General features: G+C 42.4%; 4 protein-coding genes across 13 annotated transcripts in view; 1 reads left to right on the forward strand and 3 right to left on the reverse strand.

The window, feature by feature from the left end:
• cep70 (centrosomal protein 70) overlaps positions 1–550 on the reverse strand; it is an 18,318-nt gene extending 17,768 nt beyond the window's left edge. For both annotated transcript variants that reach the window (XM_084049948.1, XM_084049947.1), the window contains exon 1: positions 324–550. In XM_084049948.1, coding sequence (XP_083906074.1) covers positions 324–335 — 12 coding nt within the window. In that variant the 5' untranslated portion in view covers positions 336–550. The remainder of the gene's footprint in view (positions 1–323) is intronic.
• Positions 551–4,487: 3,937 nt separating this feature from the next.
• Positions 4,488–113,664, reverse strand: eps8a (EGFR pathway substrate 8a, signaling adaptor). 9 transcript variants are annotated; one of them, XM_084050344.1, is made up of 25 exons: positions 113,461–113,664; positions 43,537–43,605; positions 39,895–39,968; positions 37,336–37,383; positions 34,874–34,941; positions 33,281–33,373; positions 32,659–32,727; positions 31,942–32,091; positions 31,311–31,393; positions 31,008–31,144; positions 30,531–30,590; positions 29,410–29,483; positions 27,816–27,942; positions 27,176–27,264; positions 26,791–26,865; positions 25,847–25,992; positions 25,343–25,502; positions 24,993–25,132; positions 17,167–17,275; positions 16,057–16,197; positions 13,776–13,814; positions 13,377–13,686; positions 12,684–12,906; positions 11,853–11,985; positions 4,488–5,889 (listed from the first exon to the last, which is right to left on the reverse strand). In XM_084050344.1, exons 2-25 carry the CDS (start codon positions 43,578–43,580, stop codon positions 5,776–5,778), a joined length of 2,706 nt encoding a protein of 901 aa, XP_083906470.1. In that variant the 5' UTR covers positions 43,581–43,605; positions 113,461–113,664; the 3' UTR covers positions 4,488–5,775. The 9 variants fall into 9 exon arrangements, with proteins under 9 accessions (XP_083906470.1, XP_083906476.1, XP_083906471.1 ...); XM_084050350.1 differs by lacking the exon at positions 113,461–113,664 and adding an exon at positions 80,221–80,382 and having other exon boundaries at positions 25,095–25,129; XM_084050345.1 differs by lacking the exon at positions 113,461–113,664 and adding an exon at positions 80,221–80,382 and having other exon boundaries at positions 24,993–25,129.
• LOC311040219 (2-(3-amino-3-carboxypropyl)histidine synthase subunit 2-like) lies at positions 18,388–19,869 on the reverse strand (the record flags this gene model as incomplete). Its single annotated transcript, XM_084050360.1, has 1 exon — positions 18,388–19,869. The coding sequence occupies one exon, from the start codon at positions 19,867–19,869 to the stop codon at positions 18,388–18,390; it is 1,482 nt and encodes a 493-aa protein (XP_083906486.1).
• Positions 21,333–23,195, forward strand: LOC311040034 (xaa-Pro aminopeptidase 1-like; the record flags this gene model as incomplete). Its single annotated transcript, XM_084050107.1, has 1 exon — positions 21,333–23,195. One exon carries the CDS (start codon positions 21,333–21,335, stop codon positions 23,193–23,195), a length of 1,863 nt encoding a protein of 620 aa, XP_083906233.1.
• Positions 113,665–115,716: the final 2,052 nt, after the last annotated feature.

Genomic DNA, 115,716 nt, shown 5'->3' on the forward strand with positions numbered 1-115,716 from the left:
ATCAAGTACTTAAGCACCATTTTTAGGTATTTTTTACTTTAGTAGAGTATTTCCAATTTTCAATACTTTTACTTCTACTCCACTACATCTCTGAGCAAAATATTACTTAGATACGAGTTACTTTTTAGATTTAGATTTGTATTACTAAACATACATTAACCACTTAAGGTCTATATATATTTTGGCTATATGAAAATAGTCGATCTACAAGCTCACAATGTTTGTGAGCGCTGCTTCGCTTCGTGAGCGAGCGTCGCTTCGCAAATATATGTACACATTCGTACACATTCGTTCCTTCTTCATCATAGTAAATGTGTTATTACCTGTTGTTCCATCGTCTTGCTCGGCTGCAGGTATTGTTTGCAAACTTTCTAGCGTTCAGTTCAAACAAAGACAAAGGTCAACATCCACGCACTGAAACATCACATTGTTGTTATTATCACTTGAAGCAGAACGTCTAGTTTTCCTTCATTTCGCAGACATAGGTGTCTAGGTATTGAGCTATATTTACGTTTTTAAACTACAACAACTGACTTGTCTCTTCCGTGTTTCAAACTGTGTTGTTGATGACGTCACGGATTTTGACCAATAAGACGCATTTTGGGGGGAGGGTTCCACCACTCGTGTCATGGTTTCTATTCTGAAATTACCCATGTTATCCGGTCTAAAGCCCGCCTACTATATCCAGTCATTTCAACACACACACACACATACATGTATTCAGTGTTTCCGGGTCCGCTGTAGCCTCAGACCGGATTTGCAACCTGCAAAGTGAAACGCAGTCTACAGGTTCTTCAGGATAAGAGCTTTGTGGCGGAAGTAAAGTGATTATTAGTGTGGCAACCAGACTATAGTAATAGATAATCTTTATTCTTTCTTTCTAGATAAACGTTATTTTGGCGCGCTATTTCTCCCACAGTTTATTTTTCCCACACTCGTGCCATATGTCAAATTGACCGGCTTCACCGGGCCTCGCCTGCTTGTACTTTGCTAAGAGATTGGTTACATACTTTAATTGATATTGATTTATTAGTGCATAACATTTCCCCATCCACTTTAATGGGAAAATGAAAAAACTCCTATTCAAGTATTTTTTCTCGGAAACCGTAAGGGGCTACTACAGCTACGACACTTGGAGGGGAGGTTCATAGTTTATTGAGAAGGAGGAGAGGATCGAGGAATGGGACTCTTGTGGCGAACTCATTTTCACTCATGTGAACTCTCAAGACCCTGTGCACAAAAAAAAAAACTTTTAAGGGCCAGAGAGGCCTTCCTCTCCTTTTGCTGTGACCTTGCCGTGGTGGAGATGCTTGATGATTCAATGACCCTGGGTCCTATGCTGGTGGGGGTTGACCCTGACAGGTTTAACCACACTGGATTGGTCACAGGAGAAAGTCACAACTAACAACAGCAAAATCTCTCTTTCGGTAATTAATAGTGAGGCATAAAGTAAGGAAAATGAACATGGAGAATTTGAAGAAGGGACCTTCTGCTTATGATACACTGCCTGCCATATCTCCTTAACGGTTCCCCTTAACGATTTCTATAGGAGGTTCCAAATGGACCCTTACAGATCTGTAACTCTGAGTGTACAGATGAGTTATGGTGGTCCTTGAAATGAAAAACTACTGGTACTGTTATTGTATAGCAGACGTGAAGTCCACATACCTGCTCTGACGGTGTGATCAACCGTTTCTGGAAGCGCTTCAAAATGTGATGGAATGGAACCGATTCTGGTTCCTCAATGTTCCTCAACCCTAACAGGAACTGTCTTCAGGAGCCATTCGCATACGTTATTCTGTGGACAACAGTTTGTACGTATAGTCCCTGAAAACACTGTTTTGCAAATGTCATGAATGAAATGTAAATGACAACAGAACCCCAAGATCATTCATCAGCTTCAATTTTATAGTGTCCCTGCAGTTCCAATATTGCCTGCTCGTTCACTTCCAATTTCACCTGTTTATGTATGAGTTCTGTCTCCTGAATGGAGGAAATTGGTATCCCAACCTGAACATGTGATTTACTGTTTACTAAAGAGCTGGAGAGACGCAGAGACCCACAGCTTTTTAAGAGATCCAATGTGGACAAAATGTGTTCATAAAAGCCAAACTCAGTTGTGTACACAGTCATTAAGTGTTCCCACCCACTAAACAGCCCCCCTCCCCCTCCCCAGTTTCAGACTGGCTTTGGCCAGTTCAAACCCGAACAACGAGGCGAAAGAAAAGAAAATATATTTTGTTGCTGTCGGGTGGAAACCTCTTATCTCCATATTTTAACTTTTTATGTTTTTTTACGTAAATTAATTCCCTTTGATCACGTATTTACAAGCTCAAAATGTGATGCGTTTTGAGCTTGTCGGTCTGCTATTTCTTTCCATGACTTTGAATCCTGAAAACTAACAGTTTTGGACACACAAGATGCGACATCTGACTATTTCAAACGGCCTGGCCTTCACTCCAGTGGAAAGTCCAAGCCTGGTCATGAAGAAAGGTGGGGCATTTTCTAGGTGTGAAATGGTGTCATTTCAAACCTGAGTGGCAATTCAGTGGACACAAACAGGCAAATCAGGCACGACAATGGGGGGAGGGGGGGTATTTCACAAAATCAGGGATGTGTGAAGAGGTCAGAGGTCATGTCTGTATGAGGTTTCCGCCCAAACAACAGGGATATCGTTGTTGGGCAGAAACCTCTTATCTCCATACTATAACGTTTTGTGTTTTTTCGTGAATGAATGCCCTACTTGATCATACCACAGCGTCACACAAAATCATCATACGTAGCAGACCCGCAAGCTTCAGTCTTGAGCTTGTAGATCCGTTACTTTTGCCATTTTTGATTTTAATTTAAATCCTCAAAAGTAACAGTTTTGGACATATGGGGTTTCCACCCGACAGAGACGATATACAGGTACATCATTTCTAGTGAGCGACAAGAAGGAAGGCATAATGAACCTATTGGCCATGAGTGTCAATTGTATCTCCTGGTGTGGACAATGACCTGATGACTGCAGTTAGTGAGTCATTTCTTGATTCATCTTTACATTCAAAACGCATTTCATATGGCCCTCAGGTGGAAACCTTGCACGTCCAAAACCGTTCCTTTTAATTATTATTAAAACAAAATGTATAGCTGATCTATAAGCTCACAATGCATTGCATTTGAGCTTGTAGATCGGCTATTTTCACTACTCTTGTATGATGAAATAGGGCATTAATTTACAAAGAAAAGGTTGAAATATGGCGATACAAGGTTTCTGCCTGACAGCTACGACTTGTTACTGTGCAAAAATGCGGATAGTCAAACCAGTGGTGAAAAGTAACAAAGTACATGTACTCAAGTACTGTCCTGAAGTACAATTGTGAGGTACTTTTGCTTTACTTGAGTATTTACACATTTCGGTGTACTACATCTCAAAGGCAAATATTGTACTATTTACTCCATTACAATAATATAGTTACAAGTTACTTATTTAGATTATTACAAAACACACATTAACCAATTAAGCCCTAATTTATACTTTGTCTATAAGAAAGTGGCAATCTACAAGCTCACACTCGCGACGCGTTGTGAGCTTGTAGATGTGAAATTTTAATTTGAGTATTTTTACTTTGGTATTGCAAGTGTAGTTTGATGCCAATAACGTTGTACTTTTACTCAGGTAAAATTCTGAATACATGCCTTCTAGTTTTAACAGAGTATTTTTATATTCTGGTATTGGTACTATTACTTTTAGAATCCGAGTACCTCCTCCACCATAGGTCAAACCTACTGTCACACTTCAAATCTGTGGAATCCTCAAAGGAGTTTGTAACTCCTACTGTTACTGCACTTTGATCAAATCACGTGAGCCATAGTTAGAGCAAAGCTGCAAGATACCATAACTGCAGTGTAATACATGGAAGCATATTTATAAAACACAGGTTATCATCAAGTTAAAGGCATAGTATAGTTTGTAACTTTGCCCTGTGTCTACATGAAACACATTTCTTCCACGGTTAGTTTTGGTAGACGTAGTGTTGATTTTGACAGAAGCGTTTGATTTAGTTTTAGTCATAGTCTTTTGAATCAAATTGCATTTAGTTTTAGTCTTATTTTAGTCATCTGAAGTGTTTTAGTTTTTGTCTAGTTTTAGTCGACTAAATATCATAAGATTTTAGTCGACTAAATCTACAGTTGATTTAGTCGACTAAAATTAATGTTTGCCGGTGCCTTGATGGCGTCGTAATGGCTGATTTTTACACTTGGTTGCATGCTGAAAATAGCAGATCTGCTATTTTCAGAGCGCAACAAAACAGAAAATGACTTGTCTTTTAGTTCTACTGGATCTCTTCTCCACTCGCCCCTCACTAACATTTTAGTCTAGTTTTTATTTGTTGACGAAATGGTCAATATATTTAGTCTTAGTTTTAGTCATCATAGCTTAGTTTTTATTTAGTTTTCGTCAGTGAAAATGGTAGTCGACAGGTAAGTCGGTAAACACAGGGCAGAGTTGCATACTATGCCTTTAATGTGCATTGACTGTATGGAAAGGAATACACAATTACCTTCTTAGATATTTCAGCTCTATTCTCAGTTATATTAAGTTATTCTTTTGGCATGACCATAAAATAATGTTTTTTAAAAAGGAAGGAGAAAAAAAACAATGACGATTGTATATAAATATTACAATTCTCTTTCCCCCCCCAAACAAACCAGAAATGTGTACAATCAATCATCCACTTGCTCAGTCACTTATTCACAATTGTTCAGCGTGAAATGCTTTTCAGCACACGGCAGAATCACCCCACAGTCTTTAGTGCTCCTGCATTCCATTCGTCTGTGTCTTTAACTGTACATACTTGACATACATACTCTATACCAACAACAAAGACAATAAGTGCAACCAGTGACTTTGTCCTGAAGTCTGATTTATACTTGGTCGTGTGCCCAGTGTCGCGTGCCAAAACACAGCCGAACTACAAATCTCACAAACACGTCGAGTAGGGATGCGACGATACGAAAGATTTCACGTCAGGATTATTGTGGCTGAAATAATTGCAATTACTATTATTGCAATGATAATCAAAATATGCTTAAAACACTTAAAATGACACTTTTGTTAACCACTTGCACCCCAGCATTCATATTTTTTTTTGGGGGGGGGGGGGTATTAACCAAAAATAGCAGATCTACAAGCTCACAACGTGTGTCGCAACAATAATGATTGTTGTACCATCCCTCGTGTCAAAATGCGACGCGGAGTGAGCTTGTGGTTCGGCGGTTTTCGGCAAAGCGACGCCGGCACACGACCAAGTACAACAACCAAACTCTGCATACTCAGACCTTGCTGCAGCAGTAGGCCTACTTCCCCTTCACTCGTTTCCAACACTACAGACATATACAAACAACATTCTGCTCAACAACCATTTAGTCAAACAGACAACGATATACAATCTCCTCATACTATTCACATTGATATCAGGCAAACATGGCAGAGAAATTATTTCTTCACTTGCGGATCTACTTATGTGTGTGTGTACTTTTTGTCCCTTATCGGAAACAGTTCAGAAAAAGGTCGCTGCTGCTGCGTTTTGGTTTCAATTTCTACGGAGACGAAGCCGAGTCGAGAAGCTGCTGCCTGCGGCGCATGATCTCCACGAATTCCACGCGGGCGGCCGCCGCCTGAGAATGACACAAGGGGCATAAATGACACAACGGGAGGTTGGTGTTCGTTACAGGGGGGGGGGTTGGTGTTCCGTTACATGAGGTACAGGCCCCAGACCCCCGCCTGGCTCAGTGGGTGCTGCTGCCCTCGTCGAAAGACTCCACGCCCGAATCGAAGGCGCTGGCCGCCAGTTTCTCCTGCCTCCGCCTCATGATCTCCTGGAGCTCGTTGCCTGAACTCTTCTACAGGTGCAGGACAGCCAGAAAGACAACACAACACAAAAAAAGACAACGTTAAGACGATAAGCTAACGAAAGATATGAAAATGTAACTCAGAGGAAATGCCTCATTCTAGATCAGTGGCTCTCAAACGTTTTTAATTTCAAGAACCCACATAATCCCTGAGGATCCCTAGACCGCACTTTGAGAACCACTGATGGAGACGGTGAAGTGCCGTCCACATCAAGAATGATAACTATAAACATATCTAATCATTTATAGTTATATAATTTTCGTTGCTGTCGGGCAGAAACCTCTTATCTCCATATTTTAACTTTTTGTGTTTTTTTGTAAATGAATGCCCTGCTTGATCATACTACAGCGTCACACAAAAGCATCAAAAGTAGCAGATCTAGCTCGAACTGCTATTTTTTAATCTGAATTTTTGAATCCTGAAAAGTAACTGTTTCGGACATATGAGGTTTCCACCCGACAGAGACGATATAATATAACTATAAAGATATCTATAATGATAATGATGTGAAATTCTGGGGCAACGAAATTCGGATGGATTTTGTCTGCTAGTGTTTTTTGTTAATCTTTCATCAAATTTCTCTGAGACTGATCCGGACAATATCGTTGGCTACTGTCGTTGTCGTTATAGTTGTGGTGTGGCCACGGCCTTCCACTAGAGTTAAAACAACATTTTAAAACATAGTTTTCATTATAGTTATTGTTCTTGGTGTGCTCCGCTCTTTATTGTATTGTTTCTCTCTCTCTCTCATTGTCCATTCATAGTAACATATCCCATACACCTTTTAACATGCTGGACGACTGGATCTTTATTAGATGTAGATGTAATCTGCTATATAATATCAACACACATTTGTCAGGTGCAGGAGCAGACATGAAAGAAATACTGTATATTGTAATCGGGGAATGTGATAAGGAATACAGCAGACAACAATCTTTCTCCTAATTATCTTAATAATCTCCTAATAATCTTATGCATTGCAGGGAAATGAACAACTGGAGTTTTCAAAGCTGTACCAGACACCTACATAACTATGATAATACCAACTTAAATGTATAATGACCCGTATTGCATAATTCATGTATTATTTTATTTAAAAAACAAAAAGAGTGTCAAAGGTATTACAATTAAATAAAAAATATTAATATGGCACACCTGGAGCTGGGCGATATGACTTCAAATCAAAAAGTTTTACCTCGATTATGATTATTGTTATTGTTTTAATATACTGAAAATAGCAGATCTACAAGATCACAAGATCTTGCACGCCACCATTGTGCAAGAAAGTACTGTATACTGTAACAGGGCACAAGTGGTTAGTCAGACTAATCCATTTAGACGATCATTAAAAATCTATTACATGAGCCAAATTAAGTCAGTTATAGTTCTAAATTTGGGTTTGGATAAACAGTATTTTGGGTTAATTGTCCAGCCCTAGGCCCACCGTTAATGTATAATTAGTCAGTTATGTTACATGTTAAACACAGAGGAGCTGCTCAGAAATGAATTCTCTGTAGCAAGATAATTACCTGTCTGCATAAGGCAGAAAACATAGTCCTTCTGAGATAGGATACTTACAGTATGTGACATGTATACAAAACAACAACCGTTAATTACTGTAGTTAAGATTGAGTGCTAAATAGCATGAAGCTTCACTTTGTAGAAGCATACTAGCATTAAAGGATCTGGTTTGACATTCAACATTAATTGGGACACCAATTCAAAGCCAGTTCACATCTAATCCATAGCATGCCTTGTTTTCTCTGACAGCAGTTCATTCATCTCAGAATCTTTTAAGACAGTGGTTACCAAAACAATGGGTCGATACCCATTTTATTTTATTTTTTTCAAAATGTTTTATCGCACGATTTTGTAACCCTTTTTCACCCTGTGCCAATTTTCTAAGTGATCCTGGGCGCTACACTCCCCCCACCAGCCTAGGGAGCCCAGGGCCGAGCTCATGCCTCCTTCAATGCATGAGAGCCAACTGACCTTCTCGTCACCTGGCAGGGGGGAGTTTCCCCGCTAGGACGTAGCGCGTGGAAGGAACACGTTATTCCAACCAGTTCCTTTCCCCTCCATCAGGCGCCCCGGCTGTCATGGGGGAGGCGGTATAGCGACCAGGATTACTACATGTTTTTGTGAGGGTATTAACTACCCTAGGAGACACGGGGAGAACATGCAAACTCCACACAGAGTAGGCCCTTTCGCTGTGTCGGCACCCATTTCAAAAATGGGTCGGTACCCATTTTTGACGGCTGGCTGTGAAGTTGTCACAGTTATTTTGATCCTTTGTGACATCTGTTACAGCGCTACGGCTTAGGTGTGAACCCCTGCTTATTAACATAAATGGATAACAAAGACTTGTGGGTCTCTCTCTGTGCCGGGTGTCATTTCAACTAGACAACATCTTCTATGTCTACAGGACAGGTGCAGTCAGTGGGTGAGTGGTGGCTGTTAGGGAACATTTAGATGTCTTCTGGTGGACGACGTGGAACATTCTGGAGCTAATGAATAGACTCTGTGCATAACTGCAGTCATCGTTGACCTTTGCATTTTCTCTGTTTGTATTTTGAAGCACATCGAGTCTGCGGTTGTCGTATGAGATTGTCTGTGAGAAACAGACTCGGGTGGCACAGTGGTAAAGTCACTGCCCACCACCACGGAGGTTGTGGGTTTTAATCCACCGTGGTGCATCCGGCTTTGTCGAGCGTCTACACGGACACAATTGGCCCGTGTTCGGGGGAGGGAAGCCGGATGAGGAGGGTGATATTGGTCATTGCACATACTCCTGCGGGCTGGGGCGGCAATTGTCAGCAGGGAGTGTTGGGCGGGAGGAGTACAACGAAGGCTCTACGTCCTCCTGGTGAGGGCTCCTCACTGGCAGGTGAGTCAGTAGGATACGACAGCAGTGACAACACAGAAATGTGCGTGGGGAGGAATCAACTGGCACAACAACTAAATTGGGGAGAAAAAGGGGTAAAAAAATATTGGCTACTCTAGATAAAAAATAAATACACCCGGAAAAGGAATCGGGACATGTTTGTGCCACCTCTGGAAAAAGGAACTACAGTTATGCACAGAATCTATTCAAGGGGTGTTGAAGGGGGGACTGTGTGCAACCATAGCAGTTGTTTAGGGAGCGTACCATACTAAAACTATTACACACTGCTATACTGTATGTATACTGTATATTATAGCTTTACACGCCATTTTCTGTGGGCCAGGTTTAGGAACGAATGTTAAACATTTCAAATAAACAGCCATATAATGGTTTGTGAAATCTTGTTTTTCTTTTTTTCATCATGGTGATATAAAAGCAGGTAGAAAGAAAAACCCTTCATAAGGCTTGAATCATTCAGTTGCGTTAAAGCTGGCCACAGAACAGAGCGTGGAGCGTCCTTTGTGCACAACGATACCTTGATGAAAGTTTGCATAGAGTCAGAAGATCGTGAGGGGGAGGGGTCAGAAGAAAACCTGCAGGTAGGAAATAAGACACCACAACACCAGACCTTGCCAGCTTAAAGACACTGTAGACTGGACCCTCTGTATCCCCCCTGACATCCCATTAAAGACACTGTAGACTGGACCCTCTGTATCCCCCCTGACATCCCATTACTGAGACACTTTTAACCTACTAGTAGCATATCTATTTTTGGCATGTCATCACAGTATAAGCAATGGTGGACAGTAACAAAGTACACTTACTTGAGTACCGTATTTAAGTACGTTTTTTTCTATCTGTACTAGAGGTGTGTACTAGGTGTGGAAAATGATTGATTCTACGATGCATCATCGACACAGCAATGTGACATAATCGATTATAGCCATGAACCATTTATATATTTTAGCTGACGATTTTAAGCTAAAATAAGTTATTGGCAAGTTATTTATGTCAAGGAGAGTGTGTATACTTACATCACTGCAGTTTCCAATTCCTTATTAACTAATGAAAAATTTGCATCGAGATGCATCATACAATCTAATCAAATCGTAAAGGGCGTGCCAGTGTACACCTCTAATCTGTACTTTACCTTGAGTATTTGTATTTTTGGATACTTTGGACAAATATTGTGCTTTTGACTCCACTACATTTCTATGAAGGGAAAAAAGTAAATTTCAAATATGGTGAAAATAGCAGATCTACAAGCTTATTCCAGTCAGCTGGTGTCCCCCCTGTCAAATGAGTTCCTGGTTAGACGACTGAAATGAAAACCAGCAGCACTGCTTGCTTCTCAGGACTGGAGTTAACAGTTAAGAACCACTCATTGTGTAACTAAAGAATACAAACACAACTCAAGTCTGAACAAAGGCCATATCCATTGGATATGGCTCTGTTCAGAATGGCAGCCCAAATCTGATTTGTGTCCTATCCAGATTTGAGTCTGAATAGAAAAAAAAACACATGGAAACAGATTCTTGCCTTAGCCTTGTTCAGACTGCATCAAACCAATCTGGATAGGAAATCACAATTGGGCTGGATTTGGACTTCCAGTCTGGGTGTAGGTCTCAGAGTTCATACTGTATACAGTAAGCAGAAAGATCACCAGAACTCACTGAAATGTCCTTTAGACAGGGCCGTCATTAGCGTTTGCATTTATCTTTAAAAAAAAAAATGTTGCGTCTGCCTTTAGGTACTTTCAATTTGATAGGCACGCGCAGCATACAGTACATGCTGCATTCATGCTGCCCTCTACTATCAAAATAAAAAGCACATTTACGTGAGTGCTGGGGATATATATCGTTTATACAGTATAACCACTAGTTTTGATGAAACTCAGAATACCAACCAATCATAATATAATCCCCAAATCCATCAAATACAAACCGAAGACTACTTGTTTATATTCACAAGAACATTTGACAAAATGGGATTTAGGACTACACTCACTGAGATACATCTTTATAATGATATAAGGAACCTTTTCTAATGACACCGTTAATCTCCTCTCTAGTGGATAAGTTTGTAAACAAACGTGTGAGCTGTATTTCCAGGTAGAACAGGACACTTATGATATTGTTATTGACTATTAGAAGTATATTATTAGACAAACTAGACATACGTAGCTAATGTTCTGGATACTTTATTTTATATTGTATACATATCCATAGACCTTCTACAATTGTAATGCCTACATTTAAAATTGTAGAATGTCTATGGATATCTAAGAATTATAAAATAAAGTGTCCATTTATGGACACCATTACATTAGCTATGTGTAGTTTGTCAACCAGTGGACATTTAGGACAAAACTGTATATTCCTAAAAGTCAATAACAATATAATAAGAGTCCCGTTCTTCCAGAAATAAGGATAATGAATAATACTGCTGCCGGCGTTATCTACCCGGAAAACCTTTTTTTGGGGGTTGTGGTGAGGTCATGATGATTGGGTCTATAACCTGTCCAGAACTAGAGCGGTGATGACAATGAGGAACAAGGGGGATAAAACAAGGACACGTTTCTAATGACCTCCTCTCTAGTCCAGTGGTTCTCAAAGACCCTTGGGGGGGTTCTAGGTGGGACCCCAGCAAAATGTGCTAAATATAGCATCAAATTCAGTCAAACCACTTTAACCCTATTGGCTATTTGAAATGAGCAGATCTACAAGCCCATAGATCTGCTATTTTCAAAACAATTGGACAAATTTAGAATCCAATTTTGTGGGCGTTGTGGGCTTATAGATCTGCTATAAAATAAAATAAAAAAGGACACATTTGTAATATAATTTTATTTTTTCTTGTATGGGGTCCCCGGCACAAAATATTTTCAGGTAGGGGTCCACGGCCAAATACATATTAATTTTGGGGTCCTTGACATGAAAAGTTTTGAGAACCACCGTCCTAGTGGACTATCAATAAGCTGTCCAGTCCAGAAGCGTCGCGGTAACGACGTCGCGGTAACGGTGACAATGACAAACGCGGTGCAGGGCCACCGGTAAGTACTGTACCCACCTCAAGAGCAGCTTTCTGGACGGTCACTTGGCTGAAGACTCTGGCGCCATCATCTGGACACACCGTCTTCAGCTCCTCCTTGTTGAGCGAGAACAGCTGGGCTCCGGTCAGAACCCCCAGGCTGGTGATGGTGCTGCAGAGAGAGGGAAGAAAGGTAGGGTGAAAGTAGGTATTAGAACCCCCAGGCTGGTAATGGTGCTGCAGAGGGGTTTGCGGTACAGTGACCGTTATTTTCAAAAAACACCAAACCGGGAACCATAACCATCAAGGGAGCACTTCACCAATGTTTAACCCATCTACCCATAATTGGTCCTCCTCACTCATGCTCATTATAATCGTTGCTGTCAGGCAGAAACCCGACTCTCTCCATATTCTAACTTCTATATTCTAACCCAGCTTGAAACCGGGAAAATCCTGGGCAAACCGGGCCAAAAATAAAAAAAAATAATTTTACCTGCAGGCCACATTTAATGCACATGGATACTTGGCAAGGAAACCCGTGCAAAATTATGTATATCTCTAAAATGTAGATGTATATGTATATGTCTAAAACTGTTACTTTTCGAGATTAAAATTTAAAAAATCAGATCTACAAGCTCAAAATGTGTTGTTTCGCGCCATGTTTCGAGCTTGCAAATCTGCTACTTTTGATGCTTTTGTGTGACGCTGTAGTATGATCAAGTAGGGCGTTGATTTACGAAAAAAAACACAAAAAGTTAGAATATGGAGATAAGAGGTTTCTGCCCTCACACACGGTGAAGGGTCAATAAAGGCTTTTGAACTTTTTCACCTTGGTTTTTCTCCCTTTGTCACAAAGGTGGAGGAACTTACACAGAGCTGAAGCCCTTGGTCTCCAGCCAGGCTCGGACCTCTTTGGGGGAGGAGTCGTAGGTGACGTTGGCGGAGGTCGGGCCAACGGCGCCGCGGCCAGAAGGCCCAGAAGGCCCAGAAGGCCCAGAAGGCCCAGGCACCTGGAACTTCTTCTGGGCGCTGCGGCCCAGCGTCAGCCTGTGCATCAGCTCATCCTGAACCTCCTCCATGTTGGATTTCCTCCCTGCCGGGCAGGGACCGTTTATAAGAGAGAGACTTCAACTGCAATCTTTATTGTTAGGACTGTATGCATACCGCTATAAAACATGCAATTCATTAGTTACTTGTTACTTTTCATTGAATTATGAATACAACATATTCAACCACTTAAAGGGGCTACACCATGAATTTCTTTTTTTTTTTGGGGGGGGGGGGTATTTTTGGGGCGGGGGGAGGTGATGATTGACAGACAGAATTGCTCAGTAGCACCCCTCTGCCCAAAAGGACGTTTTGGTATTGCAGCTGAAAAAGCTTGGAATGACAGACAGTCAGATTGTGAGAAAAAATATCTGGATGTTTTTTTAGGCTTACAACCTGTTTAATACGTATTAGGGGGCAATATTTATATATAATATTTTTTTTACATTCATGGTGTAACCCCTTTAAGCTCTATTTTATACTTAGGCCATTCAAAAATAGCCAATATACACTCACGGTTAACGGGCACATGCCGCTGGCTGGCGCGCTGCTCCCTCATGGTGACGTTGCCGGCGTCACTGGGGACGGCGCCGGCGTTGTGGCGGCTCGCCGCGCCGCCGGCCTGCGGCCTGGGGGGCTCAGCGGCCGGCGGGGGTAAGGGCGGGGTGGGAAGCCTGGCTGGGGCCGGAGCTGGAGGGGGAGGCATGGGGGCCGGAGGCATGGGGTGAGGCATGGGGTGAGACATGGGGTGGTGATGGGCCGCGGTGGGGGGCATGGCTGTGGCCGCCGGCTTGCTGGGGATGTAGTCCGTCTTCATGGTCTGTTTCTGGGAAGAGATCAAAGTGATCAATATTAGCCCCCCCGAAACTCAAAGACAATCCAGCTTCTCAAACAGCTTCCATATTGTTTCCTTACATGTGGCTCCTTTACCTCATTCAACTCGCCCAGTAATTGCTGGAAGGATGAAATGAAAAAAAAAGAAAAGAAATGAAATGAAACATAAGGCAATAATGAGAGGGAGTTAACCCATTAAGACCGGGAATGCATCTGTGTGTCATTTTGCGATTCCTTTCGCTATTCAAAAATAGCAGATATACAAGCTCATAGCACGGCGGAGTGCCGCGCTATGAGCTTGTAGATCTGCAATTTAAAAATAAAATGTGTGCAAATCTTTGAATATATATATTTAAGCGAACGTTTTTAACTCAAATCTTTGCTTCTGGAGGATTCTACAAATGTCTTCTAAATCCTAACAGTTTATTTTTATTTTTATTATGTTGCTATAATATCGGTGGTTCTCAAACTTTTTTCATGTCAAGGACCACCAAAATGTTGTTCCAGGGACCCCCAGAAGCAAAGATTTGAGTTAAAAAACTGTTCGCTTTAAAAAACTATATTTATATTTATTCAAAGATTTGGACACATTTCCTGATTTTTCAAAAATAAATAGCAGATCTACAAGCTCATAGGGCGGCACTCTGTGCCACGCTATGAGCTTGTAGATCTGCTATTTTTGAATAGCCAAAGTATAAAATAATGGTTAAAGCTTTGGTTACACAGATGCCTTCCCGGTCTGAATGGGTTAAAGCTGATGCATGCTTCTTCCGACGTCGGAATAAATCCGTTTTCGGACGGGCTTTCCAAACTAGTTCGGAGACAGGATGACGTGAAAATGTACGTAGTCATCTCACCTCCCTTTCCGAACAAAATGTTCGGACGTCAGAAGGAGCATGTATTGTGGCTTTATAGTTCACTCACAGCAGCACCGCAAACTCACTCAGCTCAAACAAACCATGTTGTTCTAAGAGAAGGGATATACAGTCGGTACAGTCATCTAGTATGGCTCTCTAAGGCATGGGTCTTCAACAGACACCCCTAGGGGTCGATAGAGTTACAACAGGGGGGTTACTCTGTGTGATAGGAACTTTTTATATTAACCACTTGAACCCCCAGCATTCCAATTCTGGGGGGAACATTTGCCAAAAATTGCCCGTTTACAAGCTCATAAACGCATCGCAGATGTGAGCTTGTAGATAGAGAAGGTCAAGTTTATTAAGTATTGAGGGTTTAAGTGGTTAAATGTCTGAAAATGTACATTGCACATTAAAAGGAATCCAACATATTAATACAAAAGATAATGTGTAAACAAACAAACAACATTAATTCACACAACACTGATGATAGTGGTGTGTATCGATGAAATCTATGAAAAAGGTTTATCTGCAACACAATTTTATATATAATATGTAATGGGTGGTCCCTGCTTCATTTATCTCTCAGCTAAGGGTCCTTGGCCTGAAAAACGTTGAAGACCCCCGATCTAAGGGTAACTGGCAAAGTCTAATGTTGCAGCCTCATATTCAGGACAACAGCAACATCATCACAGCAACTCAACAAAATAGTAGATCTACAAATCCATCCCACAAGCAGCGTTAAACTCACTACAAGCACAACCCTACCTTGAACAGCTCAAACTCCTTCTTTGGCATCATGAGCTTTAGTGTTAAATGTGGGGGAAAAAAGCCCAAAAAACAATAGGACAGTAGAATAAATGTGAACAAAAACAAACAATGGGACAGTAGGTAAATGTGACAAATCAAAAGCATGACATAATGACCTCACAAAATGGAAGGAGGTTATGGTGAAGCATACTGTACAATGAATGTGATTAATGTTAACTAGAAGGGACTATTATTTTCCCTGATCAAGACCTAAGTCTAGATAGCATGTTAGGTAGTCAATGTGTTGACCTGGCATCCTATAGTTTGTATAGTTTCAATGGGGAATCTGGGGATCTGACTGTATGGTATGATGTGTAATTAGCGATACATGTAGATACAAAATAGTCTCTGTTCTCTAAATATGATTCGACCCAGTTTAGTACTGTGCCAGAAAGTCCCACGCAGGTTTTCAGTCCGTCTAGTAATACATTGTGGTCGACCGTGTCAAATGCAGCACCGAGATCTAGTTTTGTAGATTATGCCACCGTCTGTATTTAAGTGGATGTTATTGAAAACTTTAACGAGAGCAGCCTCAGTGCTGTGGTGTGGTTGAAAACCTGAATGGAAGATATAAAGGCCATTAGACTGTACCTGTATGGTATGGCTATAGACTGTACCTGTATGGTATGGTTATAGACTGTACCTGTATGGTATGGTTATAGACTGTACCTGTATGGTATGGTTATAGACTGTACCTGTATGGTATGGCTATAGACCGGCTCCCCACTGGCGTTCATGTTGGTTGTTCTGGTGATTTCCAGGATGTTGTTTGGCACATAGCCTGACGCTCCGGCGCCGTTACGGACCTTCCACCACTGCTTCCTGTCGTCTACCACCTACAGGAAGGAGCAGTGCATTATGGAATGAGGCTGATTGTATGTTTAGAGATATTTAGCTTCAGGTAAAAGCATTTTGGTTTAGTAACACCGCACGCACGCACGCACACACACACACACACACACACACACACACACACACACACACACACACACACACACACACACACACACACACACACACACACACACACACACACACACACACACACACACACACACACACACACACACACACACACACACACACACACACACACACACACACACACACACACACACACACACACACACAAAGAGCTTCTATCTATAGACCACCGGTTCTCAAACTTTTTCATATCAAGGACCCCCAAATGAAATATTTATTCAGCAACGAACCCCCATCTGAAAATATTTTATGTCAGGTTTCCCACCCAGAAGAGACGAGATTTATTTTCCAAATTTGTCATCCCCCCCCCCCAAGATATTTCATTACACACAAAAAGCAGATCTACAAAGCTCAGAAGGTGTCACGATGCGATATGAACTTGTACATCTGCTTTTCTAATAGCCGATGTATAAAATAGGTTGATGTATAAAACTGAGCCGAATTCCATGCAGTTCTCATTAATAGCCTAGCAGGTGTCCCTATTTCCCCTCCTACTGGCTGCAGAAGGATTACCATGCCATTGATTACAATGGAGATTTTATTACCTCAGTAAAAATCTTTCATAAATAGGTACTAGCTTTCAGTCGGTAGTTTAAAGTTTTCTTTCAATTACCATGATGTGCATTTTTGTAAATTATGGTCCCATTAATTTAAAAATGGATGATATATCAAATTATGCTTCTGGGTTTCTACTGGCTCTACTGAGTGAAGAACCGCCCTCGCTGCCCTTCTGGCCAATTTGTTTTTACAGTCAATGCCTATAGTATAAAGTCATCATTACATAATTGTATGGTGACTTCAGAAATAAAAAATGGTTTTACCTCCACAACCTCATCTTTAAGGACAGACAGCTCTGTGTTGTTTCTCGCCACAAAGTCGTACTTGGATTTGGCAAAGGTGTTTGGCTGGCCTCTGTTGTGTGCATCGTAGCTTCAGAAACATACAATACACGTATGAGTAATCACAATGAAAAAACAATATCTTATTTTATTATTAATACACATTATTAATAGTATGATGATACAGTACTATTAATGCCATTCTTATAACCATCCCACTAAAACAGTGTTTTGTCTGTTCTCGTCCAGCTCTAGGTTGGTCGATATAGGGACAAAATGAAATCCCAGATGATTTCTACGTAGTCGATATAGGGACAAAATGAAATCCAAGATGATTTCTACGTAGTCAAGATATTGAGAATTATCTGCCCAGCCCTGATCTGTCCCCTCAAAATAGACCAATCACTGCTCAGGCATGGCCTCGCGATCCAGAGCCACATTTAACCATGAAGGCTGGCCATGTCTGGTGAGGTCAGTTCTTATTGGTGAATTATTCTATTAATCAAACAGGACATGGACACAAGCAGCCAGCCTGTATTATAATGATTGAATCTTTACACATCCAAATGTCCAGATTCACTTCCAATTCCTTTCACTTTGACGAAGCACACACTTTAAGGGTATGAACTGTATTTAGATATTGTAGATTCTTATTAAATGCACAAAACTATGCAGAAAAAGTAACATTTTGAGCATGATTATAGCATACATCTGTCGTCGGATGGAGACTTGGCCCAGGGAGACCCAGTAATTATTAACTTGGCGGTCCCCAGGGGTCCTTGAGGGGGCTTCAGGGGGCCTTCATCAAAATTAGTTAATATAGCATCAAAATGTAACTACTATAACCCTATAGATTTCCTATTTGAAAATGGCAGATCTACAAGCTCACAATGCGTTGCGATGTGAGCTTATACGATGTGTGAGCTTATAGATCTGCCATTTACAGAAAATCTTGGAAAACATTTTAAATATTTGGAATATTTTTGAAACATTTAACAACACAAATCTCGTATGGGCGGTACCTGGCACAAAGTATTTTCAGATGGGGGTCTGCGGCCAAATGCATATTAATCTGGGGGTACTTGACAAGAAAAAGTTTGAGAACCACTGTTCTATACAGTACTGTACAAGTTCAGTACTTACAAACTAAATGCTGATTAAATACAAAATCCAATGTGCATAAGTTGCTGTTCACACCGATGGTCATGCTGTCCCCTCATCTTCATAAGCAATAGCTATGCCTCTCCTCCCCTGCACTGCCTTCGTCACAGGTGTGTCTCCCAGACTGTGCTCCAGGCCCTGCCAGCTACGACCGGCCAGGAAGGAAGCCGCCGCACTGGCGTTGGCCACGGTGAGCGTGGGGTTCCTCAGGACCACGGAGGCGCCAGACGGGCGCGGCGGCGGCCCGCTGAGGGCCACGCGTGGCCTTCGGAGCGCCCCGGTGATCAGTGACACATCGGCATCGTCTAACTCATCGTCTTCCTCACTAGCCGGAGGCACGTGACTCAGACCACCCGGCAACAGATGGCGAAAGTCTGTCACGTACTCCTCTGACCACTCCCTGTGCTTGTTGCAGGCCACCTCCATCTCAAACGGGGTGACCACGGGTTTGTAGAACTCGCTGGAGTCCAACAGGGAGTTTTCCGGGCAAGCGATCAACACGTACACGTCGATCTCGGGAAAGTTGGCCAGCTTGGCCACGTTGAGCTTCCCCACGGCGAACATGTAGCTCTTCTTGCCCGCCCTGCGGATCGTCTCCTTCAGCTGCTGGATGATGGCGAGGTAGTCTGCTACGCCCAGTGTGCCCACTAGAATGCCCACCGTGTTGGCGTCTTTGGCTCTCTCTATGAGGTAATATCGCTTCATCAAGGCCCGGTTGATACTCGCCGACTGGGCGAGGCCCGTCGCCGCCAATGGGTCGAAGGTACAGAACGAACAGCGGTTCCACATCATCATGAAGTTTCTTAAGGTTGCACCTTCTTTGCCTATGAAAAACATGGCGTAATCCTTTACGCTCATGCCGCTTTTCAAGGCGAAGCGCCTGCCGAACTGGCAAACAACCTCGTCGTCTTTTTGACCCGGAACACAAGTTCCGTGTTGACTTTGTGTTTGTCCAGGACTGTAGCACCACTCCCCGTCCAGGAGGAGCGTCGAGGCAACGGCGTTGGGATACTCTCGCGTCAGGAGGGCGTGGAGGTCGTGGATAACGTGGGCGTAGTTCACTTCGTACAGGACTACGACGTGACTCTGTGTGTCAGGATAGAGGTCTTTAAAGGAAGACACACACTTCCCCAGGTCCACTGGTCTTTTCTCAAAGACGTACATCAACGGCAGCCTTCTGGAGGGGCTGAGACACGCGCGGCCGTAGTGCACGATGCAGTCCGCTCCCACGTGTTCTGCGGCCACTTCGTCCACGCAGCAACTTCCGTAGGACGTGTCACCCAGTACGAACACCTTGGCCCGGGTCTCCTTCTCTATCTCTTCAGCTACTGCTACCGAATCGACCAGCAACCCATCGGGAAACTGCAGGGCGACCTTTCTGTACTGACCGTGACTGATGAACTCACTGGTCTTCTTGATCTGATAAAACTCTTCCAGGCCTTCCAACGGAGTGTTCCTCTCCGCTGTCGTGTTCACCGCACACTGAAGAACTGCCTCTGAGCAGCTGCTGAATGCAGCGGTCATTGTTGGATCTCAGACAAGAGCCTCATTGGGGTTGAAGATGAGTAGCCTAGCTCGTTAGCTAACAGAACAATAGAGCTGTATGACTCCTTATTCTTTAGCAGCCTGACGTATGAAACCTTGCCCAAATTTGGAATAATACATCACATATACATCATAGGTCACTGACATCATAGACTGGCCACGTGTCTGACGTCTACATGGGAGCCACACTGCTATTATACGCTGCCTTGTTTTTTTGTACATAATGCGTGTGTATTCTATAATAATACATACAAGGCTTTTCTCGCTCTGTCTGCTGCCAGATCGTGTCAGTCAAACTCCTACTGAAAACAAGTGTATCTAGCAATAATGACGTTTCAGATCTTTAGATGGAGATGAAGGCACAAGAGGTTCTTGTGATAACGTTTAGAGCAAGGAGGTTGTGACCTCCACACGCACTCACGTACACACACACGCAAATACCCAGGCACGTAGGCCCTACATTTATTATGATGTGGCTTCTTCTATGTCCTAGTATGTCGAGTTACTAAGTTGCGAAGCCTTGCCAATAATAAACCCTGTCTGCTTTTGGCACGTGACGGCCTGGCACAAACGTCACACATGACAATATACTGTATAACGTTTGCGTCGTTCACTTTGCAGTGCCACCTTACAGGCACCTCACAGTGTGAGAGAGAGTTTTGTGCTCTCCTAAATCCACGGCAGGCTTTGAAAGTACCCACTTCAGAAAGAGGTGACGTGCATCACCTCTCCAATGACCAAAACCCACTTTGTGATTACTCAGACCTGGTATGGCAGACCTGTGGCTGTGGGGAGTGTGCAGTGGTGTACAATGTGAAAAGATAGTTGAAATCGCAGGAGATGAAGTTAGCAGTTTATTTGTGTAAAGGGTCATCGGCGTGGGTTGTGTTGAGGATGGAAGCCGTCGAACTGGTGCATCCTACCTATTTATAGGTAGGATGCGATGTCATGCTGTCGTGAGATTACGTCACACTGGCATGTCTCATCGTGATGTCACGACCGTGATGTCATATGACGTCACACTGGCCACATACAACGTACGTACATACTGACAACCGACATGGCGCAGGATTCAAATTGTATATATATAGATAGGGGATTGGAACGGGCTGAAACCTTGACCAAATATGGAGTTATACATCATAGATACAGCATAGATGATTGACGTCATACTGTAGTCTGGTCAAAATATGGAGTTCCACCCGGCCTGCCAGAGATACGCATTGCACTGGTTACACCAAGCTATTTAAATACTTGGATCAGATAAAGAAAGATCAACACTGCAGAGTTTTGTTGTCTTAACACAATCCACTGAAAGGATCTGAGCCACGTTTTTTGTGCACAAACGTTTAAACGATAACATGGCAGCCTCCAGTTCTGTAAATGAACACGAGGTACCAGTGATCAAAGAAGTGCAAGAATTGCATTTCAAAGACACGGTCATGTCTCCAAAGGTCACAGAGGATCTGCTCAGACACCTTCGCCAGGTGATGAAGGATGGAAAACACTCGTCTGAACCCATCCAGGCCTATGTAGTTCCCTCCGGAGACGCGCATCAGAGTGAATACATCGCACCGTGCGACTGCAGACGTGAGTTCATCTGCGGGTTTGATGGCTCTGCCGGCATGGCCATTGTGACAGAGCAGCATGCAGCCATGTGGACGGACGGACGCTACTTTCTTCAGGCCAGTCAGCAGATGGACAACAACTGGACCCTCATGAAGACAGGGCTGAAGGAGACTCCGACTCAGGAGGACTGGCTGATCAGCGTTTTGCCAGATAACTCCAAAGTTGGAGTGGACCCCTGGATCATAGCTGCTGACCAGTGGAAGAGCATGTCCAAGGCCCTGAGTGCTGCAGGCCACTCTCTTGTAGCGGTGCAGAATAACTTGATAGATGTTGTGTGGGAGGACCGCCCTGCTAGACCCAGTACACAGCTAGTCACCCTCGGATTGGAGTACACCGGATTGTCCTGGCAAGACAAGATAACAGCCGTCCGAGCCAAGATGACGGAAAAGAGAATCACCTGGTTTGTTGCCACAGCGTTGGACGAGGTCGCATGGCTCTTCAACCTCCGCGGTTCGGACATCGAGTACAACCCTGTGTTCTTTGCATACGCATTTGTGGGGCTGAGCACGATCAGACTGTTTGTGGACCATACGCGGCTGGCTGATCCGACTGTGCGGCACCACCTGCAGCTTGACACCCCTAGCAAGCCTGAGTTGAGCATCCAGACACACCCGTATGACTCAGTCTATACTGAGCTCCAGGCAGTCTGCACCTCCCTGGGCACTAAGGACAAAGTGTGGATCTGTGACAAAGCCAGTTATGCCCTCACACAGGTCATCCCCAAAGGCCACCGATGCCCTATCCCCAACACTCCGCTCTGCCTGGCCAAGGCGGTCAAGAATGCCACTGAGATTCAAGGCATGAGAATGGCACACATCAAGGATGCGGTCACCCTTTGCGAACTATTTGCTTGGCTCGAACAAGAGATTCCAAAAGGCACGGTGACTGAGATTTCTGCTGCGGATAAGGCAGAGGAATTTCGCAGTCAGCAGAAACATTTCGTTGGCCTCAGTTTCCCTTCCATCTCCAGCGTTGGTCCAAACGGAGCAATCATACATTATAAACCTGTGCCCGAAACCAACAGGACCCTGTCCACAAACGAAGTCTATCTGATCGACTCCGGAGCTCAGTACACCGACGGAACCACAGATGTCACCCGTACCGTGCACTTTGGAATCCCCACTGCCTTCGAGAAGGAATGCTTCACCTACGTTCTGAAGGGACACATAGCCATCAGCGCTGCCATCTTCCCCAACGGAACCAAAGGTCACATGTTGGAGTCGTTTGCTCGAGCGGCGCTGTGGGAGGCGGGACTGGACTACCTGCACGGTACGGGACACGGCGTGGGCTGCTTCCTCAACGTCCATGAGGGGCCGTGTGGGATCAGCTACAAGACGCTCTCCGACGAGCCCCTGGAGGCCGGCATGATCATCAGCGACGAACCCGGCTACTACGAAGACGGGTCTTTTGGCATAAGACTCGAAAACGTGGTCCTCGTTGTGCCGGCCAAACCCAAGTACAACTTCAGGAACAGAGGCAGTGTGACGTTCGAGCCCCTCACCCTGGTCCCCATCCAGGTGAAGATGATGAACACGGAGCTGCTCACAGAGAAAGAGCGCCACTGGGTGAACGAGTACCACAGGCAGTGCCGGGAGACGGTGGGGGCGGAGCTGGAGAGGCAGGGCCGCAAGGAGGCCCTGGAGTGGCTAATCAGGGAGACCCAGCCCATTAACTGAAGACAAACCCTAACCCTGGAGTGGCTGATCAGGGAGACCCAGCCCATTAACTGAAGACAAACCCTAACCCTGGAGTGGCTGATCAGGGAGACCCAGCCCATTAACTGAAGACCAATCACTAACTGACTCTTAAACCACAGTGCTTCTCAAACATTTTCATGTCAAGGACTACCAAATTAATAATGTATTTGGGCCGCGGAGCCCCCCATCTGAACATATTTTGTGCCAGAGACCCCTACTGTATATAGGATTTGTGTTGTTAAAATGTTTAAATAGCAGATCTACAAGCTTACAACACATTGCGATGTACATAGGGTTAGGGTTAAAGTGGTTAAACTGATTTGTAATGAAATATTAACTCATTTTTCGGGGGACCCCTGGAACCCCCTCTCAAGGACACCTGGGGGTCCCCGGACTGCACTTTGAGAACCAAGGTATTTGACTATGGCCTACACCCCCTGATCAAGAACAGTGGGGTTGGGCTCCCTTGGCGGGTAAAAAAAAAAAAAAACACCTGACCCACGCACATCACTAGTGGCTTGGCTACTTGGATGTGCGGCTTCATTCACAAACTGAACACTTGGTAACTTATATCAATACGTAAAGACTGGACATGAAGACCATGCGGTTATTATTAGACTCTCTTGATCGCCATTATTTCTGGCATGTACTGTAGTATAACACTATTTGAATACGGGGATTAGGAATCTATAAACTACATGAAATGATACACTATGCAAAAAAAAAACAATACAACTCAAATAAATTAAAATACAATAGAAAATGCATCTAAACACAATTTTAAAGCATGCCAGACAGACAGACAGACAGACAGACAGACAGACAGACAGACAGACTACAGGAGACTACATACTGTATATGCCATTGGGAACATGTCAAACACTGACTGACAACTGCTATAATAACAATTTGACAGCCATGGAGAAGTGTCCCATCTTTAATATCAGGTTGATGAGAGACAAATAAAAAGAGGAAAGTTGCAGAGCCTCAGCAGGACTCTAGAAACGGTAATCACTTTTAGAACACAATCACAGAAAGAATAGTGAGTGAGCAGAGAAGAGTAGGGTAAGATGGTGATCATCGAAAACAATGCGACTTTGGTCCTTCTGTCAGGAGGCCAGCATTAAGAGTAGAGACAGAGATGTAGATAAGATAAGATAGACAGACTGAACAACTGCTGTGCAACGGCACAGCTATAGGGCTGGGCAATCAACCAAAGACACATCGAAATCGATATTTAGACCAAAAGCTTAAACTTGCTCATGTAGGTTAATCGAATAATCGAGATTTTTTTTATTTATATATATTTGTTTTATTTCTTATATATCAAGCACTTCACCCTGTATTATACTTCCTTTTTACAAAGATGGCGTACAAAAATAGCGAATATAGCTGATCTACAAGCTGACATGTCACAATGTGACATGTTGTCAGCTTGTTAGATCTACAAATGTTCAAGTTATTTTTATTTATTATCCTAATCAAGGCAAAGGTTATGAAATTGTGATATTGATTTGAAGTCATATTGCCCAAGCCCTACACAGCAGTCAACTAGGTTGGAACAATAGACTATTGTCCAAGAAGACAAGAAGTTTAAGGCAAAGAATATTAGATAGATAGAACCAAGACGAATTTAGAAGAATTAGCCTCATGTGTCAAACCCAGATTAAGCCAGTTCAGAGAGAGGAGGAGGAGTTATTAAGACAGTAAAGTGGGAGCGGTTCTCCATGGCGTGCTGTGCCGCCTGGTCCACAGACCCAGGCGGCAGGGGGTTACCTAGCATCTACGTGGCGGCTGACAGCGTGCTTAAAGGCCGCCACGGCCAAGTCCTGGTCCAGCATGGTCATGGGCTTGTAGGACGTGTTAGTGAACGCGTACCCGTCTGCCGAGGAGAAGTTCTGCACCGCCGGCGGCTGCTGAAATGAAAAAGAGAGACAATTCAAACTGTTTAAATTATTGGAAATAAATTAGGTATTTAAATACCTGCGGTCGGGAATAGGCGGTCAAAATAAAACCTACAGGCCCCTGCTATTTTTGAATAGCCCAAAGAAATCTTAAAATCACACAGATGCGTTCTGGGTCTTAAAGGGTTAAAGAGGTTGGGAATGACTGAAATAATGTGTCACCTCCTCCCGTCTCTGGATCTCAGCATGGGCGATAGTTTCAGCTATCTGGCTCAGCTCCTGCTCACGGGACGGGCCCAGGTACGCCAACACGGGAGGCTCCCATCCGTCCCGGAAGTGCAGCGTGCACGAAGGAAAGTACTGCTCTTTGGGCCACTCCAACCTGGGAACAAAAATAAATAATAATCACCTTCACTGTTGTTCACCCATTTTAAAAAAATGTGCAAACTGAACTGAAGACACTTTTCTATTCAGGGAATCGCTGAACAGACACACGTCCTCATTTATTTTATTTATTTTTTGTTTATTTGTATACTGTATATCTAACTTTTTACGCTATAACTGGTAGTAGGGTATTGCATTTATACTATACTATATACTATTCCAGTTTATTCAACATTTGAGTTCCTCACATTTTAGTTAGTTAGAAAAAAGTAAAGAAAAAAAAGGGAACATGTATAAAAAGGTCATCATTAAAAAAGAAATGCATCTCTTATGCTAGCACACCTGCATTTGGTCCAGCCGTCACCCAGAGTCACCCACACGTGCTTCTCCTCTGCAAGGAGCGATGATTGGAGGAAGTCGATGGTCTCCCTGCTCAACAGTGGAACCACCACACTCCTAGCTAGTTCCACACTGGATGTCTGGATCACCTGCGCGCGCACACACACACACACACACACGTGTTCATTTTGTCAACTAAAACTATGACGAAAAATGTACGTCTACTAACTTTTTTCACTGATGAAAAGTAAATAGAAACTAATCTATGAAGACTAAAACTATGACTAAATATATCAAATAAAAAGACTAAAATGTTAGAGGGGGACTAGTGGCGAAGAGATCCATTAGAACTAAGACAAGTCATTATAATATATATTATATATAATTGGTGCTGTGCTCCGAAAATAGCCGAGCTACAAGCTCACAACGTGTCGCGCTCACGTTGTGAACTAGTAGATCGGCTATTATCGGCACACAGCTAAGTAGAAATCACGCACTACGGCCACCAAAATACATTTTTGTTGAATAAAAAAAAACTGTAGATTTAGTCGGATAAAATAGTATGATATTTAGTCAACTAAAACTAAAACATTTCAGGTGACTAAAATATGACAAACTGGACACACGCACACTCACACGCACACATTTTGACCTTTTTTGTTTGACCTTGTTTTAATAGACAGACACCACCTAGTCATGTTTACTATGAAAACACGAGGCTATCTGAAGGTCTTTCCAAAAGTAAGACAATCCAGACACCACAAGAATCCATGGTTTGAGGCGGCAGTGGCTCAGTGTTTCTGGTTTGACACAAATTTTGACCCCTGAGCAAGCTCTATTAGCTCAGTGGTAAAAAATGTCTCCTGCGCAGGAGACCCGGGTTCAAATCTGGGGTAGAACAGGAATGTTACATGGAGCAGCTTTAAGTGGCGTCTGTTGGGACCTACCATTCTCAGCGGAGTGAAAAGGAAGTGCACCAGGTCAAGGGCACTTGGGTTCTGAATGTGCTCCCTCAGTTTGCCCTGTAGGTGACAGCAAAACACCAGGAAATTAATTTACCCATAAATATGAACAGAAAAGGCTGCACCGGCAGACATACAATTTAGGCATTTTAGCAAGATGCTCTTTATCCAGAGTGACTTACAATAAACAAGGTAAACACACACACATCAAATGCAGAGAGACAGTGTAGTGCCTCTAAAGTTAAACCAAGACCCTAGCATCAGTCTAAAGTTAAACCAAGACCCTAGCATAGTTAAACAATATAATATCAACAAATCATCTGTACATTGAAACTACAGTACACTAACGGCTGAGATATGAGGTTCTCACCAGCAGATTGAATGCGTGCTTGAATTTCTGGAGGCAGTCGACAAACTCCTCCTCACCCGGAGGCCTTGATCGTAGCGTTAGAACTCCCTCTGGTGGACAGAAATGTAAATGGCACATGTTGACCTTTGCTCAAGGGAAGCAAAGCAACAGAGCAGTCACATGACACCTATATGATTGGCAGAGTAATCTATTTATTGCAAACAAAAGTCAACAAAAGAAACACAAAGTCGTGTCTGACAGCAATAATCATCTTCAATCACATTCTTTTGTTCTTCTGTAGTCGTTTCGTAGATGTATGTCTTTTATATAAGATAAGTTGGTATCACCTGTGTTTGTGTCAAGTAATAATAATAATAGTTTGGTCCCCACTCCTTGGGGTGTTGTTTTGTGACTGTATACAGTATTTGCACGTATTTATCCTCTGCATTTTACCCATCCTATAACTACTAGGAGCAGTTAACAGCCTACTAGTGCGCCGCTCAGGAAGCAATTAAGGGTTAAGAGTCTTTCTCAGAGACACACATCGACACATTGCTGGCCTGGCCTGGCCTGGCCTGGCCTGGCCTGGAATCGTACCTTCGACAACCAGGGGCTCTGGCCCCCCAGGTGGGCTCACAAACCACTAAGAGTCCAAACTCACCTCCTGGACTCTTCTTTTTCCCTTTTTTGGATTTCTTCCTCTTGGAGAGCTCGTTGTAGGCCTCGGCAGCTTTCTGAAGTTTGGTGACAAAGAACTCGATGTCGTCCAGGATGTGGTTGAGGATTTGCTGGGAAAAAAACAACAGTGATAATCTTTGTTTTAATAGACAGACACCACCTAGTCATGTTTACTATGAAAACACACCAGGCTATCTGGAGCCCTTTCCAAAAGTAAGACAATCCAGACACCACAAGAATGCATGGTATGAGGCGGCGGCAGTGGCTAAGACACATAACCCATTAAGACCGGGAAAGCATCGGTCATTTTAGATTTGAACCACTTTAACCATTATTTTATACTTTGGCTATTCAAAAATAGCAGATATGCAAGCTCATAGCACGACACCGAGTGCCGTGCTATGAGCTTGTAGATCTGCTATTTTTGAAAAATCATGAACATTTGTGCAAATCTTTGAATATATATATATTTTTTAAGCGAACATTTGTAATTCAAATCTTTGCTTCTGGGGGTCCCTGGAACTAAATGTTTTGAAATGGGGGTCCGAGGGCCAAATACATATAATTTTGGGTGGTCCTTCACATGAAAAAGGTTGAGCACCACTGACATTTAGCAACATACGTTTTTCAGAAACCAGTTAGGATTAAGAAGACATTTGTAGATGCGTTCCCGGATTGAATGGGTTAAGTTATAGTACAACAAATGTTTTTAATATTTTAGGCGTGTTGAAGGCGAGTTGAAGTTCCTCAAGAGAATCTTACAATGAATGAGCAAGTAGGAGTTGACTTGACATAATGTCGACCTCAAGCATCTCAAGACACTTACAGGGATCACACCTGCTCCCATCTGACTACAGGACTGGGTCCCTGACAGACCGCTATGTTCATGGTTTACCTGGGATCCTAGTTTCTTGAGGCACTACACTGTCTCTCTGCATGTATGTGATTATTTACCTCACTTATTGTAAGTCGCTCTGGATAAGAGCGTCTGCTTAATAATGCCTACATTGTAAATCTTTACTCTGAGAGAGCACTAGCTCTCAAGAGTTACAGACCAATTAAAGCTCTGCCTTTGTAGAACCCAAGCTACCCGACATGTGTAACCTTTGTTTTAACTTCTTGTGCAACATTAAAACCTTTTTTTTAAATCATGTATTTACTCTGATTTGCTTATGATAAGCCAAACAAGGTGACTTTATCCAATGATTAAACTTCATCAAACAAACCACATTAATCATTTATCAAGGCCTTAACATTGGATTGGATTCTTATGTAACATGAGTTTCTCAGTCAGGTCACTTGCTTGCAAAATGCAATTACAAAAAAAACTTTATACATTGTCAGATACTTGAATTCAGATACTTGTCAGATACACTATTGTACTGTTGTTCACTGTTGTTGTATGCATTTTTTTCATGGATATTGGGACTGCTAATGGATACCTTTTGTGTATTTATCTTTCCTTTGAAGAACACTATGAAGTTTTGATGTGACCTTTTTCCTTTCCTCCAAAACATGGCTGCTATCCAGCGTGATGGAAGTGGAGTATGAGAAGTGAACAGATTAGACTCACTCACCACGTCCCGGTCCACCCGGGCCGCCGTCATCTCCGGACACACACCCTCCTCTACGTATGGCCTCTGTTCGTTGTCTGGTGACAAAGAGAACAGGGAGATTAGCCTATCTATGCGTTCTGCTGCTGTGGGACTATTGGATGAAATAGGGTGACCATATTCTGAATTCCCAAAAAGAGGACACTTCACACATGCACACACGCATGCGTTACCCGGCGGGGTATTTTTTTCGGGGTTGTTACTTTTTTGGGGGGGTTTTTGTTACCATAATTCGGTTAATTCGAAACAAAGGAATTACTCCATGAAGTGTATGTGCTGTCCAGTGTGTGTGTTTGAGTGTGTCTCAGCCTGTTAACAGCGTTGCCAAGTCTCGTGAGAGAAATAAGGAGACATGCCTCCAAAAACAAGACAGAAAAACAAGCCAAATCTTGTCCAGAAGTTGTGGTAAATAAGCGGACATGGCAACACTAAGATTCTGGCGTCTGAGAGTATCTAAGCAGCTCATTGGCTCATTTACTCATGACACAACCAATGAGACTCTCAAAACCCTGGACAATTGAAGGACTCTATAAAACCCCCCCGGACAGGCCGGACAGCCCCCCAAAAAGGGACATGTCCGGGTAAAAGAGGACGTATGGTCACCCTAGATGAAATAAACAGGTTGGACAACAATAACACTGGTGTTTTGGCTCCATGCTGAGCATTTTTTAAGATGTCAAATAATTGACGTAGTGAGTAAAGTGTAGAGTCCACACACCAGTGTTAATTTCGTCGGCTAAAACTACGACTAAACATTTTTGTCAACTACATTTTTTCACTGACGAAAACTAAACAAAAACTAAATAAGAACTAAGCTATAATGACTAAATATATTGACAACACATTTCGTCAACAAATAAAAACTAGACTAAAATCTTAGTGAGGGACTAGTGGAGAAGAGATACAGTAGAACTAAAAGACATGTCATTTTATGCTTGGCTGCGGTGGGTGTCACACTCTGAAAATAGTTGATCTACAAGCTCACAACGCATCTGCGACGCCTTGTGAGCTTGTAGCTCTGCTTTTTTTCGGCACACAGCTAAGTATAAATCAGGCATTACGATGAAATGACCAAACCTGCCTACCGATGATGTCACTGGTAGGCGGGTTTCTGAACTGTCCACAGCCCTCCTCTGAGACACAGACTGAGTAGACAAAAATGGTGCCACATTATAACGAGCAATAGTGAGGACCAATTATATGTAGATGGGTTGAAAATGGGTGAAGTCGTCCTTTAATGTAACGCTAGGTTCTAAATAGGGAAATAAAAACAATTGTATTTAGTGTTTAAGAAGTTATACTTTCAAAAAGTGTTCTGAAATTGTGAAAATAGCAGATCTACAAGCTATATTAAAAAAAAGCAAAAATAGCAGCTCTACAAGCTCCCAACGTGTTGCGGTGCAACGCGTTGGGAGCTAGTAGATCTGATATATATATATATATATATATATATATATATATATATATATATATATATATATATATATATATGATGTATGAGATGATGATTAACCCTTTGTAGTCGGAGGAGAGGTTCTGATTGTGATATGATGTAAACTCACAGTCTTGCTGCTCGCTGGCCCAGGCCGACCACGCGGCCACTCTGCCCTTCACGTCCACCTGGCTGACGGAGGGGGGGGGCTCGGGGGCGGGGGCGGCGGGGGGCGGCGGAATGACCCCATCACTCTTCAGGATCATTCTGGGACAACATTTAAATCAGTGTTTATAGACATGGCAAAAGTCATCATTTTAAATGCTGGAAATTGTGAAAGAAATAAAGAAAAAGTATTATTGTGTGGGCCTACATAAACAGCATCATCATTGTATTGTAAACAGTGTAACAGGTGTTTTGGCGTAACACCTACTTCAGTGCTTCTGGTCTCTTCTTGACCTTGCCGCCTTTGGCATCAACCATGGCACTTTCAATATCTGCGTGGATCAGATTCGCCTGGCAGAAAATCAAAGATAATTTGAATTATACACCTACTGTACCATTTGCTGGTCAAAAACATTGTCTTATTTCGCACATTAAAGTTTTCTCGGAGCAGCAGCTTTAACTTATTTTTTCTTACATACGTTGACTTTTTGTTGTTAACGTGAACGCAAGAAACACAATTAAGGCACCATAAGTTCCATTAACCACTAGCTGATCTAGAAGCTTGTAGATATTCCATTTACATTATATACTGTATACTGTATGTATAAAAAAAATAAAGGAAAAGGAAACATGCTTTTTTTGATTTAGTAAATTTGCCCAAAATAGGGACATTGGGGCTAAAGTGGTTAAACTTAAACTCCTCAGGTGAGTAAGACCATTCGCTGGTCGAAACATTGTCTTATTTTGCACATTAAAGTTTTCTCAGAGCAGCAGCTTTGGCTGCCTGTGCAGACTTATTTTTTCTTACATATGTTGACTTTTTGTCCTGTACCAGACCAGACGCCTATAAGGATGTGCATAACAATTCCTTTTGAATACGTCATGTGCCTGTACTGTACCTTAATGTCTTCACACTGGAAGAGGTGCAGGTCGGGTTTGCCCTGACCCGGCTCTTTGCACACCAGAGCCAGGATGGAGTCATAGCTGCAAGCGTTCATCACAGCCTGACAGTGCTGGATGGTCCCGATGGGGAAGTTCTCCAACTCATTCTGAAAACAAACACACACACCTGAATGAAAAACAGGTTTCACGCACCAGAATCTACAACCCACAGTATATTAGCATTTATTATTACATTATTAAGACCTGAGACCGATTCTACAAATGCCTTCCAAATCAGCAGTTCTCACACTTTCATAGATTTTTCCAAAATTTTTCAAAAATAGCAGATGTAGAAGCTCACAGCGTGGCACAACTTGTCGCGCTGTGAGCTTGTATACTGAATCTGCTATTTTTGAATAACCAACGCAAAAATCTAAAATGAAACAGATGCTCTCCCGGTTTTAGTGGGTTAAGAGTCAGGAAGCGTAAAGGTTCCTGTACTGAGAATGAGAGCCGAGACCAAAGTCAGAGAAAAATTCAACCTCGTTTCTAGACCATTTCATATTTGCCATACTTACATACTTAAAGATGCAAAAACAACAATGTTCATTTTCTTTGCCAATAGACAAATAAAGACTATTGACATTTAGGCATGCATTTCATTTCTTGAAAAATCTAAAGTAGGAAAGAAAATGCACCACGCTCCCGGGTCTCTCTCTCTCTCTCTCTCTCACCTTGGTCTCCTGGTCGTGGAGGCTGACCGCCTTGTCCTCCACCTGCAGCAGCATGTCCTGGGTCCACACCTTCACATCAAATCAAACGTTATTTGCAGTGGTGGAAAAAGTACTCAAATGTTTTTCTTAAGTAAAAGTATCAATAATGCAATGTAGAAGTACTCTGTTACAAGTAAGAGTCCGGAATTCAAAATGTACTTGACTACAAAAGTATTGGTATCAAAATGTAAAGTACCCAAAGTAAAAGTACTAAAATGTTTGAAAATAGCTGATCTACAAGCTCACAACGTGTCACGATGCGACGCATTGTGAGCTTGTAGATCGGCTATTTTCAAATAGCCTAGGAATAAAATAGGGCTAAAGTGGTTAATGTATGCTTTATAACGTAATCATTTATATCTGCAAAGTAACTAGTAACTAAAGTGTTTGAATAATTGTAGTGGAGTAAAAGTACAATATCTGCTAGCGGAATAAAAGTACTGAAAATTTGAAATACTCCAGTAAAGTAAAAGTACCTCAAAATTGTACTAAGCACAGTACTTGAGTAAATGTACTTAGTTACTTTACACCACTGTTTGTTTGTCACATTTAAAACAAAACAATGTCCAGCAGGTCCACACACCTTGCCCTTGGCGTCCAGGAGGCGGAGTTTCCGGATGCCGTCCTCTATGGTGATCATGCCGTCCTTGCGATCCAACACAAAGGTGGTCAGGTGCTGGGAAAGACACCAAGGAAAACAGGACCATTACGTGCCTTCTTCTCTTATCACGCCTTTACAACAGTACTTTATAAACCAGGGCATTTTACGGGGGGGGGTTCCTGCCAGCTGAGGACCCCTGGAATCGTCACAAGTTGTCATACATTACGTCAGTGGTTCTCAAAGTGGGGTCCCAGGGACCCCCAGGGGTCCTTGAGGGGGTCCCCAGCAAAATGTTTTAATATAGCATTAAAATCAGTTTAACCACTACTTTAAAAGGATCCCTGGCTAATGTGCCTTATATGGCTTAATACATTATAATTGCCCTCTCTATTATAACATTTTAAATTAAAAACACCTTAAACTAGAAAATGTGCTCCGCGGAGCACAGGTCTCCGCCAGTACTGTTCCTGATTAATCCTGTCTTACCTATTTATATTACATATTGTCACGTGTCACTTGACCAATGTTGGCTTGGCAGATGGAAGCTCACTTCAAAAAATATAAATGAAGTGACACATTTTGAAGTGACACACCTATTTATTGGTTTCTATTTCGTCATGCGTCTCGCTAGCCAATCAAAGCACACCCTTTCAACATATTGTCACGTGTCACGTGAAGCTTGACCAATGTTAGCTTGGCGGACACACGGAAGGACGGAGACGAAAACATACTCTCCACCTCTGGCGGAGACAATAATCTATTTATTTTAGACATAGTTCATCTTTTACTCAAGAGGGGCAATGCCCGTCACACATGTCATTTGTCCATGTGTGGCCCAGCACTATGGAATGCATGGAATGCATGTGCTAATAAAACATTTAAAATATTGATTTGAAGCTCATATTAACCTTAGGAAGTCACGTTGTTTTTGAGCGGTGCAACCGCTCCTATAAGAGGGTTTAGGACCCATCCGTGGTGAAAGTTTTTCTTTCCGTCGTGAAAATTTGTCTTTCGCTGTGACGCCATGCTGTGGAAAACACGCCCATAGGCTAAGCTTTGCAGGACGTGCTGTGATTGGCTAGCGAGACACATGATGAAACTAACTTCAAACTTCGCAGACGCGCTGTGATTGGCTACCGAGATGCATGATGAAATTAATAACTCATAAATATCACCGCTCACTTCAGATTGGGTGTGATTTTTTATTTTCACATGCATTCCATAAATTCCATAAGGCTGGACCACACATGGACAAATGACATCATCAACTCCCGCTTGAGTAAAAAAGGAACTATTTCTAAAATAAATAAAATTGTGTTTTTAATTTTAGTTATAGAGGGCAATTATAATGTATTAATGTACATTAGCCTTGGATCCTTTTAATCCTAAATACATTGGCCATTTGAAAATGAGAATAAACATTTCTCTACAATAATCTTGTATGGGGTTCAATCACTCACTCATTCATGTATTAACTCACTCAGGTAGACACTCATGTATTCACTCACACATTCATGCATGCATTCATTCATGTATTTATTCATTCAGTGGTGGAAGCAGCTTGACTCCACCTACCTCCACATGGTACTGTGACGTGTCAGTCAAGCTGTTGATGCTAGTTTTGGTGTAGTGTTTCCTTTGCTCTGAGGACACACACACACACACACACACACACACACACACACACACACACACACACACACACACACACACACACACACACACACACACACACACACACACACACACACACACACACACACACACACACACACACACACACACACACACACACACACACACAAGCATTTAATACACTTACACACTTAATAACACGGCACACCAGTGGTTCTCAAACGTTTTTAATTCCAAGGTCTCCCCCGCCCCCCCACACCCATAACAGACCAGTAAGGGTCCATTTGGTTCCATTTGTACACTCTCAGAGTTACAAATCTGTAAGGGTCCATTTGGAACCTCCTCAAAGAACAGTCCCTGGACCTCACTTTGAGAACCACTGGAGTATAATATACATTATTGTGTTCATTATAGTATCAAGTTTAGCCATGAACTTTTACAGGGAAACTAGCGCTGTGGGATTCAGGGAGTAAATAAACACTGCAGCACTCAAGGAGAATCCATTGACCACAGTGGAACTCACACTACAGGTACAGACAATACAGCTCTGCAGTCAGCCGTATGTACACTCTATCGTCAAATCATGTTGTGTCACCTGCACACTTAACGGAAAATGTTGCAGATTTGTCAACCTAAATCCCATGGTTCTGATGTGAGGAGAACAAAAAAAATATTACGGTACGTAGATATGAAAATCTTGCCCTCAAAGATATAGTATGTCACGAGGAAAACTTGAGAATATCCGTTTCCATTAGGACATATTGAAAATAACTTTGAACTTGACATTTAAACAGAAGTGATGTTGATAAATTCCAAATATTATCAAAGTATTCTGCGGCACCCACTTGGAGAAACCCTGATGTGCAGGGTAATTTTCACTACGATATATTATCGATTTACTCGCATGAGAACAATGGGATTTAGGTTGAAAATCGTCAACATTTTCCTTTAAAACCTCCACATGACCATGCAGGGAAAAAATAATACTACACACCGTCTGCAAAGCTGATTGGCTGAGAGAAGGATCTTTGGGTTCATTAAAGGACAGTGATCAATGACGCTAAACTAAAACAGTTGGCAAAAGGCTACTGCTGCTCATTGTGAGACTACTGCATATGTTGTCACACACACACAAACACACAATAATTACAGATGCCACATATTGAGTAACAGGAGGGGGACGGAGATCAGGGATTGGGTTACAGGCAGTTAAGGACAGGTGGGAGGAGGAGGAGAGGAGAACCGGTCCATCTACTTTTAAGGACGGCACGCTCTCCGGGCATCACTTACTCGATTCTTGTGGAAAGAAGCTGTGATCCCCTTGGTCCATGGAAAGGTTAAAGTAGCCTATGTAGCGATGCAAAGTTACTGCATTACTGTTTAGCCACTCGAAACCTAGCATCCCTATTCTGGGACATTTGTCAAAAAAAGAGTCGATCTACATAAGCTCGCAAAGTATCACACTCACAAAGTGTCAAGCTCACAACGTGTCTTAATGCAACGCGTTGTGAGCTATTTTTGGCAAAGAGGGAAAAAAGACTAGACCAAGTACAGATCCGACCTCAGTCAAGTTTGCTAAATATAGAGGGTTTAAGTGGTTAGCTTGAAATGTTATGGTAAGTGGGTTCAAATCACATGCAGTGGTACAAAAAAACACTAAAGGCAAACTTAGACTTATGTATTGGTTTTGTAAGACACTGCAGTAGGTGAAATACAAATGACAGGACAACAAACGGTTGTCATCAGGGTAAACTGGCTTCCAGTTACACCTGTGACCTGTCACCCATCACATAATTGAGCATGCCTGCTGTCACCAACACCAAGTAATAATGTACATTATGCAACATTGTGTTAGGCTCATTAGAAACCGATCCCGTCAACACGCTGATCTGTGGCGTTCGTACAGGCCTCTATACTGTATGGTTGAGCATGTTGGTTCTTGTGGTATCCGGGGACAGAAATGTGAAATGTTTTGACTTGCTTCAGAGCAGAGAGGGAGTCAGTGCAGCTTGGACTCTGCCTGGCACAGCCATCCTCTCAGGGGGAAAGAGCACCCAGTGTCACGCAAAGAGACGGGGACTCAAAGATGAAGGCAGAACCAGACCAGATCTGCATCTTTGACCTTCAGAATCATGTACCGTGATGATTGTGAACACCCCTCCCCGCCACACCACACCACACAAAAACACATGCACCCTCCCTCCCAAATCAGAACACACACACCTATCCACCCCCATAACCACACACACACACACACACACACACACACACACACACACACACACACACACACACACACACACACACACACACACACACACACACACACACACACACACACACACACACACACACACACACACACACACACACACACACACACACACACAGCTGGTGTCTACCTTTCTTCTTTTTGGCAGACGAGCGGAGGAAATACATTCCATCCGACCCTGTGAATTGTGGGAAATGTTTGGGAGGAGCAGAGAGATGGGTGAATGGATGATCAGGGAGATGAGAGGAGGACTATAACTCATCTCACCTTCATTCACACACACCGTTAACCAGATCCACTGACAACTTGTTGTTAACCGTGTGTGGAGGAGGGGCGGGGAGTGGGGATGCATACATACAGTATCAAGTGTCTGAACACCCGATTTCAGTTTCTACCCGGCAACCATCAGACCGTTGAGCAAGGTATGAACACTGCCTGCCTGAGGTGGGACTTTAACCATGTGAAATATGTGTTTCCATGCTGCACAAACTGCTCTTTGGAACAGCACCTTAAGAAACATTGTACCGGCTGCTCATTTTCTTCACCTGCATATGATGCTCTCGTCCAAATATTATGTACAGGTATATATCCAAAATGTCATGCTTGCACATATGCTATACTATACACATACTGTACATATACTGTGCTATCTTTGTTTTACTTGTTTTCTACCTCTTTCCCTTTGCTCTCACTCTACCTATATCCTCCCTCTACAAAACGATGGAGCGCGCACAATTATTTAAAATCTATTTCACCCACTGCTTTACACCTGTTAAGACTAGGGCATTCACGAATAGTGATTTTTAGCATTCGACTTATTCGACCTATAAGTGGCATTATAAATGGCATTTTGGTTTTTGTAATAATCAAATTGAGTATTCAAATATTCGATCAATCAATTTGATTATTACAAAAAAAAAATGCCATTTTGGCGAATGGCATTGACGACTCGACTCAAGGAATGCGAGTCAACCGACGCGTCGACTTTTAGGGGACAGCCCTACACACAACCTCACATACAGTATGAAACGATTTGACAACAATCAACCATGAATGGATTAGGAAAACTACCAACACCAGAGCTCACAGCTGCGTGTCTGCTGTTGTAGAAAAGCCACAGGCAAAAAAAGATAATCGACTTTGATGTACAGTGGTCGAATAGGTTGATAGTCGAATATTCGAATATTCGATGATTCTGTTAATGCCCTATAGGTGACAAATACAAGTGATTCAGTATGAGTTGAATGAAAGCAGGAGCTCCACAGTGAGGACCAGTGCACCGTGAAGCGGCGACCCGCCTAAGAGCTTCTCAATACGGGGACACGTGTTCGTGAGGAGCTGCTACCTACCGTGAGCCACGCAGGAAAACCCCTAAAGACACAACCAGCACACACACTGCCTGCTGCCTGTGTGAGGAGCGGCACTGCAGGCTTCCCAGCCAGAGGGGGGGGGGGGGGGGGGGAGCATCATACACGATTGGCCAGCGCAATCGTGTATGAGGGGGGGACCTGTGTGAAAATGTGTGAGCCAATCAGGAACAGGTGGGTGGGGAGGGAGGGGAGGCGTGGCCGACGGGGCCTAGCAACCAGGCCCACGTTACCGTAGATACCAGGGTGGCTTCACCATGACAGTAAAGAAGGAACACATGTGTGTTGCTGTAAGACACACAATGACCCCCTAGCAAACACTCCTTCCTCCTCACACACTGGGGGCTATATATAAGGAGGGGAGAGGAGAGGCCCGGCGAGGTAGATAGATAATAACAGATTGTGATTGTGGGGGGTTTATGGCCCGGGAAGGAGTGAAGCTGCTCTTGAAGATAAGACACATTGCGAGGTGAAACACCATGGCAGCAGAGCGTACGTACATGATACCTCCATGCTGTAACGTGTGATAAAACATTCTGCTCCAGGCTTGAGAAACGAACGGAGGCACATCCTCACATTCACCCAGGGATTAAAGCAAAAACAAATCTCATGTTCATTAAGGCCAATTCCCAATCTGAGATTTGTTGAAACAGCGTGATAGAATTCCTTCCTCCGCACTAGCGCTTGTATTTCCAAAATAATTAGTACAATAAGTAGAATTACGTTTAGGTATAATCATTCTAATTGTTCTTGCTGTTCTAATTTACATACAGCCAACCAGCTGAAGAAAATTGCAGATTAAGGCTTTAACTTTCGCTTTATTTACGAAATATTTTGAAACCATTTGAATTGTATGGAAGATGGCATGCTTCTGAAAATGTATTCTATTGCTAGTTTCACCCATTCTAATTCGAATACTTTTTAATCTGAGAAAAAATGACTGAAAATGGGTCGTGGCGACTGAACTTTAATCCAAGCATTCACCAAATAGGTCCCCAGCAATGAGCAATCTCTGCGAATTATGCCACACATACAATGTAATGTCACAATTCCTGGTGGCTCTATAATAAGCTCAATCAAAGCCGTCATGACTGCAAGCTCAGCAATACCTATACATGGTCTATATAATAAAACACCACAGTTATTTTTTCTTCTTCAGTACAGACATTTACAGTTGATTCAGAACGCTGCTGCTGGACTCCTTTTGTACTACTGTTGTTTCTTAATATCTTCGCTCTAAATGTTTTATCTAAAGCACGTTTAATTGAATTGTAGTTGTTGAAATGTGCTATACAAATGAACTCGTCTTGGCACATACTCACCATAAATAGCTTTAGCACTGGATTTGGGCTTGGCTTTATGCTGGGGGCGCTCAGGAGACCGTGAGCTATGGCCACTGGAGGGAGACAGAGAGAAAGAACATCATAAAGAATCACAGAACAGTCTCTCATTTCTCTGAAGATTTGCACTTTATGCATGGATGCTTGTTTTCACTGCTTTTTACTCACTGCAAAAACAAACTAGAGTTGAAAAATAGTTAATAGACTCACATTGCTGATCAACTCAAGTTAAATCATTACTGAACTTTGTATGTTTAAACGTGTAGCATAAAGCTGCAATAGTTGTTTTTATAAAATATCAGTGGTTCTCCACTGGTTTTGATCAAATTTATAATTTCCCTTAACCCATTAAGTGCATTAAATGTTACTACATCAGTGGTTCTCATAATTTTGCGGGTCCTTGACATGAAAAAGTAAAAATGTATTTGGCCGCAAAGCCCCATCTCAAAATATTTTGTTCCACGGACCCCCAGAAGCAAAGATTTGAGTTACAAATGTTTGCTTTAAAAATATATATTCAAAGATTTGCACAAATGTTCACGGTTTTTCAAAAATAGCAGATCTACAAGCTTATCTGCTATTTTTGAATAGCCAAAGAAATCTAAAAATGACACAGATGCGTCGCAGGTCTTAATGGGTTAAGTCTCTCAATAGACTAAGATGTATACCTGCCCTTATAACAATGCTCCACCATTTATGTGAGTCCAAAGTATCAGATACTGTGGGAATGAGTGAAGAAACTGTAGTCAACCCTGTAACGATTATGTGTGTTTTCTGTGATGTCTTAACGCCTGTCTGTGTGTATTTGCTTGCGAGTATCTTTGCTTACGTACAGTATTTTCCTCAGCTTAGGCTGGGATTCTGTGATGACACTATGATTACAGGCTATTGTACTCGTATGGTGTGCATATGTGTGCAGATAGACACACTAGTGTATGGAGGGCATGTGTGTAGATAGACACAAGTGTATGGAGGGCATGTGTGTAGATAGACACACTAGTGTATGGAGGGCATGTGTGTAGATAGACACACTAGTGTATGGAGGGCATGTGTGTAGATAGACACACTAGTGTATGGAGGGCATGTGTGTAGATAGACACACTAGTGTATGGTATGTGCATGTGTGTATGAACACACTAGTGTATGGTGTGCATGTGTGTATGAACACAATAGTGTATGGTGTGCATGTGTGCAGATAGACACACTAGTGCATACATGGGCAACTGGCGGCCCGGGGGCCACATGCGGCCCCCACCTTCACTTAATGCGGCCCGTTAATATCGGAATAATGATATATTATTGATTTCAGCTGCTACAATTCCAAACATTCAAACATGACCCGCTTTAATTACTTCAGTCTATATTAGTAGCTTAATGACTAGCATAAAAATGCTATCGTCTTTTTTATGTCCGTTGTATTTAAGTTCATAAAGTTAACATAAGTATAACAAAATGCATTTGAAATTAAATGAAAATGTTACTTCAGGATTCCAATTAAAAAATAGCAACAAAAGAAATCAGAAAAAAAATAGCACAAATAGCGGATCTACAAGCTCAAAACCTATTTTTTCTACTTTTGTGTGATATAGAATGGCCCGACAATATATGCAATGTGGCCCTCTGGAGTGAGTGTGGAAATATAGTGGCCCTCTCCATCATCAAAGTTGCATCACCCCTGCACTAGTGTATGGTGTGCAACTGTGCAGATAGACACACTAGTGTATGGTGTGTATGCATATGTGCGTTGCCAGGTTATCATTTTTTTTGCGTTATTATTCATATTTTTTTTTCAGTTAACAAAAAATGTTTTGTCAATTTTAGTTTTTGTAATTTAGTTATTTTTTGTTTGATAACTATGATAACCTTGGTGTGTGTTGCGTGGGAGCGCGGTGACTGGTGACACACTGGCGGGTCCTCAAGTGTCACCTGTGTGTCACCCATGCTAATGAGTTTCTTGACACTTGATATTTTCTCACATTCCCCCAAAGCCGATTCCTATTGGTCGATGCATTAATTAATTAATAATGGATGGATTCCATTCACACAGCAGACAGACGGGCCTGAGCTGGCACCAACGCCTAGGGCTTCCATACAGGAAATAGGAAGGCAGCTAATCAACACATCTTTACAGGTGACAGAAAGACAGATGACGTTCATAGCGTTGTTTGTCTGTCCTGCAGTCAGAGCAGGGGACAGCTATTCAACTGGATATAGCGCTGCACCGAGTGCCGCGCTATGAGCTTGTAGATCTGCTATTTTGGGAAGAATTGTGAAAATGTGTGCAAATCTTTGAATATATATTTTTTCAAAGCGAACATTTTTTACTTAAATCTTTGCTTCTCGAGGTACCTGGAACAAAATATTTTGAGATGGGGGTCCGCAGCAGTACATATAATTTTGGTGGTCTCTCACATGAAAAGGTTTTGAACACACCACTGTACCAACATATTTTTTTTCAGAAAACTGTTAGGATTTAGAAGATTAATGTGTTAATCAGCCTCGGGTCTTAATGGGTTAAGATACATTCCTTTTCTCTTCATGCAGATGTGTTTTAGTATCACAACATGTCCTCAGTTGTGTGTCTGTGATCAGAGGTCTCCAACTCCCCCGTCCCCACCGGCCCGCCAACATTTCATGAACTGTGAGCCGGTCCGTGGCTAACAGAACCACGGACCTGTCTTTGATCAGAGCTCAAAGCACTCTGCCAGGAGTTCTCACCCAGGCAGCTCAGACCACACATGATGCACAGGTCAAAATCACTACGTCCTGCTCTCAAATACAGCTGGACACTGACAGTATGTATGTCACATGTCTCTCCATATCTTATCGGTCCAACTGATATTACTATCAGGAAAAAATGTCTTGGTGGACACGACTCCTAAAGGCGTGTTGTTCAGACCTAAAGATATTGTATCTTTCTAGTCACTTGAATTGCTCCACTTTGGTCGCGCTGGTCAGCATTGGTTAACCCATTAAAACCGGGAACGCATCTGTGTAACCACTTTAACCATTATTTTATACTTTGGATATAGAAAAATAGCAGATCTACAAGCTCATACTTACATACACACATCAAGCAACGAGCTTGTAGATCTGCTATTTCTTTTAGAAAAACAATAAGCATGGACAGTGGATCAGATACAGTAGTAAGTAGCAGGGTATTCAGGACGCACGTGGCTCACACAAAACTGTCACCAGTGTGAGGCTGCTGGGTGGCTGCTGTCCCATTGGGGACAGGTTAGGAGGGCAGCGCAGAGGGAAAATAGGGCACTGTGTGTGTGTGTGTGTGTGTGTGTGTGTGTGTGTGTGTGTGTGTGTGTGTGTGTGTGTGTGTGTGTGTGTGTGTGTGTGTGTGTGTGTGTGTGTGTGTGTGTGTGTGACACATGTTTCAAGCAGGGCAGGTGGCTACTTGAGGGACTGATGGAACGAGAGAGGAAAAGAGAAAAGGGAGAGAATCCATTTTTCTCTCTCTTTCTTTCGTCCCATCTTCCTTTCTGTGTCTCCGTCTCAATGTCAGATATATTTGGAATATTCACAGGACGAATGGTCCAGTTGTGTGTATTCATATCACACACACCCTACAAAGAGATTAATACTTTGGAAAAAGAGAACAAGTGTACTCACTTATAGGAGGCGAACACAGCGGAGGGGTTGGTGTAGCCGTTCATCGTGGCCTTCACAGAGCACGCTCACCTGGAGGAAGAATAAATATGGTCATTATACACCACTGACTAACATGCATATCACCGCTGTCAGGCAGAAACCTTGTATCTCCATATTTCAACTTTTTATGTTTGTTCAAAAAGAGAAAAAAAGAAGCACTGCAGGGATCATTCAGTGGCTCTGATAGATAGGTGCTCTTTGGTGACACAGGTAGGAACACATGAACAAAAGAGGATTTCCAAAAAAGGTGTGAAATGCAGACTTGCAAAGAAAGGTCTTCATCAGGGTCTGTTGTCAGACCCTGATGAAGACCTTCTAGGTCGAAACGCGTTGGTCATACTCATTTGCCTTGCTCTAAATAAATGTATATATATTTATTTCACTTGAGACGGAGTGCCTTGGAATTCATTTCTTTGCAAGTTTGCATTTCACACCTTTTTTGGCAAGCAGTACTTCTTTAGAAATCCTCTTTTATTTTTATGTTTGTTTGTTTGTCCGTACATTGATGCCCTACTTTGTTATTCAACAGTGTCACACCAAAGTAGCGGAGGGGAAATAACTCTGAATAACTGTAGGAAGTGGAACAAGAACTTATGTTCACTTCCCCCAGCCAGCATTTACAATCCAACTGTCTAAGTGCTAATGACAGAAGCCTTTCAGGGGCGCCGATGGCCGAGATGTACCGCTTAGGCTCTGATCGACAAAATCAACACTGTTCCAGAGCCAGATAAATCTCTACTGCATGTCACTCCCTGTCTCTTTCCCCGTTTCCTGTCAATCTCCACTGCACTATCACATAAGGCAGAAAAGCCCCAACAATATCTTAAAAAAAGAGAAGCCATTCAATAGGGGTTAATGCCACACTAAATCTCTTTACACACAATGATTTGCGATGACGTGCGGCCATGGCAACGGATAAGATAAACAAACCAAATCCATTGGATCAATGTAGCAACCACACTCCAAACAAAGAGGAAGAGGTCTTCTACATTGTTTATGTCTGAATGGCGTGATCCATCACCTGGCTCATTCTACGGATATCGATTCCCTTCCTCCTGAACATACATCTAACATGTAACAGGGCAGAACTAGCTGATAACGGTTATTAGCCGAGTGCTACTGTCCATGAATGGAGGTGCCTTCCATAAAACAGCGCCCCCCTGTGGTCTCGTCTGACAAGACGCCCGTCTTCAACTAAACAGACTTCAACTAGACCGGGAACGCATCCGTGTCATTTTGAGATTTCTTTGCCATTCAAGAAATAGCAGATATGAGCTTGTAGATCTGCTATTTTTAGAAAAAAACGTGAACATTGTTACCATTCAGCTGAGAGCCTGCCCGCCTGCTTGCTCAGGGGATAAATTGAATCTTGACCTTCAGGTCAACATGCGTGTCAAACTAGAAACAGGATCGCGTCAAAGGTCATGTCTCCAGGGAGACCAAATACAACCACCCCAAATGTATAAGTTATTTTGTATTAACCATTCAGATTGGACAAAATGACATTTATTCATTAAAAATAAGTTACATAGTGCCGCTTTAATGTTATACCATACACATTTTGGGGGCCCACTTGCAATATCCTCGCGGCCCGCCAGTGGGCCCCCGAACCACAGATTGAGAACCGCCGAACTAAGGACCTTATCGTGGTTCCCACGTACTGTGTGTGTCATAACCTGCTTTTACAAACAAACCATGGAAAATGTTTTATCAACGGTCACATCAGGTGTGCCTTAAAAAGCACCGTACGCAAAATGATATCTGGCCAAGTCTTATAAAGCTTTGTCAATAATTACAAATGTTCCACATAATGAGTGCAGACAGTGCTGTGTGCAACACATGACATCATTGAACAGTGTTACAGAATGTCAACAGAAAGCACATGTAGCTCATTAACCCAGTCAAACCGGGGAAAGCATCTGTTGTAACCACTTTATCGATATTTTATACTTTGGCTATTCAAAAATAGCAGATCTACAAGCTCGTAGCGCGGCACTCGCCGCGGTACGAGCTTGTAGATCTGCTATTTTAGAAAAATCTTGAAAAATGTGTGCAAAGCTTTGAATATATATATATTTTTAAAGCGAACATTTGTAACTAAAATCTTTGCTTCTGGGGGGTCCCTGGAACAAAGCATTTTGAGATGGGGGTCCACGGCCAAATACATATCTAAAATGTTTTCTGAATCCTAAGAGTATGTCGCTATATCAGTGGTGCTCCAACTTTTCCATCAAGTCAAGGACCACCCAAAATTATACGTAAATTGGCCGCGGACCCCCATCTCAAAATATGTTGTTCCAGGGACCCCCAGAAGCACAGATCGGAGTTAAAAATGTTCTCTTTGAAACTTAATATATTATATTCAAAGATTTGCACAAATGTTTACGATTTGGTAGGTTGCCAATTTTATCCAATCAGGATGAAAGCCCATTAATCAGCTTCCATTTCATAGTGTTCCAGTTTCAATTGTGTGTCGGATCATTTCTGTTCTCTATCCTGATTGGATAAAACTGGTATCTCGACCTGAAAATGCATTTTCTGTTTCCTAGAGCTGGAAAGATGAAGAGACCCCCCATTACTGAACAAACACTCTATAGCAATGATTGCTATCAGAATATAGAGCTACTGTATATAGCGGGCCAGGCACCCTAGGCTGCAATGCCAGCCTGACAGCGTGTCGCGGGTTTGACTTCCGTTCCCGACGACCTTTGCTACATGTCACTCCCCATCTCTCTCTCCCCATTTCCTGTCAGTCTACTGTAAAACTATCAATAAAGGCAGAAAAAGCCACAACATTTTTTTTTTTTAAATAATAGAGCTATTTAACAATTCATTTAACAACATAAAATCAATTACTGCACCTTTAATACATTTAGCAATCTAAAACAGCTTTTTTGTAGCCACAGTTTGGACACGCACGCACACGCACACACACACACACACACACACACACACACACACACACACACACACACACGAAAATGAGTTTATTTCTGAGACTAAGCTTTTCTCAGAATCACAGGTAGAGCCTACCCTACCATGCATGTAATCCTCCTCTCAAAGAAGTGATGGCTTGGTGACATCAGCAAGAGGCTAATTCAACTTATTTACACTAGCCTGGTAAACCTCTGAAATCAAAGACAAATGAGATTTCCGGAGGGAGGGTTTACCAGGCTAACTTTACTCTGCTTCAACACGTGGATCTGCCTGGTGATGTGCCTGGACACCTGTGACCCAACAAGTTAAAAGATGCATCACGTACGAGGTACAGACACAGACGCCATATCGTTGCTGTCGGGTGGAAACCGTTGCTGTCGGGCGTCCAAAACTTTTCAGGAAATGTAAAACGGAGCCTGTGTTCCAATGGATCCGATGTGGTCATTATTGAGTCACAAGAAAGCGGAGATGCCTTTAAATGTTGATTATAAGCGGCAGTTGAGTCCAATGACAGCTGAAGGTTCTCTGTCACACTGTTTCAGTCTTAACCCATTAAGACCGGGAACGCATCGGTGTCATTTTAAGATTTCTCTGGCTATTCAAAAGTAGCAGATATCAAAAAAAAATTCCAGGGACCTCCAGAAGCAAAGATTTGAGTTAAAGAAAAATATATGTCTTCAATGATTTGCACAAGTGTTCAAGATGTTAAAAAATAGCAGATCTACAAGCTCATAGCACGATTTTTCACTGTACAAGCTCATAGTGAGGGACTCAGTGCCACGCTATGAGCTTGTATAGATCGACTTTGGCTATTTTTGAATAGCCAAAGTATAAAATAACGGTTAGAATCAGAATCAGAATCAGGTTTATTGTCACATCACAGGTTTACAAGGTAAAAAAGTGGGTGAAATTCGTTTTTGTACAACACTCCCATCGCAACGTTAAATTCCGTAGAAAGAAGAGTGGGGAGAGAGAAAAAGAAGAGGGGTAAGGGGTTAAGTGGGAAGGAGATCAACAGAGAACAATAGAAGGCCAAAAACAAGTTATCTACATATTTACAAAGTACCTGAGATAAGAGACAAACTAAGGTGCCTGAGCATAGCAGCAATGTATGTATACTGTGCATGATATACTTATAGAAGGTGCTTAGAGAGAAAAAGAGCGCAATAATAAAAAATCTAAAATAAGTTTGTGCGTTATACATGGGGATTAAGGTGCAGAGGGTCAAAGCGTGTTCACCTAAGGGTGGACTGACCCTGGTATAATCCGCAAGTAGCTCCATGAAGGAGAGCAACAAAAAGTAATCTTTAGCATTTTGACTAAAGCTTTTGCCACAAAGAGTACATTTAAAGCCCTTTCTCCTGTGTGTATCAACATGTGTTTCTTAAGATTAGCATTTTGACTAAAGCTTTTGTCACAAACTGTTCACATGAAGGTTATAGCTCAAATCTAAAATGACACAGATGCGTTCCCGGATTGAAAAGGTTAAAGAATGCATTTAGATAGTTGTGATGTGGACTCACTCTGCCAGGCCCAGCATGAAGGTTACTGTAAGGTAACCAAACATTGCCAGACTGTTGCAAACAAACACCATGTGAGCCAGAACATCTAATCAACAACTTGACAACCGTGCAACAGTCACACAACTATACAGCACAAACATACAGGGTGATGAGGCATGGAGAGAGAGCAGACACGACACCATGGATACGAACACCTGCTTACGCTGAATACAATCTGAACTGCTTTCAAATGATAAAACAAATATATCACTTGTCAACAGTAACATCTACTGTATAACTCTGGTACCAACAGTTAGGGAAATATTGACTATTTATTTTGCCTTTTCGTTATCAGGGAAATATTGACTATTCATTTTACCTTTTCGTTATCAGGGTTCCTAGAACATGAGCATTTGAAATGAAATTCAGCTTATCCAAGCTTCACACCTCTGCTATTTTGCCAAACATAACAGAGCAATAACACTATTAACCCATTTAGACCTGAAGCCAATTCTAAAAACACCATCTAAACCCTGACCTAAGTTTTCTGAAAAACTTCAAATATTTATTCAAAAATTACAAAAAAATGATGTTGCTATATACTGTACATAACAACAGGAACCCCAAAAGGGGTTCCCTTCCAGAAAGGTATACAAAAAGGGGTTCCCGCCCAAAATGGGTTAATATAATAATATATATATATTAAAAAAAGAACAAAAAGGTATTGCCATCTCTTCAGCTCAGCAGCAGATGATTAAAACCTTGCTGGGGAGCGAGGGGGGAAAGTGCCTCATCCTAAGTGAAGACGTTGGAATGAACCGTCCTCGGCACAAAAGAGTCTCCATGGGGATTTATATGAGCATAGAGGAGCAGTGAGTAACAGTACAGTATGTATGTACAGTGGCTGTCCTGCTGTGTGCATGTACAGACAACTGACATGATTACTTTTCCCAGGAGGACTGCCATGTTCTGTTCCCCTTCCAAGTTTAATTAAAACAGGAGAAAGTTCAACATCTTGTGGGATCTTGTAGCCATTTTGTGCTACTGCCTGGATGGGTTTTATTTAAGGAATTTGTAGCCATAACAACAAACAAAGCTGGTGTAATCATATGGAACATGGCCAATAGCATCCCTTCCCTGAATGTGAACAAATCCCTCGTTGAGAGACAGCGCTTTTTAACCACTTGAACCGCAAGTGGTTAAAGTGTTGTGAGCTTGTAGATCGGCAAAGAGATTTGGTGTAGATGGGGGTGTAAAACGGTCCAAATACAGCTGCAACCCAGGTAAGGATAATTCCTTTTAACAGGTCGTTCATGAAAGTCCTTGCGGTCTTGTTTCCAATGAGAACCTGTGAGCAATTAGGGGTTAAGAGTCTTGCTCAGGGACAAATTTCATTTCATCGACACATATGCTGACCTGGCCTGGAATCGAACCTGGGGCAACCAGGGTCTCTGGCTCCCTAGGCGGGTTCACTAACCATTCAGCTATGGCCGCTTGACTAACAGTGTCCGTTTGACTAACATATGCGTCCGTTTGACACATATGCTGACCTGGCCTGGAATCGAACCTGGGGCAACCAGGGTCTCTGGCTCCCTAGGCGGGTTCACTAACCATTCAGCTATGTCCGTTTGACTAACAGTGTTGATAAGTGGTAATAATTCTGAAAAGGCTTCGGTGCTTAAGAAATTCAATAAAAGACTATTGTTAGATGAATGCACTTTCTTTATTGTGTTTATTAGAGGTGTAACGATATAATAACTGCATCGATCTACTATATGGATATGCAAACAGCAAAATATCGTATCGTCTGACTTTGTATCAAATCGTTTTTCAATGCAAATCGATTTTATCGATACTAAGTACTTGTGCGTTGTATTTAGCAATTTTAAGAAGAAAAAAGAGAGAGAGGCTTAATTACTTTTCCATTCCATATCGCCACACTTGGTTTATGGATAAATGTGTGTATTCTCTGTGTTCATGTCAAGGTGTGAGTTTGTCCATATGTGTTCAAATACAATGTCCATGTATTTGCCAGAGAATCACTGTGTTTACTTATTTATACCCATCATAATATTTTGTCCCTTAAAAAACCTGCTCTATCCACATGTTTCACACAGATTACATTTTTTTTGTTAAATAGTTACTGTATCAATTGTAAATCATTGAATCGTATCACCATGAATGAACCAATATCGTCCATGTATTGTATCGTCAACCATGTATCGTGACACGTATCGAATCGCTGTTAAAATGTATCGTTACACCCCTAATGTTTATGGTCGAGAGGTTAACCACTTGAGCCCTACATACTACGCACGACAAATAGCAAAAAAATAGGAGCAGTGAATCTCCTTTTGGCCCGTCTCTGTGCGTTACGGGATTCGTAACACACCAGGTCTCCCCTGCGGGAAGGTATACTAAAGCCAAAAAGTGGAATCCCCCTTGGCCGTTGGAGAGATCAGGCTTTTGGTCATCAGTCAGAGGCTCTGAGCCGCTCTGCTACACTCACCCCACTGTTTGACCTCCCCTCACCAATGTAACGCCCGGGATTTGAACCCGGGCTTTTGGTCTTCATGTGTGTACAATAAAAAAAGAAAAGCATTGAAAAGGCCTCTAATGGCTTGTTGGTCAGCAGAGCTGTTTGTGACACTATACTGTTGAGCACAAAGGGCACCGTTTACCACCCAGCAGGTACAATCAGCCCACTTCTCTGGTGTCAGTGGGGCTCTGGGCCAGCTAGCACAGGTCATTTAGGCTCCAACCTAGAGTCAGTCTGCTGGACTTAGGCTTCGTCCACACGTACACGGGTATTTTCATAAACGCAGATATTTCGTTTTCGTTTTTGAAAACCTCCGCGTCTACACGGCCCTGTTTAAAAAAATCTCTCTGTCCACACGACAACGGCTAAACGTTAAACGACCCATGCAAAAACTCCGTTTACCGTGTCCACACGGGAACACATAGCCGGAGTTTTTAAAAATCTACACTGTGGCAGGAGTTTTCCAAAAGATGCGTTTACATGGAGCAAAAACGCGTTTGCGTGTGGACGAACCCCCCAAAACGCATATAAAAAGCTACGTTTATGAAAATACCCGTGTACGTGTGGACGAAGCCTCAGTGGGTGGATAGGCTCTATGCACAGCAGCCATATTATCACTTCCTTCACAGGTGTTACCAATGATACTAATGAAGGCTCTGTTCCATTTAGTCTAGCACAGTGGTTTCCACTCTCAGAGTTACACACCTGTAAGGGGCCATTTGGAAGCCCATGAGGGTCCCTGGACCCCAACTGTAGATATGCACAATATCAGCACCCTGACTCTGTTTGACCAGAATGGAACAGAGCCTTCATTAGTATCATTGGTAACAACTGTGAATGTCTTCATAATATGGCTGCTGTGAATAGAGCCTATTGCATAGGCCTGGAATAACTCAGAAGCGTTTGACTCAAGACAGTCAAGTCTGGTCTGTTGGTGAATAATTAATCTTGGGGTAAATGGTCATCTTTTTTCTTTTTTTTCCCTCCTCCTCTTTTTCCTTAATCCCACGATTTTTGTAACCCATTTTGTCACCCAGTGTCAATTGCCTAAGCTGTAATCTCGGGCGCTATTCTCCCTCTGCCAGCCTGGGGAGAGCCCCGCACGGAGCCCATGCTTCCTTCAATGCATGAGGAGTGAGCAGGCCGCTTCTTATCACCTGACAGGGAGGATTTTCCCCCGGTTGGACGTAGCGAGTGGAAGGAACACGTTATTCCAACCAGATCCTTTCGCCTCCATCAGGCACCCCAGGCTGACCAGTGGGAGGCAGTGTAGAGACCAGGATTACTGCATGTTTTTTTTGTGAGGGTACCTAGGGGATATATATCCTAGGGGATATTTTTTAGATTGATTGAATACTTTTTCAGAGTTTGAAAACAGAATGGCAGTACAGCGCCGTCAGAGGTGCAACAAAGTCAAAGGCATGCCTTTTACAGCTGTGTTGTCTTGTGTTGGAAGTGCATTTCCCGTTGTAGAGAGGCAGAGAGGCGGGGGGGGGGGGGGGGGGGGGGGGGGGTATGTGGGTGGGCTACGGGCCTGAAAAGTGGTCACACACCATTAGCTGCCCTCTCTTTGGCTTAGTGGACCTCACTCTGTGGTCCAAGCCAAGAGAGAGAGATGGTGTGTGTGTGTGTGTGTGTGTGTGTGTGTGTGTGTGTGTGTGTGTGTGTGTGTGTGTGTGTGTGTGTGTGTGTGTGTGTGTGTGTGTGTGTGTGTGTGTGTGTGTGTCAGTGGTGTAGAGTAACAAAGTACATTTACTCAAGTACTGTACTTAAGTACAAAATTTGAGGTACTTTACAAAATTTGAGGTACTTTTACTTTGCTGGAGTATTTCCAATTTTCAATACTTCTACTTCTACTCCACTACATCTGTTCTTTTACTCCACTACAATTATTTGAAAACTTTAGTTACTAGTTACTTTTCAGATGTCAATTATGATATTATGAAACATACATTAACCACTTTAGCTCTATTTTATACATACTGTAGGCTATTTGAAAATAGCCGATCTACAAGCTCACAACGCGTCGCATCGCGACGCGTTGTGAGCTTGTAGATCGGCTATTTTCAAACATTTTAGTAATTTTACTTTTGGTACTTTAATTACATTTTGATGCCAATACCTTTGTACTTTTACTCAAATAAATGTTGAGCTATGGACTTTTACTTGTAACAGAGTATTTCTATATTGCAGTATTGGTACTTTTGCTTAAGTAAAACATTTGAGTACTTTTTCCAAAAAAATTGAGTGTGTGTGTTGTTGAGAGAGAGAGAGAGAGAGAGAGAGAGTTCCAGAGTGTGTGGGTTCATCTCCATAGGGATGAAAGGCTTATTGAGGGGCGATCAAAGCCCACAGGAAGTCTGCCAGCAGAGTTCTGGCACAAAGCAAAGCGCTGCTTGCTTCATACATTCATTCAGGTGAGACCACAGTGAGACCACAGAGACCACAGTGCATTTTCTCACCGTCGTACCAAAATGGGAAAACTCTCTCTCTAAAAGCGCCATTCCACACCGAGCATGATGACCGTAACTAGAACCATAGTTATGTGAGCGTCCACACTGATGTGCCAGCCATGGTTCTCAAAGTGGGGTCCTGGGGGAAGGGGGGGGGGGGGTTCCAGGGGGGTCCCCAGCAATCATTTTTGAAATAAAGTCACAATCATTTGAACCACTTTATATGTTATACGTTAGATATTCAAAAATAGCAGATGTGAGCTTGTACTGTACATATTTTTTAAATCTTGAAAGTGTTTTGAATAATTTCAATGTTTTTTTCTTAACGCAAATCTTCTCTTCTAGGGGTCCCTGGCACAAAATATTTTCAAAAATATTTTCGACGGCCAAAAAAAAGTATATATATATCTCAATTTGGGGGCCTTGACATGAAGAAGTTTGAGAACCACTGCTGTAAACAGTGGCACCAAGGATAATGACCCTGATTAGTATTAACAATAAGGAGGTGAGATAGTTGTACCCTACCTGAGGTAATGACAAATTAATCTGCCAGATAGCGTTATAGCTTCATAATAGTCTCTTCATCATCATCATCATCCTGTTGTTAAAACCGTTTGAAAGACATTCCAAATATTTTCAAGGAGACCCCATATTGAGAACCACTGATCTACACATCAATAACAAAACTTCAGATGGATTTTGATTGGCTGTCAATGTTTCTATCGCTCATAAAATAGCGCTGAAAGCAATCCAAGCGATATTGTCCACGACTATTAGTTGCCGTTATAGTCGTGGTGTGGACGCTGCCATCCATTTGAGTTAGAAGAACCATTTTTTAAAACATGTTTATATCATCGTCATCGTGCTCGAATACCATGCTGTAGTCATACTGTTACTGTATGTAAATAAAGCCTTCTTTTATGCTGTAGTCATACTGTTACTGTACGTAAATAAAGCCTTCTTTTATGCAACTGCTTCACGTCACAAGTTGTGAGCTTGTACATCAGCTATTTTCGATGAAGACATTTTGGTGTAGAGGTGGGACAAAAGTAAGATCCCTGGGGACCCCCAGTCAGTGAGGTAATATAGGGGGTATAGCAGGTACTCAAACTAAGGCCTCGACTATGGTTCAGTCCGCAGGAGCATGGACACACACACACACACACACACGTAGACTGACACCCCATATGAATGATAGATGAACAACCTACTATGTCGTCACTATGTGGGCCATAAACACACACACATGCACGTTTGTATTACTATACTTGTGAGGACATCAACATTTTAGGACGGCATTGAAAATAGCCGGAAAATATCTGATCTAAATATCTGAGCTGTCTGCGACACGTTGTGAGCTTGTAGATCAGAAATGTTTTGGTGTGTGACATCTGCACACAACTACAGTATGTATAAATTAGGCATGTAACGATTCACGATACGATTCGAATCATGATAATAGGTTAACAACGATTTTTCAAACACAATGTTTTATGTAACCATAAAACAACCATTTCTCTTGTGAGGACCAGGAAAACGGCCCTCACAGTGTCACACACACACACACACACACACACACACACACACACACACACACACACACACACACACACACACACACACACACACACACACACACACACACACACACACACACACACACACACACACACACACACACACACACACACACACACACACACACACACACACGTCATGTCACGTGTGAAACTCCACCTCAGGACTCTTGCTTACTGGTAGCAAACATAACTAAGGTTGAAACACTTAATCGTTTTAATAATCGATCTTAATAAAATAATTGATTTGGGGGTGATTGAAATGTTGATCGAAACGTAAGACTTGCATGAATTAATCAATGTATTGTTTGAAATGTCCAAACCTCAACACAGAGTGAGTAGACAAAAATGGTGCCATCTTATAATGAGTATTAGTGAGGATCAATTAAATAAAGATGTTGAAATTGAGTGAAATGGTCCTTTAAGAAGTAGAAAATGGACACACTCAAGTAAAGTAAAAGTACCTCAATTTTGTACTTGAGTACATGTACTTAGTTACATTCAGACTTGTTATCATGAGGTGGTAGGCTGCATAGCAGGGGCACTAAAATGTTGCACTGTGAATCATCAGCAAGGTTCTTTGCATACGTTGACATGCATGCATGTCAGAAGACAGGGGATTGGATTAACTACTGCTTATGACCTATGTTAGGGCCAGAAAATGGATGCAGAATTCATTCACTGAAGACCGTAGGCCAGGGGTCTTCAACAGGGGGTCCTCAGAGTTACTACAGGGAGGCCACCAGATTTGAGTGTGATAAGAATTTTCTTTTTTCCAAAAAGGTTTAATGTAAATAGAAAATCAGTGGTGGAAAAAGTACTCACATTTTCTACCTAAGTAAAAGTATCAATACTGCAATGTAGAAATACTAGTAAGTTACAAGTAAAAGGCCCGTGTTCAAAATGTTACTTGAGTAAAAGTACGACATTATTGGCATCACAATATACTTACAGTAAAGTAACAAAAGTAAAAGTACTAAAATGTTTAAAATCTACAAGCAAGTGAGCTTGTAGATCGGCTATTTTCAAATAGCCTAGGTATAAAATAGGGCTAAAGTGGGTAATGTATGTTTTATAATATAATCATCTATATCTGAGAAGTAACTAGAAACTAAAGTTTTTAAATAATTGTAGTGAAAAGTAACTAAAGTTTTTAAATAATTGTAGTGGAGTAAAAGTAAAATGTTTGCCTCTGAGCTGTGTAGTGGAGTAGAAGTAAAAGTATTGGAAATACTCGAGTAAAGTACAAATACCTAAAAATGTTACTTAAGTAGAGTACTTTACTTTTCCACCACTGGAGACAACCCATAGTCACTTAGAAGAGAAACATGTGGAATCCCTCTAAGCTAGTGTCAAATCTCTCAACAAACATTGACGAGACAAATGAAAACTAAAAACAATATTTATACAATTTTAATATTAGGTTAAATTAGGTTCGGCAGACGCTCTTATCCAGAGAGCAACAAAGTGGCAAGTCACAAAGCTATAATTCTGCCTACGTCAGTGCTTGAATATAGTTAGGCACAAGCACAGGAGAGAGTGTTACATATGTTGTGATTATTGCTTTGTTCAAGCCCAAGTCCATTTCCTAGGCCTAAAGCAAGCTGTATACACAGAATGGGCCTATTATAAGACACACAGGTCCTTAGTGTGAGGATAAGTGTATTCATTAAGTCTATAGAAGGGCTGCCTCAGCTGCATCTTAAAACGGCCACATCCTAGATCGTGTTGCAGGCTGTTTAAAATTGAATGAGTTTGCATTGCTGCATAGAGCGATAGAGAGAGAGGCCCCAGTAATCAAGATCAGAGCATCCACAATAATCACATTAAACAATGGTAGCATTTAGGGAATGGTTCTTTTCAGAGAGCACGCAATTTGGATTCTTTTGTCTTTCCAGGGGAAAAAGAAAAGATTTGTTGAATTGCATTCCGATATAAGAAGAGTTAAGTGACATGATTTAGTTAAAATAAGTGCTAAATATCTTTATATTCTGATACTCATTACAGTTGGTTCAGTAACATGAGTCTCCCTTTCACTCCAGCTCTTTAGTAAACAGAACATTTTCAGATCAGTATACCAATTTTATCCGATCAGGAGAGAGAACTCAACAAAATTGGAAGTGGAACACACCAAATTGAAGCAGATAAATAGGTAGTCTCTACTCATTGGCTGAAATTGGCAACCCTATCTGAATATAGAGCTTTAACCTTTTAAGAAAAAACGTTTTGTTTTAACCAATAAATGATCACCTTGTTAAAGGTGATTATTAGTTCAAAGTTTAAGTGTGTTCACTTTGCTATGTTTTCTACATAGACTGAGCCTTCTTTGTGCCGAGTAGTCATCAATGTGATATTACATACACAGTGATGAGGTGGATTCAATAGAGCAGTGGTTCTCAAACCTTTTCATGTCAAGGACCCCCAAATTGACACTTAATAGCCCGCGGACCCCCATTTGAAAAGATATGCCTCAGGGACCGCCATAAGAGAAGATTTTTACGGCTCTAGCAGTGATTCTCAACCATTTCAATTTCAAGGACCCCCAATTTGACATGCATTAGGGCTACGGACCCCCATTTAATGGCATTTATATCTCTGGGACCCCAATTTATATTGTAAAATCAATGTTAATTTAACTCTGAGAGTGTAAAAATGGAACCAAATGGACCCGTTAGGGTCCATTTGGTTCCATTTGTACACTCTCAGAGTTACAGACCCATAAGGGTCCATTTGGTTCCATTTGTACACTCTCAGAGTTACAGACCCATAAGGGTCCATTTGTACACTCTCAGCGTTACAGACCCATAAGGGTCCATTTGGTTCCTGTAACTATCCATCATTTAGCTGGGGACCCCCTGGAACCTCAAGGACCCCACTTTGAGAACCAATGCAATAGAGCACACATACACAGGTCAAAACAAAGAGAAGGGCTGTCATACAAATTGTCCTACAAATAATTGTGATTAACGATTCAAGTGTTTTTGGCATTGAACGTTATGAACATAATGAATAAAAATCACATTTCTATAAAACAAATGCTAGCGGAAATAACCGCTCTACAAGCTCACAACGCGTCGCATCATAAGCTTGCGGGAGCAAGGGAGCGGAAGTAACTCTACGTCACCAGGCGCGTCATCCGCATCATCAAGCGGCCGGATGGGCAGAGCCGGAAAGACTTCACCCTGACTCACCCCAAAATAGGTCCGTCCTAATAAAATCCTTGATGCGGCGTAGTTTAGCTTATTTTTTAAATATAAATGTGAATGCACTTTCCGGAGACTATTTAGCGTCTGTATTATCCCACAGGGAAATTCTATTCCATTTAAATAGGGATTGGGGAACCAAAACAAAGCGGCACCGCAAAACCGGATGGGCAAAATCCGGAAAGAGATTTTTTTTTTCTTTTTTCTTTTTTCAGTAGGCGTGGCCTAGACCGGATCATATGGGTCTTTAGTAACGCATACCAGGCTTTCCTCCGAGGTGGAAAGACTGGTGACGCGAGGTTATGGCAGACTGCAGAGGCAGATACCCGTTCCTATGGTAACCAAGATACTGTAGTAAACTAATGTGACCTATAGCAGGAGGTTACAGCATGCATGTTTTCACAGATAAATTGTTGCTGACACAGATTTTCATAAAAGGAGATAATGAGTGACCTCACTGTTGGATCGTTTGTTTCAAAGCAGTCTGACAGAGCATGGATACTGGATATGAACATGATAAATGCAACATCCAACAGTCTGAGCAGAATTTTCCAAAAATGTCAAAGTACTTCCATGGGTAGTCTTGCGTGGCCAGACTGTTGCCTCCCACAATTTTCAAATGTTTCCGGTCATACAGTCTGGGACTCGGAAGCTCTGATCATGATTAAAATATAAACCGGATGTGAAGCCTCCACCCCACTTCCGTTTCGTCTTTACAGTCGCGCAAATTTATCCTAATATGAATACAAATCATCTAAGTATATTTAGCTTGCCGCTTAGCAGAAATGGAAATTAAAAAATAAAATGTAAAGATATTTTTAAATATATTTTCGTTAACGGAAGTGCCAGCTTCCTCTCTCGGATTTGGGGAGGTGTAGTTCCACACTCTATATAGCATTCAGAGATTGTGGAATAGTTGTCTGGCTACGCGAGACTATTCCATGGGTAACCCTTTGTGAGTATACCTATACCGTCTTTTTTGTGCAGAGATTTTTTCAAAAATAGCAGATCTACAAGCTCATAGCGTGGCACAATTTTGCTGGGGACCCCCCTGGTACCCCGCAAGGACCCCTGGGTGTCCCCGGACCCCACTTTGAGAACCAACGCTCCACACCAGCAGTCATCAGTCATCTGGAGTAGTGTGGCGTTTACCTGCAGAAACGCATTGTCCTCTCCAATCTCCATGTATTGTGGTGTATGCTGTTTGTTTTGTTAGACCAAAAACATCCCTGTCTACCAACACAAACAGTGAAAACACCACAATACAGCGAGAGGATCATGTGTTCCTGCAGGTAAACACCACCACACTACTCCTGAGGCTGATGACTGCTGGTGTAGAGCATGGGTTCCCAAACTTTTCAGCTTTGACTCGCGACCCCACCTAACCCTGGAGGTAATTTATGCACATAAACGTGCACGTTCGTGCGCATTTGTAATGCATCGTAGTATGACTTTTGATTGTAGGCCTACTACTTGTACTGTTAATAATCTTGTTAATATAGATTTCAATCAATCGCATTTACAGTACAGTACAGTAGTTTTAGATTTTTTTTTTATGACCCAAAATAATTTCGCGGCCCAAACTCCTCACGGCCCACCAGTGGGCCCCGGCCCACGAATGGCTGATACAGGGTTTTTAAGTGGGTTCGGAGGAGATGTGACTGATGAAGGCTTATCAGCTCCATCATCTGGCAGCACATGTATCACCACAGTGTCTTATCAGCGAAGCCTCATCTTTAACCACCGGCTGACCGCTGCCCTATTAAATCACATGCAAATTCTCCTGGCTCACACTGTGTGTCGCTCCGCATAGACACAGACCACACTGTGTCCTTCAACTTCTGTGAAGCATGTTATTAGCCCTGATACTGGGAGGTCGGGGTTCGATCCCCGGCAGGGTCATACAAAAGAAGACTCTAAAAATGGGACCCGATGCCTCTCTGCTTGGCACTCAGCATCAAGGGTTGGATTGGGGGTCCCTGAGACATACCAGCGTCATGTCCAGGGGGTGTACTTGTACAGTACATCAAGCCGCCTCACGCTACAGAAACAGGAGATGAACTCCTGCACTATGGGCCTCATGGCTCGGCAAGGCTTACTTACTGATTACCAATGTTTGACTGATATTTTTGTCACAAAGTGTCAAATCAATTCTAATCAATTTGAAAAAAGCGTAGATTTGATTAAAGTTTCAGTTTTGAGAACATTTAACTTATAATCAAACATACACAGGGCTGTCAGTCTGGGGAGACCACCAGAGCTGTCTGTCTGGGGAGACCAGAGCTGTCTGGGGAGACCAGAGCTGTCTGGGGAGACCAGAGGGGACGAAGCGTCAGGCAGAAACCTTGTATCTCCATATTTCATCTTTTTGTGTTTCTTTTTTCTCTTCATAAATGAATGTATTTTAGTAAATTAGTGTCATGCAAGAGTAGTGAATATAGCCGATCTACGAGCTCATTTTTTAAAATGTAATTATTTTTGTTAAAGTGGAAGTCTGAGGGTTACATAAAGATTGAGCCAAGTAAAAGTACATTAGATCCATTGGAAAACAAGTTTCTTCCTTCCATTTCCTGAAAGGTTAACAGTTGTGGACATACAGCACAATGTTTCCACCCGACGGCCGCGCTATCCTTCCAGCGCTGATGAGATGTAACGGTCAGCCTGCCGTTGCTATGGAGATGAATGACAGCTGACGTGTGCCCATGGGTGCAGCCATGCCTGTAGCACTGAACCACTGCAACGCTAAATCTACATACACAGGCTTACACATACTGCACTGTAGCACTGAACCACTGCAACGCTAAATCTACATACACAGGCTTACACATACTGCACTGTAGCATGAGCCAGTAGTTCATTCTGACAGCACGTTTTAATTTAGTTCTAGCCTTTTGAATAAAACTCCATTTAGTTGTAGTCATAAAAGTAGTGTTGACTTTGACACAAAATTGTGATTTAGTTTTAGTCATATTTTAGTCATCTGAAATGTTTTAGTTTTTGTCTAGTTTTAGTCTACTAAATATCATAAGATTATAGTCGACTAAATGTACAGTTGATTTAGTCGACTAAAATGTATTTTGTCGGTGCCTTGATGGCGTCGTAATGGCTGATTTTACACTTGGTTGCATGCTGAAAATAGCCGATCTACAAGCTCACAACGCGTCGCAGCGCGACGTGCTGTGAGCTTGTAGATCTGCTATTTTCAGAGCGCAACACCCGAGCGCAACCAAACGTAAAATTACTTGTATTTGAACATATTTGTATATCAATTTACAGCATTTGCTACAATTACCCCTTAGCTGAGAGACAGATGAAGCAGGGACCCCAACTACATATAGTATAAAATTGTGTTGCAGATTAAACTTTTTCATAGATGGCTTCGTAGACTTGTTTGACATACATTACCTTTTCTATCAATATGTTGGACTGTTGTTAATGTGTATTTCCAGACAGTTAACCTTTAAAACCCTCAATATTTAGACAACTTGACCGCTGGCTCTGTGCTTGCAGCGTGAGGCGTTGTTGTGAGCTTGTCTGTTATTTTCAGCTCATGTTCCCAGTCACACAAATTTGGCAGACCCCCTGTAGTTACTCTGAGGATCCCCTAGGGGTCCCGGACCCTCTATTGAAAACCCGAGAGAGTATGTTTTACCCTCCGTCCGTCCGTGTGTGTGTCCGTCCGTCCTGTCCGTGTGTTACCAGCTAATCTCTGGCACCGTTGGCCCGCTCGCTGCGAAACTGTGCACACACACTCCCTGGATGGCAATTCAGAACCTCTGCCTCAAATGTTTTACATGGGCCTGTTATAGCGCCACCTGGAGGCCGATTTGTGCAAAACCATTTTCTTTACATTACTCCTACAGATTTTATCCAAACGTCATGCAAATCGGTACACAGTATCTCTATAGTCATGTGATCAACACGGATCTGTCCGATTTCCCATATTCCATCCTCATTGGCTAAGGTTTGCTTCCAAAATTTGCAGGATTGGTCCGTTTTGAACAAAATGCCTCAAATCATGAACACAGCTTGCGATTTCCGTGACATTTCACAAACACATTCCAACTAGGCCAAGGAAGAAATGCCACCCTTTTTCACATTGGCCTGTTATAGCGCCACCAGCAGGTCTAATATAGCAAAACACATTTTTGGAACAAAATGCCTCAAATCATGAATACAGTGTCCGATTGCCGTGAACGACCTAAGAATAAATGGCACCCTTTTCACATTGGCCTATTATAGCGCCACCAGGAGGCCACAATAACGTACCTGACCTGGCGGAGACCTGTGCTCCGAGGAGCACTTTTTCTAGTTTCCAGTGTCTTGTGAAGCCCTGCGTGAATGATGTTGTGACGATGATGTTAAAAAGTGGCCACTTATCACAACAAGACATGGGTTCTATTATATCAACAATGGCAGCTGTCACTGCAGGATCAGGACACTCCTGTAGCCTGTACTACCTGTAGTCAGTGGTGGAAAAAGTACTCACACTTTGTACTAAGTATCAATAATGCAATGTAGATATACTCTGTTACAGTATAAGTCCCGTATTCAAAATGTACTTGAGTAAAAGTACAAAAGTATTGGTATCAAAATGTACCTAAAATGTACCAAAAGTAAAAGCACTCATTATGCAGAATGTCCCATTTCAAGTTTTCAATTGTATAAAATCTTTTGAAAATAGCAGATCTACAAGCTCACAATGCGTCGCATCGCGACGCATTGTGAGCTTGTAGATCGGCTATTTTAAAATGGCCGAAATGTATATAGGGCTGAAGTGGTTCATGTACGTTTTTTAATAATAATAAAAATCGACTAAGTAACTAGTAACTAAAATGTTCGGTAGCACTTTACAATAATGACCCGTTATAAAGCATTTATAAACGTTTATAAGCAGTTTGTAGACTATTAACAAATCATTAACAACCTGTTTGTTGACATTCGTAAATGATTACTAAAACCTTTATAACTACAGTTACAAATCATTTATAAAGTATTAGGAAGTAGTGAACTATTCATGAATAAGCCATTTATATACATCTGTAAATGATTATTAAATAATTTGTAACGACCCATTCTAAAGCATTTATAAACGTTTATAAGCAGTTTGTAGACTATTAACAAATCATTAACAACCTGTTTATTGACATTCGTAAATGATTACTAAAACCTTTATAACTACGGTTACAAATCATCTATAAAGGTATTAGTAAGTAGTAAAACTATTCATGAATAAGGCATGTATAATACATCTGTAAATGATTATTAAATCATTTGTAACTGATGTTACATAATATATACAAGCTATTGGTAGCTTGTTCATGTTTAACATATGCTTTGTTAAACATTCCTAAAGTATCTATACATCCTTAGTACATGTTATTATGTGCCCTATAGTAAAGTGAAGACAGTTCATCATTTACAACTGTCTGTTAATGTGTTTGTTCATGTTTAACATATGCTTTGTAAAACATTCCTAAAGTATCTATAAATCCTTTGTACATGTTATTATGTGCCCTACAGTAAAGTGAAGACAGTTCATCATTTATGACTGTCTGTTAATGTGGACTTTCTCCTTACCTGTTGCAAACTACCTGGCTTTCATGAATGCAGACACCAAACAATTACTAGAATTATCTTTCATGTTAAGCAAATGATGCGTAAGACATTCGTAAAGAGTATGTAAACCGCATTTGCAGACATTATCATGGGCCTGAGCCTAGTTGCTTCTTTTGGGCTTGTTTTCATAGACATGTCCGCTTGTTTCTTTTGCAAAATCTGGCAACACACTGATTACCTGCATTACACCTGCAGTAGCCTACTAGGAGGAGGAAGTGAGCAGTGATGCAGTTGCAGACTGGACAGAAATATGTCTAATTCATGTTTTATGTGTTTTAACTGTCTTGTTGCAGGTGATCGAGGTAACATAAAATGGCTAATCTTACACACATGAAGTAGCATTATGACCAGGGGGTATTTTGATGGTGGCTGTTTGTATCCACAATGTTTGTTTTGATGTGTAGGCTAGTAATGTCCTCCATGCTAAGCAGTTTAGCTTAGCAGCTAAAGCTAACTTGCACTGGGAGGTGGTGACTGCAGGGGCTCCAAGCTGCTACTCTGTGATTCTGTTGTGATAAATTTCTTTGTTTAAATGTCAGTGTGTGTGCTGTGGCCAAGAGTTGCTACATTTTATATCTTAATACATTGTTTTATACTTTTATACTCTATAACGTTGCTTCTGCCACTTTTTGATGTCACATGTTTTACTAATCATTGTTAAACATGAAATAATAATGCATAGTCTTCACTTTACAACAAGGCCCATGATAACGTTTGCAAATGGTCAACATACTCTTTACGAATGTCTTACGAATCATATATTAAACATGAAAGATAATTCTAGTAATTGTTTGGTGTCTGCATTCATGAAAGCCAGGTAGTTTGCAACAGGTAAGGAGAAAGTCACATTAACAGACAGTTGTAAATGATGAACTGTCTTCACTTTACTATAGGGCACATAATAACATGTACTAAGGATTTATAGATATTTTAGGAATGTTTTACAAAGCATATGTTAAACATGAACAAACACATTAACAGACAGTTGTAAATGATGAACTGTCTTCACTTTACTATAGGGCACATAATAACATGTACTAAGGATGTATAGATACTTTAGGAATGTTTTACAAAGCATATGTTAAACATTAACAGACAGTTGTAAATTATGAACTGTCTTCACTTTACTATAGGGCACATAATAACATGTACTAAGGATTTATAGATACTTTAGGAATGCTTTACAAAGCATATGCTAAACATGAACAAACACATTAACAGACAGTTGTAAATGATGAACTGTCTTCACTTTACTATAGGGCACATAATAACATGTACTAAGGATTTATAGATACTTTAGGAATGTTTAACAAAGCATATGTTAAACATGAACAAGCTACCAATAGCTTGTATATATTATGTAACATAAGTTACAAATGATTTAATAATCATTTACAGATGTATTATACATGGCTTATTCATGAATAGTTTTAATACTTACTAATACCTTTATAGATGATTTGTAACCGTAGTTATAAAGGTTTTAGTAATCATTTATGAATGTCAATAAACAGGTTGTTAACGATTTGTTAATAGTCTACAAACTGCTTATAAACGTTTATAAATGCTTTAGGATGGGTCATTACAAATGATTTAATAATCATTTACAGATGTATGTATCTGGCTTATTCATGAATAGTTCACTACTTACTAATACTTTATAAATGATTTGTAACTGTAGTTATAAAGGTTTTAGTAATCATTTACGAATGTCAACAAACAGGTTGTTAATGATTTGTTAATAGTCTACAAACTGCTTATAAACGTTTATAAATGCTTTATAACGGGTCATTATTGTAAAGTGCTACCAAATGTTCAAATACTGTTATTACAGTATCAAGCCTTGAAGTTGCTTAACAAGTATCATTTAATCCCCATGTGGAGATACGGGTATCATGGCAGCAACAGCCGTAAAAATGAAAACACAGGAGGTATAGGCTACATAGTTAGAATATAGTGTCACGAGGCGAACCAAAACAAACAAGAATATGGATTAAATAACAGAATAAAACACTAGAGACCACGGGGTCACACCGGGCACAACACCAAATTGGTTGAACACGGCAAAATACTCCGTAATTTAACTATGAGAGTCCATTTGGTTACATTTGTACTACTCTCAGAGTTAACCCATTAAGACCAGGAACGCATCTGTGTGTCATTTTTTTATTTCTTACCGAGTGCATATGAGCTTGTAGATCTGCTATTTTTGAAAAATCTAGAAAATTTGTGGCAAATCTTGGATTATATATTTTTTTAAGCGAACATTTGTAAAATATTTAGTTCCAGGAACCCCCAGAAGCAAAGATTTGAGTTACAAATGTCCGCAAAAAAAAAAGACAAAAATTCAAATATTTGCACAGCTTTTCATGATTTTTCAAAAAATAGCAGATCTACAAGCTCATAGTGCGGCACTAGGTGCCACGCTATGAGCTTGTATATTTGCTATTTTTGAATAGCGAAATCTAAAAATGACACACAGATGCGATCCCGGTCTTAAGAGTTAAATGAACACTGAGGCTTTGACTGTGTAATGAACGGCACACAGCCCTTAATCATGGTGTTTGCACTGGGTCGGTTGGACGGTGGGCGGGGCCAACCATCCCCACAAAGTACACAGTGGCTTTTTCTCTCGCTCTCTCTGACCCTTTTTACAACAACCTGAAAGAGAATGGATGGACCATACATACTGCCTGTTGCATTGTTGACAAGCAGGAAAAAAATGACAGTTATTGTCCTCTTATCCGAGCACAATAAAGGAAAGCTTGCAATTGTGGTGTCGACTGTGCAAATGAGTGGGAGGCTAGGAGCGAGTGTTGAGTGGATATTTGTGTCTATACGATTGCGTGTCTGCGTGTGTGGGAGGCTGGGAGCGAGTGTTGAGAGGATATTTGTGTCTATACGATTGTGTGTCTGTGTGTGTGATACATACACAGATACACAATCGTATAGACACAAATATCCGCTCAACCTTATTTTAACTTAACTTTTAATAACTTTATTCTTAGTATACATATGATCATCTGTATGTATGTACAAGGGCTGGGTTATATGAATATTGTTGTTTTTAAAATGTGAAAGCACTATGAGTTGTGGAGAACGGTATTTTGCTCCCCTGTATGCCTTGTGTATATTGTGGAGTGACAATAAAAACTGATTCTGATTCTGATTCTGAATATCACGGTTAATTCAAACTTTTGCCTCGATCTCGATAAATGAACCACTGTTTTATTTTTTTCTATGGTTCAAATAGCTGATCTACAAATTCACAACACGTCACGATGCGACGCGTCATACTTTCCCCTCACTTGCGATTAATGAATGATTGTTTTTTTTTTGGGGGGGGGGTTATTGTGAAAATAGCTGGTCTACAAGTTCACAACGTGTCGCATTGTGAACTTGTAGATCGCCTATTTTCGCTATTTCTGAATGCCACCATTGTACAAGGTATAATACAGGATCATTAATCAGACTCATCGATTTAGTCGATTCGTTGATATACTCTCTAAGGAATACAAAAATGATATTCTCTATTATTTAAGAGGATATCTGTACGTCTGTCTGTCTAAGATTACGTAAGTAAGTATGTATGTATGTAGGAGGAAACAAAAAGAGACAGGTGATGACCACTGATACTATACAGAGATACATTGGGACGCATTGCCATGGCAACACACAGACCACCCCAATATCATGCAGCAGAAACCCCCCCCCCCCCCCAACCATCCACTGCCTGGATACTGTATGTTATGTTCCTTCCACACACTACAGTTGATTTAGTCGACTAAAATGTATTTAGGCGGTGCCTTGATGGCGTCATAATGGCTGTTTTACACTTGGTTGCATGCTGAAAATAGCAGATCTACAAGCTCACAACGCGTCACAGCCCGACACGTAGTGAGCTTGTAGATCTGCTATTTTCAGAGCACAACACCCGAGCACAACCAAACATAAAATGACTTGTCTTTTAGTTCTACTGGAAAATTTTCACACAATGGAAGTCAGTGGTTTTCAAACGTTTTCATGTCAAGGACTCATGACTCAGGACACATTTATATGTATTTGGCCGTGCCGACCCCCCCCCCCCCCCCCCATCTGAAAAGAGCTTGTATCAGGGATACCCTATAAGAGAAGTTTTGTGTCAAATCTTTCACACTTTGTCTAGACTTTTCAAAATCTTTCGAAAATAGCCGATCAACAAGCTCACAACGCGTCGACTATTTTAACTATAGTATAATAACACATTTTGCTGGGGACCCCCTGGAACCCCCTCAAGGAGCCCTGGGGGTCGTGTGAGATCCATTGGTGTAAGCAGCCAATCACATCCTGTATGTTCAACAGACCAGTCACACACACGCGCACACACACACACACACACACACACACACACACACACACACACACACACACACACACACACACACACACACACACACACACACACACACACACACACACACACACACACACACACACACACACACACACACACACACACACACACACACACACACACACACACACACACACAATAACCAATACAGTACAATAGCTCTTAAAAAGTCAATGAAATATGTCAAATTGAATTTAGGGCACCAATAAAATAATAGACAGGACAGACTGCCAAGGGAGATACCTGGGACCGTATTGACTGATGTGATTCGTCAAAAAATAAAAGTTAAATATGGATACAAATGTATAAATAAGGAAATAGCCCAGTATGCAGTCGATAGGGCACTGGAAGGGAAATGTATTTCCACTGTAAAAATGAATACATAAAATGCATTCGTAATAAATGGATACATGAATGAATGCATTTCCACAAAGCCCCAAGCCACCTCCCAACGACTTGGTAGAAAGCTTGCAGTGAAGTCCATATCTAACCAAGATAAAGGAGAGTAATATAAGTGGGAAATGATGTCATTTAAAGTGCAATGCAAACACAAAGCTGAAGTTTAACCGGTACATTGTGGTACAGCTGACTGACAGGGGCAATAAAGTCAAGTGAAGGTAATTAAATGTCTCTTATCACCTCGAAGGGGAGTTTAGTCAACAGCTACACATGCACTGTGCATGAAACAGCTCAATGTAAAACGACACCGTCTGTGGTGGGTAATATGTCACAGGAATCAATGCTTCGTCAAATGAGTCAGTCAAAAAGTTAACGCGTCAAATCATTCTCCAAACAAGTAGTTAATGACTTACTGAATGCAGGAAGTGTCTGCCAACGTTAGTCAACTTAAAATCTCACATAAGAGAGGAATCCTCTGTTGTGTGTTTAAAGCCATAGAGACACTATTTATCCTAGAACTGAAATGTCACAAATCAGCGGCAAACAACACTTTCAACCGCCCTTGAGCAAGACAAAAAGATTTATATTTTCACTTAAAAAACGTTTCAGGAAGACAATTCAGTTCAAGTTCTAGAGACACAATCTCAATATATTTTAAACTATATGATCCCATCATATTCAAAAAGGCTTTCCAATGATGTAAACAACCATCAAAAACAAAACTAGCTCTGCATAGACAGAGGAACAGCAACAATATTTAAGGCCAACAAAAATGAAATATCAAAAAATCGTATAAACCTACTTTGTGCAAAAGCATTATGTAATGGTCAAACCCTGTAATAATTGACATATGGCAGTCTTTGGTGTTGGGACAGTGTAGTTTAGAGTTGAACATGGGGCAAATAAAAAACATTGTCATGACAAGTCCTGGTACTGAATGAACCGTTACAATGTCGACAAGCTCATCCTGCAGTTTCTACCCTTTGACTGAATTCAATCAATCATAAACACAGGAACCCAAGACTCTAGAAACACAGAACCCTCTGCGGTCTGAAGTTAAGTCCTCTCCTCTTGATATTCTTTGAGGACAGAGGGAGCAGATTCTCTGCCCCCCCCCCCCCCCTTCTTCTTCTTCCCTTTCTCTTCTGGGAATAACATAAATGATGGAGCTTGCACAAAAAATGAATTTCACCCACTGTTTTACACCTGTAAACCTGTGATGTGCCAATAAAGTTGATTCTGATTCATCCTTCCTATGCAAAGACTGACAGGGTCACAGGGAACCCAGGTTCTCACTCTCACAAGTAGCATATTATGGTACGGTATGTGCGCTAACTGGCTGAGCCACGGCGCACCAAAGAGAGCTCTTTTAATGTGAGCTTGGAATGATGTAACACGTTATTATCTCCAGTTGGGGAAGAGCTAGGCTTTTTGGTCAGCACATGCAGGGAGGGGGGGGGGGGGGGGGTGGTATAGCACTTTCTTCATCTTTTGCACCAGTGGTTCTCAAAGTGTGGTCCAAGGACACTCAGGCTTCCTCGAGACCCTTCCAGGTCTGTAACTCTCACAGTTATGGGGGTCATCATTGAAATTAAAAGTTTTGAGAACTTTCTACTTAAAGGGGGATGATTAGATCCTAGTCTGATTTGGTTTGTTTTTCACTTCAGGTAAAAAACTACAGGAGAATAAAAAACACTGCAGGCTGCATATGACTGACCTTATATAGTACAAGATGATGTAAGCAACATAGCTGCAGCTAATAAGATTAATACAGAGTGGTTAGATTTAGCACAGCCATGGCTCTCTAGGCACACCTAAATCTAACACACCCATAATTCATTTTATTAGCTGTGGCCAGTGTTGATTTCGTCGACTAAAACTATGCCGAAAAATGTTGGACGACTACCTTTTTTCACTGACGAAAACTTAATAAAAACAAAAAAACTAAGCTATAAAGAATAAAACTAAGACTAAATATGTTGACAATTTCAACAAATAAAAACTAGACTAAAATGTTAGTGAGGGACTAGTGGAGAAGAGATCCAGTAGAACTAAAAGACGCTTGGGTGTTGCGCTCTGAAAATAGCTGATCTACAAGCTCACAACGCGTCGTGCTGCGATGCGTTGTGAGCTTGTAGATCAGCTATTTTCAGCACGCAACCAAGTGTAAAATCAGCCTTTAAGACGCCATCAAGGCACCGCCAAAATACATTTTAGTCGACTAAATCAACTGTAGATTTAGTCAACACTGGCTGTGGCTACTTTGCTTACTAGGCTGCCATGTTTTAATCTACTGTAGTTCTTAACCTGAACTGGAAAACAGTTCAGGTTAAGTACAAAAACTGCCTAGTGTTTCATGCCCATTTTAACCACTTGAACCCTATATACATCTTTGACTGGGATCCCACAGGGGTCTATACTTTGTTCCCTCCTTTTCCCCCTCTACACCAAATCTCTACATAGCCGATCTACAAGCTCACCAACCAGACAGTGTCGCGGGAACTTGCCCCCAACCTAACCCTTGATGCTGAGTGCCAAGCAGGGTGGCATTGGGTCCCATTTTTATAGTCTTTGGTATGACCCGGGTGGGGGATTGAGCCCTGAATCTCAGGGCGGACACTCTAACCACAAGGCCACTAGGCTCACAACGTGTCTGAAATGTTGGCCTATTATGACTATGTCTATAAAGACTTGGCCAGAATAGGGATGCTAGGGTTCATGTGGTTAGTTACAGACACCTCTGTCTCAGAAGTACAGTCATACCGCGCTAATAGGATTAACAGAGGCTAGCCTACATTACAGCATGTCTAAAGCACAGTGGAAGCCTTAAGCACAACACATCCCACAACTTTAGTTCATCGGACACACACACAAACAGGGCTGTCACAATCACAACTTTAGTTCATCAGACACACACACACACACACACAGGGCTGTCACAATCACAACTTTAGTTCATCGGACACACACACACACACACACACACACACACACACACACACACACACACACACACACACACACACACACACACACACACACACACACACACACACACACACACACACACACACACACACACAACATTTCAGTTGGCGGTTAATTTGTCATAGAAATATTTGCGATTAACGATTGGCATTGGACCATGAATCCGAATTATATTTCTGGTTGCCTTTTAGGCTTTGTAAACAAAACATGCACTGGGCAGATATGACAAATTACTTAATATATACAGAGAAATGAATGACAATGACCGGTACCAATAATCATATAATTGCAATCGAGTGATTAATAATTGTGACAGGCCTAACAGTAAGGTGATAAATGCAATGGGACGAGCCCTTTATGACAGATCCAATAGAGTCTACTGGACCTGTCAGGGTGTCAAGCTGTGTCGTCTGCTGTGAAAAGGTCTATTGAATAGACCTTTTCACACTTGACAACATAAACGTTCTAAATAGCTCCAAGTTTATTTCCTGTTGCAGTTGTCTCTGAATAGATTAAACTAAATAAACTTGAACCCAAGCTGTTCCATAGCCAACTACAATTCCTCTGACAAAGCCTATTGAAATGGAATTTAGAAAAGCCACAAGTTTAGTGCAAGTTGAGTGGCAAAAATAGCCCCCGGTTGTCTGTCTGTGTACTCATCAACAGTTGCAAACTTCGCCTAAACAGAGGACACCAAAAATCTTCCAATTCACCTGTTTCCCAACCTTTTTTCTGGATCAGGGCCAACTTGAAAAAAAGCGTTTGCAGCCCACCCATCTGACCACTTAAAAGGGGCAACCGTTCGGCTGCCGTGTTAAGTGGTGAGTACATAGAAATTGATCTATTGAAGATTCTGACTTTCAAATGTACATATTTTTTGTTTTGATTGTATTGCTGTATTGTGCTTTCTGCTTTGGCAATGTAAACGTACGTTTTCTCATGCAAATAAAGCCCTTTGAATTGAATTGAATTGGGTGGGCCGCATGCATCTTCAGAGCATGTTTATTTTAGTGATCAATTCATTTGATTCGATTGTGTTCAATAACAAAAACTATGAATGCGCAAGTGGGTATTTGTTAACAAGGTTGATTACCATACAAACATTTGAGACATAGCCTTTAGGAGAGTCACCTGGCCTATATATAACCATTTCTGACAGCAAATGCACAATTCTTCAGGCTTTGTAAGATTTTTTTGTTGCAACGTAACACAGCTTGTATTTATTCCCTTTTAATTGTACATTCGTTATTTAGTTTTGACCGTTTTGTTCCACTCTTGCTTTGGCAATGTAAATGTATGTTTTCTCATGCCAATAAAGACTCTTTGAATTGAATTGAAAATTGAACTGAGTCATACCTGTATGAGGTCTCACATCATAGAGGTTCAGAGAGCTTCACCACCGGAGTTCTCTTGTCTCCCCTGCCCGCCCGCCCACCTGCCCGCCTGCCTGTTTGGAACCTAATTAGCTCCAATTCAACAATGGTGCAGATATATTCCTTTTTCTGTTTGAACTCCAACTCTGTTTACATGTCTCTCTCTCTCTGCCACTGCTATCTCACCATGGATAAGTAAAGAGGATTAGCAAGAAGATTTACTGTAGATATTATACACACACATGCGCGCACACACACACACACACACACACACACACACACACACACACACACACACACACACACCCACCCCTAATCCCCAGGGTGCGGCAGTCGGAGAGAAACAACGTGTCCCACTAAAACGTGTCGGGAGCTTGTAGATTGGCTATTTTCGCCAAAGAATAGGAACGGCTCTGAGCTTTCTGAAACCAACTGGAAAAGCATAAGAGAGGTGACTGACCACAAACTCTGTCATCATTCATTTGTGAAGAAAAAAATGCTACATACTATGCTCACTAACACAACAAGTAAACATCATTCCAAACCAACCATGTATCATGGACATAGGATTTTATACGGTATTCGTATCAACATGTTTTCTAGGCATTTTAATGTAATTAGAAACTTGCATAGCGTGAATACGGGGGGCTACTGTGTACAACCTGGAACTGGCCAGTTTAAGAAGCAGGTTAGGAAGAACAAGACAGGCCAGGTTGAGATGGTTTGGACATACATGTGCAGAGGAGGGATGAGGGCTACATACATTGGGAGAAGGATGCTGAAGGTGGAGCTACCAGGCAAGAGGAGAAGAGGAAGGCCAAAGAGGAGGTTTATGGATGCGGTGAGAGAGGACATGCAGGTGGCAGGAGTGACTGAGGAAGACGAGGGAAAACGGAAGCAGATGGAAACGGATGATTCACTGTAGAGACCCCAATGGGAATTACTTTAGCAGAAAGAAAATAAACCAATCAAGCGATATTTTATACTTTGTCACAAAAAAGTGACGTGCAAAACTTTTTTAAATAGAAGCAATCTACAAGCAATTGTGACCCGTTGTGAACTTGTAGATCGGCTATTTTTTTATTTTATTTTTTTTTTAAATCTTTTGAAGCTTTTTGCCTATAATGACATGCCCAGGGATCGATTATTAATCGATTATTTTATCAAATGATTTGATTGTTTATTGTAATGGATCAAATCCAATGACATGTTTCCCCACTACATATCTGTGTGATGTATTGTACTTTACTTCATTGACATTTAGAATGAATCAAATCATTCAATCAGTGTATGGAGGGTGTGAATCTGCAACAATGGAGCCTATATGCATCACTTAATCTGCAGGTACAGTGGCTCCTACCTAAAACTAGCCCCTCCTTCCCCTGAACCCAAACAGAAGTAGGCCAATGGAACACTGCTTGGAGAGGCTGCTCATGTTATTTCTGGTTGCCTAACGTACTGCTGATAACCTACATAACTGAATGTAAGGTCACATATGGGTCTCTGCAGCACAGAGACTGCAGAGAGAGACTCTGCAGACGATTGGAGTAGCCATGGGAAAACCGTCCGCAGCGCCCATGATGTAGAGCTAGCATGATTCTGCTTCGTTTTTAAAGCTAGGCTGACCAGACGTCCCGCTTTGTCAGGGACTGTCCCCATTTAAAGCTTTGTGTCCAACCAGACGTCCTGGTTTTCAACATTCGCCATCAGAATCAGCTTTATTGTCATATCACAGTGGGAGAAATTCTTTCAAAAGTTTCACAACAATTAAATTCATGTTGGACTTGAGCCTTATGACTTGATAAGACTTGAAACTCTTCTCGAGCCAAAATGTAGATAAAAAAAAAAGTCTATAGCAAATTAACTCTATAGTCCTCGACAGTCTACACACTACAGCATAGTCCTGTACAGCAGTGTTTCACAACCTGGGGTCCGCCCCCCCCTTGAGGAGGCGCTTAGGATCCCAGTGAGGCCTTGTCTGTTGTAAACAATGTACTGTAAACATGTTATAGAAAATCATAACTTGATTTACAATCTCAGTCGCAATGCAACGCGTTGCAACTGAGCTTGTAGATCACTAAAACGTATTTTGGTGGTGCCTTGATGGCGTCGTAATGGCTGATTTTACACTTGGTTGCATGCTGAAAATAGCCGATCTACAAGCTCACAACGCGTCGCAGCGCGACGCGTTGTGAGCTTGTAGATCTGCTATTTTCAGAGCGCAACACCCGAGGACAACCAAACATAAAATGACTTGTCTTTTAGTTCTACTGGATCTCTTCTGCACTAGTCCCTCACTAACATTTTAGTACAGTCTTTACTTGTTGACATAATTGTCAATATATTTAGTCTTAGTTTTAGTCATTATAGGTTAGTTTTTATTTAGTTTTTATTTAGTTTTCGTCAGTGAAAAAAGGTAGTCGACCAACATTTTTCGTCATAGTTGTAGTCGACGAAATCAACACTGCTGTTCTGGGTCTCCAGTTCAAATATGATTATTTTCAGGGGTCGTGGCCTGAAACGTTTGAGAACCACTGTTTTACACTAATAGCAGCAGTGTGTCTGTTGCCAGTAGTAGCAGTACAGGGAAGGAAGCATGTCATTGTTTCCCCTGAACCCATGGAAGAGCTGCCAGGTAACTTTTGTTTTCAGATGATTGTTTTACATGGTGTTAAATATAGACCTGAAGCCATTGTCCGTGTGGACAGAATCCAGGCCACCGCCTTTGCTACAGGGAATCACCACCAACCACCACTCACTCTCACCCAGTTCTCTGCAGCTTCAGCAGCCTGATTCAGGAGTGTGAGATTGGGAGAATGTGTGTGGATCTGTATTGAGTTGTATGTATATTATGCATTACTGATGAATTGAGTGTAATGGACCACAATGGAAACAAGCCCCTGGGGTTTTTTGTGTTATCCTTTTAGCATAACTTCTGACTGTACTATCTGCGCTGTTAATAATTGTTTTAATTAAGTATTCAATCAATTAATCAATCAATCCTCCGCCGTCGGTGTGTGAATGTGTGTGTCAGTGCGTGAATGTGTGTGTCAGTGGGTGAATGTGTGCGTCAGTGTGTGAATGTGTGCGTCAGTGTGTGAATGTGTGCGTCAGTGGGTGAATGTGTGCGTCAGTGGGTGAATGTGTGTGTCAGTGGGTGAATGTGTGCGTCAGTGGGTGAATGTGTGCGTCGGTGTGTGAATGTGTGCGTCAGTGTGTGAATGTGTGCGTCAGTGGGTGAATGTGTGCGTCGGTGTGTGAATGTGTGCGTCAGTGTGTGTGTGTCAGTGTGTGAATGTGTGCGTCAGTGTGTGAATGTGTGCGTCAGTGTGTGAATGTGTGTGTCAGTGTGTGAATGTGCGTGTCAGTGGGTGAATATAATGCACATTGTAAAGTGCTTTGGATAAAAGGCGCTATATAAATGCACCATTTATCATTATAAAATGCACCATTAAACAAGACCTTTCTAACTAAGCCAGACCTACGTGAACCAATTAAAATACCATATGACAGCAGGAGTTAATAAAAGAGGCCTAATTTCAATTGGTCAGTGATAACCTGATGATGGAAACAGGAAGTACCATAAACACTACACTGATAAGTCTGATCTACTGTGTGTCCGTGACAGAGGCAGAGGCTGTCATTCTGGAGTCGTTATCCTCGCTGTCGGGGGGAAACCTTGTATGTCCAAAACCATTCCATTTTTTATTATTTTAAAAACATTTTAGAATAGTTAAGACAGACGATCTACAAGGACGCGATGCGTTGTTACCTTGTTGTAGATCTGCTATTTTCACTACTTTCGTGCGACGCTCTTGTATAATGAAGTAGGGCATTAATTAAACAAAACATAAAAATGTTAATATGGATATACAAGGTTTCTGCCCGACAACAACGTAATATAGTTATCAAGATCACACAGTCACACTACAAGGGTTCACCTGGCACATTTGCATAAGGGGGATTTACAGAGGTGGAAAGTAACTACAGTAAGTACCTTTACTCAAGTACTATACTTACTGTAAATATAATTTTGAGGTACTTTTACTTGAGCATTTCTTTTTTTGTTTTTTTGCACACTTCATACTTGGGCACGTATGAAGTGCATGCCATATATGGGACCGAACGACTTGCGTATCAACCATAGAGTTAAAAATAATAGAGAGGGCACCGGATATCGCCTCCCATCCACTTGCATTGAATTGCTCACCCAGAGCATGAAGCAAATTCACCCCTTCTTCCGGGTTGGAAATGTGATGGGTGAGGCCTATTTGGGGCTTCTGCGCGGTTTACGTCAGAGGTGCGCAGCTCCGTGTGCAAGCTCGTGAATCGAGGCCATTGGTCGAAACTGTTTTCGCTCGTTCGTGTACAGTGGCCCCACCTGCAGTACCTACTGTATGAATGGCCAGCATGTCCAACGCGCTTCAATGCAACAACTGGGTTCTGGGGGCTTGGTATCAACGAGGACGTGATGCGCCAAGTGGGAAGATGAATATCGATAAAAAACACGAATCCACTACACGCTGATGTCATCAATATGATGTCATAGACTGGCCTAGACTCACAACTGCGTGGTTGTGTTTGGTCTCCCTGCTCTTCTATATTGAGACATTTACGTCGTAGGACCACTGCTGGCAAGTGGCACTGCCTGAAGATCAAAATTCAGTTTCTCCCCTGAGCAAGCAGGCAGGCTCTATTAGCTCACTGGTACAAATGTCAGCACTTACACACCCAGGAGAGTTAAAGCCAATGCATAGTACAGACTACATGACATACACAGACCACACTGCTGGGGACCCTGGTCCCTGTCACTGTGGAATAAAATAATGCAAATAAGTAGCCTACGCAATCTCTGCACGGACATGCCTGTGCAAAGCTGTTTTTTTAATGATCGCACGTGCCCTGCTTTCACATGATGGCATGACTCGACATGAAACTGTTTCACATTGACGTATACTCGTGTTCATTTCGTCGACTAAAAACTATGATGAAAAATGTTGGCCGACTACCTTTTTTCACTTACGAAAACGAAATAAAAACAAAATAAAAACTAAGCTATGATGACTGAAACTAAGACTAAATATAATGACAATTTTGTCAACAAATAAAAACTAGACTAAAATGTTAGGGAGGGACAAGTGTAGAAGAGATCCAGTAGAAGTCATTTTATGCTTGGTTGCGCTCTGAAAATAGCAGATCTACAAGCTCACAATTTGTGAGCTTGTAGATCGGCTATTTTCAGCATGCAACCAAGTGTAAAATCAGCCATTACGGCGCCATCAAGGCACCGCCAAAATACATTACAGTCGACTAAATCAACTGTAGATTTAGTCGACTATAATCTTATGATATTTAGTCGACTAAAACTAGACTAACAGTAAAACATCTCAGATGACTAAAATATGACTAAAACTAAATGGAATTGATTCAAAAGACTATGACTACTAAATCAAAAAAAATTGCTGTCAAAATCAACACTAACGTGTACTATCACAGTGAAATGCTGTTTCCGTGACCTTTGGCGATTCTTACTTGCAATTTCCCCAAAATAGGACAATGTATAAAGCAGGGGTAAGCAACCTTGGCACAGGGGAAGAGGGCGATCACTGGCACACTGGCCTAAGAGTAACAGAGAGGATTTTTCTTTTAAAATACAATATATATATATATATATATATATATGTTTTAATTAGTCAATTCAATTAAGTCCCCTCACATTTGTATGCAAATTACATCCTGCACATAATTCTACATGCATTCAAACTCTGAACTCTGACTGGGGAGGGAGTCTGAGAGATTACAATGACCTGATGTGAAAGAGAAGGGAAAGTTTCTGTTTTGTTTTATCATTGATGTGAATATTGATGTGAATATGAAATTGTACTGTGATGTATCTCAACGACACTGCAAATGAGGGCAACCTCAATGTCGTTCCAGAATAAATAAAGGTTTGAAGGAAAAATTAAAAGAAAATATTTCAAAAGAGGAAGAAAAAAAATCAAGCCTGTTATTGACAATCAAAATATATTCTGATAGCAACCATTGCTAGTGTGTTTGTTCATAACAGTGGGTCTCTGTCTCTCCAAATCTTTAGTAAACAGAAAATGCGTTTTCGGATAAGGATATCAATTTCATCCAATAAGGAGAGAACTCACACAGGATACAGGATAAAACAAGTGAAATTGGAGGTGATGACACAAACAAATGAGCAGACAAAACTGGAGCTGGAACACTAGAAAATTTAAGTTGGTACTCTCTCTTTAAAGATATATTTTTTTGCTTTTTTGCCTTTATTGATAGATACAGTAGACTGACAGGAAATGGGGAGAGAGAGATGGGGAGTGGCATGCAGCAAAGGTCGTCTGGATCGGGATTCAAACCCGCGACATGCTGCCCAGACCGCTATGCCAGCCGTCCGGGCCTGCTGGTACTCTCTCTTGATTGCATGAAATTGGCAACTCACCTGAACATGTATTTAGTGTTTATTAAAAAGCTGGAGACGGGGAGACCCGGTTACTAAACAAACACTCTATAGCAATAATTAATGTCAGAATATGAACTTGAACTTTTTACCAAAAAAATACTACTTACACTACCTTTAAATAGCACAATATTAATCCACTAAAGAAGTGGTTCCCAAACTTTTTTGCATTTCTCCCGAGAGACTCTTGATAATCCCATCCACATCCCAGTGCATTAGGGGGCAGGTTATTATAGCCATCTGTTGAATGGCTAAAACGCAGCCTGACGATACAACTTTCCCACAGGAGCTTTTCTTGCTCACTGTCGCGGCCTGTTCTCCCAACAAGCCCGGACACCTGGTTTGTTCAGCTGTCAGCCAGCTTTCGTCTAACACCAACGGATTAATCATCACAAGGAAGCGCTGCTCTCCTGGGAAATTACTGAAATGGACCACTTTCTTTCAAGGAAGTGAAGCGGTCTACTTTTTTCCTTGACTTTGAACTTAATGTGATTTTTCTGCCGACGCTAAATAATAATAATACCCAGAAGTGTCAAGACAAATCTTTACTCAAGCGTGCCTCAGTCATCACCATCTATTGTTGACCTGTTCAGTCTAGACTTAGTAAACTGGGCCTGAGTTTGTCTCTGTACTTGGACCGCCCCCCTCCATCTACACCAAATCTAAAAATCGCCAAAAATAGCCGATCTACATACTCACAACAAGTCGCGATGCGTTGTGAGCTTGTAGATCGAAAACAAATTGACTAATGTCCCCCTTCCGGATACTGGGGTTCAAGTTTAAAGAAACTGCAAAGCATTGACTGACAGTTCTGTAAACCAGGGGTTCTCAAAGGGAGGTCCGGGGACCCCCAGGGGTCTTTGAGGGGATTACAGGGGGTCCCCAGCTAAATGTGTTAATATAGCATCACAATCAACAACCGCTTTAACCCTAAATACATCAGCTACGTGAATATAGCAGATCTACAATGTGTTGCAATGCAAAGTGTTGCGAGCATGTAGATCTGCCATTTTCCAAAAGAATCGTGAAAAAATGTGACACATTTTGAATAATATGAACAATCTTAACAACAAAAATCTTGTATGGGTCCCTGGCACTAAATACTCTCAGGTGGGGGGGGGGGGGGGGGGCTAGACATGAAAAAGTTTGACAACCACAGCTGTAAACAAACACATGCCTACCTTTGTTCTGCAAAAGAACCCACAGGCAAAAAGAAAAAGGGAGAGTGTTCCTTGATGTTACAAAGGGAAAACAAAGAGAGGTTGCCACCAACACCAAAACAAAGGTCCTCAGGTGAACATTGTAGTCCCATAGAGTAGAGTTCAGCTCTGTGCCTATCTGGGCTGGAGGAAGCCTCTCTCTTCCAGGGTCCAGCAGCACATGTCTGCCTGAATCACTGAGAGCTCTAAACTCCACCCATGCAGTCATCAGTGGGAGGGTTTCTGTACAGAACAGACAAGCTTAAGCCTGTTAATGACTCATTAGAGAGTGTACGAAACGGTACAGTACATTACATAGGAACAAGGAGAGATGGGGGCTGAGTGAGCCTCTCTTCTTTTATGGACGTGATATGGTTTAAAAAGGGAGCGGTGTACTGGTGCAGTCAGCAGAAGTAAAAATAGGGACTGACCTCTATACCGTCTCCAACTGTTATTAAAGACAACGGGCGGACCGTTCACCTTGGTATTGTTTTTCTTTGTCTTTATTAGAACAGACAGCACAGCGGAGGCACAGGAAAGAAGAGGCTCTGGTGGGATTTGAGGCCAAAGAGAGGGGGGTACTTTGTCTCGTGTGATTCCAGAGAGAGGGGTCTTAACCAGTGCTGGGAGAAGTATTCAAACGTTTTACTCAAGTAAAAGTAGCAATGTCACAATATAATACATACTCTGACTGTTACAAGTAAAAGGCCTCTATTTCAAATCAAAGTACTGATGGTCCATTGTGAAACCTTGGGCCTTCAACCTTTACTTTCTAGAGTGTGGAGCACAGAAGCTGTACTCCAATTAGAAGGCCGAACGTGCCATCCACTGTTTTTGATATACTGAATGCTAAAGATAAGAACCTTAGAATTCTCCAGGCGCTCAACCGAACGCCTGTTTTGCATGCAGACCTCGATGTGGAGCGAATTATCTTCGTAATATATCAGGTCGTATATTGTTTTATATCATTACATCTGCTGTTCTTGTAATTCACATTTCATAAAGGGAATTTCCCATGTAATCAATAAATTGGCCTGTTAACTGGTTGATTATGTTCTCTGTACTGTCGTCTATAAACTGGACTTTAGGGTTTTACTGAACCTGAGTGACAGAAGCCACGGCACATCAGCTGGTGACCCCGACCGTGACCCTGTCCAGTCCAGACGACTGCTGGATCATTGGATCCACACAACAGTTCGCCCAAACGCTCCGTGGTACAACTCCTTGGGGGCCCCCAAAAGGTACATATGTTCTATGTATCATATAGTCAGTTGTACCACACAGTGTTATATGTGAATTGTAGTATATCAAAGTTATGCTAAAGGTAAAGGTTAATGTATTTGTACATGTGATAGTCACCACTGAACAGCAGATTGAATGACCTGTGTATTAAACTAGGCTTTGAACTCCCTATACCCCATGATGTCCCGTTAGGTTGGCTGGGTGGACAGTTTATCCTCCCAGCAACGGCCCCGAGTTTACGCCGGGTTCAAAGGAAAAGATAGCGTATGCCTATGTTTAGCTCCAGCATCCGAGCGAGGTGATGTTAAGGACTGTAAATGCGGCCTTGATCAAAAATAATACATGTTTAGCTCCAGCATCCGAGCGAGGTGATGTTAAGGACTGTAAATGCGGCCTTGATCAAAAATAATACATGTTTAGCTCCGGCATCCGAGCGAGGTGATGTTAAGGACTGTAAATGCGGCCTTGATCAAAAATAATACATTTGTTTAGGTTTAAATTAGGCTTTGAACTCCCTATACCCCGTGATGTCCCGTTAGGTTGGCTGGGTGGACAGTTTATCCTCCCAGCAACGGCCCCGAGTAAGTTTACGCCGGGTTCAAAGGAAAAGATAGCGTATAGCCTAAGCTCAAATTAGTACATTCGAATGTCATGTCTATTGTTGTTTTATGTATGTTGTTGTCATGTTTATTGTCGCTTTATGTATGTCGTTGTCATGTTTATTGTCGTTATATGTATGCTGTCGTCTTGTACACAAAGTCCAGTATTGTGCTTAAGTACAGCCCTGAGGTAGTGTTACCTTAAATAGCCCTTACAGCTGCCTGCAGTTTCACCTCAGCCCTGCTACACCTCAGCCATTTGGAAATTGCCGATCTACAAGCTCACTAGCTATTCCATTACTAGCAATCCGAGCTGGTGGATCTGATATTTTCAAGGGAAAATTGTGCATGTCAGGTCTGCGAAATTGTGATCGGGGACAGGCTGCTTGTTTACATTTCTAACTATGGGTTTTCACTCCACTCTGATACCAGCGTTTGTTTATGGTACTTTGACCCAAGTGCATGTCAGTGGATAGTGTAGTCTGAGCCCTTTGTTTAGTGATTTTGTCCTACTTAGGAATGCAAGCAAGGAAGATAGCCACCTGCTTGGGGCTCAGTGCTGGAAGGTCACAAAGTACTTTTACTCAAGTGTCTTACTTGAGTACATTTTGAGGTTCTCCATTTATACTTCACCAGAGTAGTTCCAGTTTCCAATACTTTTACTTCTACTCGACTACATTTCAGGGGCCATTATTGTATTTTTTACTTCAGCATTATTGCTGGAAACCTTGAATATTTAGGCTAGCTCAAAGGTGACGCATTGGGAGCTGGCAGATCTGTGAATAGGGGACATTCTGCACAAATACACACTTTTACTCTCAACACTTGGGCATACTTAAGTGTAAGTATTTATGTACCTTTACTTAGGTAAATGTAGAATGTTAGACTTGTGCCTGTAGCAGCATACTTCAACTTGACAACGTTGCTGCTCTCAATTAGGTGAAACAGTTTAGTACCTATTCCAATACTGGCAGCCAATGTTAAATGTACTTGCACGCCTGTATTCACAGCAAACCAAGCGACCTCCTGACCGGAAGGGCCAAACTGCGTGTGTATCTGTCCCAGTGACTGGGGTAAGTGAATGGTGTCTGAGTGACTGAAGGGGGTCTCTACACTTGTAGGACGTGCGTGAATGTTGTCAGGCGCACCCACCACATAATTAACTGGGTTCACGCAAACACACTAGAGGTTTGGGGAGGGGTTGCAAAACACTGGTGGTTAATTTGATGTTGGGGTGCTCCATAAACTCACGTTAACGGAAGTTTTGACCACAGGCAATCTGTGCATTGGGGGCCAATTCTTTTATTTATTTTTTTCCTCTTTGTTGTTTTTGATTTTTGATGACAGTAGGGAGATCGAGAGAGACCACGTGTGTGTTGTAACACATCCCCACATTCACGTAGAGTGCATTCACGACACCCACTGTATTATATTCGGCTAAATAAAAAAACACTTCAGTTTCATCGAGGCTTATTCCCCTGAAAATTTCTACATATAGCAATAACCCAACACTGACCCCAACATACAAAATATACTGGATCTGGCTACAATCTCTTTGACAGCAGTCAGTCCATCTCTTCACCTTTCAAGATGGCCTCTACCTTCGAGCACCAGTGGGACTTGTATGGAAAAGGTCTTACAGCCATGCATGGCGAAAAAAAATCCTTGACCCTGCTTAAAAAGACCAAACTGTTGATGACAGAATGGGAGAAGGAGGGTGTCCTAGTCTTGACCCCTCACCCACCTACCTGCAGCTGCGTGAAAATGGCCCCACATACTGATAAGACCCACCATGGGCCCCTCACCCGAACCCAAATACATCGCATTCTTTTTCTTGAAGACAACCGCTGGCAATCTGCCAAAGCTGCCAACAAGAAATCTGTCTTCTCCACTGGCATGAAGAGCGCTGAGAAACGCTATCAACTCTCGTCCTTGTTCTACCATAATCTGTTGTTGGCGGCACCCGAAGACAAAACAAAGGCTCACTTGCCTTATGGAACACCGCCCTCAAGGCTGAGACATACACAGTCAATTTACCCTGCCCTGACCCTGCATAATGTTTCTCCCCCACGTCCCTCAGCCCCCACCCTTATGGCCCCGTTCACCGCTACACTGACCGACCTGGAGTGTGACGGTATTGTGGTTACCAATGCAAAACGTATAATGACTGGCACCAATGAATCAGGAATGCGCGGCGACAAGGCCATAAGTAGACGCGCACAGGTCACTATTGACATACCAGCACTGGACAGGCAGATGGCCGAGCAGCAACGCCATCTACAGAACACCGCCGACGCCATAGAAGAAACCAATCGTAAGGTTCAGGACATTTACACCAACCAACGCAAGGTAGCCGCTGCAGGAAACCTAATTGGAGACCTCCTGCTCCCCATGTCACCAAGACAATATGCAAATATGCTTGCTGAGTTCCCGCAGACAGAAGCGCAGTCAGCGCCCCATCAGTCCAGCATAACATGGGGGAGCCCTCCCTGGGTGCGGCCAGCACCCCACCTGCCCCACATTCTCCATCATCAGCAGTACAGTCACTATGCGCACAAATACAGCAGTCACTGACCCAAGCAGAAAACAGCTGTACCACGCCCGCTCCAGCTACTGCCCCTGTCCCTCCGCAAGGCCAGTCCCCAGCTCACTATTGCTCCAAAATCATTGGAAACATGCTACTGGTTGACAACGATGACCTACTACTCCGCAGGCAGGCCATAATGGAGGCCTCACGTATCAGAGCGCAAGCAGGCCTGCCAGAGCCTCGGGCCGAAGAAAACTGGCAGTTAATCAGCAGCTGGAACACGGTCTGCCAGACTGAAAAACGCTTACTGAGCGAGGCCATTGCCCAGGCAGGAGCATGCTGCGGCGACCCCACAGAAGACATTCACGTGCAGAGACGCCTATCGGCCATTCAGAAGAAGAGAGAGTATGCAAGAGCTGAAATGGAGCGCCTGCTGACAAAAATGGAAAAAGGCAGGTTGCACGATGAAGAAGAGGAGCAAAGGGAGAAAGAACAGACAGGAGCGGCATATGAAGCCTACGCCACCGCAATGGACGCAATCCGCGTTCAGGCAGCACAGCAAAGGATGAGCACACGCTCAGTCACTTCCCAGCTTCCTCACACGCCCCAACATGTCCAGCTCCTAGTACAGCACACTCCAAACAGTGCTGCCGAAACTCTTGACTTGCACCCCTTTCCTGGTGGCCCGCAGCCTCCACTGCACCAATATCCAGTGCACTTTGACCCACGCGCCAACAGACAGGTCTATCGGCCCTGGAGCCTTGCCGATCTTGATACCTACGTGAACAAACTGCCCTCACTAAGTCAGGGGGCCAACGTTTGGATCATTGAGCTTGACCGCTTGACTGTCCATGAAAACCTGGCAGTCCGTGACCTTCGCGCTATTCTCACCCGAGTACAAAGCGCCTCATGGCTTCAAACCTTTGAGACCACAGCCAACACTCTGGCCATACCTGGTGACACTGTGCTCGCCACAGTTTGCACTCAATTTTGGAATCCACTTCGTGTGGAGTTCCCAATGCTTACAGATGTAGCCTCCATGCGTACGTTGGCAATGAAACAGGGTGAAGACATGCATGAATATCTCACACGTGGTCAGAAACATTATCTCCAAACGATGTGTTCTCAGTATGACCGTGACCCCACCCACGTCCAGATCTACCGTGATATGTGTATTACTGGCCTCCCGACGAAACTGCGTGAGACACTTGACAATGAGGCTGGCCTTCATGCCAAAACCCAGAGTGAATGGCAAGCCATCCTGCAGTTCCACTATCGTAAATATCTCAAGGAAAGAAATGAACAGGCAGACACTAATGCAGATATGGCAACACGCATCGCACAACTGCAGCTGGCTGAGTTGACGCGCCAAAAGAGGAAGGCAGATAAAGACAAAGACACCTCCGACCAGAATGCAGCCTTGCAGCGACGCATGCTCACATTGCAAACTGCCCACCCCTGTGTTGGCGAGTGGCCAGCATCCGCATCTGGTGGCCCCCCTAACATCCTATATCAAAATGCTTACCCGCAAAATTCTGGGTTCAGAGGGCGCGGACGTGGCCGAGGTAGAGGGCGAGGAGACTACCAGGGCCGCGCTACGCCACAGTACCGTAACTTCCGTTGCTGGAACTGCGATCAACCTGGACACCTTAGCCGTGACTGTCCAGAGAACAGGGGGGGTCAAGGAGCACAGCACGGAGCACATCAAGGCCAGTCCACCGGCCCCACTCAGCCCCCGCCCTTGCTGACTGCAGTGCCCAATTCCCAGCTAGTGCCTGAGCCTATCTACAACCAACACGCTGACTACCCCCAGTACACACAGTACACACAATACTCTGCATAGGGGTGCCTAACGAATTCTGACATAGGGGGTCCCACAATCTTCCCACTGGGAGTGCCCCCCACAGTCACATGTACGGTACAAGAACAGCTCTTCACTCTCATGGTGGACACTGGAGCATCAATGTCCAGCCTAAACTGCCTACCACCACAGGCCACCATGTCGACACACACTGTTCATACCACTGGATTCTCTGGGTCAACACAAGTTCAGCAAGTTACTAATCCTCTGTCCGTGACTGTCAGAGATCAGACGTTGAAACATCACTTTGTATACGCCCCCCAATGCAAAGTCAGCCTCCTAGGCCGAGACTTGGCCTGTAAGCTCGGCATGACTATCATAGCATGCCCAACACACATGGAACTGCACTACGCAGACTCACTCACGTTGGCCAACAGAATTCTTGATAACAACAAAATCATCCTTATGTCCACACAACTCATCCTGCCGTCTAAGGACGAAGACCGTGATAAACCCCTACAATTTGCCCCGCCACAAGACACGTGTGCCATCTATTGGATGGAATTGAAAAGCACAGCAGGCATACTGGAGCAGTTCGACGAATGGAAGCCTTGGATCAATAGACTCGGACCATACCACCCCCCCAATGACCCAGCCCATTGTACAATGTACTATGACCGCGATGGCGACCCCACCTATGACAGCGAATGGGAAGAACATGGAATGGAAGGCATGAAATCTATGCTCCGGACTGGCGACATATACATTGGCCCTGAGGGAGTGGCTTCCAGTGTCTCGCTCACCAAAGCACAGACTCACTGGTATGAACCCTGTGGTGGCCTCGCAGCACCACATGTGACGTTGGCCGTGGCAGTGCAACATGAAGCCCGCAGCTTGGGTCCCATGTTGGCACGTCTGCTCACTCAGCCGTATACAGCCACCGACAAGCCACATGTCCTTAAAGGGAACGAGAGGGGAACGTGGCACATACTGGCTGGCTGCCACGAGGAAGTCACATACCACAAACGCATCATTAGTCGTGAGCATGGCCGTGAATTCACTAACCATCCAGCAGCGGAGGCCCTGTTCTCGAAAATGCCCGCTCACCTGTGGGCAGAGGACACTTATGATGTCGGTCACATCTCATTCACCATTAAACCCCGCCTCTTGTCCCCTGAGGCCTTACAGGCAAAAAACCTTGTTGTCCCTGTGTGGAGAAAGCAATACCAACTATCGCCGGAGTCAGAAGAAGGCATCGCTAGCACTGTGGACGGTCTTATGCGTGCAGGTGTGCTCCGCTACCTCACTCCCACAGAACTATCTGATCCTGCTTGCCGGTGGAACACACCTTTGTTCCCGGTGCCCAAGGCTCGCGTTGCAGGTGAACCATTGACGTACCGCATGGTGCATGACCTCATTGGCGTAAACCAGGTAATGCAACCTGAGACCTTCCCTGTGCCAAACCCCATGGTGGCATTAAGTGCGTTAACATCTAACCACTCCCACTTTTCGGTGTTCGATCTCAGTAATGCATATTTTTGCTGCAATTTACATCCCAGTATGCAACATCCCTTTGCCTTCACTTTCCGTGGGCGTCGCCTTACGTATACCAGGATGCCTCAAGGTTACCAAGATTCGGCAGGCTACTTCAATAAGGCCCTCCACGAGTGTCTGGCACCTCTGCGTACAAGCCCCAATGTGCGCATCATCCAGTACTCAGACGACATCTTGCTAGCAGCGACTAGCGCAGAGGAATGCCTTTCATACTCTCAGCAACTACTGGAGTGCCTGGCACACACAGGCTTCAAGGTCAAGCGGTCCAAAATCCAAGTGTGTCGCACTCATGTTGTCTTCATGAGCAGGGTCTTGTCACAAAGCTCTATACACCCCAATGCCTCACAAGTCACAACCATTGCACAGTGGGAACGACCGACCACGGGCAGGGGTATGAAAAGTTTCTTGGGCCTGGCCAACTTCAACAGGCATTTCATCCCAAGCTACGCTGAGCTCACTGGCCCCTTACATAATCTTTATGATCGGTCGGCTCCAAATGCTCCCATTGCATGGACAGATGAGCTTGACACATGTTTCTCAGCATTGAAACAGGCCTTATCCGCACAGTGCCATCTTGCAATTAAAGAGCCAGGTGTCCCTATCTACATGGATGTTTCTGAAACAAATGGCTTCGTCAAAGCTGTTTTATTCCAGAAAAGGAGGGAAGGAGGCCGCAACATACTCCATTATTTCTCCTGCAGACTCGACCCCACATCTCAAGGCCTGGAATCCTGCAACAGATGGCTCATTGCCACAGCCAGAGCGCTGGAAAAATGTCAACACATCATAATGTGGCACAGACTCAAGATCAACAGTGGGCACGCTGTGAAATCTCTCATGGACAGTGAACGCTTCTTGCACGGAGGAAGCAAGGAGGACAAATGGGGCCATACGCTTAGAGCAACAAATATTGAGTTTGTCAACGAAGGAGTCAACTGCACCACAGGTCTCGAGGCTGGTACCCCACACGTGTGTGAACTAAAAGTACTGGAAGAATCCAAACTACGCCCAGATCTACAAGACAAAGCCATCGTGGAAGGCAGGCATTTGTTCTGTGACGGGCACAGCCACCGGAGCCCTGTGGATGGAAGGGACAGGGTTACTTACGCCATTGTGGAAAGTAACCCCGACACGAAAGCAACACAGGTACTCGAAGCTGAGACACTTAAACCACCAGCATCAGCACAGCTGGCAGAAATAAAGGCATTGACGAGAAGCATGCACCATGCAAAGGGACAAGTCGTGACCATATACACTGACTCGGCATATGGACACAATGCTATATTGGTCCATGGGCCCCAATGGCTCAGGAGGAACTTTCAAACCACGCAGAACAAACCTGTCAGGCATGAACAAGCTCTACGAGAACTAATCGAGGCTGTGCACCTGCCTAAAACATTGGCGGTGGTCAAAGTGCCAGCGCATCGCAACCAGACTGATCAAAGCTACACAGCTGTCGGAAACAATGCTGCGGACGCAGCAGCAAAAGGAAAGGCAGGCTACAAGCCTCCAGAAGAGGAAACAGAAGTACCAACACAGTATCAACATTTTGCTTACCAGTACAGTTGCGAGGCAAGCACTGCAGAAGACCAGCCCCCGCTGAAGTTCCTGGAGTACAGAAACATCAACTTATGGAGCCTGGTGGAGGAAATCGTCGAGAGAGAACCTGATGTACCCCTCAAAGAACTGGCCCTAGCCCACTGTGTGAGCTCCGATTTTGCGATGACTGGGGGCATTGCCAAACAGTTCACTGAAAAACATGGCGGGCGCCAAGAGCTACAAGCCCAAAACAAAAAGGTGGGCGAGGTGGCTCAACTCCACCGCCCACAGGCCCCAAATCTACTGTACATGGTCACGAAGAGTCTGGTGCGAGATTTGCCCACGTATAAGGATTTGAAGACATGCTTGGGAAGCTTGCGCACCCTATGCGAAGATCAAAACATTCAAAGATTACTTATGCCTCGTATTGGCTGTGGCCTGGATAAAATGGCGTGGCCCAAAGTCAAAACAATCATTCAAGAGGTCTTCAGGGACAGCCCTATGCAGATAGTGATCTGTACCTTGCCCACTAAGAAGACGGGCGAAAACACTCAAGTGGACCCCCCCCAGCAAGAGGAACCTGAAGGGGGACTGGACCTGAATGGAATGCAGTCCCAGGCGTCATCATGGGAAAAACAGGAATGGACTAAAAACAAGGCCAAGCAAGAAGAAGATGGCTGCTGGAGAGGCCCGGATGGCATGCCCTGTCTGCCACATGCCCTGCATGAGGAAGTATTCAAATTCTTCCATGGGAAGGGACACTGTGGGCATAAGAAAATGTTGGCCCAGATACGGCAATGGTGGTGGCACCCTCGGATGAGAGACATCACTCACACATACGTGGAAGAGTGCCCTATTTGCAGTGACCATCAAATCAGACCCACTCTGAAATACCCGGCCACGGGTTATTTCCCCATGCCACCCATGCCATGGCAAAATGTGTACATAGATTACACGGACATGAACCAACGGGTGGGAGGCTGCCGCTACCTGTTGGTGGCAGTTGATCATTTCACGGGGTGGACAGAAGCCATGCCATGCCGCAACGAAAATGCTGCCAACGTTGTCAAGTGGTTCACTCAGTCTTTGGTGCCAAGATGGGGGATCCCCCGGACCATCTTCTGTGATAATGCGACTCATTTCAAGAATAAACACATGCAGCAGCTGCTCGATCATTTCGGGGTGAGACAACATTTTGGAGCTGTGTACAGGCCACAAGCTCAAGGAAAAGTCGAAGTCCAAAACAAAGCGATCAAAGATAAGATAGGGAAGATTTGTGCCGAGGCAGAGGCCAAAGCAGTCGTGGCAACCAAACTTATCCAGGAGAAGCTGGGGAGAATCACCAACAAATTCAAGGTTACATGGGTAGACGCACTGCCCATTGCGCTGATGGAGATGCGTGCTCAACAAAACTCACGCACAAACCTGTCTCCATATGAGTTGATGACAGGGAGACGTATGCCTGGCACAGCCCGTGACCAGACGTTCGATAGCAGTACTGTCTGGCATTTGACTGATCATGCAGAGTATTTCAAACTCCTAACTGATACTCTGAATCGGTTCTCTTCGCAGGTACTTAACGAACAAATTCAACGCGTGACCAAGGCACGAGAAGGGGACGCCCCTCTCCCGAAGAACCTGCCCTGCGTGGGGGACTGGTTACGAGTCAAGATCAGGAAAGCGCATTATCGGGGCCCGCGCTGGACAGAGCCTTTCAAAATTCTTAAAATACAAGGCAGTGTTGTGTATCTTGACAGGCCCAATCAAGGGTCCCAACCGGTCCACATAGCTGATTGTAGGCTGGCCGCAGCACCGACCGAGCCTGGCACCCCACAGGGAGGAGGCCTAACCACTCTGGTAGAAGTTGAGGAGTCAGATCACGAGTTAGATCACCTGTAGGGAGTTTCCCACAGGTGTGTGTGTTAGTGGAAGCTACGAGCTCCGAGGATTCAGTGCAACGAGCCCTCACCATTTTTTTGTCATAATTTTTGTTTGATTTTATGGTTTATTGCTTTGGTCACATTGACGTGACGATATGTGTGTGTACATCTTCTTGGCCATTTTGGCTCTGTCTGGTGCCCAGCCCGAATTGACTATCACGTGCTATGAAGGACAAGATTGTGTGTTCATGGTGCCCGACACACATGCCTGGTACTCATATTATAATAACCCAAACAGAGATTACCCTGTCTATCTGTGTGTGCCTCCATGCAACACCTATTGCCAGATATTCGCCCACACCGCTAGCCCCCCAACTGATCTGTGTAAGGTTCAACAACCAAAGGACAGGTTCTGCGAAAAATGGCAACTTACCCCTACCACTGGCGATGGGGGTGACCAGATAAACTGTCGCATCAAACTAACACCCTTTACCAATAATTTGGGAGTCATAATCACAGGCACCAAATTCACTGACACTGGCCCCTTTATGGCCGCAATAGAGAAAGCAGGGAGAGACTCATATTCACCCATATACTACATTGTGGTCACAGTGGACGTCCCAGGTCCTCGATTAGTTCACCTTTTAGATTCAGATGAAGAAGAGGAAAATGACCAGCTAGAAGAGTGGTTGAGCAGGGATTTAGATAGCCTAACTGACACTGCCTTCGGCCATTCACGCGCACACACAGCCATCGCTCGCTGTCATGGGAACCTGGCTTGTGCCACGGGGTTTTTACACGCCAGGGCCAGGGGAGATGAGGCAGCGTGGGTAGGCTTGCCCCTCAACGCTCGTGTCCGCACGATTCCCTTAACTACTGGGGATCTAGCGGGACTAATGTCAGACAGGGTCTGCCCCATCCCTAAGGAAATGATGCAGTTCCTTGACATGGCCTATTCTGCACAGCACCTTGGTGATCATGGCAACACTACTTACACAATGCCCAGGTGGACATCATCTGTAAAATGCCTCCCGAAGCGAGCCTCGTTCAGGCATACGTTAACTGTGAAGGTGAATCAGAAAATAGGACACACATGCTTATGCCGTGACATTGCATCGGCTGCCCCACACATCGGGAGGTCTATGTGCCTCGAATATGTTCACATGTCAAGTGGTGTGTTTCCCGACTGCTCATTTACTGTTCATGACAGGGTACACAATTTCACATGTCCTTTCTTGGGTCACGTGACCAACCAGACAGCCCCGGGAGTGGCCTGGGTTTGCGGTGCCACGGCTTATCACCACCTGCCGCAACAGTGGTCTGGGTGCTGCTACCCAGCCCTACTGACCAATGGCCTGAGGTACATCCCAGCATACGCAGCGCCCCCAAGTGTAGTTGTTGCATTGCCTGGTTCTCTCACGCTCACAGTGTCCAACCGAAACAAGGCACCACTTACAGGGGTTCTGTGGAAGCTTGGCTTAAACAAGGTTGCTGAGTGGGATATAGGGTTAGGTGATGAGGTACAATACTATGGTGATTTTGCAAACCGCACGCATCTCAATCATGTTAATGGAACTCTAACCATACGACCCGTTGCTGCTACAGACATGGGCCAATACTCTGTTGAAGTGAATGGCTACGCATTCACCCAGACGTACACTCTCACACTCACAAACACACAAGCAGCTAACAACACTCACATGACTCATCACATTTCCAAACGCTCATTTGGTGCCCCACCCGTATCAGACCCTGGCCAGAATGTTATGGAGAAATTAAAAGAAAAATACCCTGGGTACCGCTTCACTGAGCCATGGACCGACCTTGCCACTAGCATAGGTTATTCTATAATTCCCCAGATAGGCATGCCCGATGTATATCGCAAAATCAACATGGTCGCGGCGGAATTACTAGAATTAAAAGCGGCTGTGACTGACACTGACCGAGCTATAGCTCTTTTGAATAATGAGGTGGACCACGAGCGTGACGATATATATATGCTTAAACAAGTGTTGGATTTACTGACGGCCAAGGAGGGTGGCATGTGTAAAATGCTCGCTGGTCATTGCACGTTTTTTATTCCAGATGAAAATGATAACGTCACCTCTCTGTTAGACCACTCTAAGGCCATGCTTGACTCAATCACTCCTCCTCCCCCGGCTTCTGACCCTTGGTCATGGTTTTCAGGATGGGGCGCTTCTTGGATGGCTTGGATAGCAAGCGTTATTCTTCCAATCTTGATTCCAGCAGCAATACTCCTTTGCTGCGGCCCTCCATTGATTCGTTGTTGTGTTAAGAGGACCATGCGTTCCTTGACATCACGCCAGGCCGACACTGACATATTGTTGCTTGACACAGAGTCCACTACGCCCGCATACACACAATTGTATGACATACTGACAACACAATAAAATATTTCCACATGTGCCATGCCAGGTGCATGTCAAGGAGGGAAAGAGTAGAAATATAGGCACACACATATTTTAATTGTCTCAAATTAGACCCCCACATGTTTTACGTATTTCAAATTAGAGACACATGTATTATTCAGTTCAAATATAGTTAGGTTATGTCATTCCATCTTATCTCCATAGATGTTGCGGCGAGGCCAGAAGAAGGGGCGGAGAAGGGGGTACACTGACTGGAGAAAACAAATAGCAGACCAACGCCCAGATATCGATTTTGACATAATGTGTCTAGAGGCTCTAATGTATGTGCGCCGTGAGGATTACATAATGCGGGTACAGGCTCTGGGTGGTTGGGGATCCGTTTACCCATACAGCTCCCATCACTTTGCATTTATAAGTTGGCTCGCCATGCGCCCACCTGAATATTGGCACATACAATTTGACTTAACTAAAGCAAGACAGAGAGAGTGTTTCAATTTATATCATGAGAACGAACCGGCCCAAGGTGCTGGCGCCGAAATCACGATGTGTGAGACGGAGATGACCGCACCGATATTTCAATTCCTGAAAGATGAGGCTGCATCACATTTTGTAGACCCTACCACATTAGCTGGGACGGACGATCCAGCTCGATACATGTGGCAACCACCTAACTACCTACATCGCCTGCAGAGTAGAACTGATGAGTTCACACACATAGGGTACAAAATGTCATACATGAATACCGCCCCATGGCTCAGGGGGAGATTGCGGCATAAATGGGGCCCCTTTTTCATCGAGAGATGGTGCGTGTACACACAGCAGTTAGTACATGCTGTGTCATTAACACCCCACAAAAGTCATTGCGGAAATTGTGCGAGAATCCTGGAGTTGGCCGCCCCAGAAGAAAATTGGAAAGAGGACCAGCAAATAGCCACAATGCATACACTTATTCGCACCCAATGCGCTGAGCATGTTCGTATAAGTCTGTATAATAATAGAGATGTACTCTTTGAGGGAACTGTATACTTACGCCATGATCCTTACAGTTGGACCAACAGACATGGCCGGCGTCCAGACCCTGCTAGCCCTGCTGATCCTCGCAACAGAGAGCCTTATCCATGGGGCTCCAGTTGGGGTTTTCCAGATGATAGAGGGTGTAGATGGGACACGTTCTCCGGGAGACGGTAGAGGGGACACAGAGCACGTTTTCCAGGGGACAATAGAGGGGACACGGGGCGTACCATCAGGGGGCGCATTAGAGCTCGAATGCACCATCCATAGCTCACTTCCTACATTTGTAGAATGGCGGCATACACCTCACAACCATCGCCCCCATTTTGTCACTCCCCTAGTAATGGCCGTCCCCGAATTCCCAAACTCCTCTGAAGTAAATGACTGGATCGACCCCACTGCAGTAAGAACCCATGCTCACATGGATAACAAGGAGGGGCATTATATGATTAACTTAACCATCCCCAACATCACCCTCAGCCAGACAGGTACATACCACTGCATCATGGAGATTAATCAGATAGAGTATTCTTTGGAGACTGATGTAGTATTGAGAGACCAAACAGAGAGATTTTTACACGGCCCTACACCTATGCTGCCCAAGCCCACTGAACGACCCCAGATAAACAACAGTTTTGATTTTGATATTAGCGTTGAGGCACGACATTTAATCCTAGCCATCACCCTAGCAGTATTTGCCACACTAAGTGTAGTATATGTTGCCCATCACACATGGAGAATGACACGAGAGCAAATACTGGGGAATCCCAATGCACACCCCATAGGCAGTGTAGCGTATCGCCACTTGGGCCCCCATGCTGAACTCGACGAAGAACCTCCTTGCACCATTCTGGCACCCTGAACTTTTGATCAAGGAGGGCGCGGAACTGACCGGAGCTGGGAATGGGGGCCCCTATATATGGTCAAGGGGGCCCTGGTCCCCAGCAAAGGAAAGAAAACCCCCTCCCGCCAGGAGGGTATGGATTGGACTGGAGCCTGGGAGCAGGACCCCTGTATATAAAAAGGGGGCCTGGTCTCGGGCACTGGAAAGAACCTCCTCCAGAAGTTAGCAATACACACATACGCACATGTTAGAATAGTCGCTTGTAAAGGCAAACATAGGGGGACTGCCCCCCTACTATGATCCTGAAAGTTAGCAATACACACATATTACGCGTGACATTAGGGGACACCAAAGTTCCCAAGCTTGTTTAATCAAATGATGTACTGTAATTGTCCCCAATAAGAGCTCATGTCCAGATGGTAGGTTTGGGACTGCCCCAGCCTAGTTCAAAGTTTCCCCTTCAAAAGAAGGTTTCCTCGGTTCACATGGCTCAATAAAAAAAATAATGGGACCTGCAATAATGTCTTTTTAACACAGTAATTATTCATTATGTTATTATTATGTTATTAATAATTATGTTACACTAGTGGATACTTGCTATAATGTAATGTTCAGATTTGTTGTGGGTACTAAATTCGTACCCAAGGAGGGGTTGATGGTCCATTGTGAAACCTTGGGCCTTCAACCTTTACTTTCTAGAGTGTGGAGCACAGAAGCTGTACTCCAATTAGAAGGCCGAACGTGCCATCCACTGTTTTTGATATACTGAATGCTAAAGATAAGAACCTTAGAATTCTCCAGGCGCTCAACCGAACGCCTGTTTTGCATGCAGACCTCGATGTGGAGCGAATTATCTTCGTAATATATCAGGTCGTATATTGTTTTATATCATTACATCTGCTGTTCTTGTAATTCACATTTCATAAAGGGAATTTCCCATGTAATCAATAAATTGGCCTGTTAACTGGTTGATTATGTTCTCTGTACTGTCGTCTATAAACTGGACTTTAGGGTTTTACTGAACCTGAGTGACAGAAGCCACGGCACATCAGTACCCCAACATTTCGAAATATTTAAAAAAGTAACATATATAGCTGCGTCGCAATGTGACGCATTGTGCTAGAGTGAGCTTGTAGTGCTAGAGTGGTCAATACAATAAGTCTTTTTTAATTAATGATCAAAATCTGCAAAGTAACTTGTAACAAAAGCTGTCGGATAACCGTAGTGGAGGAAAAAGTACAAGATAAGCCTCTGAGATGTAGTGGAGAAGAAGTATAAAAAGAACATCAAAATTACACTCAAGTACAGTTCTTGAGTAATGTACTTTGCATGTTACTTTGCACCACTGGTCTTAGCCGTCACAACATCTCTGGGCTGTTTTCTCTTTAAGTTTCAGAAAGAAAGATTGACTGCCTGAATATTTCCCGGCTTAGCAGTGAAATTAATGTTCATTCCCGCAGTCTTACGCAGATGAGTTCCCGGCAAGAAGAATGTATCACAGAGAGAACAATTGAAACCAGGGCAAGAAGAGAGAAGTGGATCTTTTTACACTCTCTTTTTTCACGTTCCAAACCGTTTGGCCCTGAAAAACACTTCAGCCATCGGTGAAGTGAGTTAAGTCATTCTACTGAGGAGCTCTTTGCAAAGTGCTGAGCAGTGTGCGGTGTTCATTTTGACAGCAAAGTTTGATTTAGTTTTAGTCATAGTCTTTTGAGTAAAAATCCATTTCGTTTTAGTCAGTGTTGATTTTGTCGACTAAAAATGTTCGTCGACTACCTTTTAACACTGATGAAAACTAAATAAAAACGAAATAAAAACTAAGCTATGATGACTAAAACTAAGACTAAATATATTGACAATTTCATCAACAAATAAAACTAGACTAAAATGTTGGGGAGGGACTAGTGGAGAAGAGATCCAGTAGAACTAAAAGACAAGTCATTTTAGGCTGCTCGTGGGTGTTGCGCCCTGAAAATAGCATATCTACAAGCTCACAACACGTCGCAGCGAATGCAATCAAGTGTAAAATCTGCCATTACGGCGCCATCAAGGCACCGCCAAAATACATTTTAGTCGACTAAATCAACTGTAGATTTAGTCGACTATAATCTTATGATATTTAGTCAACTAAAACTAGACAAAAACGAAAACATTTCAGATGACTAAAATATGACTAAAACTAAATGGAATTTGATTCAAAAGACTATGACTAAAACTAAATCAAAATTTGTTGTCAAAATCAACACTGGTTTTAGTCACCTGAAAAGGTTTTAGTTGGCTAAATCTACAATTGATTTAGTCGACTACAATATGTTTTGGTGGGCTGTGATGCTGATACTTGGTAGGAACAAAACATTTATATTTGATTTTGTCCTCATCGCCCCGCCCTACTTCTTTTGGTCTCTTCTTTGGTCAATTTGATCTAAAAAAAAACCTAGGGTCTGCATTGCCATGGAATGTGCTGTATACGTTCCCCAGAGTGTGAACCCTAGTGATTTTGGTGACCCAATTTCCTTTCCTCTTTGCACTTCCCTTAAGACTTCCAGACTAACATTTCCACTTGCACACAGGATATATCTCAAAGTTTAATGGGCAGATTGCCATGAAACTTTTGCTGAGTGCATTCATGCACTCCCAGAGAGGACTGGGCTCTAGCTGAAGATAAGGGATACAAGAGATACCATTTGCTGATATGAACATTATAGCAAATGGTGCACGTTTTAATTTGCCATAAAAGAAATTACCAGTTTGTGTTAAATGTAGCAGTGAGTGGTTCTCAAAGTGAGGTCCTTGAGAGGGTTCCAGAAACAAAATGTGTTAATAGAGCATAAAAAATATTTCAACCACTTTAAACCTATATACTGTACATTGGCTATTTGAAAATAGCCGATCTACAGTTCACAACGCGTCGCGATGAGAACTTGTAGATTTTCTTTTTAACCGTTTTTTTATCTTGAACATTTTGCAATATTTTTTAACAACACAAATCTGGCACAAAATACTTTTCAGATGGGGGTCCATGGCCAAATAAATGTTAATCTGAGGGTCCTTGACACGAACATTTTTGAGAACCACTGAAATAATTTCATAAACTCCACCAAATAGGCTACAACAGACCTTATATTATACGCAGTATTGTCTATGCTGTTGGGGTCTCCAGGACAATAGCTCCGTCATGATGCATGCTAGATTAAACATCAACAACTTGTGACCTACTGCAAAGACCGATCTTGGCGGCGCGTGGGTTAAATTAACGGTGAGGATTTTACTGTGTAAGCTTGAGCCTGTCCAATATATTGGTCTGGTAAAATACAGCATACAGTATATACTGAAAAGAAGGGAAGGTCCTAACACGATAGAGTAGACTGCTCATCCATGTTTTATTTAACCAACAAAAGCAATGTTTCCCTTTGCAAGGGTTTCATCAGGCCTGGTGAAACATTGCACGGGTGGAACATTGTTTTTGTTGGTTAAATAAAACATGGGAGACAGCAGTCCATCGTGTGCAGACATTGCCTTCCTTTCACTTGAGTATTTTTGGTCCATTTTAAAGAATTTTGGGGATGTGCTTATCTTATCCTTTTTCCATCTGGTTGATATTTAGGCCATTATTTACTTTTGTTAAGTCTACGACATCTGTATCCCAATTTTTAACCAAGCTTAAAAATGATCTGTACCTATTTTGCCGTGACCCTAAAACTCTGAAATTCCAGGCCTGGTTAAGTACAGACCTAATATAAACACAGGGGTCATGGGTTCAAGTCTGCCTAACGGCCTGATGATCCATGTCATTCCTCCACTTCCTGTTTATCTCCCACCATACTGGATAAGAACACAGAAATCATCTGGTTAGCAGAAATGCAATTAATATAATAACTGTGTCTGGAACACCACCAACATTCATCTGCCATAGTTTGTAAACCAAGAGTTTATATATTAACCCCAAACAAGACAAAATGAGACATTATGATATCGGTTTAGATTTTTTGGTTCATTGCCCAGCCCTAGTCAGTAAAACAACAGAAAGTTTTGTCATCAATCAACTGTACTTCTATCGATCAGATCAGGTGTAGGATCTAGTGTAGGACATCTAGTTTCAGGGCTGATCTACCTGGCTCCAGTCTAGACTAGTTATGCTCCTTTTTTCTGAATGTATTCACCACAGAAGCTCAGAGAGCTGTTTACCTGCAATGTTATATAAGAGACAATACAGTCCCCCCGGACAGGCGGCAGTCTATTACTTAAATTAAAGCTCAATGGACGAGTAGCTGCATAATGGATGGGAAGCACTGTACTGTGCCTGGGTCTGCCTGAACACAACAACATGGGACAGGAGAGATGAAGGTACATTATAGCAGCGGTTCTCAAACTTTTTCCAAGTCAAGGACCCCCAAATTGATATGCATATGCAGGACACCCCACCTCACTTGCTACTTTTGTGTGACACTGTAGTATGACAAAGTAGCGCATGCATTTACAAAAAAAAAGATATACATATATAAATATGGAGAAACAAGGTTTCTGCCCGACAATGACGAAATAAAAGTTTAAAAATGCTCCCCAGAAAATAACTGTATAACACTAAGTAGAGAGTTTAAGTAGGTATCATCCAATAAGATGAAAGCCTCTGACTGTGCTGCCCTCGGCTTGGCCCTCAGCCGTTCTGAATAACCGTCATGAGTCAACAGGGCAGGGAAAGGATAACAATAGACACAACTTTTACAGCTTTGCAACTGTTTGTTTCTGTGCTGGAAACTTTCTCAAAGCAGATGAATTGCATTCATTTTGTTACATTCCAGTTTCTATGACATTTGAATAAATATCCCTGTTACTCAATGGTGTAAAGTAACTAAGTACATTCACTGAAGTACTGTACTTAAGTACAATTTTGAGTTTTTTTTTCTTTACTGGAGTATTTCCAATTGTCTATATTTTTACTTCTACTCCACTACATCTCAGAGGCAAATATTGCATTTTTACTCCACTACAATTATTTGAAAACTTTAGTTTTCTTTAGTTACTTTGCAGATATAAATTATTATATTATAAAACATACATTTACAACTTTAGCCCTATTTTATACCTTGGCTATTTGAAAATAGCCGATCTACAAGCTCAAAACGCATCGCGATGTGAGCTTGTAGATCTGCTATTTTCAAACATTTTAGTACTTTTACTTTGGTACTTTAAGTACATTTTGATACCAATACTTTTGTACCTTTACTTTTACTATATTCGATACGATATTCTGGGTTTTGCTAAGGTTCAACATTTAACCGTCTCTTCTCACTAGACAATTTAGACAATGTCCTTTAATGACACCACAGCCTCATTTCACCTGGGTCAAATAATCTGACAAACCTTTAATCTCTAATCCCTCAACTCTCAACCCTTCTCCTCCTTGATCTCAGATCTCGGCTGATCTGAGGACAGCCGAACTCATCAGCGGATGGGATCTCTCCCTCCCCCCCAACCATCCAAGCCCTGTACGACGGACGCTGTGTCAGCAAAGCACAAGGAATCATCAAAGATCGAAACCATCCCAACTACAGACTGTTTGAGATGTTGCCGCATGGAAAACGCCTACAGTCTCAAAGCTACTAGCAATAGACTGCAAAAAAAACTTCCACATACAATCAGGTACATGAATGATCTGACAAGAACCAGAACGAACCAGGGCAAAGGGAAAAGCTAAGCTTCCCCCCCCCGCCCCGCCCAACCATCCATCCTTTTCTTGCACATTATGCCCGAACTGCACCCACTGCTGTACCAAATCTGCTGTATATAGAATATACTGTGAAGTTGTTTACACAAAGTTAGGTGGCAGCTACTGAAGAAAGAAATGCTGGTGGTGTATACAACATAGCAAGTTTTTTCTTTATTTTTATGCACATGTACATTCAATTTGATGATGCTCTTTTTGTTCTCTTTTTGCTCTTTTTACGTTTTCTATCATTATTCTATCGTTATTACCTATGCTGCTGCATTGTCTGAAGGAAGCCAAACCAAAATAAGTTTTACTCTTATGTACCTGTACACAAGACGTAACAATAAAGTACAACCTTGAACCTTGCTGCAGTGGCCGGGGTACAGTAACAGTTTCTTCATTAGAGCCATCGTTTAAGCTTTGATCGTCACGGTTGAGGAGAATACAGAATAGGGACAGTCACACAACGCCCTGCAATGTCACATGATTCATAAGGCTCATTCTCCTACTCAACGTTGCCAGTTAAGACCGTCACAATTATTACATAATCACCTACCCTAACTGTTTGAGATAATCGCATTTTCAAAAAATAGCAGATTTAGAAGCTCACAACGCAGACACGTTGTGAGCTTTTAGATCGACTATTTCTGCTACTTTTAATTTTATTTTGAAAGTATAGTTATTAAAGATGTTAGTCATTTCTTTGTATATTTAAGTTATTTGTCATATCTGCCCTGTGCAATGTTTGTTTACCAAGCCTGAAAGCCAAACGGAAATGCCATTTTGTTCCCGATGTTCAAACACAATCAAATCGTTAATCGCAATTATTTGTATGACAACTAATCGTTTTCACATTCCAGATAGATGGTGAATATGTGCTGCATTTCTCGGTACAGTGTTGAAGGGAAATAAAAAATAGTTTAGCAGATGGAAACATAAGTGACTAAATTCTAATTCATACCAACTTTTTAGTACGATATAGTGTCACTTGCAACGAGAACTGATTCAAGCCAACAACAGACAAAAATACAAAAAGACAAGGTGAACAGTCTGCCCGCTGTCTTTAATAAAAGCTGAAGATGGTGAGGTCAGTGATTTTTTTCCCCCCTCTCTATTTTTACTTGTGCTGACTGTAACAGCAGCACTGCCTTTAAACGATATTAACGTTGGGGCGTGCAGGTGGCTCACCTGGTGAGGGCACAGGCAGCACTGCATACAGTAAATCAGGCTATAGTCCTTCTTGCAGCCTAACCCTAACGCGGTCCGACCCAAGCCACTTTACTGCATGTCACTCCCACCTTTCCTGCCTCTCTGTTCACGGTTCTACCAAAAATATAGCAGAAATGCAAAAAAGAATAAAAGATAAAACGTCCAGAAGAGCCATGGCTCAGGCCCATTGTGTTGTGAAATGAAGTATAAATTAAGCCTAATGGTCCGTCCACACCCAGTGCTAGAACTATAAAGATATGTGTAATTTAAAAGAATGTTGCAACTCAAGGGAATAGCAGAGTCCACATCACAACTGTAAGGACGACAGTGGTGAAAGATGAAGTTATAGTGCATGGAGTGGGACAGCCCACAACTTACCCTGTGTGTTAGTACAAAGCCATCTGCACAGAAATAACAATCAGTTGTGAATGACTAATTGGGGTAGAGGTATAGGGATGGGCATGACTGACCAAAATCAAAGTCGATTATTCTACAATACAATTAATAACGAATATTCAAACAAATCATGTATTGGATCAAACAGCAAATGCTTGTTATCAAGTGAACCAACAAGACTTCTAAATCCATCTGACAAGATCATGACAGACAAAACCTTAAGAAACACCACCTCTCTAACTACTCAGAGCTACAAACACACAAGAGTCAGATGAGGTGAAAGAAAAACCAACATCTCAAACTCTAACTCTCTATTCTAACTCAATTTCGGACCACTTCTTCAGATTCTAACAACATTAGCTCACATGGGTTTCTGCATACAAGTTGCCACGGTCATTAACTATTTCAACACAGAAATGCAACGGAAGAATGCAACTCGTGTTGATTAATTTCTAAGGTTCAGTTAAATGTAGCTAAGGATAATAAGTTATAACTAGGCGGCTATGTTCTACCCATGGGGAGTCACATTTAGGCATTTAATCAGAGACATCATTAAATCAACTGCTTTCACACTGAGAATCAAACTTTGCACGAGGAGTCCAATGAACTGTTCGGTTATTTAAAAAAATATATATTTTGACTTTATGTCTATAATGACATGCCCAAAATAGGGATACGTTATTAATCAATTATTTTATTAACTTATCAATATTTTTTTGATAATTGATTAAATTGATTTCATTGATTTGATTAATTGTCGCACCCCTAGTCCAGTATATTCAATACTAATAATCTCTCAAGACAGATTCATCTTTTTATTTACCGAGTGAGTTCCCAGATTGATTCAATGCGAGATCCTCCCTGTCAACTTCTTTATTCAGTAATCAGGACCCTACCGGGCCATGCCCTGCAAAACACACAGGCCCTCCTCAGAGCTGGAAAGATAAGGACAGACATCAACTTCCTAGTTTTCGCCAACAGAACTGCACAAGATAAAACTAGTACTGCTCCAAACACACACTGACAAAAAGCACACACACTGACATGATAACATATCAGGCAAAAGAAAGCAAAACAAGAAATTCATCCCATACACACATTATTGTCTTGTGAAGTTCTTGGGGTTTTTTTTCCCTTTCAACACGTCCGGGATTGAGAGTTTCGTTTCCAGGAGTCAAGCGTATTAGAATGACGCTAAGCCTTTTGACCTATTGACCTGCAGCAGCAGCATGTGACCAGTGAAACAGCAGGACTGCACACAGGTCTTAAGACTGAAAGAGAACGGAACACAACACAACACGGCCACCATATCTACAGTCACACTCCTTCTTACATCACACAGGACACCAGACAATAACAGACAATAACATGCTAGTCAGTGGTGTAAAGTAACTAAGTACATTTACTTAAGTACTGTACTTAAGTAACATTTTGAGGTATTTGTACTTTACTTGAGTATTTCCAATTGTCTATACTTTTACTTCTACTCCACTACATCTCAGAGGCAAATATTGTACTTTTACTCCACTACAATTATTTGAAAACTTTTAGTTACTACCGGTAGTTGCTTTTCAGGTATAAATTATGATATTATGGAACATACATTAACCACTTTAGCTCTATTTTATACCTAGGCTATTTGAAAATAGCCGATCTACACTGAGAGTGTAGGCAATACATTTCCATTTACGATTGAGCATTTAGCAGATGCTCTTATCCAGAGTGACTTACAAGTGTTTATTGATCTCTAGTCAATAAACAAGGTAAATAATCACATGAATAGAGTGCAGAGAGCACCATGTAGGGTCTCATAGAAACCAAGATTATCAGGTAGCAACCAGTAGCAGTGGGGTCCGGGGACCCCCAGGGGTCCGTGGGGGCGTTCCAGAGGGTCCCCAGCAAAATGTGTTAATATACTGTAGCAACACAATCATTTTAACCACTTTAACCTTTTATAATTTGGCTATTCAAAAATAGCAGATATAGAAGCTCATAGCGCGGCACCGAGTGCCGCGCTATGAGCTTGTAGATCTGCTATTTTTGAAAAGTCGTTAAAATGTGTGCGAACCTTTCAATATATATAATTTTTTAAAGCGAACATTTGTAACTCAAATCTTTGCTTCTGGGGTCCTTGGAACAAAATATTTTTAGAAGGGGGTCCGAGGCCAAATACATATCATTTTGGGGGTCCTTGACATGAAAAGGTTTGAGAACCACTGATCTAAATCACATTCTAGACATCTGTGATCTAAGAATCAGATGATGTAACCCGTTAGCGGTCCATTTGGTTACATTTGTATACTCTGGGTTACTAGGTTAGTGGATGTGCATTCTGCACACAAATTGTGGGCAGGATGTACTACTGTAGGACCCCCAAAACTGATATGTATTTGGCCACGGACCCCCATCTGAAAAGGTTTTGTGCCAGGGACCCCTAGAAGAGAAGAGTTATGTTAAAAAACAGCTCGCTGTGAGCTTGCAGATCGGCTATTTTTGAATAGCCAACATATAAAAAGATAAGGTGGTTAAGATGATTGTGATATAAATATAAAACAACATTTTGCTGGGGACCCCCCGGAGCCCCTTCCTTGGGAGTCCCCGGACCCGACTTTGAGAATGAAATGCTGTAGCCTACCTACATGTGTCACTGTGCACGTCGTCGTTAACCCTTTGTGGTGTCTGTACACCGTGTCGTTGGCGGCGGAGTAATGCGACTCCACTGATCTTCTTAAGGCTCCAGTTACAATCCCATGATTCCGGAGACGGGGTAGCCTAACCTATGAGATCAAGGGGCCTACGTACTGTAGGCTCCCTGCTGCCTGCAGCACATGGCTCTGTCACACCAGTGCAGGTATGATTAGCAGTGGTGGAAAAAGTACTCAAATGTTTTACTTAGGTAAAAGTATCAATACTGCAATGTAGAAGTACTCTGCTACAAGTAAAAGTCCGGAATTAAACATTTACTTGAGTAAAAGTACAAACGTATTGGTATCAAAATGTACTTAAGGTACCAAAAGTAAAAGTACTAAAATGTTTGAAAATAGCCTAGGTATAAAATATGGCTTATGTGATTAATGTGTGTTTTATAATGTAATCATTTATATTTGCAAAGTAACTCAAGTTTTAAAATAATTGTAGTAAAGTAAAAGTACAATATTTGCCTCTGAGATGTAGTGGAGTAGAAGTAAAAGTATAGACAATTGGAAATACTCCAGTAAAGTAAAAGTACCTAATCAGTTACTTTACACCACGGATGATTAGAAAGTGCAATTACTCAGTACTGCAAGGCCTGAAGGTCTCCGTGGATGAGCCTTGATCATGTGCAATTAATACTTGAAAACGAACACGTTTCATTCCTGATTGGACTCATTAGCGTATTGTGTGACTAGAAATCAGACCACAGCTTTGGTAGTTGGTGGGTTTTTTTCAGAAGTGCCAGACTTACATTATACAGGCGGTGTCAGGAATTTATCGTCATCACAATATCAACATGTACGATATACTGTACATATCACAAAAGACTTTTACATATCGTTAGCCCCATAGCATACAGTAATTGCATAAGTCATAATATGTATAATCCTCCTATAATTTGACAAAGCTCTGTGTGGGTGACGGTGAGGCCAAAATCTCTTCTGCCCGGTTCTCCTCCGTGGCTGGAGCAATTGATCTGCATTTGCACACAGCCATTGACCATTACCATGTGCACGGAACAGCGAAGCCCGTTTTTCGCTTTCCCCAAATGTCAGCCGTTTATTAACGTTTTTTGTGTTCGCTGGCTCCCGGGTTGCCAGATCATGTGCGCATATCCCCCCACGGGTATGGTCTAGTATGTATAAAGGATGTTTTTGTTTAGATTAGAAGAAAATGTTTTAAGCGGAGCAGTGATAAACTGTATTGCTAAGTTGTTTGTATACATTCATTGTCAACAGCAGCTGTAGCCAGGTGCAATGCCTTCAGTAAAACCATGTTGTTGGAATGGGAATGTGTGCATACATTACAGTAGGCTAGTCATTGTCTGGGTTCATCAGCAGCAAACCTAAGGCAGAAAGCCTAAAACATACACTACTTCAGTGTTTGTTAACTTATCACGAGTCATGTCGTCACTGCAATATTCAACAATGTTATCACACATTGCATGTTTTCCTAATATCATACAGGGCTGTTTATTTAGGCCACCAGGTAGTTTGGCTCCATGCACTCATCAAGCACTGTTCTCAGCCTCGCTTAAGTCAGAGAAACTCTTCCACAAAGCCTGCCTGGAAGTGTTGAGCGACGACGGTCCCTGCTTTGCACACATCATCTCTCGGTGGCACCATCTGTTCGCTGTGTAAACTCCAGCTATAAGCTCCGCTATTCCCACCTCTAATACTCCGGCTCCTCTGTGCTGTGCAGTTAATTGTGCCCCATGTTTAATTGATTCCTCAAAAAGGTCACACAACACCACCAAGCCAGGGCAGCTCTGTTTGAACCCGGGCCAACCAGCAGCACCATGGGGTCAAAACCCAACTGTGACCCGAACAGCCAGCCAATGTACACACTATGCCAGTGGTTCTCAAACTTTTTCATGTCAAGGACCCCCAAATTGACACTTATTAGCCCGCGGACCCCCATTTGAGAAGATATGCCAGGGACCCCCATAAGAAAAGATTTTTACGGCTCTAGCAGTGATTCTCAGCCATTTTAGGACCCACAGTTTGACATGCATTGGGCTACGGACCCCCATTTAATGGCATTTCTATCTCTGGACTGGGACCCCAATTTATATCTTAAAATCAATGTTAAGTTAACTCTGAGAGTGTGCAAATGTACACTCTCAGAGTTACAGAACCATAAGGGTCCAGTTGGTTCCTATTTATCCATCATTTAGCTGGGGACCCCCTGGAACTCTCTCAAGGACTCCTGGGGGTCCCCGGACCCCACTTTCAGAACCAATGCACTATGCGATAACAACAAAACGACTCCTTTCAATAAATTATAGTTTATGCAAAGTGACAGAAGAGACAAACATTTTTGCGCAACAGACAATTAGCTTAAAGTAAACGTGTGGGTTTCATGCTGCTGCAGCTGTCTGCTAGACTAGAGCACCTAGGCAAGGTCATCATCAAGGTCATAATATCAGATAGACATAAAATCAAACGTACATTTTAGACAGTAAAAAGCAAACAATATGTAGTACTGTATCTACCACTGCACTAAGCCAGCAATACTCTTTCACACCAGGATCTGAATCTTGTGTTAACCATGAAGTTAAAGGTAGGGTAAGTGATTTACTTTGGTTAAAATAAGTGTTAAATAGCTCTATATTGTGATAGTACTCATTGTTATAGAGTGTTTGTTCAGTAAAAGGAGTCTCCCATGTCTCTTCAGCTCTTTATAAACAGAAAATGCATTTTCAGTGCTCTCTGGCTTAAATTTTGTCACCTACTTGAAAATGTACTATATTCTGTTTACTATAGAGCTGGAGAGACCACTGTGACCGAACACGCGCTCTGTAGCAATGATTACCATCAGAATATAGTACTTTAACCTTTTTAACTAAAGAATAAAAAAATAAAAAATATATCACTTACCCTACCTTTAAGAACCAATATGTTACTTAAAACCTATTAGTTGACCGGAGGCCCCTAGGGATCAATACTTGTTCCACTCAAATTTGGGGACAGTTCATGCAGTTTATGGAAGGTAACCCTTTAGGACCTGTGTAAATAAATAGTTCTGCTACTTCGTATTGTGGGAGGAAAATTCATGACCATATCTTATTATTTTTGTTTGTTTGTTGGTTGTTGTTGTTTTTTTGTTTTGTTTTTATGTCTTGTAACGTTTTGTTTAATTTTTGTTTTTGGATGCCAGATGCTATGTATATGTATGATTGCTATGTGTTGTCTTTTTGCTCTGTTTTTGTTTGTTGTTTTATTATAGACATTTACTACAATTGCCATATTGCTGTGTTATATACCTGAAAATGCCAAATAAATATATTGTTTTTAAAAAAAAAAATACTTGTTCCACTCCTTTTTCCCCCCTCTACAGTGTAGAGTCTACACCAAATCTCTTCTCTGAAAATAGCCGATCTACAAGCCAGGGGCGTCAATTGGGTATGGCAGGCTATTGCAGCTGCCATACCCTGGCTCCAGGGAAGAAAAAAAAAAGAAGTACTTTTTTGATAATAAATCGGGAAAATCAGGCAAAAATAAGAAGTAAATAACATAACCCTAACCTAACCCGAATCCTAACCCTAAAACCGAAATAAAGTAACCAGAAACTGGAAAAAAACGAACCCAACCCGCCCAGAACCGCACAAAAATTTTGCGCGCACGGGGTAACCTCATGCGGCGTGCATGAGGTATCGTGCATGCTGCCATACCTTAGCTTTTGCTGAACTGACGCCACTGCTACAAGCTCACAACACAAACGTGTTGTGAGCTTGTAGATGTGCTATTTTCACTGAAAGTTTGCCCCAGAATAGGGATGCTACTAGAGTTCATGTGATCAGATAGATAGACCTTTATTGACACCGTGGGGTTAATTCAGTAAGTAATAAATAAATGTTTTGTACCCATCATTTCCCTCTGTACCAGACGTTATCAGCCACAGGAGTAGTGTGGTGGTGTTTGCTTGCAGAAACACACTGCCTTTCTCACTGCATTTTGTTTTCACTGTTTGTTTTGGTAGATGGGGATGTTTTTGGGCCAAAACAAACAGTGAAAAACACCAAAATATAGCAAAGGGGCAGTGTGTTTCTGCAGGTAAACACCTCCACACTGATGAATGCTGGTATAAAATAGGGGAATGATGGGTAAAACATGTATGTATTGCTTTGTTATGGAAACACAGGGCAAAGTTACTAAACTATACCTTTAAGGAATACAATAATCACCAGAGCTAAATTCCAGACAGTAGGGCACAATCCTGCATGTCCGTTCACTCAAAGTGTTAAATGAAACACAGTCACAGAGAATGAGTGAAAACAACAGTACATGTAATTGAGAAGGGCTGGGAACATCCAAAAATACCCGTGCTCATCTCAGGGCCGCTGGCCAGAGGGATTTTTCTCAAGAAGAGGGACGGTCCCAGCAGATAAATAAACACATTGCAGCCACAGCTGTGTACATGCTGGGGCAGATTGCTATCCAAAGATAAACGGAGGGAAAACGTGGCAGACTTTCAACAACAGTCCCTGCTTTAAAAAAAAAAGAAGGGACAAAAGCCTTGGGAGGAAAAAAAAACGATTACACCATGTACGGATCAAAGGTCCACAAAACAAGTGTTGTTTTTGTCCAGCAGGAGGGAGGCAGATGGACCCTTCACCTCGACAACAAGCCATGTCAGGTCTTTCCAGCTCCTACTATCCAAGCAAGCAACCTCATCCAAATAAGAGGTCAATAATACCCAAAAGATTACGCAGAGAGAGAGAAAGATATTTTTTAAACGTCTTACATAACACGGCACCCTCTGCGTGTTCTCCTCGTTATCAAGAGACCTGCACCAGCTCATAACACCAATTACCGGGGCTGATCTCGCAGGGGACGTGAACTTAATGAGCTAGCTCGCCTATTTAAAAACTGTTAACCGTTCTCTCACCTTCGCATGTCAGTCGGTCACAGTCCATTTCTCGTGTTTCTTTTCTCCCACTAAATGATTAATGTGGTGTAGTCACACCGCCGCCTCAAGAAAGACAATCAAGATGAGAGTTGAAAACACAGAATTATATGAGCCTATACACTTCACTGGTTCACAAGGTCGGGTCTGAGGACCACCTGATTTGGGGGGGGAGGGGGTCCCTTTGTACACTATATCAATACAATCTACAATGTAGGCACTTAGCGGACGCTCTTATCCAGGGTGACTTACAATAAGCAAGGTGAATAATCACAAACATAGAATGCAGAGAGACAGTGTAGTGCCTCAAGAAACTATAAGATACCAGGTAAACAATTAACCAAGCATCAGTCTAAACCAGTGGTTCTCAACCAGTGGTCCGGGGACCACCAGTGGTCCTTGAGCGGGTACCAGGGGGTCCCCAGCAAAATGAGTTAATATAGCGTTGCAATCATTTTAACCACTGTTAGATCTGCTATTCAAAAATAGCAGATCTACAAGCCCATAGCGCGGCACCGAGTGCCACGATATGAGCTTGTAGATCTGCTATTTTTGAAAAAATCCCTGGCACAAAATATTTTTGAGATGTGGGGGGTCCCGCAGCCAAATGCATAGAATTTTGGGGGTCCTTGACATGAAAAAGGTTGAAAACCACTGGTCTAAACAATATGCCATCTAAATAACAATCTGCAGCACATTGAAACTATAGGATAGTAAAGGATACCAGGCAAACAATAAACATGACAGCTGTCTAAACAACAGGTTAAGCTAAATGAACACTGAGGATAAGACGGTGTAGATTGATAAACAAATACTAAAAAGAATCCATCTCAGAGTTACAGACCCATAAGGGTCCATTTACTTATTCTAACTTTTTGTGTTTTTCCGTAAATTAACGCCCTACTGAATACAGTTACTTTTGAATGCTGAAAAGTAACTGTAATGTTAAGTTTCCACCCGACAGAGACGATATAATATACCTTGCCATCCTCACAATAACTATGTCAGGTGAGTGCAGTGCGTTCAGACCACAATGGATCATGTTCAAAGAATGAGATGGGGGGGGGGGGGTTCATTGCAAGGGAGGACCCCCAAAATAATCTGTAGGCTTTTTTGGCCACCAGACCCCCATCAGAAAATATTTTGTGCCAGGGACCCCCCATTACAGGATTTGTGTTGTTAAAAAATATTCCCAATTTTTTTCCACATTTCTTAATAGCAGATCTACAAGCTCACAGCGCGTGGCATCGTAATGCGTTGTGAGCTTGAACCAATAGTTTTCCAATAAATGTAGTGGAGTAAAAGTACAATATTTGGATCTGAGATGTAGTGGAGTAGAAGTTAAAGTATTGAAAATTGGAAATACTCAAATAAAGTACAAATACCTTGTAAAATTGTACTCAAGTACAGTACTTGAGTAAATGTACGTAGTTACTTTACACCACTGAAAGAAATACTGAAATCAAGATTCAGACAGACATAGACGATCCTTCCATTGACCCCCAGTCACAACAGAGACTCCCCTCCCTCCATCACTGACAAGCGACCAGACAGAGAGCATCCATTCATAAAGCAAGGCTAACCCATAGGGCAAACCCCCAGACAGACAAAGGGACCATATAGTCTATAGATCCATCCATGCACCTTCATATTATAGCATAAGCTGGATGCCTATTGTATCTACAGACTGGTTTGTTGACGGTGCTATTCCATTATCTGTTTTTTTGCTACCTTTCGGCGACTGCCATGCGATATGAGGGCTCGATTTAAGTTGGGGACAAAATAATAATAATAATAATAATAATAATTATTATTATTATTATTATTATTATTATTATTATTATTATTATTATTATAAAATACAAATAAAAACAATGGTCCATTATCAAACTGAAGCCTACGAGAAGTGAAGACTTGAACAAACATGTTGTATTTAAATGCCATACCACGGCCATATAACGTTATTTCGGCTCCCCAAAGCGCGCAGGTGTGGCGCTTCTTTACGTGACCTCTCCTTTCTTCACAGTCTATTAGATCAAGTTGCATCATGAACTATTCTAGCCTTAACGTATATTAGCCTATTGTTGCACGTTAAGCATGTGCTCAAAAACCACACAATGAATTGTCTCATAAGCCATTCAAATGAATAGTAAAACATGTATTTTCCAACCGCAGGTTACTACAGTACTACCTCTGGTCCATAGCGTTGGAAGGAGTTAGCGCAGGATGCGTCTGTAGTAAAAAATAAAGCATACACTTTCGCTACTCACCAAAACAAAGACGGTTTTAAGATAATGAAAGCCTACTTTCCTTAGTGGGGACACTCAATGCCCCCCACCTCACGTCTAAAATACACTTGTTGACCAGAAAAGAAAATATTCCACCGGATGGAAACATGTTTTAGTTACTCCACTGCGCCCCCTACAGATCTGGTCAATGGAATTTTTCTATTGATAAGATCTGTAGGGGGCGCAGTGGAATAACTAAATTATCCGAATATTTTCTTTTCTGGTAAAAACGTGTGTTTTAGACGTGAGGTGGGGGGCTCCGAGTGTTCCCACTAGGGAAAGTAGGCTTTCAACATCTTAAACCCGTCTTTGTTTTGGTGAGTAGCGAAAATGTATGTTTTGTTTTCCCTAGAGACAAGAGGCTGCGCTACTGGGGTGTGCGGGCATAGCGGGCAACGGCTGAAAAGTAACATATCGTTGAGGAGAACTCCTTCTGACGCTATGGACCAGAGCTACTACTACATCAAGCCCCATGCATCTCCTCACCTGTTATATTGAGGAAACATTAATGATCGACAGACAGAACAGAACAGAACAGAAGAGACGAGACGTGTGTTGCACGACAACAATATCTAACGTTATTATAAGCTGTGTGTTGATGGAAACATCTTGTAATTATTAAGTCTTTCTTACCTGGCTGCAATTGTCGGCTTCATTTAAAACAGACACACACCTCTAGTAGAGCATGGCACACATTGTCTCTTATTTATGTCCTCACACACAGCCAGCCAGGTACACCGTTTGTTCTGTCGCAGAGAAACGAAGCACTTTAACAGAATCCCCCAAAAATATATAAAAATAAAAAGTTGCAGCCTGTCTGCTGAGAGAGACGCGCCTCCTCGCACACTGTGACTGGAGACACTTTATTGTAAGTGAAATGAAACACTGTATCCACCTACCCAGCGCCCCGCCCCCTTCTAGTCCTCACACTGCACCGGGACGCCCTCTGCTGGACCAGGCTGCCTATTGCAACTGCATGCTCTAATTACCCCCTAGCTGAGCCTGAGAGAGATGAAGCAGGGACCCCTACTACATATTATTGTATAACATAGTGTTGCAGATTAACCTTTTCATAGATTTCATAGGTAGATTCATAGACTTGATTGTTTGTTGACTTATCTTTTTTATTAATTTGTTGGATTCATGTTAATGTGTATTTTCAGACATTTAACCACCTAAACCGTCAATACTTAGAAAACTTGACTTTCACTCTGTACTTAATCTGTTCTTTTTTCCCTCTGCACCAAACCTCTTTGCCGAAAATGACAGATCTACAAGCTCACAACGCCTCGCAGCTGTGAGCTTGTAGATCTGCTATTTTTGGCTAAAGTTCTCCTCAGAATAAGGATTCTAGGGTTCAAGTGGTTAATGTAAAAAAAAAAAAATCCTATTACACAAAGATTTGTCGGCCCCCCTGTAGTAACTCTGAGGACCCCCTAGGGGTCCCGGACCCACTGTTGAAGTCCCCTGCTGCTGTAATGCGTTGGTTCTCAAAGTGGGGTCCCCTCATAGGTCCCCTCCCCAGGGGTCCTTCAGGAGATTCCAGGGGCTCCCCAGCAAAATTAGTTAATATCGCATATTTAAACAACACATGGGGGTCTCATTGTCCATTTGGAAGCCCCCCTTAGGAACCCTGAGGGGTCCCTGCACATTTTGAGAATCACTGCTTTAAAACTTCCAAGTATTGTACAGACAATCTCACAATAACAAAGCTATCAAAGACCGCACTTTAGAAATTGTGGTAATGTAACCAACCATACTTTATACTTTACATTTAAACTATGTTCAATTTGTCTATAATTACACAAAATGTGTCACAACTTGGTTGCTTCTAGCTGACCGGTTAGTTGTGCATGGTTAGTGTGTATGGACCAGTTGTTTCCTACACTTTTTAACTCGAGACCTGAAAGAGAAATGTGATGTCTCCCCAGGACCTAAACTAGTGAAAATAGTTGATCTACAAGGTCACCATGCCATGTTCTGTTACCCCAGATGTCAGTGAAGTGACACTTTTAGGACATTAAAGACCTTTTTATTACCCCCAAAAAAGTAAGAGAGAAAAGAAAAACACCATCACTGCATCAAAAATGATCAACAAACTATAAAAACTGGTCAAACATTAATTGGCAAAATTGTCAAATAATATAAGAAAGAGGCAAACATTTTCAAAACAGCCGATCTTCAAGCTCACAACGCCTCAATCTATATTTATAGATTTATAGAGTAGTGTAAACCTTTATTCTCACTGATCACTGATGTTGTAGTTTTGTGCCACTAGAGGGCAGCCTGTACCTATCTACCACAGACAGGCGTGTTGCTTTACATTAGAATGTGACTGTGATATGAAATTACTAACTTGTTTTTTTACTTGTTGGTGTTGTAATATGTACATGCTCGTTGCCGAGGAATACATTTTTTTAAATGAATCTGTATTTTAGGACAATAAAGAGTCAAAAACAAACCACTACTTATAATCATCTGAGGAACACACTTTTATTTAATTTTCCCTTCTAGTAATTAATGACTGTCAATAGGTTGTGGTTATACAGTTGATCTAACCTCAGCACTACTTAAAGGCTCAAATAAAGACTAAAATCTGACCGCTGGCTTAATAAAATGATACATATGTATCTGCCCTATTGTGTCCAACCTACTTCTCATTCACCTCTGTCTTGTGTGATAGAGTATAGGTTACCACACCCTTGGGGAATTATAATGGTATCAGAATGAATTACTGAAAGTCAAACAGAAGTGGTACTACTCCCACACTGAGGCCAAATATCAGAAGGGAGCATTTAATTGTTGTTAATATAGTTTGTGTGTCTATGCATTAAAGTTGACACTCTTTGATTACTTTGAATCATTTCCCATACATTTTGCTTCCACTTA

Source organism: Gymnoscopelus microlampas (assembly GCF_963454915.1).
Source record: "Gymnoscopelus microlampas genome assembly, chromosome: 23".
NCBI lineage: Eukaryota > Metazoa > Chordata > Actinopteri > Myctophiformes > Myctophidae > Gymnoscopelus > Gymnoscopelus microlampas.

Excerpts from the sequence above, each read along its gene's own strand:
- eps8a (XM_084050344.1), bottom strand. The coding sequence starts at position 43,580 with ATGAACGGCTACACCAACCCCTCCGCTGTGTTCGCCTCCTATAA. Across the intron at positions 25,133-25,342 it reads AGATCCAGAGACGGGAGGAG|CAGCCGCCGGCGGTGCAGAA; the intron begins GTGACACATTAT and ends TTTTCATTTCAG. Across the intron at positions 17,276-24,992 it reads AGCCGCCACGTAGATGCTAG|CTACGATGCACACAACAGAG; the intron begins GTAACCCCCTGC and ends ATGTTTCTGAAG.